Here is a 144,179-nt window from a genome sequence, read left to right as displayed (position 1 = left end):
ATTTCGTACATTAAAACATCTCTGCCCTTTAAAATAAAATTTGAACAGTCAAATATCTCTACATGATTCTCTTCTTAGCTGGTCTAAGCAGCTGCAGTCAGTCAGCAGTGGGAACATGTTTCCACTCATGCGGAAACGCTCCCTCCTACACAGAACACAGAGACACTGAAGACCCATACCACACTTCAAAACCAGGATAAAGAGGTTCGGTGAATGTGGTGTTGAAGGTGTGGAGGTGGACGAGTTTGTCAGAGGAGACTCTGTAGAAGGACAGAGTGCCTGCAGGACAGTCCACATACACTGCTACTCTGTTAGAGACGGAGGAGGGTAGGGCCAAATCTACGTCCTTCCTAAAGTTGTTGTGACAAGCACGGTAACCATCTTCACAACAGTTCAGACTCCAAGACTGATCGTTGGATCCAAGCTTGCAGTCAAATCTGCCTGGATGATCAGGATATGGCGGCACCGCTCTCACATGTGTCACCCTCCTGTTGTTGTCAGACAGTTTGAGGTTTCTGTGCGCTGTATTTCGGTCCAGTTCAAGTTTGCAGAAGTCTAACAGAGAAAGTAAAATGTAATAGCAAAGAAATTACAAGTTTCTTTGCTATTACATTTAGCAAAGAAACTTTGCTAAATGTAAGATCTTAATTCTTGCACAGTCAAGCACGAACAGAAGATCAGTTCCACAATTGGTGCCCCTTCAGAGTGCCAGCAGAATGAAAACCTTTGAGAGTAAGCTGAATTATCTAATCAGCTCCTCACTTGCATCTTAAGTGATTTAGGCATTTGAATTTAATAAGAGATGAATAAAAAGTTCAAACTTACATTTTTGCAGTGCAAACCTTAACACCTGCTCTGTGGTCCACTCTGTAGATAAGTATAGGGACAGCGACATACAAATTATCAAGCTCAATACATTAGTCATGAATGCAAAGAATTCAAATTTCCTGATATGAGACACTGTTTTAGATCAAATTGCTATTTTACTGATGGGGCGAACAAGTTACTTTTGTTGGTGATGTCAAATTGTAAACCACAAAAGTGTTTTAAGAATCTAAGAAGTGCAAAAGAATCAGACTTTGTTTAAAAAAACAAACAAAAGTGCCCAAAAATGTTGGTCTCAATAGTTTCATCCTATAAAATGTGAAAGCCAAAAAATAACCTTTGAAAATACATTTGAGTTCAATGTTTTTATGAGTCACTTGCTAACAAAAAGAATTAGCATAGTATGTTACCATGCTGTATCATTAATGAAAACAGCAATTGGTTTAGAGTATAATTTAAAAATGTTAATGTATATTTCCATTTTCTACCTTTTTAGTTGTTTTGGATACTCCAGACTTCTATCAACGTGCTGAGATTTATTAGTTTTCACCACTGGCAGCAGCCTCAGAAGAGCCTCCTCAGTAACTGAGTATTTCTTTGAGTCAAACACATCATGATCTTCTTCTGATGACAGTAAGATGAAGACCAGAGCTGACCACTGAGAGGGAGACAGCTCATCTTTGGAGAGACTTCCTGAAATCAGGGACTGTTGGATCTCCTCCACCAGAGAACGATCATTCAGCTCATTGAGACAGTGGAACAGATTAATGCTTTTCTCTGCAGACAGTTTCTTGCGGAGTTTCTTTTTGATGTACTGGACTGTTTCCTGATTGGTCTCTGAGCTACTTCCTGTCTGTGTCAGCAGGCCTTGTAAGAGACTCTGATTGGTCTGCAGTGAAAGACCCAGGAGGAAGCGCAGGATCAAGTCCAGGTGATCTTTTGGACTCTTTAGGGCTTTACCCACAGCACTCTCATGGAGATGTTTGAGTTTAGATTTGGGTCTTACTTTAGACAGCAGAGATGATGTTTGTTCTTCTTCTAACAGATCAACTCCAGAGTCGATGAAGGTCAGATCCTCCTGAAAACCAGAAACTCCTGAACACTCAGATGGATGAAGCAGAACACCTTGTCCTGGTACAGTCCTCTCTCCTCTTTAAAGATCTGTGTGAACACTCCTGAGTACACTGAGGCTGCTGTGATATTGATGCCACACTCTATCAGGTCCGATTCATAGAAGATCAGGTTTCCTTTCTGCAGCTGATCAAAAGCCAGTTTTCCCAGAGACTTGATCAGCTTCCTGCTCTCTAGACTCCAGGGTTGATTTGTCTTAGCTCCTCCATCATACTTGACCTTCTTCACTTTGGACTGAACCACCAGGAAGTGGATGTACATCTCAGTCAGGGTCTTGGGCAGCCGTCCTCCCTCTCTGGTTTTCAGCACATCCTCAAGAACTGTAGCAGTGATCCAGCAGAAGACTGGAATGTGGCACATGATGTGGAGGCTTCGTGATGTCTTTATGTGGGAGATGATTATGCTGGATTTTTCTTCATCTCTGAATCTCTGCTTAAAATACTCCTCCTTCTGTGGGTCAGTGAATCCTCTGAACTCTGTTACCATGTCAACACAGTCAGAAGGGATCTGATTGGCTGCTACAGGTCGTGTGGTTATCCAGAGGCAAGCAGAAGGAAGCAGTTTCCCCCTGATGAGGTTTATCAGCAGCACATCCACTGAGGTGGACTCTGTAACATCAGTCAAAATTGTAGTGTTGTGGAAGTCCAGAGGAAGTCGACACTCATCCAGACCATCAAAGATGAACACAACCTGGAAGTCTTCAAAGCTGCAGATTCCTGCTTCTTTGGTTTCAGTAAAGAAGTGATGAACAAGTTCCACTAAGCTGAACTTTTTATCTTCCAGCACATTCAGCTCTCTGAAAGTAAATGGAAACATGAACTGGATGTCCTGGTTGGATTTGTCTTCAGCCCAGTCCAGAGTGAACTTCTGTGTTAGGACTGTTTTCCCAATGCCAGCCACTCCCTTTGTCAGCACTGTTCTGATTGGTTCGTCTCTTCCAGGTGAGGCTTTAAAGATGTCTTCTTGTCTGATTGTTGCTTCTGGTCTGTCTGGTTTCCTGGATGCTGTTTCAATCTGTCTGGCCTCATGTTCATCATTGACATCTGAAGTTCCTCCCTCTAGGATGTAGAACTCTGTGTAGATCTGATTACAAAAATTTGGGTTTCCTGCTTTAGTGATCCCTTCAAACACGCACTGGATGTTTTTTTGTAGATAAACTTTGAGTTTACGTTGGCACTCTGCAGCATGGGTTCCTAAAGAAACATACAAAAACTATGATTACTATGGAGCAGAGTGGAATAAAAAAATCTCTAGGATTAAGGTGACAGACAATGAGTGGGCAGCCTGTAGACAACAAAAAGATAAATAATTTCAGCAGGTTTATTTCTCGACTTTTATTTCTGAAGTCTTCTCCACCACACAACACCTTTCACACATTCTCACTACCTCTCACTACTAGTCTTCTGTCATCAAGGGAATCCTGACATCTGAGTGTGATGTAGTCAGACTTGAACGTCAAGGAAGGTGGTAAGGAAGCAGACTCAGCAGACATTTCGAGAATTTGCAGTGAACTCCATCATACGTGAAACTTAATTAACTTAATTACCAAAACTCAAAAGTACATGAATGCAATAACACAGCTCACCTCTCCTCTCTCATCTGAATCTGGCAGAGACTGACTATATATAGGGCCATCAATTTCCCTTCAGTTAGTCCAGCCAGTACCACTCACTTGAGCTGAGGGACCTAAAACTCTACACAGATGACTAAAAATTACAAAAAGCTCCTCACACTACTGATTAGCACATTTACACAACAAAAAGCTCTACTTACAAAAAAAAAAAAACATATTCAAAAAATCCCTGCAGACCTAGAAAGAAACAAAAGGAAGCATTTCTATGGCAGAAGGATCCCCCCCCCCCCCCCCCCCCTTGTTTCTACCTGTTGATGTCATGTCTGACATCATCAGCACTTAAAAATCAGGAAATGCTAGGGGGGCCTTTCCACACACCCGACCTACATAAAGACTGAAAACAAAGAACAAAGTATGAAAAAAATGACTTAATCTGCAACATAATAGAATATAAAGAAACATGTAACTGAGTATTTGCCTTAATTTGCAGAAAGTTTGTTTTGCCGGCCACAGAATGTATACACAAACAAACCCAGGATAATCAGTCCAGCAAAGTTACTTTGACAAATACCAAATCATAGCAAATAAATATAGAGACAGAATAAGGTGCATAATATGCAAAAAAAGTCAACACATCTGGGACAAGTGGAGAGCATTACAACTGCTTATCCCTTTGTCACACTGGGAAACATCCCCTGCTGGACTGTGATGTCAGTATTAAGGTCCTGAGGACTTGTGCTGCCCAGCTGTCACATTTACAGCTGGAGTCAAAAGCATAGTGAGACTCCAGTGTTAGTGAAAACAACACGCCTATTTCCTTTAGCAAAGAAAATCACACTATCACCAGTGGAAGCTGGTGACACCAGCAGATTAAATAAACTGACCATGAAGGCTGGCTCTATAATAGATTGCAAACTGGACCTCCTCTCCACCACAGCTGGAGGTCACCGAACAAACTTTAATGGGTAATCCTGGTGTATTTCTTATCTTATTTTAAATTATCTTACTGGTCTGTAGACAGTCGGCCAGCTCCTCCTGCTTCATTCTCCTCAGGAAGTGTTGTGTGATCTTTAGAAATGACTGTCTGCTGCTCTTCTGCTCTTCAGCTGTACCACCCAGGCCCTCATCTTCACTCTGATCAAGTCCACCGTCTCTGTAATCTGGATTTAGGACCTCCTGGAACCTCTTCAGCTCGGTCTTCACAAATCTCATAATGTTCTCCTCAAGTTGCTAGAAAGAAATGTCAGCTTCTGTTAAACACAACACCACCTTTTCTTTGCAAGCTCCTTTGACAACACCACCTTTAGTATATCTAACTGTCTGTGAAGTGCTCAGTGCAGAAAAAGCACCAACTCAGTCAACGTCACTGTCTTTGAGATATTTTTGTCATTACTTGTACCATATAACTAATGACAAACCGGTAAAGAGTACAACATTTCAAGCCCCAGCTGGCTCTGATGAAAACAGAAACATGAACTTTGGACTAAACTAAATTTAAGAGAGCAGAAAGCAGCGTTGTTCCCAAACAGCAGGAGCTGTGATGAAAAAGATTGTAGGTAGATTGATTGATTGATTGTAGAATTAAGCAGAAACACTGCAGTATTTCTCCATGGTGATATGTGTTTTCTGTGCTTACATACCATAAATATGTCCTGCAGAGCTGTTTGGTGTCCACTATCAGGCTGGTGATGGGGAACCTTTAAATTCTGCTGCTGCTCATCTCTGTGGAAATGTCAGAAAAAACAGGATACATTTCATACACAGTATATTCTAAAAATATCAAATGATAATCAAATTTTCATCCTTACGTTGAGCCTTTAAATTTAATTTCGCGGTTGATGGAGCCGCTGGATGTCACAGTCAGACGTGTGGTTACACAAGGATCAAATGTCTGCTTTTTATTTGGTCTTGAAACATAAAACAAGACACATTATAAGCAGAGGTTTATAGAAGCTTCTAGAAACGACAGAAGGAAATGTAGTTTTCAGTCAAAGCTCACGTTTTGTCAGAGAATGGCATCGGAGAGATGGGAGTGTAAATGTTCATGACCCGTTCTCTATTCAGGGATTCAGACACCCAACCTGGTTCAGGATCAGCTCCAGGTCCGGCAGAGTCTGGTCCAACCTGCTGCTTTACCCTTAAACGCAACACACAGAGCTCAGAGCACGAATCGTGACGATGAAGATTCAGTTCCAACAGTTATTTCAAAGTGCTTAATGTTGTACAGGAAAGATGCTGGAATATTTTAAAGAAACTCCAGCACTCATTGACAGTGAATCCAAGCTGGTTCATTAAGAAGCTACAGCTCTGCTTCCTGGTCTCAACTAGGAAGCAGTTTGGGGGGTTTGATAAATTTGACCAGATTTCTAGAAATGAGAGCTAATCCATCCAAAGTGGGATGGATGCCGTCTCTCCTAATAAGACCAGGTATCCTCCAGAAAGTTTCCCAACTATCTAGACAGCCAGCAATGTAAGGAGAACATGCAGCTTCATATGTCACAGGGGACCAGAGAAAACTACAAAGTCCGACATTGTTCTGGGAAAGTTACACACCGATTCAATATTGATTTTGTGATGGGAGAGCTGAGCTGTGACCTGGAGAAGAGTCCTGACAGTTAGAGACGGTCCTCTCACCTCTGAGCTTTGATCTGGCTCTCATGTTCCCCACACAGAGTGGATTCAGAGTTAGGGACTCCCTCCTTTCTGTGCTCACACTGATCCACAGAAGAGAACACACCTTCACACAGACACAACAACACGCTCAGTCAGCACAACAACATTTATAGTTCAGACTGTGTTGCTGTGTATACCAAGACTAGCTGCACAAAATGGAAGTCATATGATATATAATTTCTTTCTTAAGAATGGTGTTTGCTCTCGTGTGGAGCAGCAGACAAGTCAGCTGCACGACAGATTAAAGAAAATCCTCACCACCCAGATTCAGGTCCACGTCCATTACAGAGTTGTTCTATCTTCACCTTTAGAGGAAACACAGAGAGAAGCTGCTTTAACCCGAGGACTCTGTTACATTCTAATAATCACCATCAGAGCCGGTCAGACTGCAGGTCAGTGAAACCTTCATACTACAAAGAGCAGAGCCCAGCTGCTTCAGTATGAGCTTAATTTGTGCAAACAGTGATGTCATTATGGATTAAGGTGCAGTAATACTAAAAAAACATGTTTTTTTGTTTTTCCATCAGTGCATTTTGAATTATGAGGTTGTGTTCTTTATAACTTCTGTCAGGAAAAGAAAACATCCAAATAACATTTGTAGATGATTTTGTTGCTACAGTTTGTTTATGATGATGATTTTCTAAAACAATTAAGTTTGCTGAAGGTTTTTAGAGAGCAGTCTTCATGTATCATTCAGCCTGGTTTATAGAAGACATGGTGAAAACTAATGAATTTTCTCTGTTTATGGTATTTATGATTTAATAAAAATGCTAAAAAGATAACTTTATAAAAAGCGTTGATTCAAATGTATCATCAACATGAAACATGAAGCATTTCTCACATGGCAACAAGTTCATGGAAATGTTCAGAGTTTTATAAAACACTTCAGATATCTGGATAAAAACGTTATGAACCTGAACATGAACACATTTGATTAAACATTAAAATCCTTCCTGCTGAGATTAATCATTTTATATTCAATGGTCCTGTTTGATTCTTTTCTCCTGGCTGCAGGTGAGTCGTGATCTGTTAATCAGTGATAAATGTTAACAATATTTTTGTAGCTCCATGTAAAGAACTTTGAACCTTGCTGTTTCTCAGTAACACCACCTGCCAGGTAAAAGTTAAAGTCTCACAATCGTTAACAATAAACATCTCACTTTGTGTAGCTTTGCTTAGTTTGGTGTTAAAATACTAAAAATGTTTGAACTGATCAAATGATCATAATGAACACCGAACAAAATAAATCTGCAGGTTGATTTTGTTTTGTGTTCAGAGTTGAAGTACGTTACCTTCTGATGGAGAAAATAATCTGCATGAAGCTTAAATGAATCCACAGCTTCAACGGGAAACACGCAGAGAGCAGGAGATTCACACAGTCTCAGCTCTCTGGATTTATCTTCAAACTGAAGTCTTCCTTAAGGAAACCTGAAAACTGCACCATGACCCTTGGAATAAAGAGCAGAAGTCACACACGTTCACACAGCACGAGTCCTTATCAGCTGCATCATAAAGTTCTGATAGTACAAAAAAAAAGAGCAAAGAAGGCTTTTATTAAGCAGCACACACACACACACACACACACACACACACACACACACACACACACACACACACACACACACCTCAGTCTGAAAACAACGCAGCATATACTGAAAACATTCACTAACCATCACATCATGTTGAGTCCATAAACCCACTAGAAAAAACAGCCATTAGAACGATGTCAGGCTCAAGCCACTTCTGCAATACCTGCACTTGTTATGTGTTGGGCATGAACAAAATTACAATACGTCATGAGTCTCTGTGGTCTCAGTGCAGTTCTGGATGCAGTCAGTAGATGGCACTGCTACACAACCTCTACACCATTACCTACAGGCAGCACTGCAGGACTAAACTCAAATAAAAACAGTGAAACTGGAAACATTTCTTTATGAGACTGGAAACACAAACTGGCAACAAACCAGCTCATATCCACCCATCCATCCATCATCCACTCATCCATCCATCATCCACGCATCCATCCATACATTCATTCATCCACCCATCCATCCATCCACCAATAAATCCATCCATCCATCCATCCATCCATATACCTATCATCTATCATCCATCCATCCATCCGTTCTACCACGCATCATCCATCCATATATTCCATTATCTGAAGTCATGGATGCAGCAGTCTGCACAGAGGTGCAAAGACTCCCACATCTCCCTGAAGCATTGAGGTATTGCCAAGGCAGCAGAGAAGAATAAGCTTATCAGTCTCAGGCTGTCATGTCCCAAGTGAAAATGGCAGAAACGCTTTAGTTATGGGGGACTATGAGGACCTTTCATAGTCTCGTAGCTCTTTTATATTTAACTTCATGAAAATGTGAAACAAGTGTTCAGTAATCAGTACTTAAAAAGTCAGCGGTGGTGTTCACAGGTTGCTTTTAATTGTTGAAGTAGTTAAACATATCTACAAAGTAAATATCCTTATTTGATGCTTTACATTATAAAAGTTTGGCATTCATGACATTGACATCATAAAAACATTATTTCACAGACGGTTCTGTTCCAAGCTTCATGTTACAGAAACATTAATAACAGGATTAAATTTTATATGTTGTCTTGTGTCTGCCAAGACTGGGAGAAAATACCTGCTGCATTTTTGTATGATAAGAGCAGTGTAATGTGTTCTTAATTACGTGAGATCCATCTCTGTTTATCTCAGCAGGTGTAAGAAGGTCCTGTGTGAGTAATCAAAGATGTTTTACTGCCTCATTCAGGAGAAAAACACCAGAAACTGTTTTATGCGTCATTCAACAGTTTGAGCTTGAGGAGAGCAGGCTTTCATTTTTACAGTGTTGAGAGAGTATAGCAGGAAACAAGCCGAGATCAAACATCAATCATCATCAGAGAGTTGATGGCCTTTAAATAACCAAGGCTTCAGACAGGTGATTAAAACCTCCCTGTGATTGGTCATCATGACATTCTAGTATCTCCTACCTGTCAGTCAAAGCACCCACACCCTGAATGCTAACTTATGGTTGTTATGAAGGAGTAAGTTAGCTCTTAAAATGAACACTTAAAAATAGATTTTAATTCCACAAGAAATTTAATTTAATACTCTTTGAAAAGTTGTGTTGGTCAAACATTAACAGAAAAGCCAGAAACAGCAGCTCCTAGAGCTGCTTATTAATTACACGATTATGTGATTGGATTCTAACTTTTGGCTTTACTTACAGCCCCTTTAATGATCACTGGTTAATTAGCATGCTCTGTACACAGACTCTGCAAAAGTCTTTATGCTTTAATAGCCACAATTTATAAGAAGTTCTGGTTCTCCATTAAAACCTCCTCCACATGTTGCCTGGGACATTAAACACATGAACATAATCATAAACTGTAGTGAAAGTATACATGTGGTTGGAAAAGGTTTAACACAATGTGCTGTAGATGAAAAATGTTGTTAATCAGCCGCATTTTTGTGTCCAACACCAACATTTTTTACATTCTCCACCTGGCTGCTTCACCCGCCTAAAGTCAGAGGTTAGAGAAGGATTGCAGATAATGAAAGATGAGTGAAGGGGAAGATGTATACATGGCCTACACCCACATCCATCACCTCAGCCTCCACACATTCACATTCCCCTGGACTCATACTACAAGGTTCACTTCCTGCTGCACTGACAGTAAAGAGACAGACTAATAACTCCCGTAAGATAAGATACAACAAGACCTGCTTTATTGCTCCTGAGAGGGAATTTGTCAGAAACGCACGAATAACAAACTGTTTCATACCTAATAAACTGATAAAAAGTACCTTAAATAAACTTCTCATTGTTACCTGTCAACATAAAATTCCTGGATTTAACTTTTAATATAAAATGATTGTTGTATTATTATTGTATTAACAGCAGATTCAATATGATTTTATTTATATAGTGTCAAATCAAATCAAAGAACTTTATGTTGCAAGCTAAAGACCCTTCAATCATATTACCCGCCCCCATGAGAAAGTGTTTTGCAACAGTGGGAAGGAAAAACTCCCTTTTAACTGGAAAAAACCTCTGGGTTTTTTAGGAGTGAGGGGAGGAAGACGGGTGATATATAAATATATATGTTGTTGTGATATATAAATAAAACTGAAATGAATTGCTAAATAATCTTGCTTGTTGGTGTTTTATATCTTCTCTTTCCAGTCTTTATGCTAAAGTAGGCCAACTTTGACATATACACATGAAATATTCATGTGGACATTTTGCTGTAATTAGATTAAACATTCACAGTCTAATGGTCACTTTATGGATTTTGTTTGAGTCTTCCTGCCACTTAGTGGTGAAATCTCTTAAAGCAGGCACTTATGAGGAGATGTTTTAACCCAAAACATAACATCCTCTGTTATTTTCTCAAATTTCTTTGTTGCCTGAAGATGTTTCATTTCTGTTCATGGCTATAACCTGACCATTAGATGAACTCACAGGTCCTCAGGTGTCAAAGGTCACTGCCTGTGATACACAGCTGCAGCTTACAGAGACATGTGTGTTTAAATGATTATTCATTGTTCTTCATGTGTATAGAAGAGCATCATAAAGGGTAAACATTTCTCTTTTACAGTCACATGTGTTTGCATCACTTCTCAGGTTTGAGAAGTACTTATTCCTCTCAGATGGAGGAATAAGTACTGCAGTGTGGTTTCATGCAATCACATGAAATAAAGGACAAAGAGAGTCTACAAAAGTATAAAGATATATGTTATTATTCACATTCAGGCATCCATATTGAAAACTCTAACATTACAACTCGAGTGAGTACACCACTGTGCAATATCACTACAATATGTTACAATATGCATGTTTCTATGTACTGAGTATCTACTGCCATGAATTTTCAAATACTTGATAGGTGTAGGTACCATGAAGTATCTACTGTTTTTGCATTTTAAAATCATAGCCATTACAGCCTCAGAGAGAGCCAACAGTGAGCAGCACTTTCTGAGAGTGGAGAGAAGAAACTTCCTTAAACAGGAAGTGACAGGCTGTGGTGATTTCATGTGGGGTGCAGCTGCCACGACCAACCACAAAAACAGGAGTGAAGTAAAAGATGTCGGCAGATTATATTCATATTTGAATCTATGTGGGTCGACCAGAACACCTGCCCAGCCTGAATCCCCACAGTGAAGAACAATGGTGCAAGTCAATGAGTCAAACTACCAACGTTAGTTTGTTAGACCTGGGCAAGTATGATGACCTTTGCTCTATTTTAAGAAAAAATAGAGCAACACAAGAACACAGACACTCCGTCGAATGGAAACGGTGGTGTCTTCCATTTAGAGGACTGAATCTGTCCCACATCCTCCACGTACAGAGATTTCATTTATTTATTTTTTTGCCTTCACAGTTGGCCTCGTCGCAAATGTGGAAATAATCTTATGATGTTTCTCATTCTGTACATTCACCTTTAAAGTAAAGGTAAATGTACAGAATGTTAATAATAAATATATAATAATAATGTTTGTAATCTGAACAGTCTGTCATTGTTTTCGCACCTGCTCAGCTTCACTTTTATTACCTGATAGAGCACGGCAGTGACCTCACTCTATACTAAAATCTCACAACTCCAAAATATTAAAGAAAACCTGTTCATTTTATACTTTATAACCACATTACAAAAAAGAAAAAAAGAGCTGTTCGCATATTTAACTGATTAGGAAGCAGACTCAAAAGCTTCAAAATCAGACACATCGTTTCCTGTTAGAACAAACTGGCCACTCTGTGTGCTGAACTAAAATTATAATAATACATGAAAACACTTCACATTTTACACTTCATGATGTTCATAACAGCTTATTCATAATCAGAGAGAAACTCCGACAGCAACACGAGGCCACGAGGAAGACTCAGACAAATCCAGGAGCTCAGGATTAAAGTTAAAATATGCTGCTTTGTTTTACGATAAAAGTCTGAATATTATAAAGTGATGCTAAATAAAAAGACCAAGTTGTGACATATTTAAGAATAAGTTAGCATTTTTACAAGAAGAGTCAAAGCATTTTACTGTTTTGCTGAAGTTCTGACATATTTCAAGAATAAAAATGTAATTTTATATCTGAGTCTTTATATTTTTAGATTAAAAATCAGATTTGTAGATTAAATAAAGTTTATACAGATTTTTGTCTGAAAGCTTTTAATCCACAGCTATTGTTCAAGCTGAAAGCTGCAAAAACAGGAACTGCTAACACAGATGACATCTTGTACGAGTAACTGCGAGGAGTTTAGAATTTATAACCAATGTATCCATGGAAACAAGCTCATGAACTCATTTTTTGCGGCGTGGATTGCTGAGGTCGGCACACTCACGGTTGATCAGATTTGTTGTGCTCGTCAAGTCTTTCTCTAAATAATAAAAATTCACCACTTAGTTCAGTTTGATCGAATGAAATGACGACTTTGTTCTGATGTGATTTCATTGTGTTAAATGACCTGAAATTGAAGTTATCTCTTCTACTGGCCTCGGGGTTTTGCTTTATCGTTTTCTCGGATCGACCCAGCCTGAAACCCTCGTGAGATTTTATGATCATATTTGACTGTTAAAAAAACCAACCAAATGAATCTACTTTAGATGACCCATAACCTCCTTTACCGAGGTAGCAACCCTATGTAGCTTCTGTGGACGACATATTTGAAACTCATTTGGAAAAACTCTAAACTTTGGACGATTTCAGAGATGTGAGGTTTACACACACTGGCCGCTCTGGAGCGGTTTCTGGTCCAGCCTGGATGGAGATGTCCTCCATCTTTCTGTGCTATAAATAAGCTGCAATCATCCGGTAACAGAAAAGTCAACTCCCTCAGCTCTAAAGAATCTGAGCAGGGCAGGATGCCAGCTAAATGTTAGAAAGATGAGCTTGTAAGTGATCAGCACTCCTGTCCTAACGCCCTCTTGTCGTTACATTTACACAAACACACACTGTACATGTCCATGCCGGGTCCATTTGTTCTCATTCATACATCAAGGACTTTCATCCAGAGGGGCCGGTGTCACTGGTCGGCCTCCTCTTCCTCAGGTCTGTCTGAGTGCAGGTCTGCTCCTCTTTTCCCAGAATGCAGCTTTGTATCCTCTCAGCTGTTTGTCCGTCTTCCTCTTCACAGGAGCGTTCTCAGCTCTGAGAACAAAGAGAGGACATGTCTCTGAGTGTTCTCAGTCCACGATGTGTCTTCAATAGTGTGTGTGTCACATGCAGTGTTGGGGAGTAACGGAATACATGTAACACCGTTACGTATTTAAAATACAAAATATGAGTAACTGTATTCCGTTACAGTTACCGTTTAAAAAGGTGGTATTTAGAATACAGTTACTTTGTTGAAATAAATGGATTACACGAAGGTACTTCCCTGTTTCATATTGTGGCGGGTCAGGACTGTTTGGGTTTTGTTTGACAGCTACGTTCTGTTGTTCCAGGCGGCAGCGTCACGGTTGCCATGGTTACAGGGTGACGCTCTCTCTGCGTGTTTCCTGGGTGAGAGAGTGCCTGTTGTTGTTGTGCTAAGCTAATAGGCAGAATGCTACAGGCATAGCCCTAAAGAATGTAGCATCATAGGCAGTGTAGTCCGTGCTGCTGGGAGAATGGACTGCCATACACGTTATGTGTCTGTGAGCGAGGAGGGAGAAAAGGGAAAAGTACGAGCTGTCATCGAGCAGAAACGGGAGCTGGAAGCATGTAAATATAATAATAATCACTGCAGCCAAGAAGAGTGCCTGACGAGCCCAGCTGTAAGTAAGCTATTAAGACTCGACTGTACACCGTGTTCGTGTTTTCCTCCGAAACAATAAGTTCCGTTGGAGCAGCCTTTCAACGCCTCTCTCTGTCTCTCGCTAGCAAAGTTGACCCAGACAACAAAGTAAAGCTAGTTTTCAGCTACGAGCCGACACGGAACCCACGTATTAGCCAGAGGTCCCTTTACTATGGTTCAGAGCCGCGGACCTTCAGTAACAGTAATAAATCACAGCAATAGTACATTCACGTAGTTGTAAACAGCATGATAATATATTAAGTAATCCAAAGTATTCAGAATACGTTACTCTCATTGAGTAACGTAACGGAATACGTTACAGAATACATTTTGGGGCATGTATTCTGTAATCTGTAATGGAATACATTTTAAAAGTAACCTTCCCAACACTGGTCACATGTGCCGGTGCTTACCTTGGTTTCTCCTGGACGCTGCAAAACTTCATGCACTCAGCATCCTGTGAATCCGTGCAGCGGCAGCGGCTCAGCTCCCTCCTCACTCGCACCGATCCGAATCCGTAAGGCACCAGCTGGCTGGAAGAGTCAGAGTCAGATATTCACTGTCAGATATGATGGAGGCACTGCAAACATGCATTAAACACACTTGCAGTTCTCCTGTCCGTCATCAGATATGTGCAGAGTCTGTGCAGCGCAGCATGATCACGCCAGCAGCAACTCTGGCTTCAAGTTAAATCACTGCCCGATGGCATTTCTGACATATTTTGGTGTTTTCTGTTCAGAGGGAGGAACTGATGATGTGCCCACAATCTTCGTATAATACTGAGTAAACAAACTCCTAAAAGTCCTGGTTCCATATACATCTGCACCTTCAAATGTGCAACAGATAGGTCTGACACAGGAGGCAAGTTCTGCTCTCCTGCAGGAAGGACCTGCTTACAGATTTCCTTGTTTAAATTTAAGGGAATTTTTAGAAGAGAGGTTGAACAGGGTTTCATGCACTGGTGCTTGTAATAAATCCTAGTCTGTAGGCAGAGTAGTTAAAGCTAATCAGAGCCTTTGGATGACCGCAGTAATAAACATGCAGTTTGTGGAACAGTTTACACTGCTCTCCAGGCAGCACAGCAGAAATCCACAGGCGACAATGTTCAGTCAGACTTTCATGGAACTTATCAGCATTTTGATTTTGAGCCGAATCAAATCCAAATAAATGTCACACTGAAGAACACATATAGTATAGACCTGACACTGAAAGCTCCAAGTCTGTATAGTCACATGGATTCTGCTTTGCGTTTTGGACTGCTGGTATGTTTGTAGAGAATATTACAGCGATTATAGCAAATCCATCCTGGTATGGCCTCTTGAAGAGATGGCGGTTGTTAAGCTTTAGCATCACAACCAAAGTAAGACTGTGTTTCCAAAACTTATCGATACTTAAGGTCAGTTTGTTTTAATTTGAAGTGTGTAAGAATATTTTTACTGTTGCAGCTGTTGCAGGTGAAGCTAAACTGAGTTAGAGAGTTTATCCACACTAGTGATAGGTAACAAGCTCAACAAATTATGATATTCACTTAGTTCTCCACTAAACTAACATGATGACTGAGGACGGTGATGATGGTGGCTGACATTTCCAGATGTGTTGGGAGCAGATCATCCTGTGCGGTCGTTGAGCAAGGTCACAGGTGAGTTGAGTAAGAAAGAGGTCATCCATCGTCTTTGGTGAACGATCTCAGTCGGTGACTCCAGCTTTCTCAGTGTATTATTTACTCTCTGTTATTTAAGAAAGGTTATTATTATTATCATTATCATTTTTGGGCACTTTTCTGATTGCAGCTATATTTATCTGTGAGCAGGGTGCTGATATACAAGAGCCATAGTGCTTTCACACTTTGGCTTAAAGGATGCTGCCCTTTAGTTCTGTTTGTTTGCACTGATGTGTCTTCAGATTATTCACTCTGCCTGTTTGTCTCAAACCTTTGCTCTTACTGGCATGTGAGTGTGAACTCTGTGCATACATGACAGTGAGCACACCTCTGTCACTTTTTTCTTTCAATAAACATGAACATTAGACATAATTGTACAAAATCTCTGGAAGTCACACCTTTTATATCACTTTTATAATGAACATTATGCTATGACACGCTCTCTGTCAATACTGTCGGCATTTCACAGTAGTTTCAAAACTTGATGATGCCCTTCCAAGCGGTCGGAGGATAAATCTGCAAGGTCGTGTGATAAATGAGGAAGGCAGACATATGAATGTGATGCTGCATGGGTGTTCTGACCTTGTACTAAAAGTAGCTCAATTTCTCGGCTTATTTTTTTGCACTTGTTACCTTACTCAGGCCCTGAAAAAATGACTCTCACTCCCTCTGTGGAACACATGCAGACAGCTGTTGGTACACTGCTCCAGAGTTCAGCTGTTCATAATTATCTATCACTGAAACAAACATCAAGCATCTGCACCACATTTATGGCCAAAGACGCAACAATGCTGCTTTTTTTTAAATACGCATTGAAACTGATATATCTCTCCACAACCCTGAAATCCGATCAAATATGTGCACCTGTAACTTTCAGCCATTGTTTTTACTGTGCAACTGCTAACTCGTGTACCATAAATGAATTAAGCAAAAACCATAAACAGTTAACTAAATAAGTCAGCAGTTTTTATACAGATGTACCATTAACTCGTGTGCTAATATTTTAAAGGTGAGTAATTTGATCAAATGTAATAACATATTCAAGTGTCAGTCGCTCTGTGTTTGCTTGTGTGGAGTTTTATTCTGCAGCTCAGACAAAGAAGAAGATGACCTATGCTACGCTAATCAGGCACACAGGTGAGATCATCACATACAGAGGCTGCAGAGCACAATGGTAATGATTCTCAACACAGCACACTGAGTTTATATCTGAAACTCAATACAACATTATAAAACTAAACAAGTGGGCAAGCCCAACCTAGCCCTGCTTTCCTTTTGTCAGAATTTCTAATGCCCACCTTGACCTGGTCTGAAACGACCTGTGATTGGCCAGAATCTCACATCACAGAGTGCTCCCCCTGCTGGTCTAAAATCAGGGCTGGGAGGGGGAGCGAGAGTGTAGTCCCCTCTGAGACTGTTTCATTTACAATTTGCTGAAACACTACTGAGGATTTTGTCTGTCCAGAGATGCCAGAAATATGTCTGCTGGAAAAATGAATAAGGAAGAAACACAATTTCGCTGAAGAAATTTATGTTTGGTGTTTAGATTTGGGCCAGACTTTTTGCGAAACAGTGTATATTTTTAACTTTCTGGATCAAAATAAAATGGCACACGGAGTTAAGAGAGATATATCTCCTTTGTGGAACTAACAACAACCCACAGACTTCGGAAAGATGACAAACTCCCCTTCTAGTTCAGCCAAGAGTATGAATAGCTATCTTAATCTTTAACAGTTCAATCCTTTTTGAGGTTAAGCTATCAGGCAACGTTCACAGACCATCAGCCAGAGCTTCATGTAAGCAACCTGTAGAGATCAGTAACCACTGATAAATAATTGAAACAGATAAACCAGGGAGCATTCGGCTACAGCAGTGGTTCCCAAACTTCTTTTGCCGGGCCCCCCTTTGTTTTACATGAAAAGCGTTCGTGCCCCCCCCCCCCCCTCCCCATGCACGCGCACACACACACACGCACTAACACATCCTCTCACCACACACACCCATATTTTGCCCCATTGCAGTTTATTTCACACCTCAAACATTTAGTAAACAATTAAGCAAATACAAGTAACCTGCAATAAATGACAGGTATTAATAAAATAAACTATTAACTCTTTTACGCTACGTCCGCACCTACACGGGTATTTTTGAAAACGCAGCTGTTTCATCCACACGTAAACGGCGTTTCAAATCACCGAAAACGGAGAAGTTTTAAAACTCCTTTTTTGCGGATGAGGAATACAAAGTTTGTCTGGCAACATCAAAGGTATGTGCCTCTTTTCACATCAGGCTGTGCTGTGAATTGCAGAATGGCAGATAGAGACGAAATACTGCTACTGTTAATCTGACTGTCTTCAGGTTTTACACGCAGTTACTGTCCCTCCATTTACAAAGGCAGAGGCCTCACGGTGTGATTATTTTACATGTAGTTGTTGTTTTTTTTCTTCTTGTCCGTGATTTGAACGGGGAACAAATCGTGGCAGGATCAACCTGATATTATTTGTATCCCACTGTAACTTTACTGTATAAAGAGCTAACATCTCCAAAATGTCAGGAGTAGTTAGTCATTACAACAAGTGTTTGTGAACTAAAAATCAAGAATGTGGGATACTGTTTGTCCGTGATTTGAACAGCCCAGCCCGTGCTCCCAAGAAGGGAAAACCAATTCTGCAGGGGAGACCTACCTTGGCACTTGTGCAGGTGAAGCCAAAGGGAAGATATGCTTCACCATATTTTCTAGTCTTTGGCTTAGAATGAAGTTGGTTTGGAAACATATTCAGGAATGCTTCATCTCCTGCTTTGCGTTTCTGTGGGCGCCCGTGCTAGCTGTGTCCAAGCGTTTTGTTTTTTTCCTTTTCATACTGCGCCCCCCCCCCCCCCCCCCATGCCATGGCTCTGCGCCCCCCCTAGGGGGCGGGCCCCACACTTTGGGAAGGTCTGGGCTACAGCATGCACATTGATGCCCTGCGGTCAGAATTGAGTCCCTGCTTCAGACCCGCAATCAAAATCCTCGTCTCTGCCGTTAGTTTGCTATTCGTTAGTATTCCCTGGGCATGTTAAACGTTTGGAACATATTTCCCAGCAATCCATCAGTTACTTCCAAAAATGTACTCTCAACCAGAGTTTCATTTAACTGACTTTCAGACCTGTATTACAGCCAGACCACAAACATGACTTCGAATAACTGAGGGCGTTTATTTTCCAATTATGTCCACGTTAGTGCCCCTTATTATGTTCCACGCATCTCACTATTTAAGTAGCGTCTCTGCAAACAGCCGCAGGAGTTAGTTTTCCTGCAGTGATTCAGCCCGCTGCTCATCCGTCTGGTGCCAGCGAGACCGCCAAGACGGCCTTCGGCCAGGCAGCAGGTTTGAGGAGGTTCTGCTGCTGGATTAGTGGCAGAGTTAACTAGACCACTGGAGGAACAGCAAGCAGATGCCGGTGGCTCACCAGCAAAACACTTATCTCAAAACAAGAGGGCGCATCCGAAAATAAACCTTCACTGATGGTAAAAAAAACATTCTCCGTGTATTTGTCTTAATATTACAAATATTTGGATTGAGTTTACATTTCAGTCTGAATTATCCTGACTGGAGACCTAAATGGCTTCCCCTTTTTCCTTTCCCTTAATTAAATGACGACACATCTGGCTCTCGTTGCTCTATGACCAGTGATAAAATGTTACCCTTTCATCTCCCAGCTTTCCTCTGCTCCTCGCCTCCTCCATGAGCACTCCTGTCTACTCATTTCTAAAATATCATTGACTTTCCTCTTTACTGCTTATTGACCTTCATGTTGTTTTTATGAGTCCGTTGGCTGCATTTGCTCATTTTTTTCTTTCCTTATTTGTCAAAGGGTTACTGAGCTCCTTTCTTAAGTTACAAGAATGAATAAATCTGAGTGACCTGAACTGTTGAACTGCTGCGATATGAGTTATGGCTCCACTGTTCTGCATACCTGCTGAACTCTTCTTTTCTACTTAAGGCTGTATTTATTCCTGGCTATCGATCATATAGATTCCCTATTGGCAGATAATGTGGCGCAGGTTGAAGGTTTTCTTATATAATTCTTATATAACAGTATATGTAGTTTTTGGTATTAGTAGTAGGGTCCAAACACTGAAAAACCTACAATAACACAACACTTCACTCTTGATTGCAGTGTTTGCTCACAGAGGGAGCTTTGTCCTCACATCTGTCTGCATTCCTGAGTGTTTGGCTTATTTCTGCTGCTCCATTTCCCACAGCATGTCTTCGTCTTGTCTTTCTCCCCTCACACGTAACCAGTCATGGCAGATGGCCGCCCCTCCCTGAGTCTGGTTCTGCTGGAGGTTTCTTCCTGTTAGAAGGGAGTTTTTCTTTCCTACTGTCGCCAAAGTTCTTGCTCATAGGGGGTCATGTGATTATTGGGGTTTTGTGTGTGGTATTGTAGGCTCTTTACCGTTCAATATAAAGCCCCTTGAGGCTGTGCTATGATGCTATATGAATAAATCGAATTGAAAAGTGAATTAAGTGATTTAACTGTAATTTCTGTCATCATGTCTCTAAACCAATTGCCCAGTCTCCATACCCAACCTCTTTAATCCTCTCACTCCTACTTTGTTATTGTGACTTTCTTTCTTTCTCTTTCAGACTTTCCCTCATGCACAGCTTCCACCTCATCTTCACCTTACTCCTGACTTTCAGACAGTCTCAGCCAAGTTTCCATCTTCCATCTTCTGCATCATCACCAGCAGTCCTACCTCCATCCTCTGCCCTACATCACTTCAGCTTGGAGTCTAACCACCAAATACTTTATTACTCAATCTCTGAACAATTTCAGTTAACCTGTGCTTAACACTGATTTAATGAAATTGTTAGACTTTCAGGTGTTTAAAAAACATTAATGATAACTGTTTAAGATTTAACTTAGTTTAGTACAAACGTATGGAGGGAAAAGAATCAAGATTAAAACAATAGAACGTTTCATTGCACTTTTATTCATTTGCATATCGCAGGCTCTGCTTCTGTGGCTGTCATTTATTCCAGAAGATGCTTTTTCTTGAACAGACACCAAACAGCTTCTTGTCAGATGACTAATTCATCCTGCATTATTAATCTGGAGGACATTTAGAGTTGGCGGAACAACATGTGCTTACATATGAAGTTTGTATTTCCAGATCTCATCACAAAAGGATGATCAAAAAAGTTCATTTTCTCAGTTTCAACGTTTGATTTAAAATAAACATTATTTTTTTTTTACTGTTCTTATTAAACACAAGTTTTAAATAATTTACAAATTAGTGCATTTTTTTTGTACATTGAACACATGGGCTCAGTGTTTTGGTACATGGATTAATCTGTCTGGAGTCTTTTATTTTTAAGAAAACCAGATTTTACTTTCTTGTAATACTTAATGAGGTTTAGAAAGCCTCTGACTCTCCAGAAATCCGCGAGTCCCAATTATCTACAGTCTTTTTGTTCTCCAACTACTGGGAGTAAACGCTACGTCCAGATGAACAGAATCAACTTTTGGAGATTTACTTACCTGGATGATCGAGCATGCATCAAGACATCTATAAGGGAAGCATAGATCTGTAAGTGAAGCATAGATCTGTAAGTGAAGCATAGAGCTATAAGGGAAGCATAGATCTGTAAGTGAAGCATAGATCTATAAGGGAAGCATAGATCTATAAGTGAAGGATAGATCTGTAAGTGAAGCATAGAGCTATAAGGGAAGCATAGATCTGTAAGTGAAGCATAGATCTATAAGGGAAGCATAGATCTATAAGTGAAGCATAGATCTGTAAGTGAAGCATAGAGCTATAAGTGAAGCATAGATCTATAAGGGAAGCATAGACTATAAGTGAAGCATAGATCTATAAGGGAAGCATAGAGCTATAAGTGAAGCATAGATCTATAAGGGAAGCATAGATCTATAAGTGAAGCATAGAGCTATAAGTGAAGCATAGAGCTATAAGGGAAGCATAGAGCTATAAGTGAAGCATAGATCTATAAGGGAAGCATAGATCTATAAGTGAAGCATAGATCTATAAGGGAAGCATAGATCTATAAGGGAAGCATAGATCTATAAGTGAAGCATAGAGCTATAAGTAAAGCATAGAGATATAAGTGAAGCATAGAGCTATAAGTGAAGCAGAGCTATAAGTGAAGCAGAGCTATAAGTGAAGCATAGAGCTATAAGTGAAGCATATATCTATAAGGGAAGCATAGATCTATAAATGAAGCATAAATCTATAAGTGAAGAATAGATCTATAAGGGAAGGTATTTGTTTTTACCCTGTTCAATTCATCGTGTGCAATAAGCAGCAATGATGGATGACCCAGAGAGACTGTCTTTGTTATGTTTCCCTCTGTTTTAGTTCCAATCACTCACATGTGTGGAACTGAAATAACAAGTCAGCCCTAAAATATAAGGAGTGGAAAGAGATGTTTGTCTTCAGGCGTAGGAGGTAAAATGGAGTTATTAAAAGGATGAAGTTGATGCTGAAATCTGTTGAGACACACAGCATCAGCGTTTCATGGCCCATCTGCAATGAAAGTGTTTGGTGTGTTTTGGTCTTCTCTTCATTATTAAATATCTTCTGATTGTCACCTTTCTGTATTCCAATAGTGTTTCAGTCTGGTGTGTTTAATGTGTTCCTGTTCCACTTCCTGTTTTATTTTGGTACAGCTCTGTCTTGTGTATATTGTGTTCAGTCTTTATTGGTCCCCTGCCTCACTGCTTCGTCTACACCTGTGTTGATTTGCTCTTCATCTTTGCTGTGACATCTGTTATCCGTCTTCCTGTTTTCATCCCGTGTTACTTATTTATATTTATGAACTTTGCTTTCTTCTGCCTTCTTGGACTGGTGCTATGTCTCAATAAAGATTTGCCTTTTTTTTTAAAAAAAATAACTGTGTCTGCGTTTGGGTCCAGCCATTAAGATGGGCCAAGACCGTCCTGGCCTTTTGCCAAACTGTTTCCAAGTTCAGTCTCATAGATGCATCTGAAGAACGATCAGATTCATGACGAGCATGTTTTCTACAGCCAAACGTGAGGCTAGGAAATGACTGAGAGAGAACCTTTACTTTCTTCTTGTCTACATGAAGCTACACGACCAGAGTTCTTCCAGCATTAGACCTGGAGGAAGATAAATCTTTTATTATACTGGAGGTACTGAGAGTGATTTAACAGGAAGAAATATAAAAACAAATATCCTCTCATTCAGATGTTGTGCTCAGCAGAGGCCTGCAGAGATCACGACAGAAGCGAAGGAAGATATAATGTGATGTTCGAGTGGGTAGGAGGCTGGTGTGGACAAAACTTTGGGCTTCAAACTGTCACGGTCCTGGGTCGGTGACCCAGTGTTTTGTGTTATTGTTAATCTTTGATTTCATCATGATTTATCACTGCTAGTTTGTTGGTTTCTGTTTCAGTATTTCTAGCTCCCTCAGTTCTTTAGGATTTGTACAGCCGACAATAAAGCCGACAATAAAGGCTCGTTATCATTCCACCCTTATCTCCATTTGCCTGCACTTGGGTCCCCAGTCTCCCCACGCCTCACCGTCTGCCTCGCCAGATGTGACACAAACATCAATCCCTGACAATCCCTGAAACTTTCAGCAAATGATTATGTTTTACTCATTTGGTGTCTGCATCAAACCAAATCATTCCCATAGCACAATTTTCTGTTTTCTCCACGGTATACGCCTACAGGTCACGCGTGTGGAGGGGCGGCTGATAACACGTTACATTTGGACTTTTTTAAAAACTTTTGAATAAAGTCTATTTAGCAGCACAACTCAAATCTCACACTGTGTCCTCCCATTAAAATATGACCACGCCATCCCTGACAGCATGTCATGCCGGCAGGCACTGAGTTTGACAGTTAATTATTGGCTCATATTGTCAGTGACAGTGCCAAAATAATAATATGTTTTCTGTTGTCTTGCTGTCAAATAAATGAGTCCAAAAACTAGCAGATGTTAAATAAATTGCGTTTGTTTGAGTTCACTGAAGGTGGTTCTGATCCTGGCGTCTCTCTCTTTAGTTTGGATCACCGCCTTTTTGGATGATCAGACACATCCATCTGTAACTGAGAGGGAAACTCCTCACTGACTTCACTGTTTGTTTGAACACTTGCGAAGGTGAAAATTGGACTTTAAAAACAGCCTTTGTGCTTCAAGTACTCCGAGATTTCTGTTTTCTTCGGGTGTAAAATAGCAGGGAGCCAAATGATGTCCTTTAAAGATTACACTGGTGTTACTCGATATTTTCTCTTTAAACAATACAACACGAGTAGAAAAAAACCAACATTATTTCAGCTTGGTCTGATCTTCTGTCTGTTGCTCTCCTACCGACAGTGTGAACCTTCAAGCGCTGTTCTCAAATGGATAATTTTGTTTAGGTCTACAGATGTGGTTATTTCCAAGAATAAAACATGTTGTTCACTCTGTCGCGTACATGTTAGTAAGGTTACATATTTTAAATGACGCTGTGTGTGAAGAAAAAAGAAATGCACTCGGGACTCCCCAACGCTCTTTAGTGGCATCATTAGTGACGGCGGGTGCTGGCAGTGCTCTTTAAAGCGTCTTTATAGTGAAAGCAGGAAGATTGCATTTTACCACATGGCTATATTTAGAGTGAGCTAACAGTCTGAGATGGTCCCACCACCACTGGTGCTGTTTTTGGCTAACCTCTGGAAGCTATTTTGGTGACTTGTCTTTTTCTACACCAATTAATTTGGAGTGTGACTTACTGGCATGACATGAAACAGCTTACAGTGCAGCATCCAATTCAGGGAAACACTGAACAGCATAATTGCACTTTATCAAAAGGGATGATGCTGTAAAGCTCAAACCAGACTACTTTTTCCATTTTATTATTATTTTATTCTAAGATTTCTACACTATCTTCCACATTTTTACCTTTAAATCTTTTCATCTCATTATTTTGAGTAAATTGAGTTATTATTATTATTATTATTATTATTATTATTATTATTATAACTGCGTCTCATTTCTAGAAACAGTTGAGGATGAAATGTCAACACACAAACGGGAGCAGGCTGTGAGGAGTTAAGCAGCTGTGGGCAGATAAACGTCCGACCATGATTTCAGACTCTCTGTTGAGTTGGTGTTAAAGGGTTAAAAAAAGAGGAAACTGAGCAGAAACAACCCATCTTTAGGAAAGGTGTGCTTTCTCATTAGCTCCACCACATATAAGCGGTTACTCGTTGCTTGTGCATACTGAACTAAAATGAAGTTAATTGCTACCAATTGTGAAGGGAGCTGCACGCCTACTTCTTATTTGAGGCCAGCCATTTTCAAAAATATGAACAACTGGACTAGAAAAGACATTCAAGTCAACCCGACATGGCTGTTTCAGGGAACCTTTGTTACTCACTTGAAATGTAGTATTAGTATTAAAGCTCAAATAATCAGGCCCCATTTTATCTTAATGACCATGTAGTACCATATCACCCTGTTAGAGCACTTCACTCTCACACTGCAGGCCTAGTTGTTGTTTCTAGAGTATTTAAAAGTAGGATGGGAGGGAGAGCCTTCAGTTTTCAGGCCCCTCTTCTGTGGAACCAGCTTCAAGTTTGTATTCAGGAGACAGACACTATCGCTTTTAGGATTATGCTTCAAACTTTCCTTTTTGCTAATGCATATAGTTAGGGCTGGACCAGGTGACCCTGAATCCTCCCTTAGTTATGCTGCAATACGTGTAGGCTGCTGGGGGATTCCAATGATACACTGTGTGTTTTTCTCACTATGTGTTAATAGACGTCTATGCACTGAATCATACTGTTATTAATTTCTGGCTCTCTTCCACAGCATGTCTTTTATCCTGTCTTCCTTCTCTCACAGCAACTGGTCGCGGCAGATGGGCGCCCCTCCCAGAGCCTGGTTCTGCTGGAATTTTCTTCCTGTTTAAAGGGAGTTTTTCCTTCCCACTGTTGCCAAAGTGCTTGCTCATAGGGGGTCATATGATTGTTGAGTTTTTCTCTGTACGTATTATTGTAGGGTCTACCTTACAATATAAAGTGCCTTTAGGTGACCTGTTGTTGTGATTTGGCGCTGTATAAATAAAACTGAATTGAACCGAAATGAATTGATTTGAAAGCTGAACCAGGCATTAATTAAAGACTTGTTGCAGTGGATGTGACTAAGGCTGAGGAGCTGTTCTGGGGAAATTCTGCCTTTTGCTCTGACCACCTCACGTGACCCTGATGTGGATAAGTGGTTGAGTGTACACATGTATGCTCAGTAGGACGGGTGCTGCAGAGTCTGACTCTCTTAAGGAGAAATATGGAAATGACATGAGATGTAGAGAACATTTCTAGCCTCACCAACCATTCAGAGACTTGAATGGTTGTTGAATGGTTGCTCCATGTCACCACTTTATCTGCTTCAGACTCAGCAGTGAAGCTAATGTGCTACTGTGCATGTCTTTGGTCTGAGGGAGAATAAGGGGAAAATCACTGAAAATTCAGAAAATCACCGCCTTGACAAAACAGTGAAAGTTAATCTTATTCATGGACTGAAGCTGCTGCAGAAGCCTCCCACCCACCGCCCCCTGCTAAAACTGCACGCACAGAGCTTTGTTTATCCTTTGGACAGATTATAGACAACTTCTTTTCTCGGTTTTGTTTTGTCATCACATTTACGGCAGTAAACTTTATCGCAACACTCCAATGTTTTATTACAGAGGAAACAAAGCCATAAAATATTTAATTTTGTTCTCTCGCAGACTAACCTCGGGGTGTTGATCCAGACGATGCCAATGTGACAGAAAAAAATGCACTCTTTATCTTTCTGGTTCTCGCAGGAGCAGCGTTTCTCTCGCCGGTGAGCCGTATGGGGGAGCTGCACTGGGGGGCCCTCCTCCAGCACAGAGCTCGAAACAGAGAGGGCTGGAACACACAGGCAGGGCAGGGTTATCGGCTATTGATGATCATCTACTCAAGTATGCAGCGATTCTGCTGCTTTGTCATGAGTGGATGAAAGGGAGATATTTGCATTAACTTGAGATTTGAGTTCAGAATTCAAATTTTTACTGCCAGTTCTGTTTAGATCAATATTAATGAAGAAGCCGTGTGAAGCAGCTTTATGAGACAGTTCTCATCTAAAGATGGTGTTGAGGAGAGAAGCAATCATATTTTATCCACATGTCAGTCTCTTTGTCTCTTTTCTTTACATTTTTGCTGATGATGATCTGTTGTACCTCGAGGTGCAAACATACATTAAAAACTGCCTACAGCACGTGAATTCCTACAGGTTCTCTTCTTCTCTGCTTTACTATGTATTTGGCTGTTCTCTGGCCACTTGCATAAAACTTGATGTTTTATGTACGTGTTTCAAATGCAAAGAAACGTGAAGCATCAACAGGAAGAGTGGGAATACTGTGGGATCCTGACACTGTGAGCTTGCATGTGCAATTTCCACTGGTAATTTGCAAATGCCTAAAAACAACAGACTGTATATAAATTCTGTAGTCATTTTAACAGGACCCATTGGGCAGGTCCAGTGCAAAAAAGCATACGCCCCCTAGTCTGAAATACGAGCATGTATTAAATAAGCATGGCCACTGGGACACGTCAGGAAAGTGTTTACTGGGGTCGTGTATCAACTGAGCAGTAGGGGTCAGTTTCTCATAGACTTAAAGTTATTATATCCAGAAACTATAACACCAGAGTTTGCTCACATCACCAGCCCTGGGGCAGATTGGAAAACTGGTAAAACATGAAACTGAAAATATTGGTTTTAATATCTAGACTGGGTACAGATATTAATGTTTAAATTTGTATTGTGGTTTATTATTCACTTTATTTTCATTTGCTGCTAATAAGAAATGTCAACATAAATCAACAGGATACAAACGATGGATGGTGAAGACGGTAAACATTAAGAAAGTTCAGATACCCACCATGAGCAACTTCAAGAGCAGCTTGCATGGCGGTAGAGCCGACTGCAGGATTATAAGTTAATGCATCAACAAAGAGATCCAGCCTGTTGGGGCCATGAATACCTTTTATAAATTTCATGGCAATCAATCCAGTACCTGTAGAAATAGCTACTCTTAACCTAATTAGTTCATTCACTCACAGGTTTTCCTTGGGTGCACAACAAAGGAAAGTCTGTGTGCAGCTTTTACTTTGTTAAAGTCGGAAATTACTTTATTCAATTTTATAGCCACAAGGTCTTCATCAACACCCCAGAAAAGCATATTCACAGCTACAGTCACATGACACCATGCCCTCCAACAGGCCTGGTGTGTTTCCGATAAGAGAGCCAGAACCGCCATTGCCTTTGTTTTTGTCACCAGAACGTCGGAACAACTCCCTGTTCCTTCCCACTTAACTTAACACAACTCCCTTAGCATGAATGACATGTAATATTGTACCTGAACACAGACTTACAAACACAAAGACACATGTTTAAAAGCACACGTACACACAGAGAGCCCATAAAGCAGGCAGAACCCACAGACGGCCTTTGATCTTGTTCTCGATGCGCATGGGAGAACGTTTAGGCGTCCAAGAGGGATTTACACGATTTACACGTGGGAGCAAAAAAACACCTTTTCTCACAATAAACTTAGGTGTAGCTCTGTTCTTCACCCGGCTGAGTCCCAGAGAATCACATTAGGTTTTTATTCATGCACATTTTCCAAAGAAAGCTCATAAAGGCTCACATTTCAACTAACCCCAGCCGTCATCAGCAGGATGAGCATTCTCAGACACACCAGTCAGTGGAGGCCCTTTTACTACAAACTGGCCAAGCACGGTGGTTACAATACGCATCCCAGTAAAACACTTCTCAAGCAACATTTTCAAAATCCTTTTGGGGGATGCTGAGATTTATAATCTCTCCAGGATTTTCTGGGACTACCCGGAGGTAAACCAGCACAGAAAACCTCCAATAAAAGGCAACATTAAATGACTCTTTTTAAGTGGCAGATTCCAGATGCCAAAACTTCTTGCTCTGTATCTGAGACTGAGCCTAGCCCGCCTATGCTCAAATCTCATTTTGCTTTACATTTTTAACACATATGCATGCATTTTGCACTGATACAGAGCATTTTGTATATGCTGAGCAGCAGGGTGCTGTTATGGAGGAGTGAGGTTGTTTTATTTAGGCAAGTACAGACCGGGAACCACACAAAGCTACCTGCTGCTGTTTGCAACGTCATATCAAAGTTATGTGTGTGTTTTTGCACACCTGAATGTTTCAGTGCCAGATGGACACATCTGTCAGCACAGCAGCTTTCTGCCAGACATCATTATGATATCAGACACGACACGATGAAGAGGATAATGGATCTCCTGTTCTGCTTTACTTCAGTGTTCGGATCTTATTTTTAACCCACGGTCTTTGTGGTAATGCCGAAGTATATTCTGAAAAGGATCTGTGATGACTTTCTTTAAGAGGAAACCTTCAGACTGATTTGAAACACTGAATGTGAATAAAAGGCCTTGACAAGAAAACTCTACAAAATGTAAAAGGATTTTAATCCCAGCTTAGCTTCAACTTCCTAATAGCACTTCAGGTTTGATCCAGACTGCCTGACCTCACAGTGGGGTCGACACCACAGATGTTTCACATCACCTTACTGGTTGGTAGAAACTGAGCTGAGGCGTGATCAGTGGAGTTTCAGTCAAAGCAAGAATGTCAAATAAAAAACTGAATCTTTGTTTAAAGATAAAAACAACTGTTAATCTGACAGAAGAAAAATGACCTGCAAAGTGTCCTTCCTCTTTATGTAACTGAAGCTGGTGCAAGTACCCCAGGAATTGTATTTATTATTAGTTATTAGTCAAGGTAAAATAAAAAATCTCCAGGTCAGTTCTGCTTCGGCTAAAAGTTTTTGGGAAATTTCACGTCTCAGTGCTTCTGTATCTGGAGTTTGTCTTGCAGCATGAAGACACATTAAACAAACACATTTTCCAAACTGGTTTGCACAGTTACTTCTCGGACAGCCAAGTCCAACTCACCTGAACTGAGGGACTTTCTCGATACTGAGGTTTGAATCCATTTGGCATGGAGATTTCACACTTTTTATCCATGGCCCTCACATTTCCTCCTAAAAACAGACATGCTTGAGTGTGACCTTTACGTACTGTATATAGACGAGGTTAGACAAGCAGCTTAGAGGTTTCAATCCTGGCTTGCATGAGGAAACAGTCAAATAATGCTGCCTCTCAGATAACTTCAGAGATTTGTCAGGTTAAATCTCTGTCATCAAAACGAAATTCCTCATTAAAGACTTTCAACTGCTTGAAAGGCCACTTGTTTGCATCGAAAGCTAAAAAGATAATATGACACTAACCAGTTTCACATTTTGTGATATTGAATTATTATGTTCCTCTTTAGTCATTATTATTCATCTTTTCCGAGGCTGTGCCAGAGGATGACTGAGTGAGTGTTGCTTCCAAAATGACACTTTAGAGCATTGATGTCGAGTCCAAAGGCCAGAAATATGCCAGAAAAAAAACAAACTGGCATCAACGTCGACCTTGCCTCTCTCAGTTTGAACACGTGGCACCCAGCTGTGCGGTGGCTCGAGTTTCTCCATCATTGCTTTTATATTCTTTAACAAAATATATAATACGCATGTTTTAGGTGTACGTACAGCATCAGAGATTGCTGTACAGTTGCAACCATCCTCGCTGGTTTGCATCTTTTGAACAGGGAGATGTCTCCATCACTCATTTGTCCTGCCCTCTGATTAAGTTAAGACATCTGACTGAAGACGAAAGAAGCAGCTTGTTGTAATTATTGCAAAATCGGAAACATGGACACTGATTGAGAGGTCTGCAGAAAGGATAGAATAATACTAATAATGACAGAGTGCAGTGTGCAGATGTTTACAGCACTGAGCGTATCACGAATCCTCAAGTTTGTCGGGGGAAAAAAAAGTGAACTTTTCAGTGCCATCACCTGTCGGCGCCTTTCGCTTCATCCTCACTAACGTTTTGATTTCAGGGCTGAGATCTGTCAAGAAGAAAATTGAAATATCATTTATCATCTTTATTTTATCATCGCAGCCTTTTTTGAACTTATCACCTTATTTAATTAAATACTCCTTTTTGTATGACAAAGGCCAAGATTTTATAACTATATCATAAAGACAAAATGACCTCTGCTGAATGAGGTAGGGACAACCTCCTGGGGCAATTTTAGGCCACCTAAGGGTTATAGTTAGGGGTCTGATATTGACTGATGGTGGACACTCAATGGACCACTCACACTCACACTGGGTTGGTGCACAGTCCCAAAGACGTTTGTGTTAATTACAATACTCACAAACCTGCAGAGACAGAGGAAATACAGGGTCTGCTTAGGTCTGCTTAGGCTGAGCATCTTCAGCTGATTCCAGATGTTTTTCAAACCTTCAAGTTTCAGGTTTTGTTTATCTTGGGCAGAAGCCTATGAGAGCATCTAACTGTGCCAGAAATAAAAGAACAAAAACTGGGTGGGCATCAGAGCTTCTCGCGTTAATTCAATCACAAGCAGAAAATATCTAAGAGGAACGTGTCATGGAGAGTAAAAGTAAAATAAAAAGACAATTTAATTCACGAGCTGGGTAAGAAGTCACATCATGTATCACAAAAGTCACGCAACACCACTTTGAGTTTATTCTTCCTGCAGAGCTCACTGCGTGGAACAAGGTGCCAAAATGTTCAGTCAGCACCTTGGGTTTGGTTCTTGTCTGGTTAGTGTCATTTCCAGAACCTAAGTTGTAAACTGATGCTGTCTGCCACTAAAACATCATAATGTGAGCTTTGAGAATCTTATTATCAGTCTTAGTAAACATTTGAATCCATAATTCAGATCCATCAGTCGTTTGCATATCAGGGAACATTTCAAAGCAGCTGTGACAGATAAAAGTGACACAAATACAATACAAAAGAGAGCATGAATGTGATGCTCTTAATGAATGCCAGAACAATACTACTACTACTACTACTACTACTAATTATAATAGTAATAATGATGATGATGATGATGATGATAATAATAATAATAATAATAATAATAATAATAATAATAATAATAAGAAGAAGAAGAAGAAGAAGAAGAAGAAGAAGAAGAACAACAACAACAACAACAACATATCAGACTGATCTTGAGCTCGGCATAATAAATTTTACACACACTATGGGGGAAGCACTGTCCCTGAAATCTTACTTGGATATTTGCCAGTCTTGTTCTCTATGGGAGCATGAGTGATATCAGACTTCAAGCTGAAAGTTGGTTCTTTATTGTTTCCTTGCCACAGGCAGCGAATTACACTTTATGGATGTAAACATTTAACTTTTCCTGGACCTTATGATCTCGTCTCTCTATTTGGCACCCTTTCTGTCCTTTAAGCAGCTCTCAGTGTGATGCACATTTCCTTTCCCATAATTTACATTTAGTATTTTGTTATCCTTTAGCACAGGTATCCACATGCCTGTGCATATGAACCTGCATACTTTACGTACATGTGCAAGTATTCATGCAAGCTCGTGTGCTATTTTGCATCTTTGGCTTAAGAACAAAAATAAAATCATGGGAAATACCAAGAGGCAAACCCCCTGTTCAGGATCCTGCATTGTGTGCGGACCGCTGAGCCAAAGTTTAATTTCTTGCCCCTGTTATGAGAGGGTCTGGTAGGCTCTGCGGGGTTTGACAATATTTGACAATATACACATGGATCAGCTGCTAATCCACGAGCTGGTTGTTTGGACTGGCAGAAGTCAGTGCGCAGGTACAAACCTCTCAGCCAGGAAAAGACTCGGTAACATTCAGTCCTTTGAATTCTTCAGCATTCATAAACACATGAAAAGAAACAGAAGGTATGCAGTGGTTTTGTGTAAGAAGTAAATCACTGTATTTAGTTTGAGCGAACTCTTGGGCATTGTCTCCGAACGTTCTACCCTTGGCGGGCACAACATTCAGAGATTATAAAAAGGTACTGAGGCCAACATTAAAGCCAGAGTAAACTCTCAGCCTAATTTGAAGCCCCAGTGTCTCCAGTTTTATTTCACGAAACGCAGAATAAAATTACACTTGAGAGTTTAAAAACAAAATACACTTTCCATCAACCATCCCTGATGAAACTCTGATGGCCACCCTGGACATGTTGCTTTGTCAGAGCCCTTCTGACCTCCAGACAGAGCACAGGTGAGCACAGATCGAAGAACGGCGAGCGTCAAGTTAGTGATTATGAGGACACCTGAGCTACAGAAGGTAACCTGACTTTATCCTTTGTTGACGCACAGGTTGCAGTTTGACGAAGAAATTAACCCTTTCATGTTATTTGCCAAAACATTAGAGATTTGTGACTGTTTGAAGATTGTCTTTGTTAAGCTTTTTACCAAACAGCTGTTTGACAGCTGATGGCTTGTTTCATTCCAAAAATATTTGGGATAGGAAATGTAAAAGAGGCATGTGGCATGAAGATTGTGTTCAAGGATAGTAAAATGAATGAAATAAATGAAAAAATAAATGAAAAAAAAAATTCCCAAATATTTTAGTAAAGTGTTGTGCCCTTGCTACCAGAACAGTTTACCTGCTCTTAGCTACTGACTGTCCAAACCTGCCGATCTCTGTTGGAGATACCAACACCATTCTTCCAAATTCTTTTACTTCATTTGTTTAATTCTAAAGTTAGCTGGCCTGAAATCCGGTGAGTGCCCAGGGTACAAGTCCCACCATTTCTTCCTAATCTAATCATTTAGTGGACTGGGGCATCATTATCCCAGGAGAGAAAGGTGATATGAGTTATTACTTTGCATTGATTTGCAGTGACCAGTCTCACTATAAGGAATTAATGGACAGGAACAGAAGTGTAGGGCTCAGGGTTGTAGTTTTTCTTTCAAATTACCACCCATCTGCACATTTTCAACCAGCTCAGGCTGTTTCTGTTGTTATACATGCTGTTAGGTTTTATTTAGTGTCCTCAGTGCTCGAAGACAAAGGCTGTGGTGTTGTCTTGTGATTTCAAAGTGCTGCTTTCTCCAGCAATCCCTAATAAGGCTCAGATGTCTGGCTGTGATAGACAAATACAAAACACGCAGGACAGATTAAGACCAACGGGAAGGTGGAGATAGAGGAGACAGAAAAATGGCAAGAAAAACAGTAGACAGTTTGGTAAGCGGAAAAAAAGACAGCGGCAGCCAGAAAAGTAGAGAAAGAGTAGGGACAACGTGTTGACAGAAAGGTGCTTTAAAAATGAGGTCCTCACGCTAACAAAGACTCTACCCAAACTATATTTGTTTAAGATGATGGAGGTAGCATGTACCCAGTAATTCAGTATGCTAAATATTTCATGGAAAAGGCAGCTCCTCGCCTCACCTCAGTCATAAGTAGTACCCTGTGACAGTAATGAGCATGCACACTGCTGAACAAGAGGAAATGAGTAGATTGAGTGTTGGTCAGGACACCCGAAACCACAAGTACTATTTCATAATGACGATTTCAACTGATGTAGAAACAGGAAGCACGCTGGTGTTTCTCAGAATGTGCTCACACTTTATGACAAACCTCAGTAATTCTTGTTTCATAGAGAAGATGTTCAGCCAACTTCCATTTATATTTTCCTTTTAACTGCACACAACGGTTAGCTCTAGCTTGTGGTGTGTAAATGTAAAAGAAAACATGCAACTGCAAGTAGCCACCCCGTCCTTTAACCTTTAAGATCTACCTGAGGATGTGGGTTTTCATTCAGCAACACCAAGAGGGTCATACCGTAATGCTGCACCAAAGGCCCAGACTTGTTCTTACCAGGATTACACATAAATGTGCCCAGCTGTACTTCAGCTGGCTGGCATGTGGCACGCTAAATTAGACTTGGTGTCAGGCTTCTTTGACACGTACTGTACATGTGACAACATTTTTATTATCACAAATATAAATTCATCATGCAAGAATGAGCATAAAGTATGATTTAAATTGGTTATGCTTGTAAATTCTTTTGAGAAGATCGGCTCTGTAAGCCATTGTATGCACTGCGTGTGGTTCAAGCCAACAAACCTAAAGATCAAACCAAGAATGCTATCTTTGAGAACAGAGGGGTCACTGGTCTGCTGCTACCTTGAATAGTTATTCCACTTTATGTCTTAGGTGTTTCAAAAGTTTAAATGAGTTCAAATCACAAATAACTCTTTAAAACACCCTTTAATGTGTTTGTCCTTCATTGCCTGCACCATGAAATGAGTCTGTTTGACAAACCATGATTTTATTGCCAGTGTTTCAATTCAATATTTGTACATTAAAATAATTATGTCATTATTAAAATCACTATGTAGGCACCTTTATCAAGCCTACAAAGCTTTCTTTGTAAATGACTCTTCTATAATAGAAAGCCTGGTTTAGACTTGTGCAGGAAATTTAGGAGTATGAAAACACAACACAGCCCTAGTTTTAGAAATGAAAGATCCAAAATCCAGTTCTGCAGGTAGACCTATTCAAAAAGTTAAATATCCCAGCCTGCTTTGACTTTTAAAGTTCCTGGCAGGCTCAAACTATACCTCGGGCTAATGTGAAATAATGTCCGTTTGTATTTTTTAGAATTACGTCTTCCTTCTGTGAGGGCCTTGCCATCAAGGTTTCTGAAAACATTTTTATTAGCTGCTTCACAAAGATATCTGGGGATTGAATGTGCTAACAGTCTGAAGAACACCTAAACCAGGCATTGTTACCCAAACTTAGCTAAAGACTAGATTATACCAGCTTTCATTAAATCCACAGTTTTACTTGACTCATCAGTCATTTGAAAAAGAATTAATTTTCAATGAAAAGGGTTTTACCGCACAGTCCTTAGCATGTACAGCTGTAAGACTTATTTCTTCAGCAGCCTTCAGGTATGTTAGCTGGAGGCTACAAGAGGTCGTTTTGTGTTCATGGTTGGATTTCTGTGTGGCTCACGCTCAGCTTCACAGACTAAATCGTCCCGTCTTACCCGTCTATGGTGATTTTTCGTTTTTATGGGCCGATGATTTTTTATTTTTTTTTGGTAACGGTATAAACAATGAAAGGTGGTGGATTGGCCAGATGCTGGGCAGTGTGTAAAAATAATAGTTGTTTGGTGGTGGCTATCGCGGAGCTTCCACAGATTCAGTAACATTAGCAAGTGGTGGAGGCCAGCAGGTGGATGAGAGAAAGGGGAGACAGGAGGAGGAGAGACCCGAGGCGGCCGCCGGTCTGAGTGTCAGGTGAACTGAACTTCAGGTAAGAAGTTATGACCTGCAGTCTATCTGGGTCAGATATAAACCAAGTTTAGGTGGAGTTTATTTTCGTTGTGCTGACTTTTTACAGTCAGTTACAATAACTCGTACTGCTTACTAGCTAGAATGACGGAGTTTCTATACAGCTGGGTGGGTGCTATGATGTTACTGAAAGTGAACTTTATTTTATTCATAAGGTTCGTTAGTAGAGTTGCCAACCGTCCCGTAAAAAGACGGAATCGTCCGGTATTCAGAGAAAATATTACGCGTTTTGTATTGAGCTGGAAAGGAGCACAGTTTGTCCCGTACTTCAGCTAGAATTAAAAAAAACACAAAGCTGGAGTTATTCTGTCTTTACGCTGCACAGCTGCCTCTTCTTCGCTCATTCTCTCCCCCTCCCTCTCCTGTTTCTACTTCAATGAACATGATCGTGAAACTGATCAATGATCAGCTGAACAGTTTTTCTCTCTTGTTTGTTTATCGCCCACTTTGCGCCAGAAAGAGGAAACCAGTGGATGTCGTGTTAAACAACAGCTGCACATTTAAGCTTGATCAGCTGTTGTTAGAATTGATTTAATATTGGTGTCTTATACAGCACTCCTCTACTCAGAGCACTCACTTTTTTTTTTTTTTTTCCGCCTGTCCCATTTGGTTCTTTAGCCATCAGAATTGTTGTCTGAAGACCAACAAGGATACCCAATGGATTTATTTTGCCAAATGGATCATCATGGCATTGCCGTATTGGTCCATTTGATCGACCTTTGTTTTTATTATTTATTTTATTTTCAGTTGTTACAGACGGGACAGACATGAGTGAGGGATAGGAAAGGGAGAAAGAAAGAGGAAGGAAAAGAAAAACAGAAGGGGAGAGGGACAGTGAGAAAGGGGGGAAGAAAAAATATCTCCGGGATCACCTGTTGAGAGAAAAAGAATAGAAAACAAGCAAAAAAAACAAAACAAAGCAACATACTATACACAACACCATCGCATTAATCTAGCTAAGTGTAAACAGCAGTAAATACTAAATATTGAATGTTGTTGTGCAGCACGCAGGACAGACAGCGCACAATGTGCTTTGAAGTAGCAGCCAAGAAAGGTGTGATTTAAGTCTACGAACAGTGAACACCCATGTGCACACCTGTGTGGATCGGCGCGCTTGTATTCAAATGGTTTCCCCATGTAATGGTCTGCTAGAGGATGTAGAGAGCCATAGCCCTGTCCCCCAGGGCATGAAGCAGGCATGGAGGAGATCCAGGCCCCAGACATCCAGAGGCCCCAGAGTGCAAGAGCCCAAGGAGGACCACCGGAGGGGCATCCGTGCCACCTTCATGGGAAGGGCTGAGGATCCCCAGACGAGGGGTCACCCAGTAGCCACCAGGCAGAAGCTAGAGGGGGCTGCACCGGCGTGCCCGCCGGCTCCGCCGGCAGCCAGCTGTGCCAGAGTGAACCGAGCCGCAGGCACAGAGGCCGGAGGCCCGAGGGCCCCCCGCGCCCCGGAAGAGGCCTGACCGAGCAGCAGGCGCCAGGCCCCGCCAAGTAGCCACCGGGAGTGAGCTGGCACATGACCTGAGCGCCCAGCCCCGGACACCAAGAACCAACAATGCACCGACCCCTGAGGGCATCAGTCACCGGCAGGGAGTGTGGTGAGGGGAGATAGGCCTCCACACTTTGGAGGGCCTGGGAGTTCCCAGAGAGGTGGAGTCTAAGACCCGACCTGACATATAGACACAGACAAACAGGCACACACAGACACAGACATGCATTCCCACCCTCATGCACACATATACAAACACTCAGCACTCACCCAACGTAGGAATAAACGTAAATGGACATGTACACACAATCACACTCCCCAAACATACTCTATACCCCGGGTCCAGGTATCCTCACCCCCAGAGATGGAAACAGCACCCAGACCCAAGAGATGTTACCCTTCCCTCCGGGGTGGAGGCAAGCAGACCGCCCCAGGCTCCGCAGCAGCAGGGAGGCCAATCAGACAGCCAGCATCTCTTCCCAGCCCCCCCGCCCCGATGGCTAGCAGAGAACGGGGGTGTGTTAAGACCCCATACCTCCCTCCTCCCGCTCAAGTGTAGTGTTGCTGCGTGTTGCTCTAAAGTGTATTTAAAACAAGGGAGAGCATGGTGCTGCTGCCAGAGAGCAGCAGGTGTTAGCACGGCCCCTCCCGAGAACCCTCAATGTCTACATGGATTTAAAATTGAGAGGTGGGCACCGGCGCCAGAGGTAGGTTTGAATACACAGACCGTCTACTGGACGCCGTTAACGTGCCCACCCTCAAGGCCCTATATATATATATATATATATATGTGTGTGTGTGTGTTATGAGAGTGTAAGTAATGTGGATGTCTAAGTTGTGAAATAAAATTGAGGCACAGGTGGCCAGAAGAGGACAGAGGGGGGGGGAATGTCTCCCCTGCACCCTGGTGACACACCCGCACCCCAAAGCCCTACCTGTGTGGGTGGGTGTGGTGGAGCGGGAAGAGGGAGGCAGCCGGGGATGGGGAGGAAAAGAAGGGAGGGGAGGGTGTCCCTCCCTAGGGCCAGCTCCCCCGCTGACCCCAATATGCACCCCCGTCCTCTGGTATCCACCAAGGCAAGAGAGCCCAGGCCCATCCAGACCGGGGCCTACGGCAGCAGCACCGCCAAGCCCCACAGGACCCGGGGCAGCCCACCCCACCCCACCGCAGAGGAAACTGTACCCACCCCAACATTCAATCATCTCCCAGACTACACAAGACACAGACACCCAGGTTAAGTTTATTCTCCACCTCTCCTATGTCTCTCCCCCACCTGCAGAGTGGACTCCTGCAAAGATGGAACAACCTCCCTGCCAGTTCAAGAGCCCCCCGGTTAGGCCGATGCACAAGAGGCCCCCTGCGCCAGGGCTGAGCCCCCGTGCACCCACCCGCCCACATCCTCGGCGACACACCGACGAGGACCGAAGCCCCCAAGGCCCAGCCAGAGCCCCAGCACGGAGGCGAAGCACCCCCGAACCCCAAACCCCCACGCCCGCCCCGGATCCACTCAGGGGCAGCCAGGCCACCAGGCCAGTAACCTACGTCCGCCAGCACAGACCATCCTCCAGCCCCGCTGCACGCGGCCACGAGGAGAACAACCTCTGAGAGCGACCAGAGCCACTAACCAGGTTATGAACACAGAGCACTCACTTTATATGGCTTGCCTCATTCACACGAAAACATCTTCTATGTATTTCCTAACTACGTGCTATCTATCTACCTATCTATCTATCATTGAAAATCCAGTGCAGGAAACCTGGGGTTATTATCATACCCAAAGATATTTGGCATGCAGACTCGAGCAGACAGGGATCGAACCACTAACTTTCCAATTAGAGGGTGATCTGAGCTACAGCCACCTCCAAGTGAACAGCTCTCTGAACTGAGAAAGAGTGAACAGGTATGGCTTATTTATAAGGGTTCCCAGGAGACAGCCTCTTCTGTCAAAGAAAGTACTTTGCTTGGAGAGCACTAACTGTGAAGCATGGTGGTAGAAGGGTGACAGTTTGATCTTGATTTGCAGCAACAGGCACTTTGCAGTCATTGAATCCACCGTGAACTTATCTACATAGCAATGTATTCTAGAGTCAGTGTGAGGCCTAAAGTTTGGACTAAAGCTCGGCCTAAAACAGACAGTGATCCCAAGTACAGCAGCAGTACTGAGTACTGAGGTAATGCAATGACCCAAGGTCTGCAATGATCCAAAGTCCAGACCTCAACCTGACTCTAATGCTGTGGTGGGTCCTTAAGAGGGCTGTGCATGAATGAAAGCCCGGCAACTTCAAAGAACTGAAGCAAGTCGACGATATGCAAAGAAAGGTAAAACCCTCGTGATGCTGCTCACTGGGGTTTCGTATTTTGAACCTACAGTTTATTCCAGTATTATTCTCATTGGTTTTTTGGTTCCAGAAAAGATCACATTTGGCTGTGTTTTACTATAACCAGACCAGCCGTTTTAAAACACAAAGCAATCCTGTGTTGGAAGATGGTGACGTTAGAAAGTTATTTTTAGTTCCAGTTTCATCAACATTGAAGAGTGAGAGAAGTATAAACGCACTTTTGACATTTTTAGCCTGAATTAGACATATTCTTTTTAAATTTGACCTCTATCATGTTTGAAGTGTGAGACGCCCCTCCACAGCTACCTGTTCGTAGGACCTTCAACACAGGAATTTGCTGAAAGAGCAAGGGTATGATTATATATTCACACGCAGCAGGTCACAGGGTGCCGTGACACTGACACTGTAAAACTTCATCATCCAAGAGCTAGAAAGCGACAACAGAGGGAGTCCTTACACGCTACGTGACCTCTGATTGCTTTTTGAATAATAAAATGTCATGATGAGCTCGACTGTGGAAACCAGAGAACAGAGCGCCTAGCTGCAGATCTCATTATACAGCCTCACAGTCCTGATGTTATTTCTGCTTTCAATTAAAATATGAATAATGTGAACATTAAAACATTGAGGTTGCAGTACTTTTATGTCATGAAAAATAACGTGTAGTGCTGTGGATTTTTCCTTCATGAAAATGAATAAATTCATAATTTATTGACATCTCAAACACTGTTTAAATATTCCTAATCGATTTTTGATACTTGATTTGCAGAAGCTGTGATGGTATTAAAAATGAGCAGTATTTATGTAAGAGATACAGAAAAAGGTCATTATTTTTTATTTAACCACTTTTGTTTATTATTTTTGTAAGCTTGATAACTCTTTTCTACCTTTTATTAATTTCAGGGCTTCAAAATTAACAAGTTGCCATGGTAGTCCACAAACCTGTTTATTAACTCACTGGCTAATAAAATCAAACTGAGTCCTGAAAGTGGAATAAAAATTCATCAGCATCTGGAGAAATACTTAGATCTCAAAGAATGACATATTCCTTAATTTGCTTAGTGATGCATTGTCTTTTAAGAGGATCATGTAAATTTTACCATGTAAACAGAGTCCTTGCATCCCACCCATCTAGTAACAAACATCTAATTGGACAGATATAAAAACGGGTTTACCTTCGCTGTGCTGGATCAACATTAGAGCCGTGAAGAGGAGACAAATGTAGGTGAGGTCCATCCTGTTGACCTCCTCAGCATCCAGGTGAGAAATCAAAGGAGCAAAAGCACCTTGGCTCCTCGTCAAGTTCCTCGCAGCAGCTGGAAGAGCTGAAGCAGCAGAGCAGAGGCTCCTGCTGAATCAAAACCCTAAGTGTTTCCAGTGAGCACCTAAGAAGAAGAAGAAAGGGCTCCGAGGGTTTGCTTCAAATGTCCGGTCAGGTAACGCGCTGTGTACAGCTGCCTCCCAGGTGCAGCACTGAGAGGAGTGTGGTGCTGGGTTGAATCCCAAGGCTGCTGCGGTTTCCAGACGGAGGGAGGATAATGTGACGATCTGTTATGAGCTGCATCAAAACAGATGGAGAGAAGTGACTGCAAGAGGAGGAGGAGGATACAATGGGGAGGCTGGCTCTGCACTGAGACACCTTCACAGCTTGAATGTCATTAATCACAGCCTCCTCCTCCTCCTGTGGTTCAGCCATGTCATGCTCTCATGCTTGCCGCGTCCCTCATTAGTCTCGTTCATCTCCTCGCCTCTTTTTTCTTTGTGTAAGCTGAATTGTGACGCTCGCCTCCCTGGGATCTCCTCACAGAGTGCTCGACACATGTGGAACTATTGGCTATTTTAGGCACACACGTCTTTATCTGTGTGGGGCAACACGTGCATACATGTACAGTTGTCATCCTGCCACTTTTGAAATATTCCTTCACCCTCACTGAATTATTGTCCCACCAGCAGCTTGAGTAAAACCTGCCTGGAGACACTGAGTGAAAACTGTAGACCTGAACTTTTAAGTGTTTAAGTCTTGGTTGAAAAAGAGCTAATCTGCCACAATGACAGTTCATCTGATGGCAATAAAATATTACAGACACAGGGGTTCATTTCTTTGTTTGCTGTAGCTGTCCTCTGTTCTCTATGTAGTGAAGAGTTAACATATTTGCCAGTTTCTGAGGCGTCTGTCACACAGAAGCATTTTAAAGTTTTAGGCTGCAGACACGATGACACCCTGTTAGTCAGTGCCCACTCAGCTAATGATGTACAAAGTCACAGACTATAAAAAAGACAGATGTAGCCACGGTGACCTGCAGCGATCATTTGAAACCAGGAACACAAAAGAAAAATGTTCACTGAGGTCATAAATTAAGCGAGTAATGGGGTGAATTCTCAACACTGGCTTCCACCCTCTGAACTTCTTTTAAACCAGATGCCGAACGTGACTGAGAAACAACATGTCACGCTCTATGTTGTTACTCATCAATCAGGCGGGCAAGCCTGACCCAGAGAGCGTCCTGCCTTCCCCTCATTATAGTTAGCATGGGAACTTTAAACTCATTTTTTATTCCTCACACAGTCCAGACAATCAGTGGGGTAAGGTCAACCAATGATTCAAAATTGGCCATAGGTGTGAATGTGAGTGTCTGTCTGGTTTTTTTTTTTTACCCTGATAAGGATTAGCAGAAGAGAATGGATGGATAGATTCAAACTAGCAACTTTAAACTTATCAGGGAAATGTTTATTGAGTTCTTAGATCTACTGAGCAGTAAGGCCATTTTCTCACACCTCATAATCTCCCACTGTAGGCCCTCAGAAACAAAGTTTACGGTACTTCCACATTAGCTTAATTTCCCCCAGAAGGACACGTGTGATGAAAGAAGCAGGATTAAAAATCTTACTGCAGAGTCTGCTAAGCAGCAACCAGACAAGCATGTTCTGATCCAGACCCAGGCAAAGTCCTGCTTTGTGCTACTACCCGCTATGCAGGCCCAGGATACTCGAGCTCCATTATTCATAGGGGGCATAGCAAGCGGCTTCCAAGCGGCTCTGCATATCTGTGTGAGCAGATTATTATGGTGTATGATCTTCCTAAAACAACAAGGGACTTGTGTTTCCCCCAGTTTCATGTTATGCCGGGCTCCTTCAGGGCCAAAGATGGGAGATCCACACAACAACAGTTTCTCAGCAAATTTACTAGGAAATAAAAACTACATGCTATCAGGATGTGACTTCAGTTACAGATGACTATAACACAATCAAACCAAAGTAGGAATAAAACAAAGCTGGGTGCCTGAGACATCGTGAGAGAAAACCTGCCTATACAGGCTGCCCATCAGGTGAAGTCTTCCCTTCATTACACGGGAGGACCCGTTAATTAAGACCACCACCCAATACTGAAGAGACCGACTGTCTCTCACATGTAAACCACTATCAGTATGAGCCACTCCATAGTAGTGCTAAAAATGTTTAATTCTCAGGTGTTTCACTTCCTGGTGAAATAAAGATTATATCAAACTCCATTATTTCCCTGAAATGTGTTCAGAATTTGCAAATTGATAAGTTATGGCACGCTACTCTCCCCCAATTAGCTGCCTGAATAACTTAAAATTATTGGTACTGATATCAGCAATAGTGGCCCTGTATTTACTTGGTATTGGATCAATACTAAAATTTGTAGTGTGGCACAGCACTACTGTGAATGAGGGTAAGTGTGAATGTTGAATGTTTTTGTTGAAATGTCCAGGCAAATATATGCATGTTAAATGACAAGATATCCGTGTTTAAACAGCGTCAGTTAACACACAACTTCAGGTTTTTTATTTCTAGATGATAATTCTTCAATATTAAACAGTACGAACAAGTAGTCTGATGTCCTGTAATCATTCTGAAGCTATAATTTGAAATACAATAACACATTAAGGTTTTATACAAAGTATTGGTATTGGAGCAGTATTGGTGATACCACCCTGAATTTTACTTGGTATCAGATTGGAAAGGAAATCAGTGGTACTTGCACATCACTATACATCACGTCTTCCTCTGTGACTGCTTTGAATACATTATCTCCCCCTGCTGGTACATTAACTGAAACATGTGCGTCTATTTGAAGCTTTGGAGAGGCAAAGTGTGAAACTGACACCATGGACTGGTGTTTCTATGCTTTGCTGTGATTTTATAAAAATCGTTTGTAATATTATTCATACCCATCTTTCTTTTAAAAACATAATTATGTACATTTTATTTGGGGTAACACTTGTCATGCAGGACACCCAAAAAAAATGATCTTGGCTTGGAAGAAATTGTGATCTTGCACCAGAACTGAACTTTAGCATCCTCTGTGAGAAGCTTGTGATATCCTTCACCACCTAAGCAGACATCATCTGTCTTTTTAACTGCTACGTTTTTGTGAAACATAATTTGGAATCAGGTTTAGCTGTATGGAAACAATTCATGGGATATCAGGCCGAACTGCTTCAAATAAAAACATAAGTGACTAAAAATTAGTCACTTATGTTAAGTGACTAATTAACATAAAAGCACTTAAAGCACTTAAATGAGACACAAACAATGCAATAATGTTCCACATGTCTGTCTTTTATGGTTTTGATAAACACTTTTCCCTGAAGGTCTTCTTCGCTCACAAGAAATGAATTTTTCAACTTTGTTCACATCCCAGATCGCTGCTTTGCTTTCAAAGCCCATGGACACATTCATCTTTTTCCAAAGGACAGCTAAAAACACTGGAAATACTGAAATTTGTGGAGAGGCTTCTTGCATGAAGAACACTTCAAACTTTGGCCGTCTTATGTGCAGATTCATACATCATGATCCCCAACACTGGGAGGCTGTGGCTGTGCTCACCAGCATCCAGGTGCAAATGTGGGAGTCCTGCAATGGTGTATTAAACTGTAGCAGGAGATCCTGAAAGAGGACACTGAGATAAATAAAATGTGTATAATATTTCTGTCCTCCATCTATTACTTTAATCCCAAATGAGCACTGTTTTCAGCTTCCCTACTACTGGCAGATAATATTTTCTGCATATTTGCTTTGGAATGAATTGCTGGGGAGTTGCCTGCAGTCGATTCTGAGGTCACTTGGATCAAATCAGTGAAAACTGAACAGGAAAACAACAGAGCTACAAAAGGTGGGCCCCAGTTTTTCTCTGTGTTCATATCTATCCTCTCTTGGGTCGGGTTTGGAGGAAGCTGTCTCGCTGTCTTTCTGTGAGTTTAACCAAAAAGCAGTAAAGCATCTTCATAAGGAGATTAACGAGGACAATCCGAACATCTGCGAGCCAGATCATTTACTGTGTGCCACAAAGATGCTTTTGGTCGGGTTTCCCCAAAACTGCTGATAAAAGGAGCAAGCAAATCGCAATCTCTGTGCAGAGGAAGTGAACACTTCACCACCATGGAAGAAAGAACGGATACGAGCAGCGTTTCACATAATGAGCACTATGGGAAGCGGGACCATTCAGCTTGTAGCCTGCACGGCTACAGTCTCTTCAAACATGTAATTAAACCAGAAAAATCGTTAAGCAAAAGACAAGATGGCACTGAAGCCTCTTTAGAATTTATTTGTACTCTATTTGTAGTCTACTGATGGTAGTTGAACACAGACAAACAGTCCCGGTACATCTGTACTCCACACAGAACTGCCGAGCAGATAGAAACTGAAAGCACATGCAAGCTCACAGTCACAGACTAGTATGATCATAAGAGAACATCCAGAGTCTGTTAGTCAGTATGTGTTGGGTTTACAAAAAACATAACAATGTACTTCATTACATCTCTGAGCACAAATTTGTGGGCTTGCCTCTATAAACTACACAGTGATATGATATGATAAGTTAACAGTGAACACACATGATGGATTATAATGATGTTATCGTAGCAGAACCACATCCATGTATTTTTCCCAGCTTATACATTATTATTATTATTATTATTATTATTATTATTATTATTATTATTATTATTATTATTATTATTATTATTATTATTCATGCACCTCAAAGATCTTGGGATGTGCATTAACTGGATTACTCCAAAATTTTCATTACAGTGTTTGTACTAGGATATTACAGTAGCTTACAAAAAAATTGTGGTCTTGTCATATAAACCACAAACAAAACCTGATTCTTCTAGAAAATAGAAGCTTTGGTTGTTTACTACCAAAGAGTCCAACAGTCCACTGAGACCCAGTTTGTTCTTTTGGCTGTGAATGACTCTGTGCTTCTGCACTCGTTTCCATGCTTGCATCAACTTTTCTGGCAATTATGAAACATTACTGTACATCTGAAACCTTTAAGAGTCTAAAGTTGAAAAACTAAGTTTGCAGACTTTAGCAAAGCAAAGATTGTGATTGTGTATCACTGTGCAATCATATGCAGCCTTTTGTTTTGCAGTGGACAGAACTACAGTATCCACTCTAAGCCACATTTGTACCGTGCCAGGAACAAATGGTGACATCCTTGTTTTTTATTGACATAACTGATTAAAGGTCAGCGCCCTTATTTAATTGTCTCTGTGTAAAACGCTCCAATGAGTGTCAGTAGGAGAGGGGAAATGGTTCTAGCACTTCATGTTGTGAGAAGTCAACAACCTTGACTTGCCTGCTGTGGAGCTTTTATTCAGTAAAGCAGCTGCTTGATGGCCATCAAGTAATGAAGTGTAAGTTCAGGAATGTTGATCTGTTGATCTGTAATCACTCATCTCCCTGGTGTTAGTCTGCTTTTCTGTTGTCTATGTCACTATGACTTCCCCACACTGTCTCAATGATGATATCATTGCTGTAGTCCAATCATCTTCCTGCCTGTCTTCTTTGAGCCAATCAGCCTCGGCTTTGTGTGGTCTGACTCTGTGCTCTCGGTAATTCATGCAGCCCACGTTGTCCCGATCTCAAACTAACAGACATGTCAGTCAGATCTCCATCCAAGGCTCAGTCTTCATCTTCACCACCACCAGCGTCCAGACTCCAGGAGATCCTGTCCTAAATCCTGCCACCAGGATTCTGTTCGACCATGACGGGTCATCAGAGTCTGTTTGCCATCCATCCATCCATCTTCATCCGCTTTATCCGGGGCCGGGTCGCGGGGGCAGCAGCCTAAGCAAAGAGGCCCAGACCTCCCTCTCCCCAGCCACCTCCTCCAGCTCATCCGGGGGAACACCAAGGCGTTCCCAGGCCAGCCGAGAGATATAATCTCTCCAGCGTGTCCTGGGTCTGCCCCGGGGCCTCCTCCCGGTGGGACATGCCTGGAACACCTCACCCAGGAGGCGCCCAGGGGGCATCCTTACCAGATGCCCAAACCACCTCAACTGGCTCCTTTCGATGTGGAGCAGCAGCGGCTCTACTCTGAGGCCCTCCCGGATGGCCGAACTTCTCACCCTATCTCTAAGGGAGATGCCAGCCACCCTTCGGAGGAAGCTCATTTCCGCCGCTTGTATCCGCGTTCTCGTCCTTTCGGTCACTACCCACAGCTCGTGGCCATAGGTGAGGGTAGGGACGTAGATCGACCGGTAAATTGAGAGCTTCGCTTTTACACTCAGCTCCCTCTTCACCACGACGGACCGGTGCAGCGTCTGCATTACTGCAGCTGCAGCCCCAATCCGTCTGTCGATCTCCGGCTCCCTTCTCCCATCACTCGCGAACAGGACCCCGAGATACTTGAACTCCTCCACTTGGGGCAGGACCTCATCCCCGACCCGGAGTGGGCACTCCACCCTTTTCCGGCTGAGAACCATGGCCTCAGATTTGGAGGTGCTGATCCTGATTCCCGCTGCTTCACACTCGGCTGCGAACCGCTCCAGTGCAAGCTGGAGGCCCTCACCCGATGAAGCCAACAGAACCACATCATCCGCAAAGATCAGAGATGAGATCCTGAGGCCACCAAAGCGAAAGCCCTCCGCCACTTGGCTGCGCCTAGAAATCCTCTCCATAAAAATTATGAACAGAACCGGTGACAAAGGGCAGCCCTGGCGGAGCCCATCACCCACCGGGAACGAGTCCGACTTATTGCCGGCAATGCGAACCAAGCTCTTGCAACGGTTGTATAGGGATCGAATGGCCCGTAGCAATGGGCCAGACACCCCATACTCCCGCAACACCTCCCACAGGACACCCCGAGGGACACGGTCGAATGCCTTCTCCAAGTCCACAAAACACATGTAGACTGGTTGGGCAAACTCCCATGCACCCTCAAGTATCCTCGAGAGGATGAAGAGCTGGTCCAGTGTTCCGCGACCAGGACGAAAACCGCATTGTTCCTCCTGCATCAGAGGTTCGACTAGCGGACAAACTCTCCTTTCCAGCACCCTGGCATAGACTTTCCCGGGGAGGCTGAGGAGTGTGATCCCCCTGTAGTTGGAACACACCCTCCGGTCCCCCTTCTTAAAGATGGGGACCACCACCCCGGTCTGCCAATCCACGGGTACTGCCCCTGATCTCCACGCAACATTGCAGAGGCGTGTCAGCCAGGACAGCCCTACAACGTCCAGAGCCTTCAGGAACTCGGGGCAGACCTCATCAACACCAGGGGCTCTGCCACCAAGGAGTTGTTTAACTGCCTCAGTGACCTCGCCCCCAGAAATTGGCGGGTCATTCCCCTCATCCCCAGACTCTGCTTCCTCCTTGGAAGACGCGTCAGTGGAATTAAGGAGGTCCTCGAAGTATTCCTTCCACCGCCTGACAATTTTCTCAGTCGACGTCAGCAGCGCTCCGCCAGCACTATACACAGTGCAGGTAGAGCACCGCTTTCCCCTCCTGAGACGCCTGACGGTTTGCCAGAACCTCTTCGAGGCAGTCCGAAAGTCTTTTTCCATGGCCTCTCCGAACTCCTCCCACACCCGAGTTTTTGCTTCAGCCACTGCCCGAGCCGCATTCCGCTTGGCCTGTCGATACCTGTCGGCTGCCTCCGGAGTCCCACAGGCTAACCAAGCCCGATAGGACTCCTTCTTCAGCCTGGTGGCTCCCTTCACCTCTGGTGTCCACCATTTGGTTCGGGGATTACCACCACGGCAGGCACCAACCACCTTGCGGCCGCAGCTCAATGCAGCAGCTTCGGCAATGGAGGCGCTGAACATGGTCCATTCGGACTCGATGTCCCCCGCCTCCCTCGGAATGCTGTTGAAGCTCTGCCGGAGGTGTGCGTTGAAGATCTCGCGGACTGGGGCCTCTGCCAGTCGTTCCCAGCACACCCTCTGGTCTGTTTGCCAAGTACATTAATTTCTCTGTTTGAATAAATCATGTTCAAGTGATCTCTGCTTATTGAACTGCTTTTTAGCCAATCTGGTCTTAGTTCATCATCATGTTTTAGAGACATGGATCATGTGGCTTCATCTGAGCTATAACTGGCAGAGCTGGTCAGACACAGAGCGAAGGATGAAGGATGAATAAACGTTGGGAAACAGCAAGACGCCCTGTGGGGTCGACACATTCATACGCAGATATCTATTTAGATATGGGTCAAAATGAGATGATTACTGTGATTGAAAAGTTTTATTATTATAGGAAAAACCCAGTTTATCCAGCACGAAGACCAGATAAACTATAAATCCATTCATCTTGGGCTTTAACAAGACTATTGCTGCTACTGGCCGTTCACCAATAGTTCCAATTATAACAACTCCTAAAACCACAAACTGTCATTTAAACGTTTCATGACACGGACTGTTTGTCAGGGAGCTGGGCAGATTGATTCTGAAGTTTTCGATATCTTGTTTTTTTCTTGCTGTTTTGAGATTTGTTTTTTTAGATTACAGTCAGGACCCCTATAGTTGAGAGAAGATTGTAAATCTCCATTTACACTTATTTAGATTTGGCATCAGTCTTCTTTGTGCAGATACTGCAAGGAGTGTAGGGCAGCAAGAGCATCAGCACACCCCCAGTAGAGAGCAGGTAGATATGGAACTGAACAAGGATCGGAAAGTGGTTTCAGGGCAGCTTGTAGCATGCAGCACATGTACACAGGGGACAGCAGCTTAAGCCGTGGGCTGTATATGAGGTTTGCCAATTAGATGCACGAAAACGCCTCTGCAGAGCCATAAGTTGATGTGCACTGGCATCAGCTGATCTGCTGGGATTTCAGCAGAGCTTGAGCTCCGTGTCCTCCCTGAAATAACACAGTGTTTGATTAGGCAGTGTGCCCACCCAGCCACACTGAGAACCTTATTCACAAAACTTTGTGAACTTTTGATTTTCAGTATGAGAATGTTAAGGCACAAGGCACACTTTTGCAAACAGTTTTCAGCTGTTGCTCTGTTTGTGTTTGTTTCTGCAAATGCTCGTCATTTAGGTGGATGATTTCTTGTGTTTTCTGGGGAGATAATTAGAGAGCACAAACTGGAAACAACAGCCAGATGCTCCCATGGCCACAAGAAACTGTAATTATAGAGGTGAGATAATGTGGAAGAAGTGGACAAGAAAGAACAGAGAGGGGAGGAAAGGAGAAAGAGAGGTAGTAAAAGAGGAAGACAGAAACAGAGAGAGAGAAAGGGAAACAACAGAGGCAAAATACTGGCTTGAGTATATCTGAGAAAATAACAGTGTTAATGAAAAGATACGAGTGGTCTGAAGAATACATGCTGTGTGAAATGACTGTGAACTTAAGATGTGTTTTGAAAGTGCATTTGAGCGCAGCACAGCCCACATTCAAAACAGTCCGAAGTATGTATGGTTTGCATAACAGTGGTTTGTCAAGTTCAAGTGTGAGATATGTGCAATCAAAAGCAGCAGTCGAAACCCTTTTCCCTGCTGGTTGATGGAGTTGATGCTCAAACCTCTGCAGCAGTGGTTTAGCCTGCAGGGTCAACAAAACCATGTTGGCATGTTTGACGTGACGTGTCGGGAATCAAAGAGCTATGAAAACATATCATAAGCACCTAAATTTTAAAGCGTGCAAGAAATTACTGACTGTTTTTTTTCTGCACGTCATATGCAGAGTAAGATATGAGAATGGGAGACTTCTGGGTACCAGAAATAAAAACATGTGAAGCGTGCTATGAAGCAAAGACCCAGTGTTCTGTGTGGGCTTGATATTATTGTTCTCTTATTTGTTTGTGCTTTTAAGATGTTTCTTTTGCATTCACCTGCTACTGCAGTGCATCAATATCATAGACTGAAAGTTGGAAAAATCTCTTTGTTTTGTGATCAATATCTTCTCTGTTTTCTACACAGTCTCCTGTCGCTGGACTGGTTAGCTTAAACTTTCTGAGGTTCCTGCTGGAAAATGAAAAGCTTACATTTCTTTTTTTTTTCTTTCTTTTTTTTGTGTCCCGTTTGGATCTTTAGCCATCAGAATTGTTGTCTTAAGGCCAAGAAAGATGCCAAGCGGATCATCGTGGCCTTGCCATATTGGTCCATTTGATTGACCTTTATTATAATTATGTATTTATTTTATTTCGGTTGCTACAAACGGGAGAGACATGACTGGGGGATAGGACAAGGAGAAAGAATGAAAGAAAGAGAGGGAGAGAAAGAAAACCAGAGGGGAGAAGAGATGGTGAGAAAGAGGGGAAGAAAGAAAGAAAAACAAACAAAACACCTGGATCACCTGTATGGAGAAAAAAAAACAGAAGAGAAAGCAAACAAAAAAGAGAGCAACATAATAAATACAGCACCATCACAATAAACTAGCTAGCAGTAGATAACAGTACATACTGAATATTAAACGATATTGTGCAGCACGCAAGATAGACAGCGCACAATGTGAACAGCGCACGTCTGTGAACACCCGTGTGTACACCTGTGTGCACACCTGTGTGGATCAGCATGCTTGTATTCCAAAGGTTTCTCCATGTAACAATCTGCTAGGGAGTGTGGGGAGCCATAGCCCCGTCCCCCAGGGCATGAAGCAGGTATGGAGGAGATCCAGGCCCCAGACATCCAGAGGCCCCAGAGTACGAGGACCCGAGGAGGACCACCAAAAGGGGGGAACCGTGCCACCCTCCTGGGAAGAGCCGAGTAGAGCCCCAAATGAGAGGTCACCCAGCAGCTACGGAGCAGAGGCCAGAGGGGGTTGAAGTGGCGTGCCCGCGGGCTCTGCCGGCAGCCAGCTGTGCCAGAGAGGACCGAGCTTCAGGCCCAGAGGCCAGAGGCCTGAGGGCACCCCACCCCCCGGAAGGGGCCCAGCTGGGCCACAGGTGCCAGGCCCCGCCAATCGGCCACCAGGAGTGAGCCGGTACATACATGAGCGCCCATCCCCAGTCGACAAGGACCACCAACACACCAATGTCTGAGGGCATCAACCACCAGCAGGGAGTGTGGTGAGGGGAGATAGGCCTCCGTACTTTGGAGGGCCTGAGATGTACCCAGAGAGGTTGAGTCTAAGACCCAACCTGACATATAGACACAGACGAACAGGCGCACGCGGACACAAACGTGCATTCCCACCCCCATATACACAACCAAATACTCGGCACTCACCCAACGTGTAGACAGACACAAATAGACACTGCACAGACAGTCACACTCCCCAAACATACTCTATATCCCAGGTCCAGGTACCCCCGCCCCCAGAGGGGCAAGCCGCACCTAAACCCAGGAGATGTAACCCTTCTCTCTGGGGCGGAGGCAAGCGGACCACCTCCTTATCTGCAGTAGCAGGGAGGCCCCGCATCGAAGACCCTAATCTGACGGCCAGCACCTCCTCCCAGCCCCCCAGCCCTGACGGCTAACAGAACCGGGGTGAGTGAAGACCCCAAACCTCCCTACGCCCGCTCATATGTAGTGTTGCTGTGTGCTGTTCTAAAGTGCATTTAAAACACAGGAGAGCATGGTTCCTGTTTCCTCTCAGAGAGCAGCCCAGCTCCTCCCGAAAACCCTTAGTGTCTATATGCATTTAAAATTGAAGGTAGCGCCAGAGGTGGGTTGGAATACACCGACCATCCTCTGGATGCTGTAGAACGTGCCCACCTCCAAGGCCCTATATGTATGTGTTATGTGAGAGTGTGAGTAATGTGGATGTCTAGGTTGCAGAATAAAATTGAGGCACAGGCGGCCAGAAGGGGACAGAGGGGGAGTGCCTCCCCTGCACCCTGGTGACATACCTGCACCCAAGCCCTGCGTGTGTGGGTGTGGTAGAGCGGAAGTAGGGAGGCAGCTGAGGATGGGGAGGGAAGAAAGGCTCCCCCGCTGACCCCAGTAGGCACCCCCACACTCTGGAACCCACCAGGGCAAGGGGGCCCAGGCCCATCCGGACCGGGGCCCGCAGCAGCAGCACTGCCCAGCCCTACAGAGTCCGGGGCTGGTCCCACCCGACTCCACCCCAGAGAAAACTGCACCCACCCCATGATCCAATCATCTCCCAAACTACACAAGACAATAGACACCCAGGTTGAGTTCATTCTCTACCTCTCCTATATCTCTCCCCCATCTGCAGAGGGAGCTCCTGTAGAGAGGAGACCACCTGCAAAGATATAACAGCTGTGAACTCATACTACACACTTACTACAACCAGAAATCACGCTGCTTCCAGTACCAAATATCTTGTCCTTGTTATGATCTTCCAATTCCTTCTAGTGTTAATCTGCCTCTTTAAAATCTTTCTCTCTCCATCTGAGTGCCGGTTGCCTATTTTCCAACTTTTTCTAACTTGGCTCCTTCTAGTCTTCATTGGTTCCTGTTTATAATCACCTTCTCCATTTAAACACCACTCTGCCAGATTGTTTGGCAGCTTTCTGGTAACAGTGTTAAAGTCTGGTTGTGTTTTGCTTGTGACTTCCTGTCATTTTTTATTGAGTTTTTTGTGCTTCATATCACTTCTTGTGCATCTTATTGTGCATCTCGTCTCATTCTGGATAAACCCGCCTATTCAATCCAATCCAATTCAATTCAATTTTATTTATATAGCGCCAAATCACAACAACAGTCCCCTAAAGGCGCTTTATATTGTACAGTAGATTCTACAATAATAAATACAGAGAAAAAACCAACAGTCATATGACCCCCTATGAGCAAGCACTTTGGCGACAGTGGGAAGGAAAAACTCCCGTTTAACAGGAAGAAACCTCCGGCAGAACCAGGCTCAGGGAGGGGCGGGGCCATCTGCTGCGACCGGTTGGGGTGAGAGAAGGAAGACAGGATAAGACATGCTGTGGAAGAGAGCCAGAGATGAATAGCAGGTACGAGTCAATGCAGAGAGGTCACACATAGTGAGTGAGAAAGGTGACTGGAAAGGAAAAACTCAATGCATCATGGGAGTCCCCCGGCAGCCTATGCCTATTGCAGCATAACTAAGGGAGGATTCAGGCTCACCTGGTCCAGCCCTAACTATACGCTTTGGCAAAAAGGAATGTTTTAAGCCTAATCTTAAAAGTAGAGATAATGTCTGTCTCCCGAATCCAAATGGGAAGCTGGTTCCACAGAAGAGGGACCTGAAAACTGAAGGCTCTCCCTCATATTCTACTTTTAAATTCTCTAGGAACAACAAGTAAGCCTGCAGTGCGAGAGCGAAGTGCTCTAATAGGATTAGGATTCATTCTCCTTCACTCAAAGCTACTCAAAGCCTTGTTACCCCGACCCAGTTCACCATTGAACAATCTTGTAAATCAGCCTTTAACATTTTTCACATGCAGACAACTGTCTTTATCTCTTAAGATGGTTTTTGGGGGGCATTTCTTTCGCTAGTGTAGCAGATATGTGCTGCAAAGGCCCTCCGGATTGCTCAAAGCTGGGCCACTGCAGTCTAGACATGAGACAAATGGTTGTCTGCTCACCCACTGAACTAAACTGAGGCCTGAAGATAGATGTATTGTGTGCATTAACAAAATGGGATAGCACATGTTGGAGGATCAGAGAGATCATCAACAGAGAGGAATGGAAAAGGATGGCAGAAAGCAATGGTTGGGAATAGTTTATGCTTCAGGAGACACAGGAAAATCATTTATATGTGAATATGCTCGCAAAAAGATTTGTCTTATTCCTTCATGAGTAACCAGGTCATAATTTCTGGAAAAAAGATGATTTTTTAAAATATACGTTGAGCACACATAATGCAAGTGCCATCTGGTTCCATTAAATCTAAGAGAAGCCAGACATCTCTGCAGCCAATATCTCCAAAATTATTCATCTCACGCTAAAACAATCTAGAAGGATAAATGGCGCTATGGGCCAAAGGAAAAAAAAAAAAGTTTGATTTGGTGGTGAGGTGTCCCTTTAAATCTGTCTGAATTTTTAAACACTGTCAATAAAATTATTTTTAGAAAAACAAGTGATTAGCTCTGTATCCAGAAAGTATGCTGGTCCAACCCAGCTCTGGTAGGGTACACGGAAGCAAATGAATTTGATATCAAGTTTACCGCTTACTGGGTGGTTTAACAAAGACAAAAAGGAGAATTCAGGAAAAATGCGAACCATCATTAATGTTAATGACATCTGAAAAAGATCAGCTCATCTCATTACAGTCTGAGTTTTTGCAGTTTAACCACAGGAGTTTTTCATATCAGTTGTAACTGTTGTTCTCCATTTTTCTCTCATCTTCAAGTCAAGTTATCTAACTCCAGAGAAGCCCTCCCTGCTGTTTTTGATGCAACATTCCCATCTGTCCACAGTATGGTGGTATGCTATTGTGGACTTGGAGGAATGTCTGATTGATCAGCTCCCTCCCTGTTCCCTAGAGGGTGTGAGAATGAGTCAAGGTGAGAAACCTTAGACCAAATCTTAGTCCTTCATCATTATATTCTTCTATTACACAGGCTTAATTGTTCTGATAGAGCAACAGCTTTCCACTTCTACTCTGGACTTTTTTTCTGATCGTCATGTGTTTGTGGTGAAATGAATAACCCAAAATTACTAATAAAATAATTGAAAGTACTTTGGCTAGAAAATGTCAACCATCTAAAGTTACACCTGGTAACAACAGCTTGAGGAACTAATGCAATCCTGAATAATGCATGATGGAAGCCTGTGTTCACGACCCCTCCTCTCTTCCACTGTGTATTATCCCATCCAATGTCTTATTAAGTGCAGGGACATGGCAGACTATACCGTACAGCTTTTTCATTAATCCACCCTCTGTCAACTTACATGGCACAAATATCCATGCAAATCTGCTTCCCAGGTGCACTCTTGGCTTTTTAAATTTATTTTTGTTCATAAACAGGGAGACCTCTTCTTTGCATTTGTGCATAATATACTATATAACAGCACTCTAAAGTAGCTGTGGAGCTGCAGGTAAAAAAAATGTTGGAATTTGTAGGGAGGACCAAAATGTGCACGAACTGCTGGGAAATGATGTGGAATTTAAATGTCTGTCTTTAACAGTCTGAGACGCCGGGGACTGTGACATTTACAGACTCAACCAGATCAAAATGAGGAACAAACTTTTTGAGATTCTGACCTGTTTTTGAAGTCAAATCCAAGCAGGCATTAGAGGAACTGCAACTCTGTCTCTTTAATTTAGTCACAAACAAACTAAACAACGGTTTGTAGTCATCATGACGTCACACATTAATTTCTGATTCTGCTTTAATCCAGTTTTTGTGTTTTGTTTTTTATGATGCCAGACGTTACCTCATATGTATGAAAAGAGAAATGCTAAGTTATCATCTAACATTAGCAAACCTAGCTAGCAAGCCACATTCATAAACAGTACAGGTGCAATGTAGAGACACAAATCTGTCAGTTAGTGCTAACAAACTAAATATAAATACATAAGAGAATTTCATTGATCACAGCTGAATAACAGAAATTAATCAGGAATAGCAGAAGTGAGGCTAAGCAGACACTGATTGGCTCCATTGTTCTGTGTCAGGATATCTGTTAATCAATGTGGCCACACCCCTAAATCTGGTATCCAGGCAGATTAGTTACAATACAACTGCAATACATATGCCTCATTTCCATTAGGTGTTTACCATTAGGTGGCAGTACCTGATCACAGGTACTTCTTAGTACCTACTTAACTACCAGAATTCCAAACAAACTGAGTCGAGCTGAAAAACAGTTTCGACAGACTGCATGCCACTGACTGACCAGGGAGTGAAATCACTGGATGAGTCATGACAGCAACTCCTTCTCAAGAATCAAACCCACCTTTTTCAAACAAAAAGCAACAATAGAAGTACTGCACCTGTTCATCTCACGCCCACAGTTTTCTCTTTTTCTCTTCTTTTACCTTACAATATAAAGCACCTTGAGGCGACTGTTGTTCTGGTTTCGCACTGTATAAATAAAGCTGAACTGAAACAAATTAAAAATGATGGATTTTGGAATCCCAGTGTTCCTATTATGACCTTTATTATGTATATAATGCACAATTATTCATTGTAGAACAACTAACAGATTTTATTCCTGAGGAGGTTCTTTTGGAACGCAGCACGCTGAATGAAGTGAAATAAAACATAAGATTTTATTACATGTTTAACAAAGTTTGGCACAAAGGTTTTTTCAGTCAGCTTCACATTTTTGCCAGCTTACATCTGATGTAACATTGAGGTGTCTAAAATTTGAATTTAGTATTCTCCATGAATATTTATTTTCTCCATTACTTTAAATACATCAAATACATTTTGGTTTGAAATTCCCCGTCTCTCCTGTTCTATCTGGCAGTTCTGGTTGATGAACTGCACATCAAACTCATCTTGGAAAAAATGATGGACATACAGGAGCAACAAAAGCATGCTGTCTGCTTCAACTGGACACAAAGAAAAAATACACACAGGCAGATTTTATGAGCTCCCATGAACAGAATGTCCTGATCAGCTTTAGTATAAAAACCACCTAATTCTGCCCACATATCCACCCCATATTTACTGTCCACCAGTCAAAGACCGGATCAACATTCCTGAGAGACAAGCAGGGCATGTGAAGGATACAGGGTTGGATCTTTAATGAAACAGAATTATGAACTCAGTGTTTCACACATACTTTTTATTTCAATTAAATTTTATAAATAAAATAAAATTGAATTAAAATGTTCTTGCGCTGCTGAAAACAAGCCAACTTGAGCTTTCGAAATGAAAAAATCTTTGTTGAGCTGCGAGAAAAGGTGAGGCTGGCATCCAGCTCCAGCTGAAAATCCAAAGTCACAGAGCAAAGCTTTTAGCTGAATTTCACTCTGACAGGCACAAAGGATCCACAGGTACGATGATTTTTCAAAGTGATACTTACACATTGGTGTTCCTGACTCTGAATTAAAAACACAACATTCATTTAAGGTTATCGTGTGTTTTGTGAGCAAATGCTTTTGCATATTCGTAGTGTTTCCTCCCTTAAATGAAATATCTACTTTGCAAGTATTGCAAGTTGCCCTGTTGTCATCCGTTCTCGTAAAGTATAACCAAACTTTTGAGCGTTTGAGCCGCTTAGTCGCCGTGTTTCCTGCCAGGTAAATGACACTCCGCAATGTGGTGATGTCATTCGAGGTGACTGGAATTGATAAGGGAATCGTTTGTAAAAATGGCAAACAATTCCAATTATTTGAAACAGTGGGAACCAGTTCTCAATAAGAACCGGTTTTCGATACCCATCCCTAGTGTCAGAACAATGAGGCAACTGCTGTCTCCAGGTAGAGAACAGGAGTGATACACCTGCTGCTGTCAGACCTGCAGGTATCAGGCTGTGATGTTCTCCTTTATAGTGGACAGAAATTATTTCTTTTGGAGTGACACAAATAATTTGTGTGGCATCTTATTGAATGCAGAACAGCTGATGGTTATGTAAATAGTTTGAAGTGGTTATTTTAAAAAGGGTAAAAGGTAAATGCTGCAAATAACTTTGTTGTTTGCAAAACTTGTGCATAGGATTTTAAAATTGACCATTTATATTTGCATTTAAAGTTATGAAATATGATTCATTAAACATGTTTGTGGTTGTTACAGTAAAAAATTACTTTTTCTACTCAGATTTTATGTTTTTTTGTCTGATTTTAGATCAATTGTGTTAATACAGTATGTCAAAATGAAAACATAACTGTAAATTCAGACACACGAGGTTGTGCTGAAAAGGTTTTTCTTTTCTTTCAGTCTGCGTTTTTTCATTCTGGTGTCGGTTCTCTCTCTGTGGATCACTCTAACTGTAATCTTTGTAGAGATGGAAATTAGTGGTCTTGAGGTTGTTGTGTTTTTTTTTCATTCTCATGTTTTATGGAAATGTTGGGTTTTGGTGTTTTGAAGTGTTTTGCACCTGAGGGTCACCAAACAAAATCCCTTATATCGACTGGTTTTTCAGTCGATATAAGGGATATAAGCTCTCTTCAGCTTTTGAAAGCCTTTTTGTGTTGCTGTTCTGCTGAACAGAATCTGAATGAACTTTTCTGCATCAGAGACCTCCCAGATAGAGACATGTTCTGAATGTCCCCGAGTATTTGTCCTTACACTCAGTCAGATCAATCGTGTGGTTGATGGTTGTTAAAACAGCGTTAATAAAACGGAGTCAGTGTGATCTTTGACTATTATAAATACAGATCTCAGTCTTGCCAGTCAGTGAGCATGCGGAGATGTGTTTGGTGATTTGGTGTAAGTCTATTAAAATTAACAGCTTAATTTTGGTTTCCATTTCATTTTTGTGTCCAATTCAGAGTTATTGAATCACCAATTAACCTGATGCACATGGGCTGAAAGTCTCTGAAGGACTAAAATTAACATCCTTGACAGGCACAGCGAGACCTTCTTCCTGTGAGGGGACAGTACCGACCACTGCATTGTGTCACCTGTTAATTTGCGTTATGATTTAAACATGAGCTCGTATTTTAAATTCATCTGCACTGCTGTTAAATCAGTGAAGGATGTTTTACACTGTCAAAGACTTCATTATCGATGTGATATTTGGTTCGATTTGTCTCAGTTGTCTGTGCATGTTTTTCATGTGGATCTCATTTTCTCCCCTCACAGTCTGATAACCATTTCCTCACATTCTCTCATTTTTCCTCACCAGTAAAGACTTTAACACACGGTGAAGATCAGTGAGCTGTATTAGAAGGATAAATTACTGCTAATTCTTCTTCAATGGTGTTCTGCCTGCATGATCAACCCCTCCTTAGAGGCCCAAACAGATGGGCTTCAGTGAAGAAAAACAACCTGTTCATCTCTCAGTTTGAATAATTGAAAGCACAGATGTACGCAGACTTGCACACAAATGTGTACAACAGTGTTTAAAAAAAGGGTCTGTGGTCGTCTGGCCAGGTCGACGACTCCATCTGCGCTTGTATAATTACACCTCAGCACTTGAGTCGGTTTGCTTTGATTCAGGAAGCATTTTCTCACTTTGTTGTTGCTGCGACAGCCATGAACCGGTGGATTTGTGCTGGAGAAAACACCACATCATACAGTCTGAGGCTGGAAGTAGACGCTTCTGAAGCCACTCCACCTACACATCTCCTGCCCTCTGAATACCAACCAACCAGCTAAACCCACAACCCATAACACCACCTCCGAACTTCCCAAAATGCCCCCAACTATATCAGGGCCCTCTGAAAGGAGCCAGAGTCTCTGCATCACAAAATAAAGAATCCTACTACACCTTTAGGTCCAAAGTGGCACCCCACCACATCTAAAGGTACATCAGAGTTTTAATCGTGGACTCTGATTTTGCAAAGACTGAGGTTTTTGCAACGTCACTATTTATTTTGAGATCATTCTCCATCATCCTCCAAATGGAAATTTATAAAAGCCAAAAGCCAAAAGAAAACAGAAGCCACTGCAGAATGTGGACATTGTGATTCCTAATTTGAAAAGTACATATAGAAAATTTGAGATACTTTTCTCCTGCACTTACCTTTGTGTAGACTGTACCTGTAGGAACAGAAAAGGAAATTTTCTTTATCCCAACCTCCAACTACACAGCTCTGACCTACAAAGTCCTAAACTCCAACAGACCTCTGAAGGTGTCCTGTATTATTTGGCACCAAGATGCTAGCACTAGACCATTTGAGTCCCTATGAGGTGGAACCACAGCAGATCAAATTTGTTCCAAAAGATGATTGGGGTGAGGCCAGACGGGGAATTTTTTTAAAAAAACTGAGGCTCAGCAAGACACTCTAATAAGAATTCTGGCAGGCGACCACCACTGATTGGTAACGGATTGAGGCATTGTGTGATTAATTCCGGAAAAGGCTTGGTCCTCAAAGATCAAAACAGAGCTCTGACAGATGAGCCGGCAAAAGGAACTTGGGGAACGCAACATGTGGTTGTTCACAGAACAATGGAGACGGCTCGCCGTGGCTTTAAGTCACACAGGGGAGACGTCTGTAACTGTTGTTTCTTCTGCACACTCTACCTTCATTCTGCTGAATGATGCTGTTTGACACCAGAACACACTCTCTGAGTTCATTGCAAGTTTCTTTGAACTCAACTAATATCTGACATCATGACTATTTTGGAAACCAAACCTCATCAAACAGCAAAAACGTATAAAGGCATTTATAAGCTTTAAACTAGGTGAATTTTTACATTTCTTTGTTGGGTTATAGATACATGTTTTTACAGCAATCATGTTTTTACTCCATCAGCCTTAATCAACTTTAATTCTTCATAGAAGAAACTAGCATGTTGTGGGATCAGGATCTGCCAAGTGTGGCAAAGGAGTTTTTTGAACACAGCCTCAGGTTCCACAAGCTCCATATGCCAAGAAATCATCAAGAGCTGTTTCTTATTAGTTTGTTGCTATTTGTATTTTTCAAAAAGCTCTAGACCCATTAGCAGTGAAACTGTTTGGAGCTCGGGGGGGATTAATGATCATAACATTGCTAAAAGAGAGCTCTTCATAGGACAAAGTTATGCTCAGATGCAATATCAGATAAACAGAAAAGCAGAAAACCAACCGCTGTGGAGATTTAATTCATTATGGTTGGTGCTTGACTTAAATGGGTTTTCAATTTGTAATGATTTGGAAAAGCTGTAAATGTGAGCCTCAACAAGAGCTCACGGGGAACTTAACAGGAAATATGATGCAGTTTGCTTCCAATTTGTTTGTTTTTTTATGACAAAGGAAAAGAAAGCATCAAACCAGATGCCTTCATGTGAACAGACAGAAAATGATGAACCTGTCACAAAAGTGGCAGCCTTGGTAAATCGTTACTCGGAGCGAGCCAACTGACATGTGATATCCTAATTACATTAGTTTTAATGTGAATTTATGGCAACCACAAACTGATTTTGTCCTCCAGCTTTTCACTGTAATGCACACTTGAAGAAAACAAAGATTCATGAGTTTAAAAAGCTAAATTAATTCAATTAAATGTCCTCTATGATCTTGTGTGGTAGGTTGTTTATGCAGTGTTCTCTCCGAGTTCAAAGGTTTTTATAACCCACAAAATTGTTACCTGATGGCCTGCAGGTGTGTTTGCTGATGAAGTAATTTGTTAGAAAAGCCTGATGTACAAAAAAAAATCGAACTGCAGTTCTCTACACAGATGTTTGTAACTGCACGTCAAATATTATAGGTATGTTGATATGTTTTACTACTCTCATACTTTACTTCAAAACCTTTATAATGAGGATACATCTGAACAGATAAACTGAACATTATTTATTACATTGTTTATGTGGTTTTAGTTTCTATTCGCATTAAATAACTAATTATTGTTATATAGTCAAAGAATAGAGTAGTGACGAGATGGGGCAGGATGCTGGCCTGACAACATGCTATTGTACTTTACCTATAACAGGACTCTACCTGAACGTGCTTGGCATCAAAGTGGCAAGCCTCCTGCACAAACCTCACAAAACCTTCTCCGAGCGCTGTGACTGGCGGTAACAGCAAATGTTTTTATCTCCTTCTATCAGCTGAGTGATCTGATTTCACGCTGCAGACTGCACGGCTCTGCCAAAAGCTGGAAGCAGCATCATGCTTGTTTTATGCCTGAGCGTGAAAGCAGTTTGTTGTCGGCTGGAGGCAGACAGATGCAACTCTTATTTGTGCTGCTGCTGGTCCTCAGCCGGCCGAGGAGAGAGAGAAGGAGTCTTCTTTTCCTGGTGAACTCTGCTGTTCCTCCCTTCGCGTTGACACATGGGTCATCCACATCCATTTATTAAGTCTTCGCCGGGCCAATTCTGTCCCCCGGGCCTTATCTTTGACACCCTTCCTTGCACTACACAGATGGCCAGGTTTGCAGGACCATAAATTACACTCACAGAGGGAGTCTCCGAGACAATGCAGGTGTGCAGATTGTCATCTAACTGCTCACAGTGCCCGCTGCATCCGTCATCAACGAACCATGTCTTGTTCCGTAAACAGAGTTTTGATGATTAACACAGTACACTTAGCATAGTGTTACCATAGCACCAACAAACAGTAGGCAACCAGTCATCTGGTGTATTTCGCTAGCTAAATATTGTTTATTTGAAATAGCAGCTGTAGGAAATGTTGGCTTTGCATGAGCAGGAACGTGTATTGAGTAGCATTCACAGACATCCAGTTCACAAAAGTCTTAATAAATACTAGTCACCTCAGTCATGCTCAGTCACCATTGTGTTACCTTTTTGTTGGGAGAGACCTATTAAGTAAACACTGTTAGATTACCTCCAAATGTTTGGTAGCTTTATCCCTGACACCTGCACATACTGAACCGTCCTCATGCCAAACACAGAACTCCAAGTTGAGCACTTTGTTGTGTTGCTCAGTTTAAAGTGAGGCTTGTTTACCATTTCAAAGGGCTAATTATTGTAAAGGTTGCTATGGGGATAAATGACACTTTCCTTGCTTTTGTTAAAAAAAGGCCGTGTGCAAATGTTGCCTGACCTACCACATCCATACAGCAGTTGAGCTCAGGAATGGACTCGGTTTACCTAAATGACTTCTAAGTGTAACCTTGCTGCCCCCCTCCAGCTCCCCTTCCTTCCGACCACACTTTATATATATGGTACGTACGGGTTTATGAGGTCTGATGTTTGGCCGACCTCATCCCTCCTCCTTCCCCTCATCCATGTTTTATGGGAAGTGAGAAGAAACCTCGGTTTACTGTTTCAAGCTCTTATTTCAAAGCAGAAAATCAAATGTAGGTCTGTCGTACTGAACGGCTGATGACCGACCCAGCCTGTTTTTATCAGCAGCTCACTTTTATTTTCAATGAACCTAATGAAACAAGAAAAGGAGATGAGAGGAAAGGATTGGAGAGATAAGAAGAAAGGTGATTGAAAGGGAAAGCAGTAAAGAAGAAACATGGGGAAGGGAAAAGAAACAGCATGTGATTTATTGTGTTCGAGCTTCAGGGGAGCCTGGGATTTATTACAGACTGTATGTAATCTGGCCCCATTTCTAAAACATATATATGCATAAGATCCATCTGCTGAACCCCTGGAGAAGTTAGGTGTGCACGTCAAAATGAAATAGTTTTCATTTATCCGTTTCAAATGTTATATGGAAGCTGAAAAGTGGATTAAGACAGGAAAAAACTAATCACAGCCCAATTTCTTAAAAGAGTTTGGACATCATAAAATGTAAAAAAAAAAAAAGAAAGAAAGAAAGAAGAAAAATTACAATTTCCAAATCACTGGAAGCCTGTGTTGAACTAAAAATACTAACAGTAAATACTTGTTGTTATAAGTAAAGTTTAAGGGTGTATATTGTTTTATAACTAACAGTGGCACATATTGATTTTGTATATTGTGATTTATAAAACATAAATCCACAGTTATGATTTCATAATGACTCATTTGAGAGGATGGTGTCATTCTGAAGGTGTCATTTAAGGTAAGCATGTTTTAGTTTCACCGTTCATTTTTACTGTTGCACACAATGTAAATCACAATGAGTCACATTTTAATCCGAATGCAATTTTTCATAAACCAAACTCAAACTAACAAAACAGCAAATGAGCATGAAATATGAAAAACAGGTGAAATGTGATGTATTCAGCCTCACACTTTTTAAACATTTCTGCACACGTCCTCATGATGGCTTGTAAATATTAAAAAAAAATGTATCAATAAATTTATATCAGAAGTTCAGAGTGGCCAGAATGTTTAATAGGAAAGTGTAACTGTAGATTTGGATTCCATCATCCACATCGTGTAATGCTTTTATTAAAACATTATAAAAAGAACTCGAGAAATATCTGCTTGTAAACAAATACTGCACATCACGATTGTTAAAATCAGACATGATTTTTCACACATGATTCAGGAAAAACAAATAAAATGGACTTGACTGTATATACCAACTATATTTTCCTTGATAAAACCAGTTAATTTTATATATTTCCGTTGCATTTTGCACAAAATTATTGCTTCATGTTTATAAAAACAGAGAATCAGTTTTTTTTAATGCAAACAGAAGTGAACTGACAAATAGAGGACCACTGTGGAGTCAGCACCATTTGCTATATTTAAGATTTATTTGAGGCTAACTGTTCTTTTTTCCCCCTTTACTAATAGCCTGCCCACATGTCCTTGAGCAAGGCACTGAAGATTTACATTTGCTGCTGAGTCTGACTGAAGGGAAATTCTCCTTTTCCCTTGGCAAAGTGAAAAAGAATTTGATTAATATTCATGGTCTGTTCACGTTTCACAGTGCAACAGGAAAACAGGGTGTATGTTCATATTCCAGATATTTATCATGAGTGCTCATCACTTCACGAGCAGGAAAAGGAAATGTCAAAGGAGATGTTGAAACTAGAGGAGCGGAGGGAGAGCAGTCAAGAGACGGGCAGTAAACAGCGATGCATCGCACTCTGCTTCTCTGGGAAATTCACCTCCAAACGAAAAGTCGTGAATTCTGATCCAGAAAACTGCCAAGGGCTGCAAATCCTGAACTGCTTCTGCATCTCATTACGACTGAGACTGAGGTATATCACATGGATTACAGAGATCATCCTGTTTATTTCACCAGAAATGACACTTGAAACCAGTAAAGATCCCACAAGGTGCCCAAAGAAAATATTTTTTGTTCTAGCCAGAAAACATCAGTTTGAATTTTAGCTCGGTCCAGACAGTGCTCGGTCTGGAAAACCCACTGCTGACATGCCCTCTGAGGGCCTTCCATTCATCATCATTTACAGCCATAGATTTTACATTTTAAAAGCTAACCTGAAATTAGAGCATTGCAGATGTTTCTGACATTTAATTTTGGCAAATAAACTGTTTACTTGTTGAGTAAACCAGTGAAGATCTGCTTGAATGTGATCAGTCAAAGTACAACTAAAGCTTCCGGTCCCTAAAACATCTGCCCTCTCCTCCAAATCCTGCATATTTCATAACTGAATGGAAGATGAAAAAACTACAGGATAAATCATAAAACTATGCTGCCTCACTTTTTAAACGTCAGGTGTTAGCTCTGTTGGTGATCTTTCTCTTGCTAAAGTTCTCTGAGGTTTCTGTAATCCTACAGGTTACCTGCTTGTGTTTACTGTCGACGCATCAGCACCCTGTTTAACGGGACTGTCTGGTTAGTTTGTGCAAGTTATACCTGTTCACCTGAGGCCTGGAATTTAAAGCAGGTTTTGGCTGTTTATTTCACCAGAAATAATAGTTGGGAGTTCGCCTTGTAATCGGAAGGTTGCCGGTTCGAGCCCTGGCTTGGACAGTCTCAGTCGTTGTGTCCTTGGGCAAGACACTTCACCCGTTGCCTACTGGTGGTGGTCAGAGGGCCCGGTGGCGCCAGTGTCCGGCAGCCTCGCCTCTGTCAGTGCGCCCCAGGGTGGCTGTGGCTACAATGTAGCTTGCCATCACCAGTGTGTGAATGGGTGGATGACTGGATATGTAAAGCGCTTTGGGGTCCTTAGGGACTAGTAAAGCGCTATATAAATACAGGCCATTTACCATTTTTACCATTTATCACTCACATAACACACGATAAGGAGATATTGGGCTGTGTTCAGCTTGTTTCATAGCGCAGGCCTCTGGTGGTGTTCTGGTGATTTCCTGGTAAGCCAGGACCACAGAGTTCCCAGCAGATCATTTCACTTCGTGTTGGTTTTTAATGTTGCAGCTGTGCTCAGCCTTCCAGCCGTGTCTTCTATCTGCCTCTTTGGCTTTCATTAGTTTGGTCTTCACGCGTGTATGAGCAAACTTTCAGGAGCAGTGTAGTGGTATGAAGGGTTATTCAGTCACATTAATTGGTTTCTGTTCATTTTCTCTGTTTTGATGAGATGATAAATGAGGGAAATTCAGAGTGGTTGTGTTGCCAGACCGCAGTCTGATGTAACCCCTGCAACAATCAGGTCTGTCAGGCTGAATGAAATAAATACACAGAGACAGAGAGGCTGGTTTAGTAAAAAAAAACAAAAAAAACAAGCCTTCCTTTGTTTATGAACCTTATTTTTTACACTAAAGCAGCTGCCATGCATAATCACAGTAAAAGGACTGTTCTAGTCTCCTCATAATGCATCTTATCAGCTAAAAAAGAAATAATAATAATACTTGTAAATTAAAGAAAAATAAATGCTTGATATGAATATTTATCCAGTAAGTTCCTTCATTTATTTGAATTCCTGAACAGAAATGATTCTTGGTGGATGAATGTTATGCTTCATTGCTTTTCAGAGAAGTCCAGTTTACCGGCTCAAAACGGTTACTTTTATTTTTGAAGTTCACAACAGATTTCGAAAATATTTGTGTTTTCCTGTTTTCATAACAGACGGTCTAATACATGTATTTTATTCAATGCAAAAGTAAGGAGCAGTCAGTGTAAGTCAGTCTGTGAGCCGGCTGCTCAAACTGCTCTGAACACCTTCACACACCTGATCGCCTCGGCTGTGCGCTGAGGCACTGCACAAAGCCCAGCGTGTCATTAAAAAAAGCTTATTTATAACTGTGAATCCTGGAAAACTGCTCTGTATGGAATACAAAGCATGCAGCTTCCCTTTCTTCATGGTCATTATTCCAACACAGACATTTTTCAATATGGTGCAGGGCTACATAAACGCTCATATATAAGTTATGATGCATTTCTAAATGGTATTCATGTCCACTTGGGCAACAAAACTGACTATTCGGCCTTCAGTTCAATTAAGTTCAATTAGGTTTTATTTATACAGCTCCAAATCACAACAACAGTCACCTCAATGTGCTTTATATTGTAAGGTAGCCCCTACAATAATAAATACAGAGAAAAACCCAACAATCATACGATCCCAGATGAGCAAGCAATTTGGTGACAGTGGGAAGGAAAAACTCCCTTTTAACAGGAAGAAACCTCTGGCAGAACCAGGCTCAGGGAGAGGTGACGAGGGTTGTCGTGAGAAAAGGTAGACAGGATAAAAGACATGCTGTGGAAGAGAGCCAGAGATTAATAACAAGTATGATTCAGTGCAGAGAGGTCTATTAACACACAGTGAGTGAAAAGAAACGCCCAGTGCATCATGGGAATCCCCCAGCAACCTACACTTATTGCAGCATAACTAAGGGAGGATTCAGGGACACTTGATCAAGCCCTAACTACATGCTTTATCATAAAGGAAAATGATTCAGTGATCTGCTGCTTGGAGAAAAAGTGCAGCCCTGATCATAGCGCAGTACTGTATGTTTGTTATATTACATACCGTATGGTCCATATTTGTTTAGATCTACCACTATATATATGGTTTATAGAAATATGCATGCTCATACCTTGTAGCTGCAAATCATGAAGCTCAGTCTATCAGAACATCCAGATCAACCAGGCAGACTGAAAATATAATCGCTACAGCTGCCAGATCCACAAAGATAAGAGCATGTACACTATATACTTCATATTTACTTACTTTCTGTCTCCATATGGTTAGTTTCACCTCTAAATTCTATACATTTCAGATTTAAGATTAGATTTCAGAGTAAAGTGTGGCCACTGAACTAATGTGCAGTTGAGTTGGTCTTTTTTCCCTTACAGGGCTGTGCACCAGTCCAGGACCTCAGGATATCTCCTCCACCGTGCAGCAGCAGGAACCTCTCTGACCTCAGAAAAACATCTACTCAGAGCAGCTTCCAAACCACATACTTTATCCAGACGCTGTGGCATTAAAATCAATTTCAGGAGTCAAGAGAGCGAAACCAGTGAATTCTGAGTGAACACTGTTTAGACTGTTTGTGTAAGAATGTGTTAACCGCCTCATCTCCATGCACACTATGAGAAATGACCTAGGACGTCTTGTGTTTTCTCCCATTTGACTTGTGGCTAAGATGATGAACTCAGATATCTACCAGGTAACCTTATAGCATGCTTTAGTGATGTGGAACAGTCCTCAGACAATTTTTTAAAATTAATTCAATAAAATTTGAGACTTTAGTAGTGTGTGACCTTTTTTCATAACTTAACCAGCCAATACTTGGACATTTTCTGGTGTATCTGTGCCAAATTACAAATCCTGATTCAGTTTGATGGCATGAAAGGTCAGAGAAAATTTCAGACTCTTATCTTTTCATAGTCTTTTAGTTATTCCTGCTGAACAATAAAAAAAAGACCTGAAAGTAGGTTGATGGACCATTTTTCAAAAAATATGGACAGCATTCATTATATATGTTCAATTTTTGCACCTTAAAATTGTATAAAAATTGTATAAGTGAGTAGAAGTAGAAGTGGGTGATAAAACCCACGGGCCTCATGTACTGAAATATAAACACCTGTCTGTCCATCCACTTTCTCATCCAAGTCTGGTCATGGTGGCACCGTACTAAGCGAGCTACTTCAAACGCGCTTCCCAGCAGCATCTTTCCGATCGTCACAGGAGATCTCAAGATGTGCTCGGATGAGGTGAGTTAACAACTCCAAGGCGACCTAACAAATCTCCCGTGGGTTCCAGGGGGCACCCAGGAGGCATCCTTATTAGAAGCCCGAACTGCCTCGGTTGGCTCGTTTCTAGGGCACAGCAGCAACTCTGAGGGACTTCCAGATGTTTTCTTACTTGAGTTTCTTTCTTCTGCCTCAGACCTTGTTTCTGCACAAATGATGGCACTGAAAGTGAATGTAAAACTGATGTCCTTTAATCTTTGCGGGATGCCATCACTTGGTTACCCATGCCATCAGTGGATCAGGTAGTGTTTATCCTCTTATTTTGCTTCCTTCTCTTTTTCAGAATCAGACCTTGTTGGCTTTTATCTGACACGCCATCTGTGTCTTTGAGGATGACATTTCCCACCTGCGCTGTTGCAGACTGCTAAGGAAACACAGTTGTGCCTGTGATGCCTCAAAGGCATTTATGTCATTTATCTTTAATGTTTGCTTTAAAATAATTCATTTGTATGTATTTAAGTTAAAAAGAACAGTAAAAAGAGTTAAAAATGTGAAGAAGATTTAATTTTGAAGGTGAACTTGCTAATAACCTCACTTCATGGTGGGTTAACTGTATTTCTTCATTTCCTGTTTAATTCCTCTTCCTGGTTGCAGGGAGAGTGACATGCGGTCTTGCTCTGAGGCTTATCCAAGGGTTGATATGTACATGTTAAAAAAGGCATTCATTTTGATGATCATTACTGTTGCTCAAGCTAACACGAAGATGTAAAGTCATATTTTGAGTTATTTCGTGATACAATATTTATGTAAACACGATAATTTTTTCTATTCTGTATTTCTTTTCAACCACAGTTTTCACCGCTTGTCAAATGAAGATTCTGACTAAAAAGTCAACTCTACTCAGACTCGTGTATTCATTGACAGAGGTTTAGCTTGGTGTTTAATCAGAGTTGCTACACTCTGCAACAGAACACTACAGTGCCATTTCTGGTTTCCTCTCCAAACTCTGTTTCAGTTTCTTTCTGTTTTTTTAAATCAGGTTTTGAGCCATGAAACATGAAACCCTTGGAGACAGATCTTTTCCCTGATATAGAGATTGTATCTCTGTTTGTCATGCTGTTTGCTGTTACTGTGCTACTTTTGAATATTGGGTCTTTTTTCTTCCCGTTTCTATTTTATTTCTAGTGTGTTTCTCTGTCCCTCGATGTTTTCCCATATTCCTCACTCTGTTAATGTTTTAGTTCCCTTTTTAAGCCCTAGCCTGACATCTTGTTGACTTCTGATCTCTTTGTTAGTCCTCTCATTTATGTTTTGTATTTTACTTCCTGCTTTGTGGTCGTCACCTGTATTGATTATGTTCATGAAGCTCTAATCAGCCCTCTTTGTATAAATATCCTAATCTTCCGTTGCTCTTTGTCAGGACAATCAATTTAACAGGACAGTCAATTTACAGTTCAGTGTGTTCGTGCACCTCGTGTAAAAAATCAATGTGAGGCTTTGATTATGAAAGAAACAACAATTCATGATTTGGCTTGATAGAAATCTTTTCACTATACTATAGCAGGGAACTTCCTCTGTGTTCTTAACTGAAATGGATCACACTCAAAGTCATAGGTCACAAAAAAAATAAAGAAGCAACACAAAAGTTGACTCCGGCTCTGTGATCATGTCAAACCTTTATTCCCTTTAATGCTGAAACTAAAGCGTGCTTTCACAAAATAACCTCACAGAAAAACCAGGATATAATGCAGCCGTGAAGGGAGGACAAGCGTTCACAGAATCATAGAAAAAATAGTACAAACGCTAAAACACAGCAAAAGCCAAGATGAGTTACAATCCTCTGTGAAACATCTGCATGTGATACAATATCCGTCAACTAAACATAGTGCAGGTGACATGAAGTATTTACATTAAATGCAACTGTACACACGTCATGTTAGAGGAAAATAGAGATGTGGGTGGACTTAACGTGTGAGTGGACGAGTCAGCCCAGAGGAAACAAAACAGGACTCGTAACATTTACTGAGTTTGGATATCTGATTGAACAGTGACTATAATGCTACTGCATGCTGAGCTGCCAGAGAGCTGTTAGGGAACAAGAATTCTGCACAAGAGCAGACAGATTAAAGAACTCGTCGGCTTCAAAAAGTTAAGGTGGGCATCGGCAGTTCATTAAAATAATTAATTTCTGCTTGATTAGAAACATAAAATGAATTCTGGCCTCTTCAGCCAAGCAGTGCGAGTGAGTTTAACTGTAAGGCTCTTTATTGGCCTTTTCTTGGCGTTGGGCAGAGTTTGGATTCATCTGATTTTGTCACATGACTTTTGTTTTCAGCCTGTCTGGATTGAGCAGTCTCCCTACACTCTGTGTGTACTTTTTTATGTTGTAACCACACAAACATTCAGCCTTGTTCCCAGTCAGGAAAATTCAGTTTGTGTGCACACCTACTAGTCCACACTACTAGGTGTGTGTGTGTGTGTGTGAGCATATATTCACATCTTTGTGGAGACCAAAAATGGGAAGTTTACTATACTTGTGGGGACAAAAATCCTGGACCCCACAAGTTTGAAGGCATTTTTGAGACTTAAAATGTGGTTTTAGTGCCAGGGTTACAATTTGGTTATGGTAAGGGGCTAAGGAAAGCATTACGTTAATTAGATGTCCCCGCAGATTTGAAAACCTGACGTGTGTGTGTTGTCCTCTTTGGGCAGTCGTGCTTGATATGAACATTTTAAGGCATTTCTGAAGCCAGTCCAAAGACTGACAGGATAACTGAGCTATGCCCCCGCACGGAGCTGCCAAAAAGGCCTCGGCTCTTCTTTCACAGTCTCAAGGGAATTTCTGAGAGCTGAAGAGTGCATTCTTCTGCCACTCTGGGCAAAAGAAAAAAGACACAGGGGTTAAGGGGTACAACACGTGACTACTACAATACATTCTGCAGTGTTGAATGCTGTTGGCTCCATGTAGGCAGTGGAAGTCCAGTTAGCCAACAGTTGATGAGTGGAGGTCCAATGAGTCTGAATACCAAAAATGACCTCAGAAAGGTCCCCATCTTCATCCTCTATGGTTTTCCCTCCCAGTAAGTTTAATTTGTGGTTAACCAGACACAGGAAGACATTTACAAAATAAATAGCATACAACACAATAAACACTGCTCAAAAGATGCTCAAAGCAATGGAACAGAATAGCACACATATTTGTTTTTTTCAAAAAAAGGCTTCTATTGGAACAGAACGGTGCTTTTTCCCCACTTTGACAGAATTCATGAAATTTTATGGTGGTGACAAATGACCATCATAAAACTGTTTGACTGATTGTCTTTTATTAATGCAACACCAAGAATGCTCCAGTGCTAATTGTGTAAATGGGAATTAAAGTGCTGCCGGGCAAAGAAAGGTCTACTACTACGATGTCTCTCACACACAAGTTATATTTTTCTAAATGTAACAGTGAACTTTTCAAACAAATTAACTACTAACTGAGCCTCTTACAGCTTTAAATACTGATACAATGTTACTACTTTATATATATATTTAACACGTGGTCTAACGTGCAGAGTGTATATTTCTATTAAATTTGATTGATAAAATAAAGAAAAAAGATTACGTTTGATTGTTTGGTGGCAAACTGGATAACATTTTATGTGCAAGTCGTTAACCCTCTCATCAGCCACAACCCAGTCGCCAATCTGAATATTTTATTTCTGTTCTAAACATGGGAATTAGTTATTTTTAATTTGGTAGTAATTAAAAATGAAAGCGAGTTTATCCAGCGGATTTGAAAGTGCAGTTTTGGTCTAACAGCAATGAGGAATTACATTTTCAACATTTTTAATTTAATAAAATATTGTATAAACTGCAGCCAGTTAAAAATCTCAATGCAGTGTGGCATACCTAGACTGACAATGTTGTCCATGATACAAACACAGTCAAACAATGAATATCACACTTGATCACTGCATGGTGGCTGCATGTGTGCCATGGAAGTTCATTTTATATCTCTTTATTATACAAAGGAATTCTTATCAGGATTTAAAGTCTAAGGAAGGGCAGGAAGTGCTGACTTTCATGGCTTTACAAATTAAACCATATGTAAAAATGCTGCTTTACCTGTGTAGAAGGTGATGAAACAACATTAATATGAAACTGATTTTGACTTTTTTACATTTTGAGAAATACGTGTAGATTATTTTGCTAACTCGGTTGATTCTCTTAAAAAGAAAAAATGATACTGATGATTAAATTCATGGATCAGTTCAGCTAAATTACGAGAACAAAAATATCCTCTGTCACTGCTCCTGTTCCCTCTCGTTTTTCATGAATTCCTCTTGCACTTCCAGGAGCGCTGGGTAATCTACAGACTTGGCTGTCATCAGGTTTCTCTTAAAAATATGTTCCTTCTAAAAGGAGGTCTGCAAAATACTTGTAGTAATTTGAATATCTGATATGAAAAGACAGACTGATGCTGAGTTGTATTGTCTAAACCACAACATCGGCAGACTTAGCATTTTTGCTGGGATCTGGGTAAACTTATCCATAAGTCCTTTAGGCTATAATATTGTCATTCTAGCAGTTGTATTACCTTAAAAAAACTATTACAAAATTCTGAATAAGAGCAGATATTAGAACAAGAGTAAGAAAACAAACCTCCAAATGTGAACAGTAAAGAATTTACCACTATGATTGCTAAACTCTGGCTGACATGCACAAGAAAGCTTCAACATCTTTTATCCAATAAACCACCAAACATGTGGGAAATATTACAATAATTATATATGAGCACAACATTTTCAAATCAGTCTGAAAATCGAAATATGTGTTGATAAACTCAAGCATTCCATCAATAGACATACCAAGTTTTGTTCATGATAATAATATTTTTAATAAATGTAAATATGTTAAATGAATATTTGAAAACACCTTGATCAATCGGCTTTCCCGGTGGAGATTATATTCTGTTCAATTCTCTTTTTGTGTGTGTCCATCCTATTTCTGCCCCTTTGGTCATCACAACTTAAAGCATGTATATAAAGCATAAAGTATGTACAGTTGCAGTGACCCTTTGAGGACCTTACAAAGGCATGAATAACATCAACCATCCAGACAGATTTTCACAATAAAAATAAGGCACATAGAATACATAGATCTATATTTACAGAGGGTATGGCTCCACACACACGTGCACAAATGGACAGTTTTAATAAACATCACAGTATTAAAAAGATGCCAAACCTAAGAGTCTAGTTTTTTCTTCGATAACATCCTTTTTTTCATTTTTTGTCTTTCCTCACCCCTCTGATCACTCCCCCTTGCTCCTAGTTTCATCTTACATTCTGGCAGCCAAGTCGGCCAATTCTGGTAATTTGATATGATACAGTAGAATCACATCAGCGTCACTGACCACCCTGTAGCTTCTCTTATCATTCTTAATCAGAATAATTTTGTTGATTGACTTAATTCTGATGAGTTCACAGGCTGCCGTTTAAGCATATTTCATAAAAAAGCATATTTCTTGAAAAGCCTTTTGGGACTTTTGTACAAAGGAATTTAATTACGTTATTGCATACTCTGTACTGAGGAAAAATATCCAATCAAATTAGAGTACAGTCTGACAAACCGGCCTGCTCCTTGTAAATTTAACATAAATGAAAACACATATCAATAATTTTTGCAGATTGTTGAATTAATTGTACAAAAACTATGTGCTCCTACAGTAAAACAAACAATTCACATGATGAAACACGATTTAACAAAGTTTTCAGGGACATCTCTGAGGCTGAGACAGAATCAGAACGCTTCTAAACAGTTTGTGTGGGTGTTGGGCTTGTACAGTGTTAGGGGGCTATCTCAATGAATATCAGAAGAATAAAAGAAAACACTCTCTGACTAAGGCTATTAGAGCTCTGCACTGCTTGGACGAGCTCTACAATTCAAAGCTTCTCAAACCGTTGAGGGTCTGAGAGTTTTCAAAACACAGGGACTGTCGAATGTTGGAGATTTCTGGAACGTGCAAAAGTCTCAGGGCACTGACTCAGGCTTCATTGAGTTTATAATCATGTTCTGTAATTCAGCTCAGTCAGCCGGTACTTGCTACAACCTTTCTCTTGGAATGAGGCTGTCACACAACTTTAGAATACTTGGATACGTTTCAAAACATCGAATTTTGCTCTCACAAAGTTCGGGAACATTAGAAAAAATATCCAACAGACTGAACAGTTGAATGCTGAAATCCAGAAATGTTAGAAGTACTTCCAGAACACAAAAGGTTCAATAATGTTCAGCGGCATGTACAGAATAATGACTCATGTTCCAGTGCTGCGCTTCATGTATGAACCTTTAACAGAAGCCTTTCAGTGAAGCTGTGAACAGGATGTTATGAAGTTTCTAGAACAATGTGAGCAGGTCTAGAACATATTCTAATGGGGGGGGGGGGGCAGCAGGAGTGCTGAGGGCAATCTAAAACCTGGTGCAGTGGGTGCAGGTGTCAGGCATGATGATGTTCTTGCAGAAGTTGTCAGAGTGTGTGGAACAGTAACCTTTCACCTTGTCAATCATCTGGCTGACAGGAAGGATGGAGGACGAGGAGGAAGAGGAGTTGGGCTCCACTTCTGAGGAGGAGCAGGATGAGGAGATGCACTTTGGATTGGTCTGTTTGGAGTAGTATTTAGCTACAGGGATCAAAAACACAGAGGGAAAGCAGGGTGTTATGACCTAATTATGGATTAACGTTCCAGTTATTAGAAGGAAATCTGATTACATTGATGCTGTCATTCACGGTGAAAATGTCAATCAAATTAAACATGTTAGCACTTGTTATTTAACCTTCATGTATTAGTATTACTTCTAGTTAAAAGCTTTACAAACAGGATACATTAATAAGGTATGTATTATGATTGGGTGGATCATTTGACTCATGTGATTGCTCATCGCTTGTTTCTAAACATATGGTAAAACCAACCATTCAGACTGCACTGGTATCATGGTGAACCCTGTAAAATATAAAAACTATATAGACTAAAGGCAGAGGATGAAGAAGGCTCTGAACACAAGGTGGAAAGAAAAGGAAGACAAAGACCAAGAATGATAATCTGTTAAAATCTGTTAAATTCAAATAAATGTGGACAGACTACTTTCTGGGTAATGAAATTATAAAGAGTACAATCAGTCTCACTGCGATCACCATAATCAGCACAGAGATAGTGTTGTTATTTGGCATTGCCTAAACCCAGAACCTGACATAAACCTCACCAAGTACTTTTAAGCCTAAATCATAGCAAAGAGCAAATGAAAACTAACTGAAACCACAGATAAGCAGAGTGCAAAAACTGAACCCTCCAGCATGCTGCACTCTCCTGGCTGGCAGTATTTTGACTTTTAAAAACCACTGCTCTCTTCTTATGCAGACTTTGTTATTCAAGGGCCTAGTGAACTTTATAGTAACCAAAAGAATGAGATTATGAAAGAAGTGGCCACACCTTGGCCAAGGGTTGAGGAAATTAAGATGGAGCTAGAAAATGGAGCTGGTGCATAGTCATGCTGACAGGAGCCAACAGTGCCATAGAATGCTATAAAATTTGTTGAATAGGTTGAAAAAACAGGAACCGCCCAAGTGCAACAGCAAATCACTGCTGACATGAGAGTTTAAAACATTGTGCTAAAATACATAAATACCAAGTTATTCAAGACCTTCAAGACTTCACTGTGTAGGCTGTTTCAGCCCGCACCACATCATCCAGGGCAACACGGTGAGCACATGCAGAGAGTCCACTTAGATCTCTCTGAGCTGCACAAAGACCTGGTGCTAACTTTGATTTTGTAGTTACGTTTACATTGTACCACTTTTCATTTCATCTTCTCCCTTCAGCCTTTTGCAGTACCAAGTACTCAGCCCACAGACATTTAATACTGTACTTCTTGCAGCACTCATACTATGCAATATCAAAATGCGATCTGCAAAAACTTGGAAAGCTTGAAGAAATGTAGAAACTTGGCAGTTGTTAAAACCTTAAAATATACAAGAAGAATTCCTTAGTCCAAGAAAAAATTAAGGATTTACATAAGTACAGCATATTTTAAATCAACTTACCAAGAAAGTAAAACACAGCAGTGGGAGTGAGGTCAAAATGTCCAGGAGAAACACAACATATTTTTCTACAGTCATGTGCAATAATATCTGACCCTACCTGTGAAAACAATCCATGTACCACACTCATGATCGTCCTGAGCCAAAAGTATCTACATTCAGCATGATATTTGTGAAAACAATATCTCTTATTTGTCTTTAGACTGTTTTGGAACTCATAAAATGACATAAAATATGTTAAGTCAAACATGTTCTTGTTCAGACGTGATAGTTACATGAAAGTTATTCATGGTCTAATTTAAACACTGCTCAGAACAGCTGAAGGTTGTCCTACACAGAGAAGGACTGCAAGAGTAAGGCATAATAGGTCTACGGTACAAGGATGGTGATATGAACACTGGCCAGACTTAAGCCAGGACCAACTCTGTTTATTCAACAGGAACTGAAAGAAATGCCAGAGTACAGCTCCCTCGTCGAACACATAGGTAGTGCCAACTACTACACAACCTGAGATCTTTGCTGCTTTATTTAACCATGAGTGAAATTCTCAAGATTAACAATCTTTTCTGTGCTTCTCTCAGCAGAGTTTATCACAAGTCTGGATGGGAAAACACAGTCAATAAGTTCTGATCATCTCACAGTGCTATGATGAACTCGACTTAGAGCAGATTATTTACCTGTCTTGCCAAATGTCGTCTGGTTTTTGTCTGGTTTTCTGTTTTGTTTTTCTCCATCTTTCATTTCTTATTTGCTCAAAAAACTGCTTTTTCAAGGATTTTATGAGCCAGCAGAAAATATAACCGGGATACTCTGGGTTGTATCACATGGGGTCGAAATTTCATGTTGCACTCGATGCTGAGATCGTAACTCAAAATGTGTAGAAAGGGAACGGTGACAGTATGCGGTATATAATTTTGACCTAACTGCCGTTATCATGGTTTTAGCTGAAGATGTGTTTAAATCATAAGTGACGGGACTCATATAAAAAGATGTGCTGTACATTGCACACGTCGTCTTCACCTTTTTTCACTCACTGCTTTATGTGTTTACACACTTCTCTGCATTTAATTATTAGTTATTATTCATCTTATTCATCTTCCACAGGGTGTCTTTGTCTTCCTCACCTGCCACCAATCGTGGCGGATAACTTGGCTCTGCTAGAGGTTTTATTCCTGTTAAAAGGGAGTTCTTCCTTACCATCATTCCCAAGTGGTTGCTTATACAAGGTCATCAAAACTGCACAATTTGGATAAAACTATCGGCCACTACATGTATGAACGATGAAAATAAGTATACTTCTACATAAACTCAAAACATGTGATAGTTAGCAGTTGGAGGATGTAAAGAGTAACTGATATTTCATATTTTCAAAAACTAATTTATTTCTAAAGTAAAATAGACAGATTAGCAGACAGACTTTTGTGGGCGTGCACCCACAAAACCATTTGGGTGAAAGGACTGCTTAGTCAGAAGGCGAAGCTTTAATGAGAGAAGATGGCTAGAATGGGTGAGAGAAAGTAGAATTGTTGAGATGTCTCAGGCATCTGATCAGGAAACCTCCTGGTCAATTACTTTATAAAGTAAAAACTTTCCTTTTAGGTAAAGCTTCCAATAAAGGCTGGGTCATCCCTTAATTATGGATTGCCTAGTTATGGACAGGTCGGAACCATGCGTTAGTTATGGGGCATTCCCATTTTTCTCTTGCAAAGCATTTGTGTTTGTGGCCTCTCTGTGCTCCTGTTTTCTCCCTTATCTTTTTCTTCAGGCTCCAGATCAGTCGCAGCAGATGGTTGCCCAATTCTGGTTCTGCCAGAGGCCATTTCCAGTTTAATGGGGGTTATTCCTCCCCACCACTATGTCCTTGCTCACAGGAGATCGTCTGATTGTTATGGTTCTTTTGCTAACATTGTAGGGTCTTTACTTCCATAATATAAAGCACTTTGAAACTAGAGCAATATAAATAAAACTGAATCAAAGGTTTCCCAAACATAACAAGCCGAGAAGAGTCGCTGGGGTCGACCCTCACTGGAGGGATTTCAAATCTTGTCTGACCTGAGATTGTCTCAAGATCCTCCAGGGGGAAAGTTGGAGGAAACAATTCTGGGGACAACAACGACTGGAATGTACTTCTATGTCTGCTACCAGATAATCTACTGACTCCGAACATGATGAACGATCAAAGAAAATGGGCACAAGAGGAAAAATGAAATATGAAAGTGTTAATATGCTTTGTCCATGACCCTGAATTTAAGAACCAACCCTCTTATAACCTAACATACAGCTACCAGCAACAATGCAAGCTCCAGAAAGTTCACAAGTCCCAAATGTTGATGGGATTTTGTGAACTGCATGTTTGTTTTAGGTTAGAATTAGGGCTAACCGGGGAGCAAGTTAAACATCAAAATTAGAACGAGAAGAATAGAAGTCCAAACACTAGTGTCAATGCTCTTAATGTGAGAATGTCTGGAAAATGTTCATTCAGTTACAAAAAGTGTCTTCATCAAACCTTCAGGGGTTTCCTTTGTTCCTCATTCAGCCCAGGAAGACTTCTTAGAAGTTAACGATGCTCTGGGGCTCTTTACAGGTGTGGCAGTTTGAGACAATAATTTTGTCTACTTGTTAAAAATGTCGTCCTGAATTCTGGATTTATGGTATAGATATACCAGCAGTCTTCACAGTTTCACATTTTATGGAACATTCTTGTGGACAATGGGCCAAAGCAATCGACTTAAATGTATGCTCTTTGAGCCAAATCAAACACATGCATATGTCTGTGCGCTGACCTCCTGGTCTGATATTGTAAAGCAGGGAATATTTGAGACTGCATCTAAATCACGCTGTTCAAACAAAGAAGCTCCTTCTCTATCGTTGCCTGATTAAACAAAGCATGGATTGATTGATTGTGTTGTCTTACTACACATTCAGCGATTATTCCCAACATCTCTTCCAACTGTTGTCCCTTTGCAACACAAAAAGCTTCAGGGTCAAGCAATGATTTCCTGCTGGCGTGGACTGCAGTCACGACTTCCTTTCACTGTGCATTATGACAGCGCTGATTATGCCGCTGGCCTCACGCGGTCATGTTGCAGCTGGTCCTATTCATTCATTTTGACTTTTAAAATGCCCCATGATGTCACACTGAGATGTTTAGTTTTCTTTCTGCATCTCCTCTGACACATGGACAACATTTTTACGGGGAATACTGTTTTTTTTTTTTTATCCCTCAATTGTACACCAGAGTACACTTTGAGACAGAGACAGAAACTGTGAGGGGTGTTAGAGCTGAGCTGGTGTCATAGAAAAGGCGTTTGGGAATAGCAGGTCGGTCCCTGGTCATGATCTGCCTGCTCTGTGATGGAGAGATGCTCCGACCTCAAACATCTGGAAATGATACAAGGATAGATTGACACTGGTGAAGACGCTGAGGAACTGTGAAGCAACCCCATAGGAAACACAAAGAGAGAATTCCTCCTTCAGCGCAGATGACTTAATAACACGCTGTCCATTTCCACCGCAGGCTATGATCTGAATGAGAATGCTTACCACTCTCCCCTAAGGTACAAATAAAAATGCATTTTCTTCAGTACATGCTTTTATGTTAGAGTAAAGTAATTGGACAAACAAGTCTGTTTGCGCAGGCCTAAAGCATTCCACACAATAAAGCTGCGCTGATGAATGTTATGTGAAACACAGATGATCTGATAGTATCACATGTTAAAATTTACACTTATACAGTCGAACCCACACAGATTTTATCGTCCGATCTTTCCCGCAGCACGAGGTCGCAGCAAGCTGTTAAGTTTAAATGTCGCTCCAGGTCATGTGTAAAGGCAACAGTCCTGTGTGTGGCTGTGGTAGCACAGTTCACCCCCTGCTTCTGCTGCCTCCAAGTGGCAAAGCAAACAAATAAAAAAGCTAATGCAGCTCATCATGTAGCACTGTGGACGCAGCTTTTTGTCTTTAAAGACTTTTAAATAATCCACAGAATGTATGTATGCAAGCTTTGACTCAAACCAGGAGAGTTGAACAGTTTTAATCAATTTTCTTTGACTAATATTCTTGAGCACGTGTGATGGTTGGCCTGGGACTCCGACTAAAGACAGGAGGTGTCTGACCTCTTGCTGTGAGGACTATACTATGAGACTCCAGATTAACTTTACTGAGAAGATCAGTCACTGAATCTCTTTCGCCTTGAGGCGACTTTTGTTGTGATTTGGCGCTATATAAATAAAATTGAATTGAATTGAATTGAATTTCTTCTTTGAATTCTGTTCATCATCTGCCTGATTTCCTTAACTGTGTTTTTACCTTATCCACCAACCCTGGTGTCCAAATGACACACTTGCAAAGAAAAATGGCTCCTAACAAGACAGAATATTTCAGGGTTTCACGTTTTGGACAAAGCTTGAAGAAATTAACCAGACAACAACCAGATCACTTGGCAATGATTCTCCTTCTACTTAGACTTTATTGGTGCTTAGAAGTAAATGACAGAGCGAGATACTGGAATGACATGCACAGCCAACACTGTGCAGCAAATCAGGCCTCATCTAGAGAGATGACAACAAGCAGCAACAAAGCTCTGATCTGAAGGCAAATGGCAAATGACTTCATGTGTATTCGAGTGTCAGTAGAACTCAGACATCACATACTGTCTTTGCTGATTAGACCTCACGATGTGGCTCAGGCAACACGCGAGACAGTACAAAGTAAAAATGAGCAAGCTGGACATGACCATGTGGACAGTTTTGTGGTGTCCGGCCAGGATTTGTGTGTTTTCTTGCACTATTAGTTTGGCCAAACGCTGACACAAAACCAGTCAATATCACCGCCCTGTCTGACAATCTGAAACTGGCACTATCAGCAACTTCTTTAAATCACAGAGTAAAAATTATTTTTGGATAAGCTTTTGACTAAAATATTTATTTTATTGTGGTGTCCAACACATTTTATGTTTTCATCTGCACTCCATTATCTTTTTGTTGGCCTCCATTTTCCTTCCGCACTTTAGAACCTTTTGTTCTTTACTGCAAATACTGTTAAAGAAGTGATTGTTGACTAAGAACCGACTCAAACTGTATCCCATTACTCTGTCAGCATGTCAGTGCTTGATAACAAAGGTGTAATCCAGTTTCACCTGAAAAGGTACCCTTAGAGAGAACCTCGGGAAGGGCGACGGGTCAAAGAAGCTGATAATGACACATAAACATTTTAAAAATAGACAGTCAGTGAAAAGTCCTCGACTATGCGAGATCTGCAGTTCTTCAGTGGCTTTGACCTGGCTGAGACATTCTGACAATTTCTGTACACAACACTGCCAATAAAATGAAAAAGACGGTGGTTGGAAAGTATTTTCTGTTTTGCTTGGAGGTGAACCAAGTGTTGCATCCAAAGCTGTCCATGATTCGCCCGACGTGCTCATCTGAGTTTTAGGCAAAGGATGACGTGTCTGAGCTCTAATCTTAGTTCCAACTTGACAATAGATTTCAGATACAGGGTGACATAAGGTTACACATCAACCCACATTAAATCTGACAAAAGAGCTAAAAGAAAAACCTTAATCAAGATTCCAGTAAAATTAGTCTTTAACACCAATCTGAGGGGAACACAAAATCAACTGAGAGCTGTTCAGATGTCTGCAGATAAATACTTTTACAAAGGTTTTTAAAAATGGGAACAGAAAAGCACAAAAGGTCATTTGGACCCACAAAAGACAAGGATATCTGACACAGAGTGTTTTTTCTTTCCTTCTTAAAACTAAACTTTGTGCATATAAAAGAGTCAAAGCCAGCATCATAAAGATGGCTGAGACGTAAACATATTACAGTGTTTTGTCCCCATTTGGATGCAAACGTCTGGACGAGCACAGCGATGGCATAGCTGTGGAACATACTGAACATGTTCCCATTTGCATCCTTTACACTTTATGCAGCTTATCAGTAACATGCCACTCACTGCAGCAGTCATCAATGAGGACCAAACTCACTTCAATGATTCTCTAAATCCCACTGCCAGCACTCTCACTACATGACAAAAGACATCTTCCTTCACCATAGATGCTCATTACTTTTGGCTAAAGTAAGCATGCACTAGCTAGCATAACTCCTGAAGTTATGCTAGCTAGTGCATGCTTACCATCATCAAAAGCTTGTGTTTTCTCCAAAAACACAAGCTTTTGTTGGGATGGTATTGGTTCCTCACAGGCTTTGAGGGTTTGTTTGTAGATTTGGGACTGACATCTTGCTGTTGGTTGGTTTTAATTTCATCAAGTGAGTCACAAGAAGAGAATTGTAGTGAATATATACAGTCAAGCCCATAATTATTCATACCCCTGGCAAATTTTAACTTAAAGCTACTTTTATGCAAACAGCAAGTGTTTTTTTGACCGGAAATGACACAGGAGTCTCCCAAAAGATAATAAGAGGATGTACAAGAGGCATCATTGTGGGAAAAAAATAAAAATAAAACATTTCTCAGCTTTTATTTACATTTCAGCAAAAAGTGTCATGTCCAGAATTATTCATACCCTTCACAAACTGTCATAGTCTCTGGGCAAATCCAAAGAGCTATACCATTCCGAATAATCGAAGCTGGTCTAAAGCATCCTAATTACCTTAATTAATTGGGAACAGCTGTTTTAATCAACTCAACAGGTAAAAAAAACAGCAGCTCTCTGCAGTTGGTTTGTGGACAGTCATGACTAAGACAGAGGAGCTCAGTGAGGACCTGCAGCTACACATTGTAGCTGCTCACAAGTCAGGAAAGGGCTACAAGACCATATCTAAATGTTTTCAAGTTCCAGTGGCTACAGTGCGAAGTATTATTAAAAAACACAAGATGTTTTGCACTGTGGAAAATCTCAAAGGACGTGGTCAGAAGCCAAAAGTGACACCTGTGTTGGCCAGGAGGATAGTGAGAGAGGTGAAAAAGAATCCAAGGATCATTACCAAGGCCATCCTGGTGAATCTGGGCTCTGCTGGTGGCAATGTCTCAAGGCAGACAGTCCAACGGATACTGCACACTGCTGGGTTCCACGGATGCAGACCAAGGAGGACACCACGTCTCCAGAAAAGGCACACAAAAGCTTGCTTGGCCTTTGGAAATGCTCATCTGGACAAAGAAGAAGACTTCTGGTCTTCTGTGTTATGGTCAGATGAAACAAAAATGGAATTGTTTTGTCACAATGATGTTTCCATTTGGCGTAAAAAACGAGAAGCCTTTAACCCAAAGAACACCATCCCCACTTTCAAACATGGTGGTGGGAACCTAATGCTTTGGGGATGTTTTTCAGCCAGTGGACCACTGAACCTAATCAAAGTAAATAGCACCATGAAAAAAAGAGCAATACATGAAGATTCTCAACAGAGCCAGAGTCCTGACTTGAATCCAACTGAGAATCTGTGGAGGGAGCTAAAGATCAGGGTGATGGCAAGAAGACCCTCCAGCCTGAAGGATTTGGAGCTCACTGCTAAAGACGAGTGGGCAAAAATGCCTGTGTAGACGTGCAAAAAAACTGGTCTGCAATTAGCGTTTGATTGCTAGCCAATAAAGGCTTATCTGTTGATTACTGAGAAGGGTATGAATAATTCTGGACATAAAACCTTTTGCTCAAATTTTTTTTCCACAATGATTCCTCTTGTACATCATCTTATTATCTTTTGGGAAACGCCTTTGTCATTTCTGGTCAAAAAAACCCCTTGCTGGTTGAATAAAAATAACTTTAGGTCAAAATATGCCAGGGGTATGAATAATTATGGGCTAGCATAATAATTATGGTCATAGTAATGAAACTCCCGTTAGCCGGTGCTCAGCCAAGCTGTTCAAGGAGATGGTTCACTGTGTTTTTCCAGTACTGTAAAGGAGAGACAGTGAAATATATTTCAGGGGGTCCACACACCCGCAGGTTTGATGGCTTTAAACTTTGAAACACTGCCACTCCAAATGATTTCATCCTCTGTCGTGACAAATGTCTAATAACTGTTTTTTCTCTTACTGGAAGATGATAAAATACTGACTCCAGCACAGCAGGATGGAGTGTGATGGGGTCACTACATCTCATTACACTGTCAGCTGTGATTATATAGTCAAGCATCAAGCTAAGATGGGTGTGGGAGTCATGAACCGATTATCTTGGTGGAACACCATGCTCATTTTGGGTCTGCTTTAGTCCCACATGTTCAGTTTTGCTTATTATTATTTGTCCTGGGTTTGGTTTGAATCCAGAACAGGGTCCCAATTTTTCACCAGTGTAGACTACTGTGCACGATGACAGTATTTTCCAGGCGGTTTAAGGGATGATCTAATCGTGCAGGGACGCAATGAGACATATCGATGAAGGTCATAAATAAAAGGATCAGCAGCATGCTGGATGGAAGGTTGGACTTGGCGTTTGACTCGTAGGTCTGTAGCTTGCAAAGCATTTATGCAATAATGTGGTGAAGTGTGTAAGGGAATGTGTATATGAGATTTCAACCACACGTGTGTGTGTGTGTGACCATCACAGAGTGAGAGAAATATCCTGTTTGGAGCTTCCATGTGCATCAGTTCCTATGGGTCAAACACACCAAGACAGATCACTACGCTGACACAACTGGAGCAGCATGATCCCCAAAGTACGTGTCAGGTCCCCCAAGTAAAGCACACAACCTGAACAGGAACCACGAGGCAACAGCTAAGGCAACATTCAGCATCATTCAGCATCATTCATGAGTGGATTCCCTAAAGCGTCTTCAATGAAAGATATTTGTTGACTGTCTGAAAGATGTTCCAGAAAGCACTTTTCCCTGAACAACAGTAACCTTTAAAGTGGCTCCATTCACTCTTCAGCTCCTGAATACTGGGGTTTAAATCATCAGCTCTGTTCTGCATACAGATTCAGCACGAACGGTTCTGAGTTCACCGCACGAGTCAGCAGTGAACTCCATGCAGACAACGTTGTTCTCCAGCTCGTCTCAGAGCCATGCTTCAGCTTTTTAAAACATGTTGCTGGCATTAAAGGGAAAAACTTCTTTTCATTCTTTTCATTAAGGCTCTGCGTGTTCTTCAGTTCCACACAGTCCCAGCTGTCTGTGGAGAGGAGGCTGGGAACGCTGGGAATAAAAGTAAGAGTACTAATTGAGCTCAGAGTGAATGTGGCCAGTTTGAAGGAGAAAATCTGACATCACAGCTTTGGCGAAAACCTCCAAACTCCCAAAGAGACAAATGATCTCTCCTCACCTGTTCTCTCAGCTCACCTGGAGATATGATGCAGCGGCTGAGACACTTTACCTGTTCACCTTTACCCTTGCCGTTCGGGCTGACTCTGACTGACACAATGGCCGCACAGGGAGGACTCTGTGCTCGAGAGAAGGGGAATTCCAGATTTCAGGACTGCCAAATCAGCCCAGAGAACAGTGACATCTATAAAGGGGTCAAAACGAACCAGATTTTTTTTAATGTTAATGGGAGCAAAACAACCTGTTGTGAAATTTGTTACGGACAAATTACTTCTCCTGTGGTTTTAAGATTGCTTTGGGTCTTTTTGTTTCACATGGAAACACAGTAAATTACTTAAAGATGGATTCAGTCCATAACACTAAACACATCATGTACTCACAGTTAAACTAAGCTGGAATTACATTAGTCATTCCTTTTGGCTGTCGCAGATCATGTGAGAGTGAAAAGTGAAAGGATATGTCCAACTGAAAAGTTTCCTAATCTTCTGACTGGCAGAGGGAGGGGGGGGGGCACAGAGGGAGCATAAAATCAAACCTGTTGAGCATGCACGTTAGCCTTTAAAGCTGCAATTGTGTAACATTAGAAAAAGGTGAACCAAGAAATTGGAAACTGAAAGCTTCCTCCTGCAAATCTCCCCTCACTGTCCAAAGCTCCTCCTCCCCCACTCTCACAGGTTAGAGTCCTTTACTTAAATACTAAAATTATTAAAGATAATTACTCATCTTAGTATCTGTGATGGACTTTAAAAATGTGCATGCAGTTATTTTCATTCTGGAAATTCAGAAACAGGCGTGGCTCGCGTGTCATGGAATGAACATGGAGTTTTTGACAACATCAATAACATCAAGGCTTATGGATCTATCTGAAGTGGCCGACATAAAAAGTTTATTCATGTCACCTTTAGCCTCAAATAATCTTAAATGCAATGCTAGTTGCAAACGCAATATAAAGTTACTCCAAATGGCCAATATAGCTATTATAGCTGATATGTGGCAAGCTGACATGGGTTAGCCTAGAACTGTAAACCACAGTTAAACAATAACAATATATAGAAATAACTTGATGAACGAGTTGAACCTCGCTGTTTAACGTTATTGTACGCTCACATGAGTTAAGTCATCAGAGTCGGGCAGCCAAACGTTACGCTGTCTGACTTCTCTTGGATTTAACAAAGACGGCCAAGTGTTTCCATATGGCACCATCTTGCACACACCATAACCAGTTTAACCAGACCCCTTCCATCTACTCAAACTAACCTGGAGTTAACCTGGAATCAATACATCATTCACTGCACCGAAGCCCATGCTAACCATCTAGGATAATTAGTTTATTAACATTAGATTTTCCACTTTTAAGAGTAAAAAAAACTTCATTTGTTAGTTTGAAAACTGTTTTCAGTTTTATTTGTCATATGCAAGTTAGCACAGGGTCAACATTGCAATGAAATGTGTTTGACGAGCAGCAGTCACTCAGCAGCATGATACAGTAGGAGAAAATATAATAAAATAAAATAAAATAAAATAATAGAAAAATAGTAAGAAGCAAAATATTAGAGAGACATGGTAAAAGAGAAAAGATGACTAAATATATATGTATCTATAAATATAAATATATGTACACTAGTGATTAAATAAGAAAATCTTGAAAAGAAATATGACGGCAGGGTAGATGGGATATTGCACAGGAATGAGCAGCAGAAAATTACAGTATTGCACTTTTAAATATAAATATCAATAACAATAAAGTGAAGTGACCAGTGCAGATTAAACTGGTGACTGTAGTTTCTGTGACTCCTCTTGTAATTATATTACTGCAATTTTAAATATAGAGCTTGTTCTTTGGGTTAATTTTGTGTTAATTTGTGTTAATCTGTGGGTTCTACTCAACTGTGATTGTTCACAGTCTGTGTCACAGCTTAAATATATAAAGAAGTAATAGCTTTAATATCCTTAGAAAACATATCCGAGTTCTGCCTGCTGGAACGTGCTTATTCTACTCCATGGATGAGTGTCAGAGCCTTCCACAAATGGTTTGGGGATATTATACAATTGTGCCTAAAGTAATTAAACTAAACTGTAGGAAGTGTTGCACCTCTCTGGTTTTGAGAGCAAGATGTTTAATGTGATCACAATCAGTAAGAGAGAGAGAGAGAGAGGTTCAGTCTCTTTGGGAGTCAGTCGCATCGTGTAATGTTGGGACTCAAACAGAGTGTTTGACATCCTCAACATTTGGTGTTAATTTAATGAGCAAACACAAGAAATCACATCAGTTACTCACTCTAATGTGAACCACAGAGTTAGCCTGGTGTTACTGTGCTCTTATTACAAATTCGCACAAATCCAAAATCATTAAACACATTGCAGATGTCGGCTCGGAAGCAGCCCGACACGGTGCGCTTGTTTCTGCACCCCGAGGCACCCTGAGGCCAAAATATGAATGGGTGGGTTGAGTTTGAGCTCTCGCTTATAACAGAGTATCTCAGGGGTGGGGAACAAGGGACGTGTATGACATCATGGCGACCAAACAATCACAGCACAATCACAGTGGCTGCTTTCCCAAAATGTCTGCTAGTGAAACCTTTGAACGTTTTCCTCTTTTGGATTAAAGACACCAAATTAAACATCATCTAGAATTTGGATTTCCAGATTAATTTTAGAGCAGAAGCATTTTGGGAAACCCAGATCAGATCACATGATGCTGGAAGCAGGAGCACAACCCTCTAATCGGCTTAGGCGTTACCTCACTGGTCCTCCATTCTTGTTACTGGCTGGAATAGCTGTCTACACAGCAAACACAGAGGCACACACATCAACATCATGTACCAGGAGATATAACACACGCTTTCATGGTAACAGTGACAAACCTGCAACAATCACGGAAAAAAGGAACTGATCTTCAAGTGGAGTCAAGTTTGCATGCAGATGGGTTTGACTGGCACTTAAAGTCTTTCCTTCAAACCGAGTCACTGAACAACTATTATGGATCATCCCGTTCATTAAATAGTGAAAGTGATTTAAGGATGTTCTAATTTATTCAAGAAGAAAGGTGGATTAATAACAGAGATTGTTACTGAGCAGGACATTATAATATATAACTATGACGGGGTTCGGGGTTGTGATAAGCTGCACTAACTTCCACAGTAGGGGGTGATTCAAGTTCCTTTCATATTCATATTCAGGACAGAAAACACTGGAGTCTGCATGCAAACTTGTTTACTACATAGTAGTGCTGCACAGCATAAGGGGAACATTTGGTCCACGCACTCATGCCTGCCATAGGCTACATGCTAACATATACAAGTGTTATTAAAGCAGTAAAGCTCTGAGGCATAGTATGTGCTGCGGTGTTTTCACAAAGAGGAATGGACTTCAGACAAGCTGTCTAAACAGGGTTGTGGTTTTCTTTTCAGACTAACTCACGCTGGATGTTTCTCCTCTCTTTGCTTCCATGTCCTCTCAGTCTCACAGTCTCCTCTAAGTAATTACTGTATGAGAGCGTTTGTGCTGCGAGGGCCTTTCTGAGCGGGTCTCACCTGTGTTACTATGTCGTTTGAACGGGTTGAGCGTCGCTTTAGCTTTGGAGGTCCAGTTGGCGGTGGTGGAGCCAAAGGAGCTGGAGGACAGAGACTTGCCCAGGTTGTCTGAGCTCACCTTCTTGGTGTTGTTGGTAGCTGTCTTACTCCAGTCTGCACGCGAGAAACAATCAATTATCTCCAGATTTTTAGAGAAGATATCAGTGGGACACAATGTGTTGTAGGGTTTTTTCTTCAATGTTAATGTTCCTCACTCTTACTGAAGTTCAGTGTCAGACACAATTACTGGACCTCTCTAATAATTCTCCACATTTTTCTTCTAGAGGAACATGTACAACTTTAGATTTTGACTAAACAATTCACAGTCAACATGAACTATATCTGCACTATTTCCATTTTCAGGATTTTTGGAACTGAAGTTTAATTTGCTGAGATTAAAAATGTTCAGGATGTTTGAATAACACGTGAAATCTTGTCATTATGCATATTGTTTAGAACAATTCCCAACAACACCTGTTTAAATTCAGCTGGCCTGGACAGAATGTGGACAGGTGGATGAAACCATTACAAATGACTCCTTCTTTTTCCAGTTGAATAATTCTCCAATGAAAGAAACATAATCTGTGGTTTTGATAACCCATCCAACTGTTGCCAAAACAGAGAAAAGGAAAATCCTGTCCTATCAGACTGAAGAGTTGCCAGCAGAACATAAAAAAGCAGGTCTAACTTTTACTTTCACAGCTTCTCAGGATGTTTTTAGGGAACCTGAACTGAGAGATTTTGGCTTTAACACAAACATGTATCATGAACTCATTCCAACAAGTTTCAAATAATCATAATCATCATAATCTGGATTTTTATCAAATGAAAAATAAATTAAATAAAACTTCGTTTTGAGTTGTTTCTTTCCAAACATGTTTTGGCTGAAACATTCAGAGATGTTTCTGTATAAGTGAATAAACGGATCTCACACACGTCCATGTGAAAGACGTGTTCACTCACTGAAAACCTTCACATGTTAAAGCGAAGCATGCTGGAGCATCCATCCTCTCTCTCCTTTCATAAAAGAAGATGAACAGTATCTGCCACTGAGGTCCTAAACAGGCAAACATCCAGCTCTCCAGGTTGTATTTCTGTGTATTTATGCATCTATTTTCTATTTTCCAAGCAAAACTTTATCTGTGGTTGGAGACTTTTGCACAGTAATTTTTTGGCATCAAGTGAAACTCGGTGATTTCTCTTAAATGAAATGGCACCCGGACAGCACATCCTGAGACTGAGACTGGGTTTATCTTTTTTATTACCTATGAAGCCGTGGCGACTTAGCTTTTATATTTTTAATAAAACGTCCTTTTATTTCTTTTTTTATGCTTCCGTGGGAACCTCTCAGGGGTTCGGCAGACAGATCTGAGAGAGGAGACGTAAACTGGCCTTGACCTGAAAAAGGCAGACAGACAGATGGGATACCTGAGTTGTCTGACAGCTTGAATCGGCCACAGCAGAGGTATCTCTTCCACTGCTTCTGCACATTTTCTTTCAAGGCGCAGTGGAAAATAAATATGAAGAGGCCTGAAAACAGACAGGTAGAAACAGAATGAGTTATTCTACCACAGCAGACCTGCTGACAGGTAAAAATAACTGCTTGGGTCACTTTACAGTTATCGCCTCTGCACAAACCTGCTCTATAACCTTTTATCTTCACACATAACACAACTCAGCACACGGATTAAACATGTTCACACTATCACGCTATGCAGTCACTTCACCTTGCAGCGAGTTGAAGATGGAGAAGAGGTACATGAACGTCAGCTTGACCGGTCCCCAGGCAAAGAAAGCAAAGCCCCAGGTCATTCCCAGAAGGAAGGTGAGGCTGATGGCGCTCCGTAGGTTTCGGAGAACCTGGACCATAGCAGGAGAGAATTTTATAGCGTTAAACCTTCAATCCTTTCCTTGTCTCCTTAGTTTACTTCCTTTTCCAGAAGCAGACATGAGAAATTTCATTAATGGTGTACAGTAACTCTTTACTCTGTCTCTGACAGAGCCTTAAGGCTGCTAACACCTGTTATGATATGGTTGTTATTACAATGCAGGAATGTCAGGGTTAACTTTTAATTCAGAGAGTTATTACAACCGACAGAAAGTGTTTTTTAAATCATGAAACAGTCTTAGTCCAGATCACTGGGAATGAGTACAGACCTCTTTCCGCAGCGTGCGGTTGCTGCGTTTGCCGTTGCGTCCGCAGATCTGCAGCATCACCACGACAAACATGGCCATGTTGAGCAGAAACACCAGGCAGAAGTAACCGACGCAGGTGGTGTAGAAGACGGCTTCATTGGTAATCCAGCAGCTGACAAGGAAACACACACATGCCCGTTCAAACTATTAAAGAGGGATTTAAGGTTTTTTCACACATCATCCACTTTAATATAATGAAACTAAATTCAGCCTTAATCAATTTGAAATGCAGTAAACTAAAACGAAGTGAAAGTGCACTGGTCATCCCGATATAGTAAACCCTGCTCTGAGTGTTAGGACTGAGGGTTGCTTTAAGGTGAGATTTCAGTTGTTCAGTTTGATCGTTTTTGGGAGTTTTGCAGGATAACAGACAGAATCAGCTGCAGGAGCTCAAACACGTCAGTGCCATGCACACAGCAGTTTTTAACTTGAATCCTCGAAAACTCGTTGTCCTTTCATCATAAACTTGGCACCGTGGAGCAGTTGTGCTAACGATGACGCCTGCATGTAACAAGGCTTTTCTTTTGTTAGCTAACTGACTGATTAAGTAACACTCTGATAAATGAGTTATTCAGTGACTTAATCAAATCCTGATTTTTCTGACAAGAAATCATCACGTCCATATTTAGTGATGTGGTTTTTAGACCTGTTATTGAGATTCTGGGCACACTTACAACTTTGACCCTCCTTTGTATTCTACTGCTTTGTACGCGTCTTTGTCCACCACAGCGACAATCACAACCAGCACAGCAGGAAGACCTGGAACACACAAAGCACGCCGTCCGCACGTTAAGGTCAGTGTCCCGGGTCTCTTACACTTGCATCACAATCACAGACTGAAATGGCATCAAACTGTTTTATCTTGTAAATTAAACCCATGTCCTCATATCAAGACAGAAAAGTATTCAACAATTATCTAACGAGGTAACGGCCTCCTTTTTTTAGTGTATGTTTTTGTGCATATCAGCGCCATTTAATCCCAAACAGCTCAGAGAAATTAAAATTGCATCTCCAGTCTCAGGAGGATGATATAAATCTCAGAAGATATTTTCTCGGAGGAATGTTCGGTGCGCTGGTGCACATCTGTTTAGGATAGTAAAAGGTTTACATGCACTTAGACCTGTCTGTAAGAGATTATTAATCATATTCAACAGGAATGATGTGAAGCTGAAGCTGTGCTGTGTGTTTTTGCCCTGAGACACCCGCAGCTTCACAGAGTTCCCGACCAAATCCACCTCCAAACGAAGACTTGACTTGTGCACAACAGTAGGAGCTTCAGTAATTATTAATCATAAATTATTCTTGATGCAGAGAAATGCTAAACCATGTTGGACACTTGTACTTTATTCATGATCTTTTGTTGTCTTTGTGGGTCTGTGTGGATCATCAGTGGGCGACTCACCCCACCCCACGATGCAGAACTTCAGGATGTACCGACGGATGTAGGTGTTAAAGACTTTGACCAGAGCGATGTACATATGGACCGATTCTAGCCCCATCCAGGTGAAGGAGGTCAGCAGAAAGTAGTGGAGGAAAATGGCCACAGCCTTACACAGCCCATCGTTTTCCATGGTGCTCAGCCAGCTGTCCAGCAGGAACACCATGTTGAGAAACAGCAGGGATGTGCTGAGGTTCATCAGGATCTTTGACGGGTAGTCACGTCGCAGCTTCCTGTGAGGACAAGAGGAGGAAAGCACACATTTCTGCGTGGTTACATTCTGATATTGTTGAGAAATATATTTGCTGCAGTTTTTTCTGAATATTCCCATCCAAGTCAAAGCCGCATGCAGTAGCTGAGAGTTTCTCAAGTTTCTCTCGGGTTTCCTGCTCCAAATTTTTCTGTGACTTTGAAGTTTATTGGTGATTCACAACATTTGAGCTGAAAGCCTTCAGAGCACCGTGAGCGTGACCCATGTGTGCTCCATTTACCCAACACAGAGTTAAAAACACACTAAATGTCTTTATTCATGCATCACTGACATCACTGATAAAAGTGATAACAGCGATGCACGCAACCCTCTGTCCTCCACACCATCCCATGCCTCCTTTTCGGACTACAGGTGTTCATACCTGGTACAACAGTCTCTGCTGATTAGTGTCGTTTGCACTCATGTAAACCTGGGAAAGATGACGGTTTGGGTTTAAACTGATTCTGTATAAACAGCCTGCACTTTGAACAGTGATGCTTGGCTCTGGGATTTATGTGCGAAGCCAAGAGAAACAAAGGAGTGGCATTTATATCACACTGTTTTAGTCCTTCTGACTCTGCAAAGTGCTTTGACAAGCTTAATGCAGCTTTTTAAGAGCTGAAAGAGAGCGACCCATGCTGCTTTTACCGCAAACCCAGGGGTCACACCACTGGAGCCAAAGGACATGTCGTGCACATCTGTGAGACACCATCAGCTCCGACAGAGCAGCGGTGTTTCACACTCTGGGAGGAACAACTCCAGGAAACTACAGATGATGGAAATCTAGACTGTCTTTCAACACTTTGAGTAGTTCTGCTTTAACAGATTGACTCGCTTTTGTCACCAAAAAAAAATGACATCATTGATGGAAAACATGGATGAGGAGAGATGATAGCCAGGCACTGGAAGCTGGAGGGTTCATACTGCAGCCGAACGGTGGACTCACTCGAAGGCGATATACGTGAGCAGCGTGGCAGCAGAGAAGATGGCGGAGATCCCGCAGCCGATGTAGCTGATGAAGGTCAGGATATTGTTGTTCTTTTCATCGATGGAGGCCGAAGTCTGAGAGATGTCCTTAAGAGAGAGACGGCAACAACTACATGAATGAAGGAAACGCACATGAACAACAAAGAAGGCCAGAGGGCAACTAGGGAGACCATCATGACCACAACAAAAACATGAAAGGATCCACACAACGTGACATGAATGCGGCGCCCATGCCAGGACGTCAGTGTGACAGGTGTGTGAGGACAGCTTGGACACACACACTCACAGGGACATGGCGGTCTTACCAGGAGGACACCGAAGTGTGTGAGGTGGTCGCACAGGCAGACGGTTTTGTTGGCCGTGGATTCGGTGGAGTTTTTTTTGCAGCCTTCTTTGTTCCAATCTCCAGTTCCATCTAGTGGTGACACAGAGGCATTACAGCAAAGTCACCTCAACACGAAATTAAAATGTGTAATTAAACAGATGAAAAGATTGATTTCTTTCTAATAATAAAATATATTATAATAAATGTTCGGGTTTTTTTATAATGAATAAAGCACTGCTCGGGATTCAGGAGCTCGAAATATTTCTGCAAAGTTTGAGGGCGGCTGCTCCGAAGCCAAATATCTGTACTGAGATAAGACTGCGCACAAACGTCCTCTTCAGTAATTACTGCAGTACTTGAATCTGTTGGTAATACGGCCTGAAAAGCTGCTAAATTTACCAGAATTTTCTGCTGAAAGAGCAACCAGACCAGAACGTCAAAGTAAAAGTGCAGCAGGACGGAGGTGTGACGAGCTGTAACAGCTGCTGACTCCCTTCTCTGCAGATCTGAGGACCAGTGATGAACCTGAGGTGAGCGATGAGGCGACGGACAGACTTACCGTTCTTGGTGAAGTCCCAGAAAACGCAGTCCAGAGTCCCAGGAGCCTGAGAGGACAGAACAGCAATGACTCAGCAGCAAGTAAGCAGACACTCAGAGCCACTCGTGACCATCACACCTGGCTCATTTCTGCATGATCTTCTGACATTGTCATTTCAAATCCTTCAGCACATCTCCAGGAACTATATTCTTACTGACAGTTTCAATAATATGGATTATTAATGTTAATAAATGTATTAATTAACCTCAGAACAAGGGGAACATGAGAAACATAAAGGTCATTTATATGAAACAGACAACACGATAAAGCACAGGTCGAAGAAAGGAAGTGAAAAGAGTGACACGAATATATAAATAATTTGTATAAAGTTCAAAAATGGAACAGAGAAGAAAGGAAAACACATGAGCACTCACCGGGTCAGAGCGATGAGCGATCTCGATCCTCACTGGGTACGTCAGGTCGCGGATGGAGAAGTTCACTACGCTGCTCGCCACTACGTAGCTGATCAATTTATTTTCTGCCTTTTTCTGAAAAACACGTCATGTTAAGACACCCTAAAACATCAGCCTTTGTGTGAATGTCACACCGTGACCTCTGACCTGGAAAAAACTGGGGCTGTTGAAGAACATGAAGCTGATCCTGGATGGTGTGTCGGCTTCGGCATGAGAGACGCTGGACAGCAGAGAGGCGGGAAGTGTGACCTGAGCTAAAGGATTCGGCTGCTTAGACTTAAAATCAATCTGAGAGGGGACAGGAAACAGTCAAAGCTGAATCAAAAAACACAAATCCACCTTCTACAGGAGAAAGTTTTGACTTTCCTAGCCGTTACCTGTGGGTCAGACTTGTTTGGAGACATGAAGGCGCTGAGGGTCGTTTCGTTGAACATCGTCGTGTTGAGGGCCAGAATTCCCACAGCCAGATTCTTGGAATTGATCTGGATGGACGGACCATCAAACTGGATCTTCTGCACCAGCTCGTCCACGGTCTTCAGAGCTCTGCGGAGGAGGAGAGAGAAGCAAAGTATTTCTACGATGATTTCAAAGGGAAGCAAAAGCAGACAGATATTGGTGAGAAAGACAGAGGTGGCGTTTAACACGGCTGACTGAAACGCAGCTGAAAACGATCATGTTTGAAGGTGATTCATGTGAAACGGACTCAAACATGTGAGTCTCGTTTAAGTTTAAGTTTAATACTGAACTTTCCGTCCTGCCAGCAAACTTTGTGGCTGAGAGTTCATTAAGCGGCAGAAAGTTTCAACACTTTGACTACATGCTAGCTGATGGCTATCGTAGAAATGGGACACGGCCTCCGCGCAACTGAGGGCAACCTGTCGGTTCCGGTGATCATGCTGAACTGTTTTGCTGTTGGAGGTCAACTGTAAGTAGTTGTAGCATCAACTGGTTGCCCAGAGGTTGAGCATGGAGCGCTTTGCAATCTCCGAGTGAACTTTTGGCGGAAGGCAGCCTATGTCCAAACTGCTGCGGTCTCTCAGATAGGTTGGTGAAGCTTTGCAAATAATGTTGATGTGATTAATAAACACACACAAAACCATCAGATAACAACCAGTCTGAGTCGGTCTGCACAACCAGTACAACCTGTCTATGGTGAAACTCGCTGCAATAGGAGGCTCAACTCAAGTTTTATTCCTATGCAAATGTTAGGTACTCATCCGCTGCTGTCACAGAGGGGTTAAATCTCCTACTTTCAGTACTTACTCTCCACCTTATTCTCAGTTTATCGTCACCCTGATGCTTCAAAGTTTCTTTGCAAACTGCTAATTTTCACAGACGTGGTGACATTTGCAGAATTTCTCCAGTCACCGTACTTCCTGGTGGTGTGTGAGTGATAACTTTACATTTTTCAGATGTTTTGGTTACAAAATCAAGATTTTAGCAGATCAACCGCCTCAAGGTCAACATGTAATCCTTTTTTTTTTAAACATGTGATCAACATGTGATCAGTCACTATTTGTCACCTAACAGCAGAAACAAGTGTGTAAATAGGAGTTTTTAATGGGATCATATTAAAATGAGAGCACTGCTGAGTTCAACTTTTACTGAAGCACAAAAGGAAATGTGAAAACTATTTCCTAGACCTGAAGGATCTATGTGACTGAAAACTTTCTGCATTTCCTAATTTTCCTGCAGCGATGCAATTACAGAAACTCTGGTCAATCAAAGCTAAGAGTACAGTTAGCTACATTAGCCATATAGCATGCTGGAAGTATGAATTTTCCTGCAGCATCATGAACACCATCGACTGTAACGAGGAAATAACAGCAGACTGTGTGGGCCATTAATGCCTCAGAGTTTATGATTATCACATAGAGCTCATGACATGATTAAAGTTGTGGAGTAAGTACTTTGTGATATTCCTTCCACACACAGTTTTTGTGTGTTTCTCCGTGAATGCAGTGATTTTACTTATGTGTTTCCATGCAGCAAATAAAACCTGCCAGCGTGGGACATTCAGGGACAGCATGGAAAAGCAGAGTCCAGGAACAACACAGCCTTCTTATTTTCAATAATGGTTTCTTTCTGTCATATCTTGAGGTTACTCTATTCCGTAACTCCCGTTCTCTGATAACATTCGTTTTCGGTGTCTCACTATGGGGAACGCTCTCTCAGCGTTGTCCTCAGAAGCCTCTATATCATTACTCCAGCCAGTATTGGCTGGCAGTCGTGACGCTTGCGTCAGGGAGGGGCCACCCTCCTCCCTATAAAAGGGTGTGACGCAGCGTCACCCGTCATTCAAGATAAGCTCACCTCTTCCTCGCTTCGTGCAAGGAGGGTGATCTGGTGAGACACCTCACTCATGTTATCAGAGAACGGGGGTTACGGAATAGAGTAACTTCAAGTTCTCTTTCAAACATTCGTTTCGGTGTCTCACTATGGAGATATGCAGACTCCCGTATTGCCAGATAAGCCCATCTGAATGACTGACTGCCAATTTTGGAGGTCTCGTGGGGACCCACACTTAACACAGTGTGGGCTAGAGACGGTGCAGTGACATCCAACCTGTAAAACCTTGCAAAGGTCAAAGGTGAAGCCCAGCTCGCAGCTGCACATATCTCTTCTATAGAGACACCCCTAAAAAGGGCCCAAGAGGTTGCCATCCCTCTGGCAGAATGAGCACGAAGTCCCTCCGGGGGGGCAGACCCATGCTGGAATAAGCCAATTGGATCGCCTCAACAATCCAGTGGGAAATGCGTTGTTTGCTAACGGGCTTGCCAAGATGTGGTTTAGCCCAAGAAACAAACAGCTGATCCGACCTCCTGAAAGCCTTCGTTCTCTCTATATAGGTACATAAAGCCCTAACTGGACAGAGAGCATGTAGGCGCTCCTGTTCAGGGGAGGAGAAAGGAGGAGGGCAAAAAGCTTCCAGCTCCAATGGGGTGCATTGGAGATAAAGATTTTTGGGCACAAAGGCCGGATTTGGCCTGAGTGTGACTCTAGAGTTATCCCGCGTGAATCGGGTGCACTCTTTGTGTATTGACAGCGCATGAATATCACTGACACGCTTCGCAGATGCGAGAGCCAGGAGCAATGCAGTCTTCAAAGACAGGATTTTTATTTCCACCTGGTTTAGTGGTTCAAATGGTGGCTGTGAAACTGCCCCCAGCACCAGGGATAAATCCCACGTGGGAACGAGAGGTTTAGACACTGGGTGGAGCTGTCGTGCCCCTTTCATGAAACGGCAGACTAGCGGGTGATGGCTCACCGGGCCATCCACGAAGCCCACATGGCTGAAATGGCTGCTAGATATACTTTAATTGTGGAAAAGGCCTTTCCTTTATCTAACAGTTCTTGGAGAAAGGAGAGAATTGTTGTCACAGAGCACTGAAAGGAGAGAGTGTGAGACTTTCCACACCATTCCTCAAATACCCTCCACTTGTTCTCATACAATGATCTTGTGGAGGGGGCTCTAGCACTCTGAATAGTGGCTATAACACCCTGGGGGAGTCCTGCCGTACTCAGATTCAACCTCTCACGGGCCAAGCCCACAGGGCAAGGCTCTCGGTGTGAGGGTGGCTTGGGAGACTAGGTCTCGTCGGAGAGGGAGAGGCCAAGGTTCGCTCCACAAGAGGGGCATAATCTCCGCTAACCAATGGGACCTCATCCACCTTGGGGCGATCAATATCATTATTAGCCCTCTCTCTCTCACTCTGGTTAGAGTGGGAGAAATTAAGGCCAGCGGAGGGAACGCATAAAGCAGAGCATGTGGCCAGTTGTGAGCTAATGCGTCTACCCCTAGCGGAGCCTCCTGGTCCCTCAGGGAGAAATACAGTGGACACTGAGCGTTCTCCCTCGAGGCAAACAGATCGACCTGTGGCTGGCCAAAGCGGGTTCAGATTTGGGTCACCACATGTGGGTGCAGGGTCCAGTCCCCGTACTGCGGGTTTCCCCTGGACATTAAGTCTGCTCCCAAGTTCAGAGCTCCTGGAATGTGAGTAGCTCTCAGTGACAACAGATTGATGCTGCTCCACATGATCAGTCTGTGAGCCAGCATGTGCAAAGGACGGGAACGTAACCCGCCCTGTCTGTTGATGTATGCCACAACAGTGGTGTTGTCTGTTCTGATCAGAACATGGTGGTTTCTCAACAGGGGAAGGAAGTGTCTCAGTGCTAGAAATGCTGCTGGCAATTCTAGCCAATTTATGTGAGCACCCCTCTGTTGTGAGTCCCAGCTGCCGCTCACTGCTCTGCCCTCGTGAGTGGCACCCTAGCCCGTGAGACTCGCGTCCGTGGTCACCACCTTTCTGGCTGTGACAGCCCCCAGTGACACCCCCTGAGTGAGAAATGTGGGATTTCTCCAACAGTGGAGTGCTGCAGCGCAGTCTGCTGTCACTCTGATATAGCGGTAGGTATGGCGCTTTCGATTCAGTCTCAGTGATGCAACCCATTGCTGAAATTCCCTCATATGCAGTCTGCCTAGTGGAATGACTGCCAGTGAAGACGCCATTAATCCCAGCATCTGCAGGCATTGTCTGAATGGGAGATATCTTCCCAACTGAAAAATGCCGGCATGTGATAGCATTTGTTTTACTCTGTCCACAGAGAGACACGCTCTGCACGAGGCAGAGTTTAGAGCTATTCCTATGAAAGAGATGGCCTGAGCTGGCTGCAGGACACTCTTTTGGTAGTTTATGGTGAAACCCAGAGCCATCAGATGATCCACTGTCAACCTGGTGTGCTCTCTTCCCATTATTTCGGACTCTGATAGCAGCAGCCAATCGTCTATGTATGTTGCTATGCGGATGGCCCGCCTCTTCAGTGGGGCTATGGCTGCCTCTGTGCATTTCACAAATACCCGAGAGCTCAGTGAGAGACCAAACGGCAGGACCTGGTACTCGTACATTCTGCCCTGAAAGTATGCGTCCTTCAGGTCTATTGATGTAAACCAATCGCATGGGCGCACTACATGCAGCAGAGTGGTGGTCGTCAACATCCTGAATTTGTATGACCTCAGATGCTGATTCAGAGCCCGTAGGTCCAGTATCGGACGCAGTCCCCCTCCCTTCTTGGGCACGAGAAAATACTTTGAGTAAAAGCCGCATTGGCTCTGCTCCTGGGGTATTTCTCGTACTGCTCCCTTTGATAGCAAGGTAGCTATTTCTTCTTGCAGGATCCTGGCTGATTCGCCTTTTGCAAGAGAGAAAATCACTTTGTGAAATCTGGGAGGGGTGGTTGCGAATTGCAAACGATAGCCTCGCTCTAATGTCCTCACAACCCATTCTGGCGCAGCGAGAGCTCGCCATCTCTCTATTCTTGCTGACAGCGGCCCCAAAGACAGGCACTCCACAGTAGACGGAGCTCTGGCTCCCTCTTGTGGCGGAAACTGGTCCTTCGGGCCAGAGCCTACTGCGCATGTGCAGGCGGCCCGCGCTTGACCAGCGCTTGACCAGCGCTTGACCAGCGCTTGACCAGCGCTTGACCAGCGCTTATGGGGCCGGACACCACTGAGGGAATCAACCCCGGTGGTGTCTGGGTGCGTGGGGGCATTATGTTTTTCAACATACTTTCTGTGTTTTTCACACATTTTTCCCGTGCCCTTGGCGATATGCCTGGATGCAACGGGTGGGTTTTTAATAAACAGTGTGTTTTGTGAGACAGACATGCTTGATTCAGCTGAACAGTGTCTCGCCGTCTCTTTGTTGAAATGCGCTCTGTGGGATCCAACTCGAGTCCCAGGCGCTGAAAGGTGGAGGCAGAACACACTTCTCCGGATGGGCTCCGGAACTGAGCCCTGGAGTGAATTTGGAGCCCGGGCTGGTCCGGCTCCGATCTCCCCGTGGGGGATGTTAGGCAGTCCGCTTCTTCTTGCGGTCCAACTGCTTGGCTGGTGGTGGGGCACCCTGAGCGGCAGCAGGCGGGACGTGTTTCCTGGGCCAGTGGGTCTTAGGGTTCTGCGATCCTAGGGGACCCTGGGCCGCGACCTGCGGGGCTGGGCGGCGAGGGATTTTAAACGTCGGGACGCCGGCTGGACGGCTGGATGGCTGGTGACCTGAGCGAACGTGCGGCGACTGGGTGGAGGCGCAGCCTGGGTCTTCCTAGGGAGACACAGCTGCAGGGCCTCTCCCTCTTTCTTTTTCTCCTCGCACCGTCTTTGCATGGTGGCAACGGCGGTCCCGAAAACCCCAGCGGGGTCGATGCTTTCGTTTTTCTCTGTCCGAAAGCCCCGACAAGTTCAGCCATCTTGCCCTCTCCTGTAGGACGATGATGCTGAGGGCTCTGCCTGCCGCTTGTACTGCTGCTCTAGTGAGGTGGAGACACTGGTCCGTAACTACGCCCAGCTCTTCCCACAGCTCGCTAGCATCCGGGTTCGCAGCAGCCTGGTCCTGGAGCTCCGCGGAGTAGGCTAGCAGGAGCGATGAGGCGTTCAATGCCCTCGCGGTGGTGGCAACCGATCGGCATCATCCACCAGCGGGAGGACGATATCCATCTCGTTGCCCCAGCTGGTGCCTGGTGTGGCGGACTCAGTGTGCTCCATCGGTGGGCCGACTGGAGACAGCATTGGGTCCTTCTTCGACAGGCTAGCCTGGCGGGCTAGCCTTCGGCGAAGGCTTTTTTGGGTGAAGCGAGCGCAGTGTTTGCATATACCCAGTGTGGAAATAGTTGCTTGGGCGTGTTGCAGCCCGAGGCACATCACACACGCGTCATGTGTATCTGAACCTGAGATTTTGCAACCGCAGGGGCAAATTCTGGGCAGCGGTTTGCAGTCTGCCATATTAAGGAAGCTTGGTGTAACAAGCTTGGAATGGCTGGACGGCTAACGCTGATCTTTTTTTTTCGTTTCTTCGCTCGGTCGGGTAGCTATGGTGAGCTAGTATGACCTAGCTAGTGTGGTGGCTAGCGCTTGTGCTACTTGGCTTGGTGACCGTGTGTAGCAAAGACAGTTAGCTTGGTCAGCTAACTGTTGTGCTAGATGCGTAGTGGCAGCTAACACACTCTCCGACCTGGCTCTGTGGTGAAGAGCAGGTGACTCGAAACGCGAGCCGTGCTAGCGCCCGGTGACCAAGGTGTTAGCTTGCTCGTGTGGACAGTTAAGCTAGCACTCACGTTCACAGTCAGGAGAGATGAGGTTTCTAAGAAGCGAGAAGAGGAAATTGAATGACGGGTGACGCTGCGTCACACCCTTTTATAGGGAGGAGGGTGGCCCCTCCCTGACGCAAGCGTCACGACTGCCAGCCAATACTGGCTGGAGTAATGATATAGAGGCTTCTGAGGACAACGCTGAGAGAGCGTTCCCCATAGTGAGACACCGAAACGAATGTTTGAAAGAGAACTCCTGTTCCTCTGGTGGATGTTCACCTTAAACACCGTTTCACATAATTAAGTCAGAGAACTGCTGGATCTGTTATGTCATATGTCCTCTGCAGCCAATCAGAAGAATGCAGGTTTAAAGAGAGCTCCCTTGTTTCAGAGGACAAACCAAACAATAATTGTGATCAAGCAAAGTGAATAAGGCAGTAAACTACAGAACTGACAGTGAGTCAAAGTTAAGATGACAGCAGAAAAGAAAGGTTTCCTCCTTGTACAGGGTGGGCCATTTATATGGATACACCGTAATAAAATGGGAATGGTTGGTGATATTAAAGTCCTGTTTGTGACACATTAGTATATGTGAGGGGGCAAACTCCTCAAGATGGGTGGTGACCATGGTGGCCATTTAGAAGTCGGCCATCTTGGATACAACTTTGGTTTTTTCAATAGGAAGAGGGCCATGTGACACATCAAACTTATTGGTAATGTCACAAGAAAAACAATGGTGTGCTTGGTTTCAACGTAACTTTATTCTTTCATGAGTTATTTACAAGTTTACATTTATTATTATTATTATTTACAAGTAATTAATTACTAATTACTTAGTCAATATTGTATTTAAAATACTTATCTAATTACTGTGTCAGAAAAGAAACTCAATTACTAAATAAGTAATTAAACTAAATACTTCTTAAAATCCCTATAAATCTTGAGTGGACAAACAATAGAAATTAAACTCTTTAAATAATAAATAATTTTTCGAAAGACGGAGACTCTACAGTACGCAGCGGTAGCATGTCTTCCACAATGTAGCCTGCAATCATTTTTTTAAGCTCACCTTCAGACACTGTCTGTGCTGCTGAAGTAAAATCAAGTTTTGCCTGCTTAGCAGGAGTTGCCGCGGTGTTATCCATGGATGATGAACAAGGATCACTCAGAAGTGTTCGTCTATGCTCTCGTGTCAGGCGCTTCAGTAGATTATTCCTGCTATTAACAGCAGCCGATAGTTTTTACATATTACTGTAATATTCTTGTCTGCTTGTTTCAGAAAAGTGAAGAGACGGGAATATGTCCGTTTCATAAAACAGCCACACGCTTCAGCCGAGTCCGACATCTTCCGCTTTAGAATACGACTATGCAGCAAACTGGCGTGAAATGACGTGCAGCTGCACTACAACGATGTTAAAGTGGCAGAGTTTACTTCTAAGTTTAGAAGATAAATTATTGAAATTAAATAATGATATTCAGCGAGGTTAAATATTTTTCAATGAAACGCAAGTACATTGTAAGTAATTGTGATTAAAATACCTAAAAATGAACAGTAATTAGTTACTCTACTTTTTCAGTGGAAAAGTAATTTAATTACAGTAACATAACATTACACCCAACACTGGTTTCAACGTAACTTTATTCTTTCATGAGTTATTAAGAGGTTAACACGTGAGGAGCGGATCAAAATTGTTTTGATATCTGGTGAATGCATTAACCGGGTCATTGCAGCAGATTTCAATGCAAGACACCCTACGAGACCACCCATCTTCCATGCTACTGTTAGCACACTGCTTGCTAAGTTTCATGAAACTGGTTCAGTGTTGAATTTGCCAAAATGTGGAAGCAAGAAAACTGTCACTAGTGAAGAAACATCAGTGGCTGTCCTAGCTTCATCCAGCAAGAGCCCACAGCGTAGCACTCGCCGCATGTCACTGGAGAGTGGCATTAGTCGAACATCCCTTCAGCGGATATTAGCTACTCACAAATGGCACCCTTACAAACTCCAGCTACTGCAGCATCTCAACGAGGATGACCCAGATCGGCGCACAGAATTTGCAGAATGGGCAAAACAAAAACTGGAACAGGACCATGAGTTCACGCAGAAGATTTTGTTCAGTGATGAGGCAAACTTTTATGTGAATGGTGAAGTTAACAAAAAAAACCACCGCTATTGGTCTGACACTAACCCACATTGGATGGATCCCTCCAAGACTGGTGGAACAACAAAAGTGATGGTTTGGTGTGGTATATGGGGTACAACAATAGTGGGTCCATTCTTCATCAATGGAAACCTCAAGACCACTGGATATTTGAAATTGCTACATGATGATGTGTTTCCCTCTTTATGCACTGAAGATGGCATGTTCCTTGAGTTTTTCCAGCAAGATGGTGCACAACCACATTATGGGTGCCAGGTCCGAGCATTCCTAGATTAACAGTTTCCTGGAAAGTGGATTGGTCGTCGTGGGCCAGTTGAATGGCCCCCAAGGTCTCCCGATCTGACCCCCTTAGACTTTTATCTTTGGGGTCATCTGAAGGCAATTGTCTATGGTGTGAAGATACGAGATGTGTAGCACCTGAAACTACAGACACTGGATATCTGTGCTGGCATTTCTCCTGCGGTGTTGCTATCAGTGTGTGAAGAGTGGGAGAAGAGGGTTGCATTGACAGTCCAACACAATGGGCAGCACATTGAACACATTTGATAAGTGGTCAGAAACTTGTAAATAACTCATGAAATAATAATGTTACGTTGAAACCAAGCACACCATTGTTTTTCTTGTGACATTACCAATAAGTTTGATGTGTCACATGGCCCTCTTCCTATTAAAAAAACAAAAGTTGTATCCAAGATGGCCGACTTCTAAATGGCCACCATGGTCACCACCCATCTTGAGGAGTTTGTCCCCTCACATATACTGTGTGTCACAAACAGGACTTTAATATCACCAACCATTCCCATTTTATTATGGTGTATCCATATAAATGGCCCACCCTGTAGTATGAAAACAGCAGCTGCTGTCAGTGAATGTGTCATCAGTGGGAGGTGAGCAGAGTAAGAAGTCTGTACTTGTCTGAGGTCGCCGGGACTGTAGCTGAGCCACTCATGACATTAGAGATGATGGTGACGATGCTGGAGGCTAACGTGAAGTTGATCTTGGCTACGTTCACTAGTTGTTCCACCTTTGACACCACTTTAGACACCTGGACACGGAGGACAGGAGGACACGGAGTCACTCTCCTGGTCACAGGAGGCTTGAGCGAACAGATGCCAGTGTAAACACTCACCTCTTTCTCATTCAGCTTGTTGTTGGTGAACGCTTTGAGCTGCTCCGCTACATCAGATGCATTTTCTGCTCAAGCAACACACAAATGGTTCCATTTTGTCACTTTCTATCACAACTTATAATTCAGGTTTAAAATAGTTTAATGTATAAAGTCTTGAAACTGAACAAAAATCTATATATATTTGTCAAAAGTAAGTGAAAAGTAGAGTTTCATACAGATCATCTTAATATTTTTGTTTTTCTTTTACAAATGTCAGATTTACTCACAGCAGCTTTAAAAGTGAATGATTATTTCTTTATATTTGTGAATTTATGTTAAATTAATTCTGCATGTTTGATTTTGCAGGATTATGGATCCTGATTAAATGTTATTGGAAGAAAAGCTTTTATCTTTCATAGTTCATTGTGAGATATTTATATTCAAACAGGTGTGAAAAAACATGCTCAAGTACCCTCAGAGACCATATGTCAAAAAGAATAGCTAAATAAGTATTTGATATATGAAGCTAATTATTTGCATAAATCATATATGTTACATATTTCAAACCATACCATTTTGGGGCAAATCAGAAACGGACGAGCAGAAAATATTGTAAAAATGTGACCCAGCTTATTATCTGAAACGCACAAAGAGTGAATAAAATGTTCCCACATTGGAAAAGAACATTTTTTAAATCTGTACTTACGCTGCGGTTTCAGACTCTTTACTTTGTTGTTAATACTTTTATTCTGAACTGCGGCAGTTGGAATAAAATAATTTTAAATCATGTATTTGCTTTTTTATTCATGCAAAAATAAAACAACTCAGATATTTAGCTGTCTATGTTTTTTTACACACAAAGCAAATGATGCATTGTTAGAATCAACGGTGTCGGCACGCCACGTCTACAGTCCACTGTCAGATTGACTTTGTGTCTGAGCGTACCTGCTGACACTTGGATGGAGTCGATATCAGTGCAGTTGCTGCCATCTGGATCTGACCAGTACGATGAGTAGTTCATCGAACTGATTAAACTGGGAAAAGAAGAGGTTATCGATAAGATATATAATTACTCAGCTTAAAGAAGTAGTCCTAAGTTAGTGAGCCGGCACTGCTGCAGGCAGGTTTTGTGGAGGAATGTGGAGGAAGTGCTTAAATATTCAACAGCTTAACAAACCCAATCCTGGTCACTCCAAACACACAGTTCAACATGCAGTAAAGGCAGTTATAGCACTCCCTGATTTTATTAGCCCACCCATCCGCCCCGACCTCCTCCCTACACTAACTCTATGACAATAACATCGCCTACTTCCTGTTTTAAGATGGTGAAGTAACATTTAAAGGGTTCAAATGGGATTTTAGCCCTGGTGTTTGCAGTCCGGAGTACGTGTGCAGCAGCGCTCTTCAAAGGTCCGACTGCTTCGTTCAGACTTTATCATTGAGTCTGCTCAACAGAAATGCTGCTGTGGAAACGTGTGATAAAAGGAGAAGAATAACCAGAACTTTAGCCCCACTGACTCCACAGTTAACCCCATTAAGGACCACTTCCTTCTGAGAATTTATGCTGAGGCACTTGCGGGCTTGTCGTATTAATAAATCATAGATCACCATGAGGTGTATAATGACAGGAAGATGAATTAAGTCAATAAATCAACATCAAATGCTGTTGTTTCACTGAACACCACAGTGTCTCAGAAAGATTTGATTAAAACCACAGACTCTAACAAAGAAAAGATACGAGCTGCTTTTACTGCTGATTTTATCACAGTGGAGGTTCTTAAAATACATTCCGGGATATTTCATGCAGTCTTGATTAATGACTCTCCCCAGAAACACAAAAACCTCACAATGATCATGAGAACAAAGTGCCTACTAAAGATGGATATGAAATAAATAACAGTTCGTGCAAATCCTAATATTTGCCTTGAACCTGTGCAAACGTGCTAGTTTCAAGGATGATGAAGGATTATTGTTAAGTGGAAAATAAGAATATGGAGCTGGAAATATCGCAATCAAATATTTGTGTTTGGCTGCATTCAGCTCATGTTTTGTGTGTGTTCGTGTTACCAGGTCCTCCATTTCTTGTTGGGGAAGCAGGGCTGGTACTGAGTAACGGTCGGTCTGGTTTCAGGCCAAGGCGGGTCTTCCGGGCAATTTTCTTTAAGCAGAAAAAAAACAGGAGTGATTTCACAGTTTTGAAGCAGACATACATTCATATAATGAAACAGGAAAAACATCCAGGGCACAGAGTGATCAGAGAAGGCAAACAGACAGACTTTAGACAATAAAATCCACAACAAATCAAATCCAGAGAGTTGTGTGAGTGGTGTGCAGAAACCATACTTCTTTATTATCTCCGGTTCTTGTTTTTCTGTGTTTAGCGTTCAGTGTAACCTTCTCACCAATCTGTTTGACTTCCACAGAAGCACTCTGGATCTCCACACCCTCTGACACGCTCCCCTGTCTGAGCCGGGCAGACGCATCATCGATGAGGCTCAGGTTCTCGTTGATGATCTCGGTATAAACCAGCAGACCACGGCACTCATAGCTGCAGCAAAAAGAGAGATGCCAGAATGACCTACCATCCTAAACACTTGACTTCTATGAGCTGGTGAGCACATAATGACAGGAACCTGCAGAGTTAAACAGAGTCATGCTACCTGCTCAGGTTTCCTGCAGTCTGTGGACTCAGCTGAACACTGGAGAGGGAAAAGAAGAGAAGCAGCAGAGATGAAAGACTACAAATGATAAATGCTGCATGAACACAGTAAAGTACCTGCAGCCAGGAGGAAGCACATAAGTCAGACTTTTACTGTTCACCTCAAAATATGACCCAGGAGCGCAGAGCCTTACTGCTCAGCTTTAAACACCTCACACATGTGCACTCGTGCTCACAGGAGCAGGACAGTAAACTTCATCCTGGCGTGACCTGTCGCTCTCACAGGTCTAACTGTTTCTAACCATTTCTTTTTTCTCTCCTTGGTGTAGCTCATCTTTTTAGCTATTGTGAAATGGCTGAAGACGAGCACAGACCCAAACAGCATGACCCATACAAAAGCACCTTTGAACTAGGTCGTGTGCACTTTGTGTGATAGCTGTTTGCAGGATTACCTGATGTTGCCCACGTAGACTTTGTGGATCCAGTCCTGAAAGGTCTGATTGAGCTGTAAAAATAACAGATCGGGTTTGAAGTCTGCTCAGCACTGAATATTAAACTGCCGCATTGGTGTGAAGAAGAAACTTTATGTACCTGCTTCATGAGCAAAAATTGTTCCAACAAATCTAAGTCATCGCCTGTTCACGTAAAGGTGAGTCTTGCTCCCGACCTCTGTATTCTCCTAATCTTCATTTCTTTACGTTCAGCAGCTCAGAAAAAAATTTCACTCCCGTGTTATCTTAATTCACTCTCATTAAATAAAATATGACTTTAATCTTGTTTATCATAGCCCTAGAGATTAAGTTTGAGTTCTGTTTTACTGAACTCATGTAGTGTGGCTGTTTTGTCTCCCCCTCCTGGCAGTGAGAGTGATTGCACACTTGATCTTTTTGTTTTTTAGATATTCTGACACTTTTTGTTGTTTCCATTTCATTTTTATCTGCAACACCATACACTTTCTGCTAGCTGCTGTAGCTACACCACCACTATGCCAGTCAACCAGAGTTTAGATGTAAAACCATCACTGCCAGTGCAGGGCTGCTGCCACAAACATCAGACATTAAACTGAGACTTCCTTTTGTTTCATTTAAGAAGATAATAACTGGAAGTGGTTTTGAAATTTTAGGTTTTTTCTGTGTTATGTTTTGAATAAAATACATTTTACACAGTTTTTTGACTTTGTATTGAAAATCATATTTTAGTATATTTCTACGTTTAATATAGTTAAGCTGCTCAGAGCTTCAACTAATTAAAATTATGAAAGAAAATCTAATGAGGTCTGTCGCTGCTGCCATGGTTACGCTCACTGAGGTCTGGACATGGATGAATAAGTGGAGTAAAAACTCACCCATAGAGCCACGGCTGATTTAAGCGTCTCCCGTGTCGTCTGCGATCGGCTGTCATCCACCACAAACTCAAATCGGTAAAACTGCTCATCTGCAGACCAAGGTGAGAGCACAGGAGAAAGAAAGAAGAGCACTTCAGATTCAATGTGCAACAGCTAATTCATACCGAGCCTGTGGCACATAGCAGGAGACGGCCCGAGTGGTTTGAGCTGATCGAGTTATGTAAAAATCTCATTTTGAAGTAAAATGATGAAAAATGGGAACACACCGCCTGACGGACAATAACGTCGGCGCTGAGGGGAGAACAGTCATTCCCCTTTCTTTTTTCAAACTGCACAAATCAAAGAGTCGAAGCAGGATTTGTGCAATTTGAGTCTTTCTCAGGATTGTTTGACCCTTTGATCTGCGTTCTCACAAATCCACCTTAAAAAGGAATAAAGAGCACAATTATGAAGCAGGTACGTTAAAGATCTGTGGAGAAATGTCCATGTTAAAGAGTTTTGGGGTCTGAAACTTCCTGTAAAATTTATTTCTTGTTACACAGACTCATTTAACTGAGTTTGTGTGTGTGTGTGTTGATTTCCTTAAAAACAGATACGTGTAGAAAGTAACGACTAATGGAATTAAAACTGATTAAAGCTTATAAAAAAAAGGGAAAAAAGAAAAAAAAACTTTTTAAGACATACTTTCGGTTTCAGAGGAGGCACATCTAAGCTCTCCCTGTAGGGCCCTCCATGCTCCTGCTATGCTTCACACCGGCCACGAGATGTCTCTCTAATATCTCTAATTGTTAGTAAATGCTACTGACTGGAAATGAGACCTCCAATCCATCAGGTCTGGAGGGAAATCCTGCAGGCTGCTTATCTTTGGTTATAAATATACTTTTCAGAGTGATTGATTTTGAATATTTGATTTGATAGCAGAAAGTAGCATGCGGACGATGAGAAGCACCAAAGCAGGATGCCTCCACCAAGAAGCTGCACGGACTGAAAAACGACTATAAGAAAAGCAGAAAAACGATGTAAAAAGAAAAGGTGTTGGCAGTTTATCAGAGAGGAAAGAAAAACAGGCAGAAAGTAGACTACAATCCCTTTTTTCACTACAAGTACCAGGCTAAATACCAACATCTGATTGGTCAGCTAAACTCATGGTTAATGAACTACAATGAGCCAGAATCACTTTAAACAAATCACCAGTCTCAACTTTGATGGGAATCCCGCCCAATCACAGCATTTGTACTGACATCTATGATTCGAACTACTGACCTGCTCTGAAACCCAACCACCTGAAGTGAGTATTCAGTCTTAAAGTCTTTGTGTTTTTAAACCAATGCATTGATATTACAACTCAACCAAAGACTGACCCATAACTGACTGTACAACAGTTGAACATATCTTTCTGAGATTATTCTGATTATTCTATTATAAGATTATCTGTTACTGGCAGCCAGAGCTTGGTTTCTTTGGGCCGGGCCAACAATGATATCAGCTGGTAAGGTATGAATTGCTGTCACCTCAGATTAGGGAGGAAGTGTTGAATGGGGACCAGTAATGTTCTTCAGAACCAAAGAGGGCTGGTTGAATGGAGTTGGTTATGGGAACACTGTGAGGTGGAAACACCACAAAAACACTTAATAATACGGACACAGGTGTCTGTATGCATTTGTAATGCTGCTCAAATCAAAACTTTCTGATTCAGATCCTTTGAAAGACTTGAAGACTAAATACTCTATTTTTGTAATTTTGTAATATTACTGACTATTTATTTTTATTTTCTACAACAACAAAGTTGTTGCTGCATAACATACTATTCCCCGATGGCAGTCCACACTGACATGTAAAAAGAAAGCGTTGTTTACACCGGCAGGGCAGTGTGGGCCTGATGGATGGATTTGCTGTTGGGGATCCCAGACTGGGGTGCAGCGTGGCTTTTTTGAGGCCGCTGCTGCTGCTGGCATTAGCTGATGGACTGAGAGCTCTGAATGGAGATGTAGGAGAGGAGATCTTTGGGGTTATGAGATGCCAACCACTGGCAGTTGCTGGAGGCGTTGGGGAAAAGTTGAGATTGTTGTCTTTGATCTTGCCAGTGCCGTTGCCTTGGTTCACGTCCCCCTTCATTAAACCTCCTGAGCTCTGGTTCCTGCTGGGATTCGACACACTTGGACTTGAGTTCAAACCTGGCTCTGAGGCAATTAAATTTGACTTTGCTGCTGCGTCTGCATTCACGAGCACCGGCACTGGCCTGCTGCCTGTCATGCTGCCCTCCGACATATCCAGACTTCCTTTTTCTACGAGTGCACTAGCATCTTTAGCTGCTGTGATGTTGGTCATCGCAGCCGGCGCCACAGGAGAGTCTCGGAGTGCCACAGCAGTGGTTGAATTAGACTCAAGTATAGATTTAAAGCCTGCTGTGTTTGTGGTGTGGTTGTCTCTCCCAGGAGGTGAGAGCTCATCAAGCCCAGAAATGAAGCCATGATTTGCGATCTCGATAGAGAAGCCAGTGGGGGATCTGGAGGTGGAAGAGGGGGTATTAAGGTCAGAAGACTGCAGGGGGGTTGGAAGAACCAGAGCAACATTCGGTTGTGATGATGTAGCAGAACCAGGCTGATAACAGGATTCAGAAATAGGACAGGGAGTATTGTGCATATCAACAGGAGATGAGAGAGAATTCAGGGCAGATTGTGAAGTTACATGCTCATTAGGGTGATGGCCTGTTACAGCGCTTAAGATTACAGCAGCTTCGTTGCTCACAGGTGAAACATGCTCATTAGCAAAGTGTATCTTTGGAACAACATCTGCAGGGTTAAATGGAGCAGAGAGATGTGATAATCTCCCACCAGCAGTTTGCTTATTTGAGGCCTCAGATATCAAAACGCCGACTAACGTAGACGCATTTTGTGGCTGAGAGTGGTTTGTAAACTGTAATAAAACCTCATCCTGGTTAGGAGAAATAAGCGGGCGTGACTGGATGGACTCCGTGGAAACTTGACCAAAAGAAAGAGATTGAGTGTTTGAGATAAACTCCTCAACTGGCTGTATGGTGGGTCTTTGTAAGGACTGTGCTGCTGTGGGCTGCAGGAATCTAACAGTAGGACGAGTGGGTGACAAGGACCCAATTTCTGTGTTCATCATGCTAGCAGGTGCTGCTGGCCATGTCGCCCGGCTGGGGAGGAGAAAGGAGGATGAAAGGGTGGAGACAGAGGGTGAGACAGGAGGATAGGTGTAAGACAGGTGCTGAAATGGAAGAAGAAGTGAAATGCTTTCTACGAGAGAAACAGAAGATGACATGGAGGGCGAAAGGACAGGAAGCGAGGGTGTGAAGAAACTCAAGATTGGAGATTGCTGCCGCGGCCCCCCGGTGTTAGCCCCCTCGCTCAAATTGAGCCCATCACTCCTAAAGTTCTGAGTGTGTGCCTGACTGTTAGAGTGTGCGGGCAGCTGTGTGTGTGCTGAAATGTGTGTCTGGATCAGACGGCCGGGTTGTACAGTGTTAGCTCGTGTCAGGCCTGAGACGTGTGTTAGATCCATCCCCGGAGTGTGCCGGGGCGCTGTCACACCAAGCTGCGCACTTGAGCTGTCGCGGTGTGCCAGCATCTGGGACGGAGTGGAGAGACTAAATCCACTGTCATAGCCAGCAGGGGCCTGCGAGTTGGTCCGAGTGCCAGCAGCTCCATTCGCTTCTCCCTGGTTGTGTAAATGTGAGACTGCATGATGCAGCCTCCAAGGATCTCTGTTAACAGTCGGGCTGGAAGAATCTCTCTCTTGTGACCCAGACAAAGATTTCTGAGTCAGAACGGTTTCCTCTCCCATCATCCCCTCTGTCTCCCTGACGGAGTCAGTAAACGAAGAGATGTGAGAGCTTTGAGTTAAAAGGAAGACATTGGAAGATGATGTAGAAGAGGCAGAGGAAGAGGGCGGTTCTTGCTTTCCTTCAATATTTGCCCTGAGCAGAGCCAGAGTGTGATCATGGCCCCAAATACCAGCTGTTGGCAGCGAGGTCAAGCCAGTGTCAGTGTGAAGCACTGAACGAGTTTCTATCTCGCTCAAATCTTTCTGATGAGAATGAACTAAAAAAGGTCTGACTGACAGGCTAGCTGCATCTGAGGATGGCCACAAAACCACTGACAAATTTAGCTCAGATTCAGGAAACTCTAATTGTGACAGGGCTGGACCAAAGTCCGGCACAAGCGCTGCAGGACTGGATACCAGAGCCTCCACAGATATTCTTGAGGGAGTTGGGTTAGTGTGACTAAAGGAGTAATCTGAAAAATCTTCTGCATGGGTTAATGTATGTGATCGAGTATCAGGGGACAGGTTGTGCACAGTGAAGGGCACTTCATTTCTGTTAGCTTTAGATAAACCACTAGAGGACTTTTCTGCAGAGTGGTATTCAGGGTCCAGTGCACTATCAACAAAAGGAGACTGAGATTCAGCTGGGGCTTTAGAAAAGAGATGAAATGACAACAAAGATGCTGTGTCAACCGTTGAGTCCTCAAAGTTCTTTTGAAGATTCGAGGACAGAAATGACAAAACAGACACTGGCATGTGAGCAGTTTCTGAAAGCCTTTGCTCTGCACGCTGGGAAGATGATGGCAGGAGGAGGGAGGGGTACCGAGGAGCAGCAGAAGGTGGAAAAGGAACCAGGGTGGGCCAAAGGGGATCAGGGGCCAAGGGAAGGGTGGGGCTGAGTGGGGAGTACTGGGGTATGACAGTTTGAATGGGGGAGGCATGGGCGGAGGTGGCAGTAAATTCTAACTGAAAGAGAGAAAAGGGAGAAGTAGGAGGTAGGATACTAGATGAGGAGTAGTGAGGGCTCTGGAATGGCTCGTGAAAGGGAGGAGATGGAGGGGAGAGAATGGATGATCGATGGGGAATGACGTGCACAGAAGACTGTATGTGTGCATGTGCGTCTGTATATAAATTGTTAACCAGACTACTGCTGGCTACAGCTAGTCCAGCTTTACTGCCCAGAGGGTTTAAAGAAAGTGAGGATATCTGGGCCTTGTCTTCCTTCTGTGGCACAAAAGAGGAAAAGATTTGTTTGGGGAAAAAAACCTCTGCGAGGAAAGAAGGGGAGCTTAGATGTGCCATTGGCAAAGAAGGTGTTGGCTGCATGAAGAGGCGGGATGAAGAGGAGGGAGGAAGGGAAGATGGCATTGCTTGCAAACTAAGTCTTTCCAGTTGTGCATAGGAACTTTCCTCTTGTTTCTGTCCACTTGGACCGCTGCTCTTTGGAAGCTCGTGGTGTGTTTGAGCTGTTGTCAAAGTCTGATTAAGAGTGCTGATGGATGTTTCTGGTACCAGTAGGTCTGGTGAGTGATCTTTAAAAGGCTTGATGCCTGCTGCTAGGATGCTGAGCAGGCTTTCTGAGCCATTATGGAAATGTGTTTGGGTGAAAAAATGTTCACTTCCTCTTTCAGAAGGAATTGAGGGCTGAATGAAAAGGTGGGAAGCACTTTGCGGGTCTGAGTTTCTGGCATCAAGTCCAGTATTGGGTTCTTTGGATAAGGCATCAAATTTATATAATCTATAAGGACTCCTTTCCCCCACAAGTTCAGTCATGTCATACATGAATGGCTCAGAGCCTGATGAATATTCATTATCTCGTATCTCCTGATCTGTCAGGTTACCCGCAGCAGATGTTTGGCTTTCACCACCACTCATGTTCAGGAGTGACCATGATGAAGCAACAGGTTTGTTCTTCCTAATGCCAAGTGCTGATAATGATGACAAAAACAACGACGATGATGATGATGATGATGGTGGTGCTAGCCCAGCCACAGCAAATGCCTCACTTTTATTCTGCTGCAGAGGTGACCCCTGAGGTGAACTTGAAGCATGAGATTCAGGAAGGGACTTTAAGTCCTGAGTGGTGGTAGAGACCTCAGTTTTGGAGGCTGACTGGTGAAAAGTTTTTGGTTGGGACATAACAGAAGAAATATTTAGATGAATGATTGCAGGCGTCGAGTCTTTCAACCCATCTGTGTCTTTGAATCCAGTCGTTGGTGTGAATTTAAGCCTGGCTGTGGATTTGAGATCAGCTAATGGAACAGCAGGTTTTGTGATGTGAATCTCCACCCTAGGTGGTGCTTTAGTGGTAGCTTGATGTCTTCCTCGGTTTGGCCTCTTCCTCAAAGGGGTTGAAATGTACCCCAGGGAAATTTTGGATCTTCGATACCGTGGAGGTCTTTGGAAGGGAGCAGGGGGTCTAGGGCGGGTAGCTTCAGATGGACCAGAGGAACCAGGGACTGAAGCTAAGAATCTGGATTGATGAGCTGAATGATGGGGACTGGGGGTTTGAGCAGGGGGATTCAAACGACTGGACGTAAGAGATCTATGAAGAGAAGCTCCTCCAGGAGGATTGCGAAAAAACGCAGACCTGGTTTGCCTGATTTTGTGGACTAAAGGAACTGGGTGTCTAGGGGTTTGGGGAAAAGAGAGTGCAGCAACAGTAAATCCAAAAGTCTGTCTTCTGAGGTAACCAGCTGGCCAAACAGTCAGGGACCTGGACTTCAAGGCCATTGGCTCAGGTTGCTGAAGCATAATTTGAGTCTCCTCCACTGTCACCGGGATATGGCCGATCGAAGCAGATGTAATTATAGTGAAAAAGCAAGTTACATACAATAAATAAAGGTAAAAAATGCATTTCAAAAATAAACCACTAATATAGGACACGATATATTTACATAAGCCATCTCAACGTCCTTCAGTCACAGACAGTATTGTAGGATTGTACAGTGATTACTATGTCTGTAACAGCGATATGAAACAAAGGAGTGCATGAACCATACAAGAAGAAACCAAAGCAAAAGATATGACTATGACTATAACTAGGTTAGGCTGATTAAACAGTTAAAGAGCTAAAAAAGGAGAAGGAAACAAAAAAGACCCCCAAAAATAAAGTTTCACAGGCCTTAGATCCTGCAGTGCAAACACACAGCTGTTAGCAGAAAAGCCTCACATATTCCACAGGAATGATGAGGATTGGCTAACACTGATCTTGATTTAAGAACTAGACATGGAAGTGTGAATGTTACCCCAGGAAGAAGCAGCAGGAACAACTATGTTAGTCTCTGGTCTGTTAGGAGTCATGAACTGCAGCTGGCCAGATGTTTCTGGAACAGTGTGTAGAAGAAGAAATGAGAGCAGGGACTAAAAGAATTAAACATGCTGAAGAAGAGTAGGAACAAATCAATGTATTATTAAAATGTTTACAGGTTTTGATGAAATAAAACATTTTAAGCAAGTATTTTTCATCTATAGTACTGTACAAAAGTCTTGAGCCACGCCTCATTTCTTTATATTTTGCTTGCAATGAGCAGACTTGGTGGTCTTGAGCAGTAGTTCTCCAGCTTTCTGAAGATCTTCCAGAGTTTTCTTTGGATGCTGGCTGCTTTTTTCAATCCCGTGCTTGTAACTGATCATCTTCAGGGAAATGATTTATTGTTCGGTAACTTACATCACACTGACCTGTGAATCATTCAGTTCAATTAAAGTATAAAAAGAACCTAATTAAAGGGAAGAACCTGAGTTTTGCCTGAATATAAAAGACAACCTAACAAAGAACCAGTTGGAAACTGTATCTACACGCAATTTGTTACCATCTACCTGTCACAAAAGCAAACCTTTAATCCCCATTTGGGAGTACAAAAGACGAAGCCTGAGGCCTAAAACTATCCTCAACAGTATATGACAGTCAAGATCTTAAGACACAGGAAATAAAGGCCACGTCCAGATAACCAGAATCAACTTTTTGGGGACATGTTCATGTTTATAAGAGCTGAGGCTGTGGCACAACAACATCCTATCATATACAGTTTCTGTATCTGCTGCATAAATACTACTGTTAAAAATCCATGCAGTTAGACAGTGACAGCATTATTGCTGCCAGTTTTGGCAATGGTATTACTGTTCCTCTTACCATGCAGGGTGGGGTTAGTATCTGGATGGTTAGTGGTAAAAGATGAAACAGCTGCCGTGCTGCTGGTTGGCTGTTGGGCTACAGGAAGTAAACAATCACAGATTATCAGTCATCTGAACTGACACATGCTGTCGCTACATTGCTACCTCATAGAGCTTCATATAGAAATGCCATATTTCTGATGTAATGTGGTATCAGTGATCAGTGTCACAAATAAACTAGAAACAAAGACAGTGATTAATATGGATACTTCTGTTGGTACATCCTCCCTGCTGTCGCCAAAAAAAGCGTGCATGATATATGTTATGATGCCAGCCGCTGCATGTTGTGAACACATAACATAAATCAAACTAAATTCTTTGAGCTGAACATAACACATTAATGAGCATGAACACCAAACTCCACCACATGTGGAACAAACTTCCTTTGTGCTCCATTGGGCCGTCCTTTTACAGTAACAGGTGAGTGGCCCTGCAACCTGCAACCATGAAAGGTCGGACGAGCACAGGGCCTCACAGTGGACCGAACGCACCCAGAAAAGTTGGTGTGAACGTACCTGTGCACCCTCAACTGTTTTTTTAACAACAGTCACAAATGAGCAGGTCACAAAATATCCAACAACAGTAAAATAAAGTGTAAATATAAATGCAAAGTAAAGCTGTGTTTTGGGGCGAGGCTTTTATTGTAAGGATTAAAAGGCAGCTATAGAATGGAGCTAGCAACATATGAACGTCTGTATTAGATGTCGTCGGGATGTTTGTGTAAAAGAGCTCCTTTTTGGAGGGAAAACAAAAAAACACAGTGACACTGACAGAATAACAACCGATTCAAAATGCTCACAGTGGACTACATCCTATATTAATGCGTTCAAAATGCATCAATATGAGAACAACAGCAGGTAAAACAAACCTAAACTGTGGAGATGTCAATACGATGCTGTATGCTTTATTGTAAGTTGAATATAAGTTTTGGTTTTTTTTTTTTGATTATTTAATAAGCAATTTCGAATTTTTGAATTCAAAAGAAAACTGTTGTCTTACAAACGTGACATTTGTTAAAATCCTACCTTGTCCTTCTGTCTGTACCACCAGTCACTTATATTATATATAATAAATATATATTTAAACTATTAGTTCCTATTCTCTTTGCAGACATTATCCACCAAAGGACGGAACAATGAACTAAAGCTATGCTGTAGTTTCTTCATGTCCTTATCTTTTTGGGGTGTATTTGGTCTGATGTGTAAGTCTTCAGTAAAACATTATACATTACTGAACTGACTAAAGCATGAACATTGATGTTGCTGGTTTTATATTTGTGGTAATTTATGGATCTAAGTGAAGTTTTCAGAATGCATAAGCCATATGGATGGTGTGGTTTTTGGATACTGATGAAAAACAATTTGGTTTTTGGAGACTTGATGAGGGAACTGTGTTACGAGTGGACTTATTACCTGATTTATAGCATGCATGTGTGAGATGTCTAATAGCCAAGCATCACTGATTGGCTGAACACTAAATGTATGTATACACTGTTTCTCTGTAGCTGACGAAGTTCATACAGACAGAAACACTATAAATGAATAAAAATAATGGTTAGCAGGATGGTGTGCAGGGGTTATATCATATATTTCTCTACAAAGCTATTAGACAGTGAGCTTAACCTGGACGCTAAAACTGCAGAGTAAGAGCAAAGTGAGAATAAAATGTAAAAAGCTTGCAGCGTGTTATTGATTGGAATGCCACTTTCTTTGGTACCCCGCTTTGTATCTGTGAAAGGACCCATTCACTACAAGGCAGTGAAAGGCCTTAAATGCCACTTCTTCTTCTAACTACCCGTCATTACAGCACATTCATGAAAACATAAAAACCTCACTCAGTGACAATTTATACGTGTTTTTCCACATGTGTGAGTTTTCTCTCCTTATTCTAAGACTAATTTGAATCAAATCCATTACTGGATTGTAAAATATGACTACATAATTTTTTTAGTTTATAAAAACTACAATATTTTGAACTTTGAAGTCACATCATTTGGGAAAAAAAGTAGTGTTTCGTGTGATGGTTACAAAATCCTGTGACCATTTACCATCATGTCCACTTGGATTTGGGTTTTAGTAGCAGCTTTTTAATCTTTCTTTTAAAAAAAGATGAATTACAACAAAAACAGCTGTTAACAGAGTCATAAAGAAGGGCAGCTACTGACAACACTGTATATGAAGATAGTGTTAGCTACCTTACCATGTGCTGTGCTGCTGGATGCAGAAACATTAGTATCGGTAGATGCAGAGGTAGGAGCTCTGGTGGTGGTGGTGATGGTAGTATTAGGCAAAACTGATTAGATCAGATTGGATTATGTCAGTAACACAAAAGTATCTTGGATTCAACGACACATTAATGATGCATTATGAGAAATGTGAAACTTGCTGAGTGAACAGGTTATTCTAACACAAACAACTGTTACCACTCACTGTTGAGGTCAAAGGTCGACTGCCAGAACAATAACTGGTACAGAAATATTCTATCTATGCTGTTTCTCTAACACCACTGATTAAAGATTAAATGTTATGTAGTCACAGGAGAGGTAAACTTTTAATGTTAGGAATGACAAGGCCATTGAGTCGTAGAATTCACCTGCAGCAGGTAAAGACTAAACTGTTGTTATCCTGCTGGTAAGGCTGCACGCAGTGTTTAACAGGACTGCATAAATCCTGTGAAGATTTTCTTCTTCATGTGAATGTCTGTAGATACAATAAGCTATGCGCCAACCTGAAGGAAGCCTATGATAAAACTTAGATGTGTAATTTTACTGGTATTTAATTTTCATGACTAGACTGGGAGGGGTCCACCTGAAAAGGTGGCAAAATTATTTAGCCTGATGACATTTGGGAGATAAAAGTCCTTCAAGTAACAATTTCTCCATGTACACACAGTGTATATGTGTTCTCTTGGAACCCATTGATTAGTCTTATGGAGTAGCGTTTAGAGGTAACGGCCATTTTTGGGGCTTCCTGTTCAGCCTGTTTAATCGTAAACTTAATAGTTTAGGGGACACATTCATTTATTATTATCTTTGTTATGTTTTGCACAGGAATCAAATATGAAAGCAGATAAAGCCTTACCAGAAGAGGAGGGGCTGGTTGCAGCGGTGGCGGTGGTACTGATGATAGAGATTAGAGGCATGCGAGTGGAGAGGATGCTGGGAGATGGAGTGATGGTAGAGAGGACTGATGATGACAAATCAAAGGATAAGGCAGGACGAGAGGATGACACATGCAAAAACAAAGTGGTTTTAATGCTAGCGTGAGCGTGTGCTTTTTCCCAAAGTCCAGTTTGAGTGCAAATGTTCCAGAAGGTCTAAAACTCTCACATGCACACATTACAAACAGATATATATAATGTAAGCAGCACATATCGGTGCTTCATTAAAATTCCATTAAGAATGAAAAGTTCTTAATATCCTAATCAAATACAGAGAGCTGATTTTTCATAAATTCCTGGGAACGTTCATTTAGAGCTACAACTTTTCAGTTGGAAAAAGGACGACAGAAAGGTTAATTGACTAATGAAAAGTTTGATGAACTCCATCTTCAAACGCAGCAGTAGATAATTTACTCATCTGTCAAGCGGACGAGTTCATCAGAGCTGAATTAGTTGAGTATTCTCACAGGTAGTTAATGAATAAGAGAATGACCAAACTGATCTTAGAGGGACAAAATAGCTTCAAGCTACTTTTCATGGCTTCTTGGAAGGTCAAACATGGCAGAGCTAAAAAGGTTTGAGATTTTTATGAGGGAAATCTCTCTGAAAACCATTAAGAATAACGGCTTTGTGGTGATTAACTATAACTGAGTTCCATAAAAAGGTCTTTCTTTGTGGATGTTGGATGAACCCTAAAAAGTTTATTAGAGTTAGACGAAACAGAGGGAAAAAGGGGAAGCCTCTACAGAAAAGGTATTTGACTGAAAAATCCAGAAGCTTAAAACAAACCAAAAATGTTTAATAATCATTTAAAAAAGATGGAAGGAAGAAGGGAAAGTAGGGGGAGGAACCGCGAGGTGATGATAAAGCAAAAGCACTGAGCGGAACAAAAATGGCACAAGGAAGTGGAGAAGGTGAAGATGGAAAGGAAGGACAGAGGCTGCATGAAGAGGAGGGTTGCTTACCGTGGGTGTTGGCATTAGTAGTGTAGATGGTGTTAGTGGAGTCAGTGGATGAGGTGGCAGGAGAGGAAACAGCTGGTGGTAGTGACAATGTGATGGGATGAGAGAGAAACAGATGCAAAGGATGATAAATGGATGCGATGAGGAATGAACATCTTAAATGTACACAGTAGGGGTATTGGATCTGGGCTTCTCAAGTGTTCTCAGCATCGTTAATAAAGAATGCAAATTATTCAACAGTTATGTAGTCATAATGATAAAAGCTCTCTTTTTTCAATCAAAGCTGACTGTGGGTCTGTGTACCGCTTACAACATAATCACACTAACCAGCAGCAACCAACCAATAAGTGATGTGGATTTAACAGCTGAGACTGTGGCTGCTGTCAAAACTTACCACACAGTCCGGTTATTTATTTTTATTTTGTCCCGAGCTTCCTCTCCTGCCATCGTCAAGCTGACATACACAGCTCAGTCTCCAGAGTTTTTCCAAGCTCTTTCTGACCAAAGGGTTTAAAGCCATGAGACGGTTTACACAGATTAAGTTTGATTATGTCATGTGGAAAGGCTTGAGTCTAAGCATGGTCACAGATGAGGTTTTGAAACAATGAATTCTGTACCATCAAAAGGATTTCAGAGGTGGACTGAAACAAGAGGTGATAAAGTCTACGCATGAAAAGAAGTTTGTGCTTCAGAGTTAAAGTGAAGTCAAATGTGTTTGGGAAAAAAAGACAATGCTGCTCACTCACTTGTGGTTCCATTTAACTTCTTCCACCTACATCTCCCGAACAGAAGTCAGAGTTATGTTTTTCAGGACAGCTACACCTGAATGAGCTTCACCCACTGAAGCACACCCACTCAGGCCTTCTTCACTCCTCAGACCACCACCCTAACTTTCTAACAGCTCTACTCTTCAGCTGACCATTTATTCTTTGTTCCATCGAGCTTACGAGTTATTATATTATCACCCTTTCTCATGGCTTGTTGAGCTGTCTGTGCTCTTAATTTCTATCCTGCAACACAAACTGTAGTTTAATTGGCTTCACTTCCATGCTCTCATGACACAATCGCACAAAAACTGACCTTCAGAAATACAGTATGTCCCTCTGAGGCTTCCATAGTTCTAGACAGTGTGAGAACTGACATTTCACATTGGGTCAGTTGGGTCACATTACTAGTTGGCCCACAGCTACTGTTCTGACCAGAGCTCACTGGTAAGTCTTGGATCATGTGACCTCTTTGAGCAAAAGAAACTGGTGGGGGTCCATTTTCCTCAAGGGCCACAATCTGTGCAGGGACAGCATTCCAGTTTTAATGGCTATGGCAGCAGCTGAACGGCACCCTGGGGGATATATCTTTAAAAACGTTATTTTGTTTCTTCGGGTATGATTTATTTTGGAATTAGAAAATGTCATTAACCGAGCATTCCTGGATAGATTCTTGGCAGATCCACGTGGACTGGTGAGAGTAGGTGACATGGGCCAAATGCCTATTTTTATTCTTTCCTCCTTTATCAGCCACTTGAACTTATGAAGGCTGATTAAATGAATAAAGCAGAGTGAAGCATCTGTCTCCATTTCAAGAATGTCCTCATTTGAATGAATCTGACTGAGATTCCATTCCCATTCTTTTCTTGTCCAGGCTCATTAATGTCACATATGAAGCCCAAAACCATAAATCAAAGGTTTTTGCAATCTGCACGACTTTCTCTTTTCTCATATGTTTGCTTTAAATAAGAAAACTGACCCAAAATTCATCTTCTTTTTGTGTATTCACCAAATCTTCAGTGTAAATGTTGGAAATTTTAATTACTAACTGTTTTCTTCATGTCCCAACTAACAGTTATGCACCAGTCGGTAACAGAAGGACCTAACAGCCAACACAGATGTGATGATCAGGAGGTCACTGAGGGTTTTCTGGCAGAAAAGCTTTAGAAAGTACAATAAACCCTGGACAAAGGAGTCAAGCACAGGCGTTTGACCCGGGAGAACAAGGTTTGTGTCACAAAAACTGTCAAAGTCAATGACAGCATGAAGAAGTTCATAGGGTTTATTGCAGGTTTAGGTAAGGACAAGCTGTGCTCTTCAAATTATGCAGCGTTGGCTTCCAAATTCCAAAACTCTGACATCACCAGAATGTGACCGGCCTGCAGTATCATTAAATGTGGTTCTGTAGAAACACCACAAACAAAGTTGTTGATCACAATTATGTTGATCTTCTCACCTCTTGCCAGATTCATCCTTGAACAAACTAGCATCTCTTCACTGTTCAGAGCAGTTTGACAGCACTGGGAATGCTTAAAGGCTAGAATATGTTCAGGGCTTTGGGGAAAGCCAAGGATCTCGATCCAAACCTGAGCCTGCTTTCATTTAGAAAGTTTTTCTAAACAGGATGTTCAAAATTCAATTAAGCGGCTTTCACTTATGAGCACATTCCCACAAAACCTGACCCTTAGACACTTCTTCATAAGGTGGAAAGCAAAGCTTGACAGCAAAAACCATCATAGTGTGAAGCTGAATAAGAAGTGTAGGCACCGATGCACTTGGTTTACCTTTATAAAAAGTTCATATGGTCACTGAGGAAAACTTTTATATAGACGTCAAGGCTGTACGATGCCTTCTGTACTTCAACAGTTCAAAGTGTATACACTGCCAGGTTCAGCCCCAGCACTATAGCTCTTGTATATATTCCATTCGCCTTCAAACACTCAAACTGTCATTTTTTCATGGTCAAAACTCTTTTCCCTTCTTACTTCCTCTGAGGTCCTTACAGCCTTTGCATTTTTCACCAAACTGTAACACAGTGTGAAGAGCTGACCAAGACCAGAGACTAATAGATATTTGACAGTTTTGACAGCTCTAATGTCAGAGGGAAAAGACATCAATGCAACCAGGAGATGTGATGCAATGGCACAAACCCCATGTTTAAAGAACCCCATAATTTATTCTTGGTATCTGCCAATCAGCTATTCTGAGCAAATACTTATCTGAAAAGGTTAATGTTGTGCTAGATTCACTTTTGTGTTCTTCACTTCTGTCTAAGCTCTAATGAACTTTGACTGGTGTGAGCGTGTCTGTCACTGTGATCTGGACTAAGCAACCAGATGTAACAGAAAAGGTAAAGTCAGTGACTCATTAAGACAAAATTTTACAGCTGATTTTGTTGTGAGACCTACGGAGACCTACCTGCAATAGTCTTTTACCATTTTTACTTTATAATAAAAATGATGTATGAAATTATGCAGACTCTGAAGCAATTTTGTGAAAAGATGTTTTCATTTATAGGAAAAACTGATCAAAAATGTTCGTTGTCATTTGTGTTTTACATATGATTTCACTAGCTGGGCCCACGACAGCGTTTTAGTAGGTAAAAGTAAATGCTTTGACATGAATTGAGCTGCGGTTTGGGGAAGGCCTCGAAGGGGACTGGCAATGGCTCCCAGGCCTGGCAGATCCCCATACACTAAATAGAAATGAAGAAGTTAAAGAATTGAGAACAGGGAGGGAGGGTGGGGCACGTAAACACGAATGAACAGCTTGCAGAACTAGGGGAACCTATATACAGTAGATGACAGCCGGAAGGAGCGTGTTTGGAAGCGTGGTCCTGCTCCTGAAATTCCGATACATAATCTCCAATAGTTGGCGTTACCCAACATAATGATGTTATCTGTAACTCCATCAGTTCAAAATTTCTGTTAGAAGAACAGAGTCTTTTTGTTTCTGGTTCTTTGGTCCAAGAAGAAGAGTATGCATGACCAAAGACAGTAATACATTATTGTTTGATAAACTTCGATTTAACAAACTGATTGAATTTACTTATTAAAGATTAATGGCAACACCTTTTTCTTTACAATGAAAATGCTCAAATGCTCGGTGCGAGTCTGGCCGTGAACATCACACACAACAAACAACAACAGAGGACGTTCACGGGGGCAAAGCAGTCTTTTCAGCCATTGTGTCAAAGAGCGTGATCGTTTCGTACCTGGGCAGCCCAGCGCAGATGGGTCACAGTTATTATTGAGGGTTGCGTTGCTCACTGGGAAGACGCCTGGGAGGAGAGGAGAAAAGATTTTTAGTCTGATAAACACAATGAAATCTTTACACTGGTTAATGCTCAACTCTGTTAAGATTTTTTTATTTTAGAAAAAATAAAGTATAAAATTTTTTTAAAATAAAGTAAAAGAAATGAAAGAAAAAGTTGATGTAAAAAAAACCCGACTTATATAATGATGTTATATTTTAAGCTCACATGTCAATCTTTACACCGTTACACTGATCACAGTCTGATGTTAGCATGTTTCTGCGTGACTTATATCGCCAAAATCTCCTGGAAAGCCACTTCAGACATGATGGTTGCTAAGATACCAAAAAGTCCAGGTTGGTTTAGGTCATTTAGCTCTGTTGTCCATGCAGCGCTCCTTTGCCACGACCCTGAACCAGGAACTCTGACCTGCCACCCCACCTGTCCTTTCTGTCGTGTGAAAGAAGGTGTGTGTATGTGTGTGTGTGTATACCAGTCTGACACAGCAGACCTGGCTGCATCCGTCCGGCTCAGTTTGGGGTTTTTATACTAACAGTTATGTGATCAAGGTTTAACCCAAGTGCCTGAAGTGCTTATCCATTTGTGGCTTGTAATGAGCTGAAGCCTATCCCAGCATGCTGATGTTAAAATCGAGATGATTCGCTAAGGCGTCTTGCGCAAGCTCTCCAAGAGTCTCTATTAAAGTTAGCAAGCTAACTAACCGAGCTAAAAAGGCTGCTATGTTCGGTTAAAAGGAACGCAGCTGGTGTTAAATCTAGAAATTTGCTGTTTATCTTCCTGTCGATGTAACTCAGCTGTAAGTCAGTCTGCTGCTACTGCTTTTCTCCGGCACACAGCAACGTTTTCACATTACCAAGACGGGTTTCAGTGAGGTTATCTTCCTGGTTTATGGAGGAGGCGGGGTTAAGGAGGCCGCCTCCCAGGTGGTCCGGTCCCACCGGGGTTCTGCATGCAGGTTGTGCATGTAAATGGAGAGTCCTCTTCACACACTGAGGTTAATTATGGAGTTCCACAGGGTTCAGTGCTAGGACCAATTCTGTTTACTGATAGGTTCGTAGCATAAACCTATTCGCTGGAACGTTAAGGACAATTTGCTACACAGCAAAAAGCAAGACACAAGGCACCAAAGTTCTTCGTGTTACTCATGCATGAGGGAGACCTGCCTGGAGCCAAGTGTCGTTCCACCACTTGACCTCCGTCAGACTCTCAGCCAGGTTCCCCATAGCACTCCTTTTATTGTGGTTACATGAATATGCATAGGGTCATTAACATATAACATCTTACATAGGTATACATGTGAACAAAGAATACTGTGTGTGTGTGTGTGTGTGTGTGTGTGTGGGGGGGGGGGGTGTCAGAGTATGACCCCATAAATGACTTCCCTAAACCTACTGGTCTGGAAAGTCCAGCAGTTCATCTAAACAAAAGGCACTCAGACTAAAACAAATATAGCTACGTTTATCCTACCGTAAAACAATAAAACAATGTACGACCTCTTCCCATGCTCCCAGGATATAGGTGTGGATTCCAGAACACTCTGGAATGCACACCAAGCCTTTGCAGCCTGCTAAAGATCACACATCCTATCACTACACAATTGATTATACACCTCTAAGCATATATGGTTAAATATTTCCTAATACAAATGACAATAATAAAATCTAAACCCATCATTTACATTATACATGCTTCCCCTAGGCAGCATCATTAGAAGACATAGCATACATTTTCACTGCTATGCAGATGACACCCAGCTCTATCTGTCCATGAAGCCAGATAACACACACCAATTAGTTAAACTGCAGGAATGTCTTAAGGACATAAAGACCTGGATGGCCGCTAACTTTCTGCTTCTTAATTCAGATAAAACTGAGGTCATTGTACTCGGCGCTGAAAAGCTTAGAAATATGGTATCTAACCAGATTCTTACTCTGGATGGCATTACCTTGGCCTCCAGTAACACTGTGAGGAACCTTGGAGTCATTTTTGACCAGGACATGTCCTTCAACGCACATATTAAACAAATATGTAAGACTGCGTTCTTCCATTTGCGCAACATCTCTAAAATTAGAAATATCCTGTCTCAGAGTGACGCTGAAAAACTAGTTCATGCATTTATTACTTCCAGGCTGGACTACTGCAATTCATTATTATCAGGATGTCCAAAAAACTCACTGAAAAGCCTTCAGCTAATCCAAAATGCTGCAGCAAGAGTACTGACAGGGACTAGAAAGAGAGAGCATATTTCTCCTGTTTTGGCTTCCCTTCATTGGCTTCCTGTTAAATCCAGAATTGAATTCAAAATCCTGCTCCTCACATACAAGGTCTTAAATAATCAGGCCCCATCTTATCTTAATGACCTCGTAGTACCATATCACCCTATTAGAGCACTTTGCTCTCGCTCTGCAGGCCTACTTGTTGTTCCTAGAGTATTTAAAAGTAGAATGGGAGGGAGAGCCTTCAGTTTTCAGGCCCCTCTTCTGTGGAACCAGCTTCCAGTTTGGATTCGGGAGACAGACTTGCAGCTTAAAAGCCTAATCTCTACTTTTAAGATTAGGCTTAAAACTTTCCTTTTTGCTAAAGCATATAGTTAGGGCTGGACCAGGTGACCCTGAATCCTCCCTTAGTTATGCTGCAATAGATGTAGGCTGCCGGGGGATTCCCATGATGCATTGAGTTTTTCCTTTCCAGTCACCTTTCTCGCTCACTATGTATTAACAGACCTCTCTGCATTGAATCATATCTGTTATTAACCTCTGTCTCTCTTCCACAGCATGTCTTTTATCCTGTCTTCCTTCTCTCACCCCAACCGGTCGCAGCAGATGGCCGCCCCTCCCTGAGCCTGGTTCTGCCGGAGGTTTCTTCCTGTTAAAAGGGAGTTTTTCCTTCCCACTGTCGCCAAAGTGCTTGCTCATAGGGGGTCACATGATTGTTGGGTTTTTCTCTGTATCTATGAAGCGCCTTGACGCGACTTTTGTTGTGATTTGGCGCTATATAAATAAATTGAATTATATTGGACATGAAGTCGGGTACACACTGAACAGAGTGCCAGACGAGTAACACAATCTTCTATTTCTCAAAGTGTTTGCTGCTTGTTTAAGAAAGTTTCCCACACCATTTTTATGGCGTGCAGATTTCTAATCAATCGGACTTTGTGGTCTGTGGTGGGTGCAGATTGGTTGCTTGCACAGATCGAGCCCTCAAAGTTATATTTCAGGGACAGTCTGTCTAACCAACTGTGTGCTTACTGCAGCCAAAAATCAAGCGCTCCTCAAGTACTTTGGCCATTTGAAATGTAACCCCGAGCCTGGCTGCAGCCCACACATGCTGCATATTCACAGACCATTCAGCGGAGTGGGTGGACGGGCAGACGGAGAAAGCTGAGACTTTGTTTGAGAGGAATGTGTTCGAGAGATGTCAGCAAATCATCGCAGCATTCAGCCGAGTGAAAAAGCAGGAATTCAGTAATCGTGGATAGCATGTGGCTCAAAAGAGGTGAGGAGGGTTGAGGATTGTGCCCAGTCATAATCTACCTCCAGCTCTCTCCCTTCGTCCTCTTTTTTAACCTAACACTCTGACTGACTGTCACCTTCTCTTCTGTCGCTTCGGTTTTTCTGTGCTGCCCTCGCTTTTCCATTTTCTCCCCTTCCTGTTCTTTTCACAACCTCAGCACAACGAATCTCCCATTTTCTACTCCGTGTGCTTCTATTACCTCTTTTCTATTTTCCTCAGTGTACTGTAGCAGACAGATAATCCACGGTCTCTTTTTTACAGTACAGAAGTGAGAGGAAGCAAATGGGGGGAGATGGAGATTGGGCTCTTTAGGAACAGGATACCACAGCCCACTTATTGGTCTGGACTACTTTTGTTGGTTTGGACAAGTTAACTCCAATGAAAGGAAACTTTACTTCACAGCAGTATTCCTCTAAACCAGCAGTTTTGCCAGTTTGGTGTTTGTCTGAACCAAGTCTGTTACCTCACCCCTTTTCAACACCTTTGGCAGAAACCGGACCGTGAGCCAGAACTTAAAGCCTAACCTCAGTCCTAGACCTCATCAAAGCTCGGGTTTGGGAATCAGCAGGCTAAACAAGTTAGTCTAGGTGCCCATGCATCCAAAAACATCAACCTCCTTTGGGAGGATGTCACGCATATCAGTAGATCCTGATCAGGTGCCTAAATCCCCTTACAGTAAAATGAAAATGAGCAGTTCTAGTTTGAGCTCCTCGTCCTGTCTCCAAGACCAGCCTGATGACCCTAACAGAACCAAATCTCCCACAGACAGCAAAAACCCTGAAAACCTTAAGCTCATGACCCTCTCCAGTCAGGCTTCACGTTCACATGCCCACTGCCTATTTCAAGTATGCGAGTATCAGACACGAGCTGTACTTTAGCCGTCTCCGTTTTCCAGCTTTGCGTCGTATTGTACTCCGTCTCATTTTGCAATTGTTCTTATGTGTTATGTGACTGTGCTGTCTCCAGTGTCTGACTACCAACAACTGAACTGCTGATGTCAAACTCCGCCCCATCCTGACATGATAGGATGGGGCAAGGTCTCACAGTGGCTTCACCCGTAAAACCCTAGTGATGACCCACGCCTTTTTTCCCACCTCGGCTTGTTATTTGATAATAGTGTGCCAACCACCACATGCGTTCTGTTTAGAACTTAAGCGTCATGGATCAAAGGTGGAACATCTTCACAAAAGTCCAGCAACTGTCTTTTTCCATCACGTGAATCTAAGAGAGAAGATAAAATCCTGGCTCCTCTGAGGTGTGCAAATGTTCTTCAGCACGAACTGCGCTGACAGTGATCGTGTCCATGTCCTATATTTTATTTGGACTTTTGCCTCTTGTTCTGTTTTCTGATTCTCCTCTTGTCTCTGTGCAGGTGTTGTGATTGGAGATTAAAACCAGCATCGTGCTGATAAGCAGATATGCCGAGCCCGTTAACAGCACAAAGTGTTGGGCCAGAAAGAGTGGAGGCAGACGAAGAAAGTGGTCACTGGTAATGAGCTTTAATTTAACTTGCTAGACAACTAAATTGCTTTGCCATTATTGTCAAAATATATGACAGGAAAAAGCACGAAGAGATTCACAGTTATTTTTTCAGCGACGCTTAATCATTTGTCCACATGAAGCATATCTGAATTTGAGACAAACAAAAACACAAGCGATCTGTTCTCATAGCAGCTCAAAATGCAAATTTCCTTTCGTTGTCAGCAAAGGCGCTTATGTTTGCCCCGTATGGCTTCATCAGGACGTCGCCATGCTGACAGTAACTCATGAACTGTAATTAATACGATGACTCTGCACAGGACAGTGCACCATAACTCACCGTGATAAGTGGAAAACATGTTTATACTCGAGAGCTGTTTGTCCATATTTATGGGCGCCAGATGCGGTTAAAGTAATATTGTGCAGCATTTTCATATAAACCAGCAGTTGACACTTGTAATAACACTGTGGCATGTTAACCAATATTCAGCTCGTTGAAGTTTTTCCATGTGAGTGCCTGGCTGGATTTTACTTGGGAAAAAAAAACATGTTTCTCTCTGAGCTGGCAAAGACGAACCAAGATTTAAATTCTCTCTCTGCGGTCTGGCAGGATGGCGGATGACTTCAAGGCACCCTGTAGAACAGCTCTCATATGAAGCCATGTTTTGTTTCTGAATATTTCCCCAATGAATACACATAGCTTTGCTTTTGCTTGTTCACAGGAACCATCCACACTGCACTTCTAAATTAATGTGCATTATTTTCAGGCCATAAAACATACGGTCCACTGTGCCAGATTAAAAGAAAACCACTCTGTGAATAAGTCCTTGCAGCAACATGATTAGCAGCTTGTAGGTGTCTGCTGCCCCCCCCGGCATCAATAGGGGATGAAAGACAAGCTGACGTGCAAACACACATACATGCACATGCATGTACGATATAAACTGTATGAGCACATAGCCTCCATCACCACTGGCCTCATTAACAGACCAGAGAGCCACATAAACCTGGTTTGGCCAGGGGCTCTCTGCTAGGCTCATAAAAAAGGAAAGAGCTTTTTCAGGTAAACAAAATCAACAGCACTTTTCTCTGTGGAGACATAAACGAGTGTGAAGTGTACTTGGAACAAAAGCGTCTCCGCAGACATCATTAATAAAAAATATTTAGTTTTAGTTTAACAGTCACCATTTTTATGCTTCAAAGGACAGATCATCCAGTTTTTGTTTCATTATAAAATTTTTAGATAGATAGATAGATAGATAGATAGATAGATAGATAGATAGATAGATAGATAGATAGATAGATAGATAGATAGATAGATATCTTGTAGAAGTCGCTTAAGGTATGAAGTAGAGATGGTGATGGCAGTTTATTGCCTTTGAGTGTATTTCTTCATTGCTATTGTCACTGACAGTACAGCTAAAAAGTAGAAAAGAAAAGAAACACGGGAAAAACGCAAGTAAAAAAAAAAGGCAAAGCCAAAGATGACATCATCAAATGGTGATGAGCTCTGCGACCTTCAGATGGGACCTCACGTGTCTGCTCTGATCCTTTGCATCTCCATCGGGCTCAGACTAAAACACAACAGTTCGCTCAGTTAATCCTTAAACTGTGGCTGCTGATCAGAAACACTAACACTTCAATGCCCAGTGACTCTCAGTGTTCCCTCTGTGGACAGTGTGCACGGCCAGCATTACTGCACGCTGTCCTCTGTTACACAAAGACGTTTTGAGACCTGTTTGAAGGACTAATTTCATTTCCCCAACATACTGGACCAAGTATGAGAGTATGATGTAAATCTAACTGCTTCATTCCACTTCATGGAATGAACTTTTTCTTTCCAAGCACGTACAAAGCGCTTTTCAACTATATAATAAATTAAATGAAGAACACGGAGGCGGGGGGTCAATGGGCGGCCAGGGCCACTTTCACTTCTAAGAACTCATTTTAAATGATTATTTATTTAAATGATAAAACACAGCTTTGTGTGGAACTGTGTCTCTCTGGGAGTTCACAAACAGTTTTTAGTGTATACACCTAATTATCAATAAGCTTTATCAGTACAGAACAATCAATTATTCCTGACTCGCCTCAAAAATGTCTAATTCAGTAACAATTAAAGATCACATTGAAATTCCTGAACATTAATTAAACTATTAATTAAACTAAAGCAAAAATCTCAAATATTTGCTTGTTTTGTCCAAAAATCTAAAGACGCATCACATTTTTCTTCAATGACTGACAGCGAATGAAATTAAAAAGATTCCAGGGCTTTTTCAGACTTTTCCAAACCTTCCCACTGCTGTCACTGCTTCTGTGTAAATGGCATTTATGTGTATCTGAATCCATTCGCACAAGCTGTGACCTGCATTTGAACCTCTGCTACACAAACCTGTGAATGAGTGTGACATCAAATCATTTCTAATCTCCGAGCAGCAGACATCTGCGAATGCGGACTCCCAACACATTTTATTCTCCAGACTAATCCTCTGTTTGTGTTTCCTCCTGCTGCAATTATCCAGTTTCCCTGCAGGGACCAATTAAGTTCATGTCATGTTTATTTATTACTATTTCTGCTGCGATTGCTGCTGAACAAAATGCAGAAGGCCAACTGCAGAAAATGTGATCATCTAGGGATACAAGCAAAAGTTACTTTCATTATGAGTTAATCTATTGATACGATTACTGATGTTTAATTTATAACATGTGAAAGAAGAGACTTTAATAGTGTTTTAATCCTGGGAACCTCTGGATACTGATGATGTAATGAAAAAAAGTTTAGTTTATCTAACAATGCATTTCTGTATCTCTGGATAATTCGGCTGCAGGGTTATGACAGTATTTAATGCACAGAGAAGAGATGCGTGTTGCATCTGTACAGTATATGGATGCGGATTGCTTTAATACAGGCACCCCTAGTGCCAAAAAACATCCTGGTAAAGTCAAGGCTTCAAAGTGCATCCAGAAATTGATGGAAGATGCCACAGAGCATAATCTACAGCTTTCATACACAGTTGTTAATCTGAACCTATAATAATCTGAGAATAACATATACAGAACCTTTAAATAACTGCTGCTGGGGAAGATCTTTTGTTTTGTGATTATGTTTTGCTGATAATAATAATAATAATAATAATAATAATAATAATAATAATAATAATAATAATAATAATAATAATAATAATAATAATAATAATGGATTGGATTTATATAGCGCTTTTCAAGGCACCCAAAGCGCTTTACAATGCCACTATTCATTCACTCTCACATTCACACACTGTGACATTTGATTTTTCTACATTAAATAAACATGAATGCAAAGGCTGCCGTGTTAGAAAGATAAAAGAAGACTGTTACATATTCCAGTTCATGCATTAGCACAAGCCAACACACACATAAACTCACACTCACACAGGTGCTCACAAGGTGTTAGCAGCACTCACCACTAGCTGGCGCAGTAGTTGTTAAGTGAATACAATGAGGGTAGCAAACTGTGAAGAGAGGGACAGGTTAGTGGGCATGAGTTCCAAAACAATACAGACAAGAATCATTGGAGAGATCTGTAAATGCAAATGTGAGGTTGACACACTTAATAAACAAAAGACAGAAAGTAAGTCATCAGTCACTCAGGCAGCATTTAATCTTCAGAACATCAGTCAAACCAGCGTAGGTGGTCTGAAGCTCCAGGAATTAGGCAGATCCCTCAAAATCAAAAGTGCGTGTCTGCAGATGTGTGGAGGTTACCCAAAATGGAAATGCCTGCAGTCTTATACACTTTCTTATGTGTTTTCCATCTACTTACTGATTTAACTGACTGAAGTGTTGATGTCGTTTTGAAGCTTGTTGTGCACTGTGTGCTGCACCATGTCAAAGCTGTAACATGAAAAACCTCACTCATGTCTCGGTATATAAAGTCTCTGTATGTGTGGATCTCACAGATAAAGTTTTAGGTACAGCTAAAGTGAATGCCCCCAACCCCCGGAAAAAATAATAATGTCAGCTTCTTACTGTAAGCGCAGGACAATATGGAAGCTTAGTGCAGAATCATGCATTTCTGAAAAACCACCACAAGTCTCAGAGGTAGACAGGCATGCACACACACACACAGACACAGAAGGCTCTTTCTCCAGTGGGTACAGTGTTGACTGGAATTTCACTAAAACCGCTGTGGCTAACCTCCTGTGGCTATACGCTCGTTTACAAAGCTTTAACTAGGAGGTACTGCACTGTCGGCGCGCGCACACACGCACACACACACACACACTCAAGTACACACAGTTTTGTACCAGTGGGTGTGTGTATGTGTGCAAAACATGCTAATAAAAACAGTGAGAAATCTTTAATAACTGAGTCATTTAAATGTACATGCCTCCATTCGGAGCGGTACAGTAGCACAAATCTGTGTCGGTGTGTTTCACCAGCCAAGTGGGTTTGTGGACCAGAGCAGGAATCACAGCGATTTCTGATCAGCAGCCAAACAGGTTGCTGGAGCTGATTAAGTCACCAGGCTCAGCTAAAATCTACCAGAATTTGGCTGAAGTCTGGTTCTAATTTTCCATGCTGATAGCAAACAGACTGAAGTGCTGACTGAAGAGTACCTGGAGGTGTGTGTGTGTGTGGGAGAGACATGCGACTTCTTGGTGCCACAATAAATGGGAAGAAAAATGTTTACATGGCAATGTTTAGTGTGCACACTCAGCAAATATGATGTGTTAGAATGTCTCTCGGCTCTTCCTGACTCCTCTGTGTGGACCGCTGGTTCCAGCTAAAGAACAGAGTTTGAGTTTTTTAGTTTCTTCTTCATGTTTCAGCTTTTCCACATTTGCTCAGTCTAATGTTGTAAATCAAAGAAACGTGTCAGTGCGGCTTCTCGATTTAACCGCCTTTTTTTGTGTGTTGTGGCAGGCTGTGGGTAATGTAATGCTGACAATGATTCAGACCTCTGGGTCGGACGCCACCGCGGTGACGCAGCCCAGTTGACTTGAAACACAATGCTTCCTAGTGTGAAATACGAGGTGTGAGCAGAAGCTTACGGGAACGCTCGATGCAAATGAAAAGCCTCATTTAAATGTGCCTGCTTTTAGCGCCGCTGCTATTCTTAGAGTCCCTCTGTGATGCCTGTGGGATCTCTCTAAAAGTGTCAAACTGGTCATCATTCAATTTCGGTTTCATTTTTTGGGAAGTGGGCAACAATGCAGCGAATCTGCCAAGCGGTTTAGATCGTGACTGAAGATGGCGATGTGTCGGTGCAGCCAAAAATCTCCTTCACAGTCAGAGTGCTGTGTGCGCAGATGCCTCAGGGGTCTCGTTCATCGCAGAACAGCCAATAAATGATTTAAAAACATGGCGATCGTGCTCCTGCTCTCACTCATTGCTGTCAGGCTCAGAATGTCTTAAGGCATGCAGATCCTGGCATTGATCCTTCATTAAAATTTTGATCGTGTTCGAGGTCTGTTTAGATGGCGAAGTGTCAGACTGGACTTCCAGGGAGTGATCTAAGATTAGCAGCTGGATGTGCAGAGAAACAAACAAACTTTCTGATCGCTGCTCATGCCTCCTGGCAGGTCAGTGTGACACCCCTGACCTGCAACACACGTGGCTCTATCACAGCCCATGCAGCACACCCCCCTGTTCCCGCCATCATGCTTGTTTAATCACATTTTGATTTATTTCCTGTACTCACTGCAGCTGAGCGAGGTGTTCGTCTGGGCCAGAGAGGCCGGGATGGTCCAGTAGCTGTTGTCCCAGTCGATGACATTCCCCACGTGGTCACACTTTAAAGCGCCGAGCTGCTGAATGGACATGGCGTAATCCCACATCCGCAGGTTGTAGATGTTCCCATCGAAGCTCTGCTGCTGACCTGAACAAATCCCAGAAAAACAGTACTGAGCATTGCAGAAATGTATTAATTTATTTTCCTCTAAGATCACAATAATAATTCCACATCCTCAAAGTATGCAGTTACATCAATGTCTGCTTAGGTAGAAGCGAGTTAGTAATGAGCTCAGCACCATAGAGCAGGGCTTGAGACTTTCCCGCTTACTAACAGAAGTGACTGCATCACTTATCAAACCAAGGTTACTGTATGTGACATCACAGGGCGCCATGAAATGTCACGCAGAGAATCAGCATTTCAGGTTGGGGTTATTATTATTTTTTGCTTTAATATTCTGTCTACGAGTGTGTTTCATCCATTTTATCCTTTAATGCACACAGTTTCACATCTCTTAATCCTGCAGATCCCCAAACCTGTGAATACCGGGTGGTGAAGTTTCTCTGCAGAATGTCTTTAAAGTGGTTTGACACTTTACGTGCACGTCTAACAAAATGCATCAAAAACATAAAACTTGTATTGGAGCTTACTTCCTATCCGGAATTCTCCCCCAGCCTGCACGGAGTGTCCGGTGGAGCTGGAGCAGGCCTTGGCCCAGTAGTTCCCATTGAAGTAAACAGCCACATGTCCATTTGATGATGTCCAGAGGACACAGAAGGACTTCATGGAGTTAGTGAAGTCAGATGGTAAGATGATGTTGTCTATTGGACAGACCACTCCATCGACCACCATCTTCATCCCCATGCCATCGGAACCAAGACTCAGCAACATGGCACTGCTGTTGTTGGAGTAAGTGAAGATCCATTCTTTCTGTTCAGGGAACGAGGACAATAGCTAACACGAACTTGCTGTGGTGGGATGAATAACACACATGTGCGTATAAATTAAATAATTTAAAGCCCCTAAACGGGTCTTTCTTATGATTTGACTTACTTAAGACTGAAGCTGTAAAAAAAAGTTAATGAAATAAAGAAATAAATGACTAAATGGAGTTTAGTCAAATCAAAAAGATCTAAAATAATCAGTGACGTTTATCCAGACCTGTTTCAGGCTGGTGCGCTCCACCTCGAAGCATATGGTCAGCTGACTCAGCGCAGGGATGGAAACAGAATTGGCAACCTTGGTGATCTGCCCGACGCCGCTGCTCATCTTGATCTTCTGGTTCCTCAGGGCCACAGCAACTAAAACGCAGAGACGAACATCGAGAAGAAGGAAGGACGAGAAGTAAAGACAAAAGACGAGAAAAGTAAAAAGGAGGAAAGAAACAGGAAAGAAGCAAGCAACAGCAAAAGGAAACAAGGTGAAAGAGCAAAAAGAATAAAATAAAATTCAGGAAAAATTCAAGATTCAAGATAAAAAAGGAAAATAGACAGAAATGAAATAAAAGATAAAATTCCAGAACAAAAGCACCAAAGAATGAAAGAGAGTAAAGATAACAAAAATAGAAAGTAGGAGAAGCAAAAAATGTAAAGAGATAAAAAAAAAAAAAGAAATCCATAAATTCAATCAAGGAAAGAAAGAAATGTTTAAAAAAGAAAAAACAAACAAACAAAAGGACAAAAACGGGAGTGAAAACTCAGAATCACAGAAGGGAAAATTACCGAGTCTTTGATTGGTTTTTCAGTTTAAACAGGTCAAATCAAAACTCGATTTCACCCAACAAATTATTATATATTAAAAACAATTATTGTTCAGATGTGATTTGGTGATAATATTTGCTTCATGTGCCGAACTTTTTAAATGAAAGTTTGACTGAAAAAAGCAAAGCGGTGACAATGAGTCTGAGTTTGACTCTCAGAAAACAGACGCTTTATCCACAAGCAGCTCCTAACCAGGACCTCAGCCTTTCTCAAGTGTCACGTCAAACAACGTTTCTCAGCAGGAGAGCGGCTCTGGCTGGAGCTGTCATCTCTCACTGCTCACTGGAAAAGCGCTCAAATACAACTACACTGCAAACATGCATGAAGGCAGGTACGCACGGTGCATCAACACACTGCAACAGCGTTGGGTCAGTCGGTGACACATCGGACTGTCTGTGACGGAGACGCTCCGGTGTCTTGACTGCACGATAACCTAAAAACATGCACCTTCAGTCAGACTGTGCATGAACTCATACAGCTAAAGTCAGGAGGCTGGCCTCCAGCGAGGAGACAATGTAGTTTCCAAGTCCAATTCAGCCTCTCATACAAACCAGGAAATTGATTGACCGATTATACTTTTTATCACTGATGAAACAACTGGTGTGGAAACACTTCCCTCTGTTTTTATCACAAAAAACCTTTAGATGATAAATGTTTCTGATTTAGGAACAGCTTTGTTGTCATGGTGTTAAGCTGGAGCTAAGAGCTGTACACAGGCATTGATGGCAGGTGTCTTAACGTGTTGGTGAATGAAGAGTAGGGAGTGCAATGACACTGGACACCTGGTACTAAACAACAAAGCCTTTCCACTCTCCAGTCCTATGTTCGACATTTCCTGGGCCGACAAACTGCCCTGAAATCCATGCTAAGCTAACGCTATATGTTATCTGCACCTGTTGGTTCATCCAGAGACCGTGAGGCCCCTTCACATGATTCAAGGCTTTATGCCAGGGGTGTCAAACTCATTTTACAGCAAACTTTGACCTTAAGTGGGCCAGTTATGAGTTTAATTGATTTCTTTCTTTGCTGTGACAAAGAAAGAAATCTGTCAGCGCAACTCTTTGGACTTAAACTGTAATAAATAAATATGTAAAATTGCAGAAAAAGTTCTGCTAGCCCATTTTCGATACTGTCCATTAGATTTTAACTCTCGACTTAAAAAATTTATTTTTATGGTAGAAAGTGAAAAACAGAAACCTTTCTGTTTTTCACTGAGGTTTTATTAGAGACAAAGCTATGTGTTTTGTTATTTGGCAGAATTTGTGAAAGTTGAAATTTCTTCGGAATTGAACAGCAGAAATGAGGTTGCAACATCAGAATCTGTGAGACGTCAGCACTGATGGTGTGTCCATGTATATACCATCGGGTGAACGCGCCGTACTTTGTGTTTACATCTTTTTGCAGAGTCTGTTTACCTGTTCTTTCATCGTTTGCTGTTTCAGCTGTTTGGTGCTCGTTAAAATGGTTTTGTGAGCTTTCAGCTGAGATTCTGACGTTCCCATGGATACCACACACGTCTATGTTTAAATAACAGATCTCTGTACATCACATTAAACCAGATGTTCTCCCTCTCGTTTCCGGTAACGGGGCATTGGGGTTCAGCGGGTTAATTGTTTATCGTACTGTAAATTACTTTGTGCAGTACGAACGGCCATAAGGGAGGTTTTTTTATATGTATCATTCCTATCAAATTAAAGTCCCACCCCCGTCCGCATGGATTCTCAGCAGGGCTATCAATAACTGACATATGAAATTATCTCATGGGCTGGATATAATTGTATGGCGTATGTGGCCAGCGGGCCGTAGATTTGACACCCCTGCTTTACTTGCTGGTTTTTACCAGTTTGAAAATTTGCAGTATGCTGCACACATAGGGTGGCTGTAGCTCAGGTGGTAGAGCAGGTCATCTACTGATCGGAAGGTTGGTGGTTCGATTCCTGGCTTCCCCTAGTCTGCATGCCAAATATCCTTGGGCAAGATACTAACCCCAAATTGCTCTCCGATGCATCCATCGGAGTTTGAATGTGTGTGAATGTTATCTAGAAAGCACCTAGAGAAATGTGCTTGTGCGAATGGGTGTGAATGGGTGAATGCACAAGTTGTGTAAAGCGCTTTGAGTGCTCAGAAGAGTAGAAAAGCGCTATATAAGAACCAGTCCATTTACCATTTACATACACCCTCCATCTGTGAGTACATAAACACTGGCTGGTTGTTGGACTGCTAATGGTCGGCTGCAAAGATTTCACATGTCAGCAAACCAAAGTGGGTTCACACCTGCGTGAGAAAAACCTCCTGGACCAAATTCTCCTTGATTAAACACTGTGTGTTACATGTGACAATGGTGCTTTTGGTCAGAGTTTAGTGAGCAGAGCATTTGTAATCCTCATACTGTAACATCGGCCCTTTGATGTAACCAAATGAGCCGTCCTTGTCACCAAACCCATCCTCAAACTCTTATTGTTTAATGCCTGACTTAGTTTAGACACAGCTGAAGATCAGGACCCTGTTGGCGGCTTTCACCTACCATGTTGGAAGCTAACTCTGAAGCCTTTCTTCTGCACACTGAAGTCGGAGGTAAAAGACAGCACCATCTGGTTCCCCGTTGAGTTTAGCGTCAGCCCGTTGGCCGTCAGACCACAGAACACAACTTCAGCGTTGCCTGTATTCACCTTCACCCAGTCATAGATGCATCCCGGCGCCTCCTCCAGTTCAAAGTCCAGGAAGGACAGCTGGATAATGAAGCCGGTGGGGGCCTGCATGATCCACCTACAGTTGTACGAATTGGGGTATCTCTGGGGATAGCACGGTGATGTGATTTCTCCCCGGGCCTCCGTTAGCACCCGGTTACAGTTTGTGGAGGCGCAGCCCAGTACTGGGGGTGATAAATTCATGAGTGTTCACACTGTGACAACCTTCAATGAGGCAGCAACATAACGGAGACAGGACGCTTAGTAAACAAGGACACGGGGATAAGAATGAGACAAAGAGTACAGGACTACAAGGCCATAAGACGTGAAACAGACAGGGAACAGACATATTTCATACAATCTTTAGAAGTCAAAAGGCAAAGCAGTTCTCACGGACAAACGCAGCCCAGTCAGCCAGTCAGGGATCAAGAAAGGTTTTCAAGAAGGACTCAGAAGACAAACCCAGTACGTTTTATTGTTGTTTACAGGACAAGAAGATAAGATGCAAGAAGAGTAGTTCAGGAGTAATCTTGGAGCAATTGCACTTCAGTTATGAGCCAGAACAACTCGTGCAGTTAATCCAGAGTGTAATCAGTCAAACTAGCAGACTGACACCACAACCAGACTCTTGCAAGTTTACATTGAAAACACACAAGCATGCACATGCAAAGTGAGTGAGTCACCCTTGTTTCAAGAAGCAGTCCAATTCTTAATTTTTAAACAAAAATATGAAAATCTTGGCAGAAAAAAAAAACAAGAGCAGCTGTGTTCAGTTCTCTGAGATCCAAAGAAAACCACTTTCATTTAAAGGTACTGATACATGCTGCACTTCGGCCGGCTGAGATTCCATATTTAAGTTAATATAAAGTCATATTTCACATTTTCACATCCCGGTAACGGGGCCACGTATAGCCCTATCCACCTCCAACCGTAAAACGTTGGCTGTTAATGGAGCTTGATTTAAATTTTTCTAAACATGAAACACGTTGGCCTTCATCGTCCTTAACAACAGCTGGAAACAAGAACGTTTCCCGAGGAAAAAAAATAATAACAGACAAGAGCTGAAATGGAAAGTGGAAAGAATGGTTTGCCTCTCTCGCTCGGGGCAACAATGGCCTCCGTTGATCTCAGGCTCGGCCTTTGCGGCAGCCAAAACCACAGCCAACGTCAGAAACACCAGCATGCATGTGCACGCGTCTCAGAGCCCTCGCTCCAATAAGAAAAGCTTGGCGGTGTAACATTTCTCACAGTCGTCTTATTTCATATTCATATGTTTTACTGCAGAAACTGACAGCTCCGCGCCTCGCTCGTGGGAACAGAAGCAGATGAGGTGAAGCTCACGCATCGTTCTGGTAAATGTTTTTAACCAAGTGCAGCAGACTTTAAATTATGAGCGGCTGAAACGATCGTGGCATGTTGCCAGATCCTGAAACGCTTTCAGGCTTCTATAGCGCTGTTTAAATCAAAAATAAGGAGACAGCTGCTCAAACAGCTAAATCATGGCCGCTAATCCTTTGAGCCACCAGTCATAACATGAAAAAGGAGTCGTTTAAAATAATTTAAATGCATTTAAATAAGCGAATTGCCACACATTTACCTCCTTTCACAAATATTTGTACGTATGAGTGACCTGAGGAAGGGGTCAGTGTTTCTCTGCTAATGGAACATCCTCGACATGATGCTTCTTCACAGATTCCCAAAAACACACATAAGGAGTCTTTGCAGAGTGCTGTGTTACTGTTACTCAATCAGAGTAGGTGTTCCCCAGCCTTCACATCCGATTGGTCGATCAAATGTACGAGCCTAGCTCAGGCATATCCTCGGACACGCCTACCATCCAGAGTGATGGTCAAGGAGTATTTAGGAATCTCCCAGCTGTGTCCATTAGAGACCTCTGCCTAAGAAACCGTGATCACCTTCGTGCTTCATGTTTTTTTAAGTCTGTGGATTCATTGTTTGTTTACACTGTGACGAGGCTATTTGCCTATCTGGTGATCGGTGATTTCAGACGACACGGGACACAAAAACCTGCACATACACACCACTCACGGGTGGTGACAAACTCTTGCTGACTGTGTCCCAAAAAAGGTTTTAAATGCTTTCTGCCGCTGTAAGCCATACTCCTGCTGTGCTTCTGCCTTTTAATGCACCTGGCTTTGGCTGAATTGAAAAGTTGAGCGTGGAGCGTGAGGT

The 144,179-nt window shown here is 42.1% G+C and overlaps 4 protein-coding genes and 1 pseudogene across 6 annotated transcripts; all 5 read right to left on the bottom strand.

Moving 5' to 3' along the window:
• Positions 1–1,198: 1,198 nt before the first annotated feature.
• Positions 1,199–8,545, bottom strand: LOC146502192 (protein NLRC3-like). Of its 3 annotated transcripts, XM_085133699.1 has the most exons (9): positions 7,873–8,545; positions 7,495–7,650; positions 6,461–6,507; positions 6,164–6,266; positions 5,529–5,666; positions 5,338–5,436; positions 5,170–5,251; positions 4,537–4,759; positions 1,199–3,149 (listed from the first exon to the last, which is right to left on the bottom strand). In XM_085133699.1, the coding sequence occupies exons 3-9, from the start codon at positions 6,483–6,485 to the stop codon at positions 1,894–1,896; spliced, it is 1,926 nt and encodes a 641-aa protein (XP_084989825.1). In that variant the 5' UTR covers positions 6,486–6,507; positions 7,495–7,650; positions 7,873–8,545; the 3' UTR covers positions 1,199–1,893. The 3 variants fall into 3 exon arrangements, with proteins under 3 accessions (XP_084989825.1, XP_084989826.1, XP_084989827.1); XM_085133700.1 differs by having other exon boundaries at positions 7,495–8,545; XM_085133701.1 differs by having other exon boundaries at positions 6,461–7,650.
• Positions 8,546–8,618: 73 nt separating this feature from the next.
• Positions 8,619–41,643, bottom strand: LOC146502191 (endothelin-2). Its single transcript, XM_085133706.1, has 4 exons — positions 40,890–41,643; positions 26,384–26,540; positions 14,394–14,513; positions 8,619–13,352 (listed from the first exon to the last, which is right to left on the bottom strand). The coding sequence occupies exons 1-4, from the start codon at positions 40,948–40,950 to the stop codon at positions 13,250–13,252; spliced, it is 441 nt and encodes a 146-aa protein (XP_084989832.1). The 5' UTR covers positions 40,951–41,643; the 3' UTR covers positions 8,619–13,249.
• A 29,306-nt stretch (positions 41,644–70,949) lies between these two features.
• adgrg6 (adhesion G protein-coupled receptor G6) lies at positions 70,950–143,734 on the bottom strand (the record flags this gene model as incomplete). Its single annotated transcript, XM_085134394.1, has 33 exons — positions 70,950–75,953; positions 90,117–90,269; positions 91,584–91,685; positions 91,883–92,015; positions 92,313–92,463; positions 93,026–93,110; positions 93,754–94,022; positions 94,986–95,113; positions 95,332–95,441; positions 95,911–95,956; positions 96,324–96,437; positions 96,510–96,650; positions 96,740–96,905; positions 106,516–106,649; positions 106,734–106,798; positions 107,658–107,746; positions 108,780–108,870; positions 109,115–109,260; positions 109,373–109,411; positions 109,824–109,876; positions 110,717–110,805; positions 117,751–117,828; positions 118,635–118,712; positions 120,875–120,967; positions 121,756–121,860; positions 122,800–122,871; positions 126,775–126,840; positions 135,270–135,317; positions 137,510–137,686; positions 138,190–138,469; positions 138,701–138,840; positions 141,824–142,171; positions 143,617–143,734. Coding segments are annotated over 33 exons (4,119 nt in total), but the record flags the coding sequence as incomplete, so codon positions are not given.
• On the bottom strand, positions 96,912–101,804 carry LOC146502190 (uncharacterized; annotated as a pseudogene).
• Positions 110,812–117,744, bottom strand: LOC146502189 (uncharacterized). Its single transcript, XM_085134392.1, has one exon. It carries the CDS (start codon positions 117,254–117,256, stop codon positions 112,472–112,474), a length of 4,785 nt encoding a protein of 1,594 aa, XP_084990518.1. The 5' UTR covers positions 117,257–117,744; the 3' UTR covers positions 110,812–112,471.
• Positions 143,735–144,179: the final 445 nt, after the last annotated feature.

Source organism: Neolamprologus multifasciatus, chromosome 15, assembly GCF_963576455.1.
Source record: "Neolamprologus multifasciatus chromosome 15, fNeoMul1.2, whole genome shotgun sequence".
Lineage (NCBI taxonomy): Eukaryota > Metazoa > Chordata > Actinopteri > Cichliformes > Cichlidae > Neolamprologus > Neolamprologus multifasciatus.
This window is presented reverse-complemented; position numbering and strand designations above follow the sequence as displayed.

Excerpts from the sequence above, each read along its gene's own strand:
- LOC146502192 (XM_085133700.1), bottom strand. The coding sequence starts at position 6,485 with ATGGACGTGGACCTGAATCTGGGTG. Across the intron at positions 5,667-6,163 it reads AGCCAGATCAAAGCTCAGAG|GGTAAAGCAGCAGGTTGGAC; the intron begins GTGAGAGGACCG and ends GTTGCGTTTAAG. Across the intron at positions 5,437-5,528 it reads ATGCCATTCTCTGACAAAAC|ACCAAATAAAAAGCAGACAT; the intron begins GTGAGCTTTGAC and ends TTATGTTTCAAG.
- LOC146502191 (XM_085133706.1), bottom strand. The coding sequence starts at position 40,950 with ATGGACCTCACCTACATTTGTCTCCTCTTCACGGCTCTAATGTTGATC. Across the intron at positions 14,514-26,383 it reads GTCTGGATCAACACCCCGAG|CCAGCTGGTGCCTTACGGAT; the intron begins GTTAGTCTGCGA and ends TGACTCTTCCAG. Across the intron at positions 13,353-14,393 it reads AGCGTCCAGGAGAAACCAAG|AGCTGAGAACGCTCCTGTGA; the intron begins GTAAGCACCGGC and ends CTTTGTTCTCAG.
- LOC146502189 (XM_085134392.1), bottom strand. The coding sequence starts at position 117,256 with ATGCTTCAGCAACCTGAGCCAATGGCCTTGAAGTCCAGGTCCCTGACT.